The 144,179-nt window shown below is 39.7% G+C and overlaps 3 protein-coding genes across 6 annotated transcripts in view; all 3 read left to right on the forward strand.

Annotated features, from left to right (window-relative positions):
* The first annotated feature begins 7,325 nt into the window (after nucleotides 1–7,325).
* LOC127654420 (neuron navigator 1-like) lies at nucleotides 7,326–86,602 on the forward strand. The gene is made up of 30 exons (XM_052141605.1): nucleotides 7,326–7,956; nucleotides 16,776–16,878; nucleotides 20,295–20,657; nucleotides 45,109–45,247; nucleotides 47,876–48,179; nucleotides 53,407–54,112; nucleotides 55,502–55,906; nucleotides 57,683–57,724; nucleotides 57,807–57,961; nucleotides 59,432–59,608; nucleotides 59,794–59,846; nucleotides 60,028–60,051; nucleotides 60,485–60,562; nucleotides 65,254–65,337; nucleotides 68,540–68,651; nucleotides 69,114–69,235; nucleotides 71,450–71,458; nucleotides 71,864–72,024; nucleotides 72,136–72,289; nucleotides 72,584–72,779; nucleotides 74,274–74,365; nucleotides 75,047–75,142; nucleotides 75,264–75,432; nucleotides 78,442–78,677; nucleotides 79,297–79,451; nucleotides 79,545–79,616; nucleotides 79,747–79,943; nucleotides 80,100–80,218; nucleotides 80,336–80,533; nucleotides 81,247–86,602. The coding sequence occupies exons 1-30, from the start codon at nucleotides 7,326–7,328 to the stop codon at nucleotides 81,328–81,330; spliced, it is 5,436 nt and encodes a 1,811-aa protein (XP_051997565.1). The 3' UTR covers nucleotides 81,331–86,602.
* Nucleotides 86,603–86,934: 332 nt separating this feature from the next.
* On the forward strand, nucleotides 86,935–110,423 carry LOC127653576 (myosin-binding protein H-like). Of its 2 annotated transcripts, none has more exons than XM_052140290.1 (12): nucleotides 86,935–87,259; nucleotides 93,772–93,906; nucleotides 94,779–94,946; nucleotides 99,257–99,345; nucleotides 100,191–100,386; nucleotides 100,495–100,634; nucleotides 101,274–101,433; nucleotides 102,955–103,091; nucleotides 104,299–104,485; nucleotides 107,526–107,580; nucleotides 110,016–110,051; nucleotides 110,214–110,423. In XM_052140290.1, exons 1-10 carry the CDS (start codon nucleotides 86,995–86,997, stop codon nucleotides 107,555–107,557), a joined length of 1,509 nt encoding a protein of 502 aa, XP_051996250.1. In that variant the 5' UTR covers nucleotides 86,935–86,994; the 3' UTR covers nucleotides 107,558–107,580; nucleotides 110,016–110,051; nucleotides 110,214–110,423. The 2 variants fall into 2 exon arrangements, with proteins under 2 accessions (XP_051996250.1, XP_051996251.1); XM_052140291.1 differs by having other exon boundaries at nucleotides 110,021–110,051.
* Nucleotides 110,424–120,284: 9,861 nt separating this feature from the next.
* Nucleotides 120,285–144,179, forward strand: part of LOC127654466 (synaptotagmin-2-like) — a 58,608-nt gene continuing 34,713 nt past the window's right edge. Inside the window, exons 1-2 of one of the 3 annotated variants that reach the window (XM_052141685.1) lie at nucleotides 120,285–120,493; nucleotides 120,713–120,827. The gene's annotated coding sequence lies outside the window, so the exon portion shown is untranslated. Of the gene's footprint in view, nucleotides 120,828–133,593; nucleotides 133,614–144,179 lie in introns of those variants that run through there. The other 2 variants (XM_052141687.1, XM_052141686.1) reach the window with 2 other exon arrangements.

Below are 144,179 nucleotides of genomic sequence, written 5' to 3' on the forward strand. Positions count from 1 at the left end.
GCAGCTGCAGACCTTGAGCGGGCTAGCTAGCGAGCTCATAGGTTGCTCTGCGGCAACTGCTGCAGCCTATAGACGAGCTTGGGCGAACTCGCATCCAATGAGAGGCGTCCGCGCACTCACTGCATCAAAGCCCGCCAAAATGGGCGTGACTAGAGTGCATATAAGCGTAGTTCGTAGGCTGGAACCCTGATTTTCATCTCTTCAGCGAAGCTCTTCGCATCGCTGACCTGGAAGCCGGGTCGCCGTTCGAGGGGCATCAAGCAAGCGTGGACAGCGCTAGAAGAAGCCGGCCGTCTCAGCCACCTTCAGCCATCCTGCGAGCTACGCCATCCGACGACGTATCCTTTTTATTCAACAAGCTAGTTCTTACGAACTATTCACAAAAGAGTACGAGCGTCTTTTTCAAGATGCCTCGTTCCACTTGCGCCTCATGTCACGCCCTTCTCAGCACCGGAGACCGCCACATCATCTGCGCTCTCTGCCTGGGACTGGGACACGCAGAGCTCGCCCTCACTGAGGGCGGATGCGATTTCTGCGAGGAGCTACTGATGTCGACCCTGCGGGCTCGACTCGAAGCGCTCAAAGCAGAAGCCGCCGCGCCGCAAGCCTCCTCCTCGGCCCAGGAATCTAGCAGGACCCGCGCCGGAGTCGAAGGGGAGTTAACACGCCTCCTCACACAGGCCGTCGACCGCCTCGGGCTCGAGTGGTCACCGCCCCCTGAGCAGGCACCCAACAGACTCGACGGCTGCTTTCTTCAAAGCCATCGCCGCTCCCTTCCTGCTGGAACTACACGGAGCTTGCAAAGTCGTGGAACGCTCCTTTTTCGGCCAGGTCCCGTTCCCACGTCTCCACCTCTCTCGCGTCGGTGGACGGTGCCACCGAGAGAGGCTACTCCTCCATCCCCCCGGTCGAGGACTCGGTAGCAGCACACCTTTGCCCGCCCTCCGCGAGATGGCGGTCTAAGCCTGTGCTCCCGTCTAAGGCCTCCAGAGCGACTTCCGCCTATGTTGGCCGCGCCTATTCCGTCGCCGGCCAAGCCGCATCTGCTCTGCACTCCATGGCCGTTTTACAGATCCTACAAGCGGACCTTCTTCGGGAGTGGGATGAGAAAGGCAGGCACCCAGAGGCTGTTACTGATCTACTGGCGCGACAGACCTCGCCCTTCGCGCTACCAAAGCTGCAGCTCAAGCTCTAGGGAAGTGCATGGCCTCGCTGACTGTGACCGAGAGACACCTGTGGCTAATGCTAGCCGACATGGGAGAAGCAGAGCGCTCCACGTTCCTCAACGCACCGCTCACTCCGACCGGTCTCTTCGGCTCCGCAGTGAGTGGCATTGTTGACCGCTTCTCAGAAGTCCAGAAAGCCACTCAAGCCATGAACCTCTTCCTGCCGCGTCGCGCTAGCTCCTCTGCAGGCCGCTCACATGATCAGCCTCCTGCACGAGCCTCTTCACAGCGCCCAGCTCAACAAACTCAGACTGAAACTCAAACGCTGAAACCAGAGCAACCGAAGTCTTCCTAACTTTGTTGAACAAACGACGGCTCAGTCCCGCCGCGGCCGGACCACCGTCAAAGCTTTGCCCCCTGTCAGTCCCCTTCTCTCAGGCTACTACAGTGGTGAATTTAGCAGCCAACAAGCCGGTGACACTGCCCGCTTGCCTGCACTCAAACGCCATTTTTACGGCGACCCAAATAAATCTTGTAAAGAGCAAACATGTCTTATGTGTAGAACATGTGCCCACAACCCAGTGTTCACCCCTACACACAAGCATAACACATTCCGTGCCCCTATCAGAGCACGCTCGCATAAAGCGGTTACGACCCGCTCGAGCATTAGAGTCAATGAAGGCGCCCACGAATGCGTGCACGCGCCCATTCTCTGGCCGCTCTGTCACACGACCAGCCCTATGTGTAGAAAATGTGCCCACAATCCAGTGTTCACCTCTACACACAAGCACTACATGTCTCGTGTCCCCACCAGAGCATGCTCACATAAAGCGGTTACGAACCGCTCGAGTGTTAGAGTCAATAAATGCGCCCACGAATACGTCGTGGCGCCCATTCTCTGCCCGCTCTGTTACACGGCCAGCAAACATTCCTCTGTGTGTAAGTCCCATGTCCATGACTATGCTTGCGCATCAAGTAACAGATGTGACTCTTTCCCCATTCACAAAACAGCCTGTTCATGCTGTCTGCGAGCAATCATGCATAAACACACTAAACGCGCTCACACATTTTGTTCAGCGCTCTGTGTGCGGCAATCAGAGCGAATTGGCCATTCACCCTCTAGCGTTACGCTTCAAAGCGTGGGAAGCTATTCCAGGGATATCCAAGTGGGTGTTAAGCACAATACAACAGGGCTATTTGCTACAGTTCGATCGCCGCCCTCCTCGCTTCAGAGCTGGCTCGAAACCACTGTGAACACGGAAGCAGCGTGCATGCTCCGTTCAGAAATAGCAAGCCTTCTGTGCAAAAGGGCCATAGAGAAAGTGCCACCCTCTCTGAGCTGAGTCGGGGCTTTACAGCCGTTATTTTCTTGTTCCCAAGAAAGACGGCGGCCTCAGACCCATATTAGATCTCAGGGTTTTGAACAAGGTGCTTGCAAAAAGACCATTCAAAATGCTTACAATCAGGAAACTCTTCGCGCATGTGCGCCAGGGGACTGGTTTATTTCTCTCGATCTGAAAGATGCATACTTTCAGATTCAGGTAAATCCCGTCACAGGCCATTCTTGAGATTCAGCCTGACGGCCAGGTTTATCAATACACCGTCCTCCCGTTCGACCTGTCCTTAGCACCCCGTACTTTCACGAAGTGCATGGATGCGGCGCTCGCACCCCTGCGAAGTCAGGGTTTGCGAATTTTGAACTATTTGGACGACTGGCTGATTATGGCACAGTCACATATGGAGCTTATGTCTCACAGAGCAGTTCTCCTCAGCCATCTGAACAGTTTGGGTCTTGCAGTCAATTGGACCAAGAGCTCACTACAGCCCAGTCAGACAATTTCCTTCCTTGGAATAGAACTAGACTCCGTGGCAATGATGGCTCGCTTATCTACACAGCGCGCGCGCCGTGTTCAGCGACTAGCCGCATCTTTTCAGATGAACAGCCTCACGCCTCTGAAGAAATTCCAGAGAGTGCTAGGTTACATGGCCTCAGCCGCAGCAGTACTTCAGCTGGGTTTACTGCACATCGCCCGCTTCAGCATTGGCTAAACACCAGCGTCTCGCCGGGCTTGGGCCACAGGCCGCCAGCCCATCAAGGTGACTCAGACCTGTATATCAGCTCTGCAGCCCTGGACAGTGGCCGAATGGTATCAGCGGGAGTGACAATGGGAGCTGTATCTCGCCGAAAAGTCATCTCGACAGACGCGTCCAACACGGGTTGGGCGCGGTCTCGCGAGGGCTCTCCGGTTTTCGGCCTATGGTCAGTTCAGGAAAAGCTCCTTCACATAAATTGTCTGGAAATGATAGTGGTCGAGTACGCGCTCGTGCGCTTTCTCCCGGTCATTCAGGGTCACCACGTCCTGGTCCGTTCGGACAACAGATCTGTGGCATCCTACCTAAACCATCAGGGCGGTGTCAGATCCAGGAACCTCTTCCATCTGACGAAACGCATACTGAGTTGGTCCCAGTGCCACCTGCGCTCGCTGAGGGCAATGCACGTACCAGGCCACCTGAACGACGGCCCGGACAGACTGTCCAGAGACAATATTCCCCCAGGGGAATGGTCCCTGCACGCTCAAACAGTCCAGACGTTATGGCACCTATTCGGCAGAGCAGAGATAGACCTCTTTGCGTCCAAAGAGAACTCTCACTGCCCAATATTTTTCTCGAAGCGAGGACGCGCTGGCCCAGGACTGGCCCACGCCCGCTTTACGCCTTCCTTCCGTCTCGCTATTGCCACAGGTAATGCAGAGGATCAGGAAACGCGTCACTCGGTGCTCCTCATAGCCCCGCGTTGGGAGAATCAGACATGGTTCCCGAGCTTACGCAGCTGTCACTGACAGCGCGTAGCCCATCCCAGTGAGAGCAGATCTCCTCTCTCAAGCTCGCGGCACAATCTGGCATCCCCACCCAGAGTGCTGGGCGCTGCATGCGTGGGTGATCAACGACTACCTGTCGCTCTGCCAGAAGGAGTAATAAACACCATCATAGACGCTAGAGCCCCTTCCACGAGAAGACTCTATGCGTCAAAATGGTCTGTGTTCTCAAAATGGTGCACCGACAGAGACTTGGACCCGCGGACATGTGGGGTGTCGTCGCTGCTCGTATTTCTACAAGAGCTGCTGGATAAGGGCAGATCCCCATCCACGCTCAAAGTGTATGTGGCGGCCGTTGCGGCGTTCGCTGAACCCCTGCACGGCCAGTCATGGGGAAAAACAAGCTGGTCATCCGCTTCCTCAGGGAGCTAGAAGGATGAACCCCCGCGCCCCATCGGTTCCTATCTGGCATCTTTCTATAGTTCTCGAAACTATGAAAGCCCCCCCTTTCGAATCACTTCAATCCGTGGATTTGAAATACCTTTCACTCAAAACCGTTTTTCTGACTGCCCTGTCATCAGTCAAACGTGTGGGAGACCTTCACGCGCTGTCTGTCAGCGCTGCGTGTCTTGAGTTTGGACCAAGTGACTTAAAGTCATTTTAAAGCCTAGACACGGCTATGTTCCCAAGGTGATCGGTACTCCTTTCAGAGCACAGGTCATTTCCCTATCGGCGCTGCCAGCACCCGATAGCGAACGCGACGCCAATCTCCTTTGCCCTGTCAGAGCACTGAGATTGTATACTGCGCGCTCCGCCGCTTTCAGACGCTCTGAGCAGCTTTTCGTTTCGTTCGGAGGGCGCACCAAAGGTCTCGCCGCCTTGAAACAGACACTATCTAGATGGATAGTGGACGCTATTGCTGCTGCATACGCGTCAAAAGACCTGCCATGCCCGTTGGGCATTCGGGCTCACTCCACTAGAGGCATGGCATCCTCGTGGGCATGGTCCAGCGGGATTTCCATTCACGACATATGTGTGGCAGCGGGATGGACTTCCCCCTCCACCTTTGTCAGATTTTACAATATGGAAGTGCCCGCTCTGCAGGCAAAACTACTAGCGGTTTAATACGCTACAGCTCCCCTGGTGAGCTGCACTGATGGGACACATTCCACACAGACCGGCACCAATTTTTTGGCTTCAATATCTCAGAAAAGATCAATCTTTCCCGTAGCGTAAGCTAGCTTACGCAATACTCGTTCCCTCATCTAGAGAGAACCGAGGTTACGTTAGGTAACCGATACGTTTGTGTTCACATGATTTCAAGACTAATATACAACATATGTTCAATGGAGACAAATACCTTTATGACTTTTCAGCAACATATTTGGAGAATCCTTTGAGAAATATAATTCCCCACAGGGTATCTTTGTCAATGGCTTGATTGTTTTTACATCATCCTGTTGAACTACATTGCATTAACATAACTTAAATTAAAGTTGTGAAAAATGTGCATTGTGTTCTTCATTTTATGATGTAATTGGGAAGAGCCCCATAGAATAGGACAGCCACACGTGACGAATGAATACAAAAGACTTCATTCTTCACAGCCCTCTTTTTCCTCTTCAGTAAAATTCAATGACTTATTTGGCATCAGAATCACCCCACATGCCCTTAAGGACAGAACAAATGTGTGTGGCCCTCCTACAGTGCAGATCAATGAAGTCATTGTATCAAACTGGTCAGTTGTATCTAGCTGGTTATGGGTGAATCAAAAGAAACAGTTCACCTAATAATGGCATTTCTGTCATTGTACTCAAGTTCTAGATGTTCCACCCAAAATACTCTCTTTATTCTGTGGAACTCAAACAGAGATGTCAGGCACAATGTTAGCCCTAGTCACCATTCAAACTTATTTTATGGATAAAATGCAAGAAAATGGAATGGTGATTGATACTAACATTCTGCCTAACAACTCTTTTTGTGTTCCATGGAAGACTAGGTTATCACATACCAGAAACTGAATTTGTAGCATGCTGTTACCTTATTTACAGCATCAGTGTGCTTTGTGCATTGCAGTATGACAAGACACGGCCATTTTAATATGTATTGTGATGTAGGTAACAGCGTTGCTATAGTGACAGCTTCTCCAGCAAAGCATTGCAGAGTATTCCAGAGAGAGAAGTGTATAGAATATCATGAACAGTGATGCTAGGGATCATCTAAAAACAACATATCAGTGTACATTATGAAGTGTAGCTTGATGATATGAGATAAGCTTGCTGTAATGGAAAACATCTGGAGAGATTTTGATGACTTTTTATGGATTGATTTTATGTTTTATTATTGATATTTATTTATGTCATTCATCCATTCATTCATTCAAGCAGCATTTTCATCAGATTTAGTTTGAAATGCACAACTTGCAATTTAAAGGGCAATCCTTTTTCTTTGCAGTAAACATATCTAATTATCTTTAAAATAAGATAAATTTAAAGCAAAACCTCCTTAACCTATATATATATATTTATATAGTAAATTGTTTTACTAAATGTGTCTTTTTACTGAATGTATACATATTTAATTTTGTTGGATTGCCAGGTTGTTTCATTTGTTCACTATATGTTACAACTATATTTATTATTATTATTATTATTATCACTCACTCTCTCACTCTCTCTCTCTCTCTCTCTCTCGATTGACAGACAGATAGATAGATAGATAGATAGATAGATAGATAGATAGATAGATAGATAGATAGATAGATAGATAGATAGATAGATAGATAGATAGATAGATGGGGGAGGGGTGGAACAATAGAGATGGAGAAAAAGATGGAAAAAAAAAGATGGACTGGATTCAGTTTAGATTCAGGCTTTGCAATTTGCCATCTCCCCCTAACATCTCACACATTCTGCTGAGGCTGAGAGACGCACAGGAAAATGCAGCCGAGAGAGAGAGAGAAAGAGAGAGAGGGAGGGAGAGAGAGAGAGAAGGGGGGAAGGGCCGTTGCATTCAACACTGTCATTCGGGTGCTGCATGGCTCAGCGGCAATTCAGTTTGGTGAAGGGAGGAGAGAAACGAGAGTGTGAGTGAAAAGAGGAGAGAGAAAGGAGAATCAAGGCGGCAGCTGCTGCAGCCTGACTGGAAGGTTCAGTGAGGAAAGGAAAAAAAGGAATTGACAAGAAAGAAAGAGCTGAAGAATCGTCTTGCTCTATGTTCTTGTTCCTGAGTTATCTGGCCCTAAATGTGTTTCGATAGAGGAAAACGCTTGGGGGTTGAATAAAAGGCAGGAAGACGCAGGGGACGTCAAAGTCTGAGCTTGCAGGAAGTCAAAGGTGTGGGCATGGCTGCCAAGAGAGGCAAGTCTGGCATGCCACAGAGTGTGGCAAGGAGCGAGCTGAAGGTGTACCGTGTTGGCAGCACAGAGGGTCGCATCCCGGTGCCGTCCAACCTCCGCAAGCAAAGATCCCTGACCAACTTGGCAGTGCTGACGGATGCTGAGAAGAAGATGCAACTCTATGAGCCCAAATGGTGTGACGATATGAGCAAGGCTGCCTCGGGCCACCTGAAGATGGGCAATCCCAAACCAGCGGGCGGAGGAGGGGCAGGTGGTACCCGACTCTCTCGCAACCTCTCCAAATCGGACCATTCCCTATTCCAGGGCAAACCCAAGTTATTCACCCCTCTGGCAGCACCTGGGACCTTGGGCAAGGGCCTAAGTCGGATCCCTCGGGGCCCTTACGCGGAAGTAAAACCCCTTAGCAAGACATCCGATGATTGCAAGTCTGACGATGATATCCTTTCCAGCAAAGCCAAAGCGAATGCAAAGAAGGGATCTGTTGGGTTTTACGGGGACCCTGAAGGCAAAAGTCAAGGTGAGGAAGGAGGTGATAAACCCTTCCTCAAGGTAGACCCAGAGTTGGTGGTCACGGTACTTGGAGACTTGGAGCAATTACTCTTTAGTCAAATGCTTGGTGAGTATGACTTTGCCTCTTTGCACCAACCTAGTCTTATAGAATCACGTTACTATACCTATAGAATCACATTTGTATTTTGTAACCAACTTAATTTACAAATTTGTTCCAGTGTGATCAAAATGTGAGGTAGCTCAACTGATAGAGTGTTGCACTTGTGATGCAAAGGACAGGGGTACGAGTCCTGAAGAGCATGCGAGTTGACATATCCACCACAAAATGACGTGGTTTCTTCAGCAATTGTGTTTATCATCTCACATTTGTTTTTCATGACACTATCGGTTACCTAAAGGTTTAGGGTAAAGAGGTCAGTTTTGTTGATTTCAATCTCGATAGAGTATTAGCCTTAAAAAGCGCAACTGTTTGGGAGAACAATGTAACGATTTATTTAACGTCACATAGTGGAAATTTCACCTTGGAACTACAGCGATATGTTTAAGGAGCCACGTAATATAATTCTAAGAAAGTTATTCTGCAGTCACAAATTTTTCATGAGATTTTTAGCACAGTCTGCAACTTAAGGAGCGTAAACATGACTCGTGTCATTACTGCCAAATACATTGAGCTATACGGAGTGAAGCATCAGCGTCAGCGTTGCCCCCCAGCAGTGCCGTGTTACGTTCTATGAAATGCGTTTCATCTGGAGGTGAAACCGGGGCTCTCAGTCCACACTGCCTTTTGCAAGCATTTTCCATAAGTTGCTCGTCCACACTGAAATTTATAAAAACTCTTAAATCCTATGACTGCACATGCTGTAATACGGGCTGTTTGAGTATTTCTGTAACTGCTGATCTCCTGGGATTTTCACACACGACAGTCTATAGAATTTACTCAGAATGGTGCCAAAACCAAAAAACCTCCAGTGAGGGTCAGTACTGTGATGAGAGAGGTCAACAGAGAATGGCCAGACTGGTTTGAACTGACAAAGTCTACGGTAACTCAGATAACCACTCTGTACAATTGTGGGAAGAATATCATGTCAGAATGCTATTTTAAGATGCGGGTTGGTGCTGTTTTGGTGGCACGAGGGGGGACCTACACAATATTAGGCGGGTGGTTTTAATTTTGTGGCTGATCAGTGTATTAATAATTAAGTTGTACGGGATTATTTTAATTAGAATGAACCCTGAAATAGACATGGGACTACTAATTTGAAATGTCTGTGCTTCCATTTGTGGACACACCGACGGATGATTCGCTGAGAATGTGATTCTGATTCAAACTGCTAACATGAGTTCAGTCCTGAGATCTTTTCAGGGGATTCATAAAAAAAAAAACCTGGTTCAAAAGAGTAATTTGGTCACGTCTCTCTCACGCTGGGTTTGTTCTTGCATGCGGTGCAGCAAGCTCATCAAAACAGAGCAGGTGAAAAGCGGCTCGAGACACAATGACGGTGCGCACTCTGAGGATGTACTCAATAACTTGCAAGATGATATCTGACAAAACTGCATATGAACGCACACAACCCGACTGTCGACAATGGCGGCTAGATTATAAATGATTGCACAATCAGTTACATTTGGTTGCATTTGTGACTATTTTAGCTGCAGTCTGGAGCCCTGGCTTTGAATCATACTTTGCCATATTAATACAAATAATTGGATGATGCTTTTATTTTATTGGATTATCTACAAAAAGATTGCATGATATTCTATAAGGAATAATGCTTGTTATAGTTTGTAAGCAGTCATGAGGCAAACTCAATTGCAATAATCAGGAGGTATGTCTGTTGCATTTGCTACAAAAATCCCATATTGTTTATTTGTTTTTTTATCATCCTCTAAAGACTGCATGTCTTATATTGTGCATCATTTCTCAAATGCATGACCTCTATTTTAAATTGTATCCAGACTTAATAACCAATTCCTTGACCTGGATTATTGGAATGTTTGCCTGGAATCAAATTTTCGATGTTTCCTTCCCACTTAACCTACTTGTATTGCGTAAGTCAGTACGGTTAAGACAATATAAATCCTCAATGAGTTAATAGACTTATGACGGTAAACTAATGACCTGGATTATTAAAATGTATTGGTCAATTTTGAAATGTAATTTGTAAATGGTTCTTTGTAGGACATCAAAAGGAATTTAAATCTTTTTTAAAGGATTTGCAAACACCTATAGGCATTATTCCATGGTAATACAAGTTCGAATCGGTTTCAGTTATGATCCAATAGGTGCATACTTCTTTATACGTTTAAATTTAGTGCAGTTACCACAGACACTTACATAGCAGCATTTTGAGGATCTCTCTGTCAACCAATCACCACTGAAGTGCAAAATTGAGCATAATGCCATTAGGACAATGTAACTGAATCTAGGACTCACTAAATTTAGACACTTTAGAACATAATGAGCTACAGAGCAACTTTTACATTCAGGAAAACATGCATCACAAGATCTCTCTACGAGTGCTCCATTGATTCTCAGTAATAAAATATAATCTTTCTTCTAACTATAATCACCCGCAGAGTTTATGCTCATTTATGCGTTCTGCATAATAAACCTCTGCACAGTAGTCCACCCTATGAGCTTTTCTGCAGGACTATATGTGGCACACTGCATCTGCACAAATGCATGCTATTTGTGGTCACAAGACTGAATTTGAACTTAGAATGAATCATTGGTTTCCTCCGTACATTCACAGCTGCTATTGTACTGTACAGCTGTACCAGGGTCTAAATCTATGGGAAAACCAGGCTTAAAATATCTGTGGGAGACAATAGATTGAATTGAGGAAGAGTTGTGAAATATAAACGCATGGCCATATTAGGTTTCTTTGTGCATCCTGGAAATGAGACATAGGATGTGTTAAAATGGCAAGCAAAAGCAAGTGACTATAGAGATATGAGAGATTCGAGCAGAGGAGCAGGGAGCCATTCACTCCATTAATTAGCTCAAAGTGATCATGTTGACATCTATAACTGGACTCGACATTGACAGATATGGGTTTTTCCAGTGGGCAATACTAATACCACTATCTAGAGAGCAGTGTATATAATTAATATTAAATATAATACAATTTATTGATAGCAAACAATATGTTGGTTAGGGTTATAATGGACAATAAAGATAATTAATTTATTGTAAACAGAGTAATCATTCTGGAAAAATTATTTATAGGCTACATAAAGCAAGTATGAATTCCAGGGAGGTTTTATTTTTACAGAGTGTCTATTTGCACCCCGGTGTAAATAGCATCTGCCACACAGTGCAGCTATTCGCACCCCAATAGTCTGGTGGAATCAACAAACTATCCATTAGATATCGCTGCAGTGGCGCGGGGTGTAAAGACGGTGTGTGAATGTGTACTGTTGTCCTAGCGACCGCGATTCGAATCCGCGTTTTGTCCCACTCTTTTCCCCTTCCGATTTCCTCTTTGCACTCTTAATATTTCCTTTAAAACTACTTAATATATTAGATAAAAAAATACATAAATGTTGATTTCATTGCAGTGATTTGGTCACGGTGAACGTCGGAGAGTGCAGAGAAGGGGTTTGATCAGGAGGCGGAGTCTGTCGTTCACACTCGTTCCCGTGTGAAACCATGGTTACTGTAGTAAAACCAAGGTTATTTTTTCTAATGTAAGGTTAAGGTTAGGTTTAGGGGTAGAGGTTAATGTAGTTTGCCTGTGGGACCCTAAATATACACAATTAACACACTGCAGTGATGCCCATACTGTATGTTAATATTTAAATATGGGTGCAAATTGCCAAACTTTTATTTTATTATACTTGTAAGAATACTAGTAAGTTATTAAATGTTTATTTTGATGTTTAAGTTTCTACTCATCTTTAACTGAAAATTTACGCCTCATTGTCTTGATGCATTATTACCTAGTTTGTTAGAAGATTTTGGAATAAAAATCTTAATGATAGCAAATGAGATGTAAATGAACACCTAAGAGTTCTCACCTCTACCAGGCGTTCTGCTCACATTACTCCTCTGCTTCATGACCTTCACTGGCTACCTGTGGCATCATGTATCCACTATAAGGTAGTGCTGCTAACATTCAAAGCATTAAATTGTCTTGCTCCCCAATATCTGTCTGACCTACTCTACCCTTACCGTCCTGCCCGGTCCCTTAGATCAGCTGAACTTGGTTTACTGTCCATCCCTCGTTTCAGGTTGTCTACTGTAGGTGGAAGGTCTTTCAGTATTAATGCTCCTCAATTATGGAATTCGCTACCTCTTACACTACGTAATACCTCATCTTTGGCTACTTTCAAGACCCAGTTAAAAACATATCTATTTAACATGCATTTTTGATAAGGTGACTCTGTGTCGTATGTGATTGTAATGTATGTGAGCGTGTCTAAATGTATTTGAAATGTACAATGTAAAGCGACCTTGAGCTATGGAAAGGCGCTATATAAATAAAACTTCTTCTTCTTCTTCTTCTAATGTACACAACTTTTGCTCGTAATTAACACCAAAAATATTTAAAAACATTAAATGTGTATTATCTATTAGCAAGGTCATTGTCAAATGTATTGTTGGTATATTTTGGAACTTACACAAGAGAAATTTACCACTACTTTTAATCGGCCAGTTACTGTAGGTGCAGTTACTGGCCAAATATTGACAGATTAATCAGCCTGACCAGTATAAACAGGTATCAGTCTATTAATATCTGCACATATGCTTGCATCTGATGCAGTCGCCCACTTTGTGACTCAAATATCCTGTCGAAGAATCTGTGGTCCAGCCTGCCCTTGCAGATGAAAGCATATGGAAATAGAGCATAAATTAAAACTTAATCTCTCATGCTGTCAAACGCAGAGCAGCACTGCAGCAGAGTCGGGCTCCATTTGACCTCAACTTTATATCAATACTTACCTGAGTGTAATGTAATGCTGTTTTATAAAAGTGCATAAAATATTGTCATCTTGTCACCTAATTTACTAATACCACCATGCAAGTCTCTCTAGTGATGCTATTAGCAAGAACACGTGTTATTTCCGTCATGGGAATGGACTTGATTGACCCGAGATATGTGTTGTCCGGTAAGCTCTCTCTCTACTGTATGTCTGTAAAGCAGTCCAGTCGTTAATAATGTCAGGGCAGGCGCTGTGCCTAACTGCAGCATGAGATCGATTGGCCATGCTGTTGACATGCTGACTGCCGCCTGTGCGAAAGGTCTGATCCTCATTGCTGCTTACTGCAACAGGAATAGACCGTCTGACTGACATGTAAAGCATCCAACCTCAGTATGTTTTGTGTTTGCGTGTCATTTAGGGGCATGTTTATCTGAAAGTTTATCGGATTGAAAAGCAATCATTTAAATGATCGTGCAACAGTCTGTATGGATGGTTCTACACAAAATACTGAACACAAATCTGAAAATGTGGATAGACTTTGTGATCATAATTTCTGCCGGTCCAAAACTAATAAGTACTGATTATTTCACAGACAAAACTCAAGAAATAAAGCGGAATATTGAGTTTTTACTGCAGATACACAATGTTTTGCTGTTATCTGTGATCTGGCCAATTTTGAGTAATCCAGTAACTATTTCATCCTCAAAAGTGGTGGAGTGGTGGTGGCATAATGGGCTAAAGCACATAACTGGTAATCAGAAGGTTGCTGGTTCGATCCCCACAGCCACCACCATTGTGTCCTTGAGCAAGACACTTAACTCCAGGTTGCTCCGGGGGGATTGTCCATGTAATATGCAAAAGCGTTCGCATTATCAAACCTTGTGAGCACAATCTTGAGTCAATGGCATGACGCTCATCACGCATCATTGATACACAGTATCAGCCTATTTTTAAGGTTGACACATTCCAAATTCATAACAAAATTCCATCAAATTGAATTGCATAATCTTTATCAAAATTAAATTAAGGTTTATTAATTACATTTAGTTAAAGATACACATGTTTTCATGTTTTAATGCATGTTACTTGATGCTTACACCATATGGCCTTTTTTAATAATAATATATATTTTTTTAAATGCCGTAAATATTTTTCAGCAATGTATGAAACCACCATGGACAGAAAGATTACATTTGTACAAACTGAAAATGTGTGTTTAAACTAGAATACAAAAAAAAGAACCTAAGAGAACTCGGCTAGTCGAAGAGCATTGATGATTGGTTAAAACTAATCATGGGCATAAATTTGTCTATGTTTTCATTACATTTTGAGGAAAAGGTAGTTGTGTAGGTGTTTGTTTCCCTCGTTAAGAACGATGTGCATTTACTTTTAAATTGTAACATAATTGGATATAAGTTTAGCATGTTCTATAAGATGACCATTGGGCAACCTAAGAAGAAGGTAACTTGTCCCAGCTGTCATCTGATTTGTTTTTTACATTTGATGGCATTCTTTATCAAGTATTTTGACATCATAAAACACTTAACAAAATATAATTACGTATTTTCGCAATTAAGGTAAATAATGACAAATCATTATCCCAGTAAAATGTATTAATCTAAAATAAAAATAAAACTCTCTGAATGACACCAGACAGGCATAATAATAAATCCATATTTAGACACCCATGTATTTTTTAAAACTGTGGTGGCGACATCAACTGATTTTAGGGTTGCCCCACCTCTGAAATCCCAATTTAACCCGTTTATATACCATAGTATTTAACTGGTACTTAAAGTTATTACAATGATTTTGTTTTCCATGGTATGTTTTATGGCATTGCAATGGAATGTTTTAGTTTCAGGAGTAGAGGTCGACCGATATTGGTTTTTTCAGGCCAATGCCGATGCCGATCTTTTGAAATCCGGGTCGGCCGATGGCCGATTAATGCTGCCGATTTATTTGGGCCGATATTTGGCCGATATGTGCTTGTTTTAACCTCTTATTTGAACCTTTTATTTGAAAGATAAAATGTAACACAAATAATTACTTAAGATAGACAAAATTTCTCAACAAATACATTTATTGAACACTTGACCAATCTGCACTTGTACACTTAAAATTAAAAATGTATAATGTAAAAACATATTGTATAAATAATGTATAACAAATATATTAAATAAACAAAGCAGGTGTTACGAACTGCTCCGAGACACGAAGGTTGAGATCCAAATGCAGCTTTAATTAAGGGGCAATCCAGACACGTAATCCAATGTTCAGAGCATCCAAGAGAAGCACAGGCATAACTAGGGATGGGTATCGTTAAGGTTTTAATGGTATAACTATCTTACCGATACTGCTTATCGATCCGGTACTTTAACGGTATTCCTAACGGTTCTTTTTGTTATATATATATATTTTTTTTTAATTTCAGGAAGGTCTACTAACATTACTGTTCACGTGTGGTCTAAAAAGAAATCTAATAAAGTAATCAATTGTAAAATAACTCTGCATAGTTTATCATAGATAGATTAATGCTTATTAATGCAGAAGTTATTCATTCAAGAGCTGTAAGTGATTTTCTCTTTGCCTTTTGTTGTTTGATTCGCAGTAATGGCTCAATCGTCACATGTTTAATAGACCGCTTCCCCTTTAAGACCGAGCTCAGATCTAATAGGCTCCTGATGCAGCATATTTTCTCCCAACTATTTCCATAACTACGTCCATTTAAGACATAAACTGTGTTTAAGTGAATCTCCAAGCCGGTCGTTTTGACATATTTTTGTGTATATTTGATCGTTTAGACGCATGAAACCCAAAGTAGCCTATAGTTTGCTTGTCTCTTTGCGGTGTGTTTCGGAGCGCGCGCCGCCTTGGGAACGACATCTCTTGCGATCTTTTTATTATTAAACGCGTCCCGCAATTTAGCAACAGTAGCATTTTACAACAATCACCGATCGTGCTGATTCTGACGTTAAGTTTGAGTTTTAGGGAGAAATGTCAGTGCACCGCTGTGAAGGGAAGGAAGTTGTGCTGGACAGAATGCGGCTTATGTATAAATATTATTTTATAATCTTTGGAAGGCGAAATCTAAAATAAAATCAGACTAATAATCACAGATCTAAACCAGGCTATGTCTGAATGTTTAGTTCTGTCACTCATTAAGCAGGGCTCGTTTTGTGCTCGCTGTGTGCACGCTGTGAGCTGCAGTTCTCTCTCTCTCTCTCTCTCTCACTGCGAATAGCTAAATTGCATCACAGACAAATGGTTTCATATTATTATACATAGAAATGGCTGGCGAGATAAAATAACTTTCTCTTTATAGCAATAAAGAATGTATTTTCTTAATTTCTCCAGTACCGACAGCAGAACCGATAACGTCCGAGCTTACCAAAGCCAGTCTTTCACTAGCCTATACTGCGTTGGTATATTTTTATTACTTATTTATCTGCATTGAGTGACAACCCTCTCAAATATAAGACACACAAACAGAACAAATAAAAGTCTCAGATTCACTGTCTGTAATTGCAAAATTCTTGCTTCCTTATTGTGACATGATAACAACCCTTCTGCTGTGATAATGCAACTTCAACTACGCTATCAATATCCAAAGTAGCCGAATGTCATGTCAACTATCGCGTTTGTCACGTTTTTTCTTGAAGTTGGCAGTAACATATCAAAAGTTTTTAATTAAATCTAAAGAAGTTATACAAATTTAACCCTTACTGTTTTCTCCAAGGAACTTAGCTCCTTCCTTAGGCACTGGATGAGGTCTGTTCACTCTAGGGGAAAATGACTCTAGGGGCAGCGTGCGTCGAACACGTGTTCCACAACAACACTAGGCTGCCCACAGATGCGCCTGCCTAATAACCGGCTTGATATGCGTGGATATTGGCCGATGCCGATTATGTAAAAAATGCAAAAAAAATCGACCGATTAACCGGTCGACCTCTAAACAGGAGTGTTATTGAGAGTTTTTGTTTGTTTGTTTTTTTGCAGATCCAGAATCTCAAAGAAAACGGACAGTTCAAAATGTTCTGGATCTCAGACAGAATCTGGAGGAAACCATGTCCAGCCTGCGAGGAACCCAGCTCAGGCAGAGGTGAGTCAGAAACATACCCCATATGTATATGGTATTAAAAATAACAGCCAAACTAATTCATGACATGAGTGTTTTCCGATGCATATGGTTGCCTTTAAATGAGTTGTACAACTGGGACGAAGCGCCAACTGATGTAGATCTTTACACACATTAGTTTCACAAAGACAATTAATGTAAACAAAGTTTTAAATTATACAAAAGGGATTACTTCCGCAATAACCAGACACTCCCACATTTTTGGGGGGAAGTTACCATGTTGGTCATTCAAACACACAAATACACAATTAAACACTTAACATCAATGACTAAGAAGGCAACTTGATTTATATTAGATGTCTTTAACAACTAAATACTAACATTAAAATACATCAAATGTTATGCATTTATTGTGTCACTACTCACAACTGAGGTTAAGGTACGCTTTGGTTTAGAAGTATGAATAGGGGTAAGGGTTAAGGTTTAGGGTTAGGTTTAGGTTACCAGTGTAATTACAGATGTAATTAAATGCATGTACTTTAAATGTAAGTACAACACAACAACACATATTTAAATAATAAGTATATTGTATCAAATGTTTTATAAACACCTTGTATAAAGTGGGTCATTGCATTCAATGTTCTAGGTGGTTGCATTGCCAGTTGTTGTAAGTATTCCTGTTTGGTTGCTAGGGTGTTTAGAGTGGTTGCTTGGGGATTGCTAGTTGACTTTATTTTTTGTGTGAATTAATCCTTTAACATCAGTAAGAATAATTAAAATAAGCATATACTGTACAGTTTTAGCAATGTACAGTGGATACGTTTGCTCAAACATTGTAATGCATTTTTATATCAGACTGCCTACAACTAATGTACCCTGCATTTTAAAAGCAGCTCCTCTTCTTTACGACCACTGAGCTTCCAAAGTCATGATGGCGGAGACTTAAAAATGATTCATACAAGAGCAACCAGACACCACCCGCAGGTTTTCCGCCATGCTAATGTATTTGTGTGTCATGCCTAAGCCGTATCAGCAGCCCTGTAATGTGATTCTTCTGTTATTTTTGATGTTCTGCAAGAATGGGTTACAATGACTGAAAAAAGAAGACTGTAGTATGATTGTCAAAACATGACAATGCAATTAATACATCTGCCGAACTAGAGTATATTCTTAGTTTTTGTTATTAGCACAATGTATGCTTGGATAGGAAAATGCTATGAACAACCAATACGTAACAATCAAGGGTGCGTTCACATTGAACGTGTACTTGGGATAAGAAAAGCTATATGCAGAACTACAAATGCAAAGTGAGTCAGAAACAGAGACATGTTTTTTAGTTCTTTTAACTTGACATGGTGTCAAAAAAAATGGGGCAGTCTTGCACGAGAATGCACAACAGTCAAAGATGTCTGTTGACCGCATATTTACCAATTAAAAAACAGAGCAGATTAATACAAAAACGCGTTCGACGTTTAAGACCAAAAGTGTTCTAGCACTGAAAAAGCTATACGCAATGAATGGAATAGAATGTCTCGAGCCATGTTTTTTAAAAGACATGATTTCATGGTCTTTTAACTTGACACAGCGTCTACAAAATGTGGTCTTACACGAGACTGTACAATGGTCACAGATGTCCATCTAGTGCATGTTTACATAAAACAATTACAAAACAGTGCAGATGGATGCATTAACCTGTTTGGTGTTTTTGACCCTTACCAATTAGATAAAATTACTCAGAACCCCTTAGCAAACACATAGCTGTTCAGACCGAATGCGTATTTGCACTATAAAAGCTATATGCTGCGCAACGAATGGATGTCAGATGCAGATGTCTCGAGAAGCATTTTTAAAACGTTCAAGTTGACACAGGGATTAAGAAGTGGCACAGCTGTCAAAGATGTCTGTCTAGGGCATGTTTGCATAGAAAAACAATTAAAAAACAGTGCAGATGGATGCAAAAATAAGTTTGTGTGAACGGTCCTGAACAATTAGTTAAAAAACACTCAGAACAACTTAGCAGCTGCAGAGCAACAGTCATTCAACCACTCACAACAACCTAGCATCGTGACAATGACTTTTGGATGGTAAAGCACAATCATAATTTCTTCAGAAAATTTTTATATTTAGTCTGGTTTTGCCCATTTAGTCCTTCTCTGATTTTTGTGGTGAGAAAACTGTACTATATGCAGATAGTAGGACAGGGGTGTCCAAAGTCCAACCCGCGGGCCACATCAGAGCAGTCGGAGGACTCCCCTGGAGTAGTGACTGTTTTGGCTTCAAGTAGGACGTGATGTGGCACTGAAAGAGAATATAAAAGCAGGTTTGGGAGAGACTTCGATGTCAGTCAAAAGGTTCAATTCAGAGAAATAAGGCTACACGTATGTTATTTTTAGCTCTACTGTAAAATCACAAATTAGATATCTTCCAATTGCTGCTTCTACTATGCTGTTCACAGCTCTATACTCTTACTGTATGTCAACAATTGTAGGACTAACCAACTGACAACAGACAAAATTACCTGCTCACAAATTCATCAGAGGTTCCAATATTGGCTTTGACCAAGTGACATGGTATCACCCGAATAACACAAATTAATTGTCCTCTGGCAACTGAGTAACACTAACCGAGTAACCCACTGCCACTGCGTTTGTGTACACTTTATGCCTCGGGTAAATGCGGACCAAATAATTTGGATCATGTGTCAAACCACAAGCAGGGTTCTAGGGTTTGAAGGCATCTGATAAATTATCCTGAGTGAATTAGATAAAAATAGCTGCTTTATGCTTATGTGGTGAAAGAAACTGTTGCATTATTCATTAATGCTGGTGCATCTGGTTAGGCAATCTCAACCCTTAACAGAAGAGTTCTACGAGAGGCTGGACGGGCCACTCAAGCAAACAGAGGAATATATATAGTGCTTCAGAGACACAGTGGTTATGTTTTTTTTTTTAGAGAGAAATAGAGAGAAAGCGGAGACACTCTAGTAAACAATCTAGTTAAAGCCTCATATGTGTCTCTTCTAGACTTACAGAAGAGATCTCGAAAATGTCTCAAACAGATTCACTATGATACCAAAGTCTGCAATCAAAAGTCAGAGATTTCCATATGAGCTCAAACATTTCTGATCAGATTTTTCCAAGACCAAATTTTCTGGCTTGTCTAATTTTTGTCTAGTTTTTTTTAATGAAACAAATAAGGTAACTCCATTAAGTCTCCTGAGCCATCCTGGTCAACCTTTCTTTTGGGATGTTGTGTTTTTGATGCTGGTGTTAAATGTATCTTAACCAGCAAGACTTCCTTGGTCAAGCAGCTTCTATAAAAAAGACATGCTGGGCGACCAGGTTCTCCATTTAAGATTCGTTGCTGAACAACATGGCTATGCTGATCAAAGAAATTCTGTATGAAAGCATCAATAACCCTATCTCTCTCTTTGTCCACAGCTGCGTGGACAGCAGTGTATGCTACGACAGTGACGAAACCAATGCTCGCAGCGTCTCCAGCCTCTCCAACCGCTCCTCACCACTCTCCTGGCGCCACGGTCAGGCCAGTCCCCGCCTGCAAGCTGGCGATGCCCCTTCCTCTTCAGGCAGCAGCTATTTGGTGGGCACCAAGGCCACGTCCCAGTACACTTCTCACACGATGCCCGCTCGCTGTTCTAGCCGCCTCAGCCACACATCACGCAGCGAGTTTATTGAAGGGCTGGACGCCGTCGAGAGTGACATCAAGTCTGGATATCTGAGTGATTCTGATTTACTCAGCAAGAGTCTAAATGACGACGACGACGATGACAATCTGGCCAATGGGTGAGTGTCTGGATATGCTGAACAATGGAATGGCTGTGGCTTGTTTGTATTTGCTTGCTAAATATTTGTTGACCGGTCAAATCTGGACAGTGTCGCCAGGCTGGTCTGTTTGCTGATTTTAGAGGGGTCTGGGCACTTGAAAGCTGGTTGACCAGCTGAAGACCAGCTTGGCCTGGATAGGAAACCAGCTAGACCATCTTAAACTAGCTAAGATCAACAAACCATCTTAAGCTTGTGTGAGTAGTTCTTTTCACCGTGGCACTGGAACACTTAATGGAACAAATTCATTAAAGGAATAATTCACCCAAAAATGATCATTCTCTCATCACTTACTTACTCTTGAGCCATCTCAAACTTTTTCAGCAGAGCACAGATGAAGAATATTTAAGAAATGCAAGCCCATGGGGGCCTACATTTTTTTTTTTTAAAAAAGGGCATAAAGGCACCATAAAGGTCATCCATACAACTCAAGTGGTTTATACCATGTCTTCTGAAATTATACGGTTTTGGGTGGGAAACGGACCAAAACGTAAACTCGATTAAACTGCTCCGGATGCGATATATGCGAGGAAGTGTAATTGAGCTTCAATCACGATAGTGTCCAGGCGACTGCAGATGCCAAGATTTATATTGGGAAAAGTAGTTATAATTTGGTTCGTTCTCACCTAAAACAGATCGTATCACATCAGAAGACATGGGTTAAAAAACTCAATTCATATGGATTACCTATATGCTGCCTTTGATAAAAAACATATTATTCATCCTTGAAAATGTCTTTGTGTTCCGCAGAAGAAAGAAAATGTATACGAGTTTAAGGCGGCATAAGGGTGAGCAAATGATGAAAGAATTAGCATTTTGGGGTGAACCAAACCTTTAAGTCTAACAAAAAGTATTCAAAATGGTATAATGTCAAGAACGGGGACTAGGAGTCGCAGTATAATTGTAAATCTGCAGTGTAAGTGCACTAGATTAAAAAGGTTGCAGTGAGCAGTGCATCAAAGAGGGGGCATGATAATTAGTCACATTACTAGAGAGGCCTGCAGTGATGCTGTAAATGATAAAAAGGACCATCAGACCCTCTGGGTCTGGCATACACAGCAACCTGAGTATTAGGCAACTACCAGTGTATTCCATCAATAGCATCTTAACATTTTAAAGTCACAATTTGAGTCCTTTTGCAAAGTCGAGGCATCTGCCAGCTCTCAGATTATTCAGGTAACTTTTACAGTATGCCTGTTACGTTTCCTCCCCATCTAGGGGTCGGGAAGAAAACTAACAATTTATAAGGAACTTAAAGATAGAAAAAAAAAACAAAATAATAATAATAATAATAATAATAATAATAATAATAATAATAATTTGTGGAGGTCTTCACTCCTGTCCCAGCCAACAATAACCACAACAGGTTACGAAAACAGTTTACAAGTTTTGTCCTCTATTAACTACAAAACAAAAGGGAAGCATAAAGTCTTCAAGAGGGGACCAGGCCAAAATAACAAAACAAAAATGAGTCTAGCTGAAAAGGGAGGCACAAACTACTTACCCTTACAGACAAAGAAATAGAAATTAACAACAAAAATCTTGCCTCACTCCCTACCTAACAATAAACAAGAGAAAACCGGTTTAACAAAGAAAATGGCGCCAACCTCTCTACCGCTTCCATGGACACCAACGGGTGGAAAAGATTGCACACCCAACAAAGGAACAATGTTTAAATTAGGGTAAGTTTAACAAACAACTTGTAGTTTCCAATTAACAACAGCATTAAAACACAAAGACTATCAACACTGGGGCAGGAGGAAAGAGTCTCTCCTAGCAGACTTTCCACCTCAGCTTTATTCCCATGTTCTTCTGATCAGCACCAATCACAGCTGCCCAGCACTCGATCTTAATTACTCACAGCTGATGTAAATTAACCTGGTTGGGATGACAGGGAACACAAGGGAGACAACAGAAAACATACAAACAATGTCTAGTCAATATACATACAACTTATACATCCACAGATGTAACAAGAAAATAAAAGAAAGATACGCCCTGGGACGTAACAATGCCCTACTGTATTTTTCAGCATAGTTTGCATGCCAAGGAAGTGACCTTGTGTTTGTCTTGAGCTCTATCAGCACACAGCAGCAGGGAGTTTGACAGCAGGAGTCTGATTCCAGGTTCTCAACCATCATGTCTCGTCAGACTCATTTGTGAGGATAGCCTCTTTTTACTGCCCTTGATTGTCATGTTTTTAGGTTGCTGTCTTGTTTATCTCTACCTGTAGAAAATGAAATTATCACAAAGCTCTTGGCTCAGTCCCACAAACCAAAACACACATCAAATGCATTTTCGGATGATTAAATCCAGGCCGGTTCTCATGGGCAGTAATAGAGTGTTATCTGGGAAGCTCATGGACAAAGATTTAGAGAGAGCCGTATAATGGTGGTGTTATCAAACCTAGCCATCATTCTTACCGATTACACTGACCAACTATAGCACCGCAAAATCAGGGTAATGGGCACAAATCCATGTGTGCTGATCTGTTTATGATTTAACCATTAATTACTTGGTTTATACATAAAAGAACACCTGTCCTCACTGTACAACTTCCATTGATGACTATTTTCATGCAATCTGGCTCTGCCCACAAGTACAGCACTTTTGGTCAGAGGTCATGGACAGGCTGTCAAAGATTCTTGGCCTCAGCATCCCTATGTGTCCCACAATAGTTATGCTTGGAGATATGTCTGCAATAAATATTCATAAGCAACTCAAACCACTCAATTTATTCTCTCTGACTCTAGCAAAAAAATTATTCTGCATAACTGGAAAGAGAGAACAAAACTTTCAATAAATCAATGGCTTAATTTGTTAACAACACACTTTAACCTGGAAAAATTAACAGCATCCATATAAGATAACAATGTATCCTTTAAAGTAACCTGGAACCCATTTTTTCAATACCCACAGAACAGATTCCTACACCGTCTGCACTACCATGTATCAAAAACCTATAAGTAATACTGCATTGCATTCCATTTTATGGATTCAAACACAGTGTGTCACCCTATGCACAGTTGAAGTCAGAAGTTTACATAAATTTAGGTTAAAGTCATTAAAACAAATTTTTTAACCACCCCACAGATTTCATATTAGCAAACTATAGTTTTGGTAAGTTGTTTATTACATCTACTTTGTGCATGATATAAGTAAGTTTTCCAACAATTGTTTACAGACAGATTGTTTCACTTTTATTTGACTATATCACAATTCTAGTGGGTCAGAAATGTACATACACTAAGTTAACTGTGCCTTTAAGCAGCTTGGAAACTTCCAGAAAATGATATCAAGCCTTTAGGCAGTTAGCCAATTAGATTATAATAGGCTAACTGGCTAATTGGAGTCAATTGGAGGTGTACCTGTAAGAAATCAGCCAAATGCCTGAAGGTACCATGATCATCTGTACAAACAATAGTAAGCAAGTATAAACGCCATGGGACCACACAGCCATCACGGACCACCGCTCAGGAAGGAGATGCATTCTGTCTCCTAGAGATGAGTGTAATTTGTTGCAAAAAGTGCAAATCAATCCCAGAACAACAACAAAGGACCTTGTGAGGATGCTGGAAGAAACAGGTAGACAAGTATCTATATCCACAGTAAAACGAGTCCTATATCGACATAACCTGAAAGGCTGCTCAGCAAGGAAGAAGCCACTGCTCCATAACCGCCATACAAAAGCACACGGGAAGAAAGTTCTTTGCTGATGAAACAAAAATGTAACTGTTTGGCCATAATGACCATTGATATGTTTGGAGGAAAAAGGGTTAGGCTTGCAAGTCGAAGAGCACCATCCCAACCGTGAAGCATGGGGGTGGTAGCATCATGTTGTGGGGGTGCTTTGCTGCAGGAGGGACTGGTGCACTACACAAAATAGATGGCATCATGAGGAAGGAAAATTATGTGGATATATTGAAGCAACATCTCAAGACATCAGCCAGAAAGTTAAAGCTTGGTCACAAATGGGTCTTCCAAATTGACAATGACCCCAAGCATGCCTCCAAAATTGTGGCAAAATGGCTTAAGGACAACAAAGTCAAGGTATTGGAGTGGTCATCACAAAGCCATGACCTCAATCTGATAGAAAATTTGTGGGCAGAACTGAAAAAGCCTGTGTGAGCAAGGAGGAGTTTAAATGTATTAGGTAAAGGTGTGTGTAAATTTCTGACTTCAACTGTATGTAAATACAGTGTAATGTATTTTTCTTAAATTACTTCTTGGCATATATAGTATGTTTTTTTTTTTGTGTGTTTAACTTTATTTAATATTACATGATTTTTTATTTATTAAAATATTTTTCTCTTCTCTTCTCGCCTCTCTCTCTCTCTCTCTCTCTCTGTTTTTGCCTTTTCTTTATATCCCTTCTCTTTCTGTCTCTCTCTAAAACCCCTATTTATCTGACTGTTTTCTCTATTTGAATATAGGAAAATAGTAGGGGTGGGATGAAATGTGTATCTCATAATACAGTTCGATGCACTGTACGATGTTCATGATTGAATATTATCCTGAATTTATATAGAATTACTTAAATGACAAAGTAACAGAATATATATATATATATATATATATATATATATATATATATATATATTTTTTTTAAATGTTTGAGAAAAATTACAATTATAATTTCTCATCAGAATAAAGTTCTCAAATACACAATATAAATACTCAAATTTAAGATAATAATAGTTTCTCTATACCGTTCTCAGTAAAATATATCAAATAAACTAGTTGGCTACATTCAGGTTGATCAGGTGCTGGACAAGCTAAATAACTGAACATATCTGGAAAACTATGATGGGTTGTAATCAAACTAATATTTAGCATGCAAAAGACAGCTGTACTTATTTCTATCCCCAGCCTAGCTTTTAAAAAAATTTAAAATTAAAAATTGTATCAATAAATATTATGTCATGAAATTGCTTCTATAATAACTAAATGAGCTATCTCTGTTTAAAATAATGCATACAATTACAAGTAATAACGTTAGGTTAACATTCATTTGTATAACAAGCACTAAAATGCTACTGTCTCTTTAAGAATGGCGGCAGTTCAATCAGCGTCATTCGGTTTAGTGCACATTTATTAGAGAGGATTTGCATTTCTTTACCACATCCATGCTATGTAGGATAAAGCCTCAATATGATTCGCCATTTATTTTGGAAATTTAATATAGTGTCAAACAGTTTATATGACCTCACACATTGTCAGCACAATAGCATAATCAGTGTAATATTATGCACGTAAACGCTCTCTGATTTTGTCATTATATTTCCATCAACAGTACGTTTAATGATTTTATTGTCATTATGATATGTATTTTTTGTCTTGTCTTCATTATTGTTGAAGAAAAAGATTCACCAACAAAACATTTTGGCATTAATTTTGTTGATGAAATTAACACTGGCACTGGCAGAACTTTCTCTAGTTCATAAGCGCCCTAAAATGCAGGGTGCCAGATTTACATTTACATCTACATTTATCCAATTAGCTTAGCCACCTGGGCTAACGTTTTCAAATGCTAACACACCTTAGCTCACCATTTTGAGAATGACAGGGTTCAGATTAGCATCAAATTACCATGCATTGCTATAACTCTTGTTATTTATAATACAGGGCTTCAAATGGTTTGCAGTGTGCATGTATTTTATACATCAAAGCTAACAGTTTACATAGTGCATGACAGAGTCTGAATGTGGTAACCATGGAGATAAGCTGGTGTGGAAAAAGGAGGGAAAAGGTTAGAGTTTGCTCCTAGATGCTGCAGTCTCCCACAATCGATTCTGTGTTCTTGAGCTTTGACTTTGTCTCTGTGTATGGAAGCTGCATAATATTCACTCTTACAAATAATTACTATAGCAGTACCATGATACAGTAATGATATCAGATGGTACATGGAACCATGATAAGCAATGTTGCTGAATGACTACAATATGCATATAGCATGTTTTTTACGTTACTCAAATGTACTTCAAATACTGTAATACCATGGTACTTTTTTATATTACCAGGAGACCCATCAAAGCCTTAGAATATCTCCAAGCTAAGAAGCTACAAATTACTAGCTTCAGCAAATAAATACCCTGAGTAGTTATAGTTAAGTAATGCTTTTGGTGCAAATTGCTGATGTTTGTGTTTCTCTCAGTTTGGGTTCAGTATTCGGAAAAGGTATGAAGCTAAGTCCCATGGTAGACAAATAATGTTATTGATTGTGTCTAGCCTGGGGCTAGTATTTTGTAGCTTTCATTGTACCATGTGCTCATGGTATATTGCTATTGTATAGTGACTGTGCAAGTCCTGTCCATGCCCATCCTGAAAGTAATAGCCTGTCTAGTTTTGTAAATCTGTATTTTGTTATTGCAACAATTAGTCATTGGCTTGAAATTAGTAGGACAGCTTAGGGATGAATCTCACGAGGCTGGAAAAGAGCACGTCTGGGTAATATTTCACAATCAAATCAAAAGAAAGCAATAAGAACATACATATGCTATTTATATTTATGTGTGTGTGTGTGTATATATATATATATATATATATATATATGTGTGTGTGTGTATATAAGCAGTATCACACAAGCAAGAGTGCGATATGACCCAACATCAGCACATTACCTATGGCACTCAGCCTGCTGCCGAATTACAGCAGTGGTGAGTGTGGTCATAAAAAGGCATTTGTGTATTGAACTACATTCTTACTGACAGATCAGAATCTGTCGTTGCTGGTTCAAACCAAATGATGCGTCCAAGCATCTCAAAATCATCACTTTAGAACTAGTATCACAGCTTGGGCTGTTTCTAACAAGTTATTGGAGAAATAAGTATGTGTGTGTGTGTGTGTGTGTGTGTGTAGAGAGAGAGAGAGAGAGAGAGAGAGAGAGAGAGATGGAGCTGAAGATGTTAGTTTAAAGCCATTTAAAGCTATTTCTTAGCTTTAGTAGTGTAATCATAATCCGAGCAATCACGTAGTGCTGATGAATGAAAACACTGACTGACGCAGACTCACTTCACGTCACCTAATTGGCTTATATTACACACAAAAATGGTCCTTTGCCACCACCTGTTGGCTAAAATTTGTAATGTCACAAAAATAAATGTAAAGAGACACATATAGCTCTTAACACATGCACTGCTTTTACACGTTTGTTTAGAATGGGACGAACACAAGCGAAGTGATACACACAGTGAAGCGTAACGAGTGCTGATGTACTGAGACATCAGTAGGGCCTACTCATGGAAAGTCTCTCTTCCAATCAGATTAAATGAATTTAACTAACTGTTAAATATATACGTATATATATTTCAGGCAGGTGCCATGGGCTTTGAAACTGGGCAAGCATCAAAGATTTTTAATATACATTTTACTTAGGGTGCAACCGTGTCTACGCTGTTGTCTTAGGTGGTCAGATAATGTAATTGCTGCTGTCCATTCCAGTTTTTCTGACCTACAGTTTGATGTTGAAACTAGTAAATGGTAATATTTTCTTTTTCTTTTATGTCAAAACAAGCATAAACATAAACATAAACAGGCTCAGTATATGACAATCTTTCATTTGTGTGATATGAGCAATATTACTGTCCTGAATTGAAAACAATTTGGCCATGAAGTTCACCACTGTGGCAAACTGTAATTGTTTCTGTTGACTGCTGGGTTGTAAGGCTACAATTTATGTAAATGAGATTTCCGTGACATTACACTCACCCATATAATGTGTTTTCGGCACAGCGTTTAATAATGTGTATTAAAAATATTTTATGCTTGCCCAGTCTCAAAGCCCACAACACGTGCCTGATAGATAAGATTACCTTTTTTGTTTGCATTATCTCATCTTCTGGTGTCTAAGTGCAATTTCATGTTCTCACTGCTATATACCCCAATGGCACTTATAGTAAAGTCTCATGTTTCACCCTAAAGCTAGACCATTGCTATGAAATGACATTCTGCACCATCATAAACCAGCACATCAATTCCTGTCTCCTAAAGAAACACGTGGATCAGTTACAATCAATTATGGTCAATGCTTTAGGATGCTACAAGATCAAAGAGTGATTGATTGAAAGAATCAGCTAATTCTTTTTAATGCATGTAACAACAACAGCCCACCCAAAATCCTCTCTGTTTATCACAGCTGACACATGAAGAAGGACATAAAAAAAAAAATTTTTGGAATGGGATTGGAGAAATAACTCAATCGTTACATTTCACGGAAATGTGAATAGTGTATGCCCATAAAAATCTCCAGAATGCTAGGATATTTTAGTTGTACTTTTATGGATATTTTTGTCTACTTGAAAGGGTTAAGAACTGTTTGTTTTTAAAGACATAAATTTAACTGGAAATTCGCTAGAGGTCGACCGATTGTGGATTTTGCCGATACGATAACTAAGGTGGTGGAAAAGGCCAATAACCGATTAATCGGTTGATAGTTTTTAAAAATCGATCTCTACAACAATAGAAAATATCTTATTCTTTCCTAACAATGAAGGGCACAAATGAAGGTTTGGTGCATAATGTGGGACTTTTTACTTTAAACTAGCCTGAAGTACACCGGGGACTCTTATTTTAAATTACAGATATTTGACTTTTTATAGCCTATAGATTCACCAGATGAAGAGTTTTGTATGTATAGATTTCACAAGATGAGATTTATTGATGAGGAATTTAAATAAAAGTATGGGGGGGAAAATACAAATTAAATATCTACAACTATCGGCATATATTTTTTTAGATAACCGATTGTTCTAAATATCAACTGTCAGTACCAATTAATTGGTATAACCGATATATTGGTCTTCCTCTATAATTCACAGTAAGTTCAGGTGGCGATGGTGGGTTTCTACTCGTAATTTCACCTCATTCTCTTTATCTCAATGCTGCTGCAACATGTATCTGAGCGTACGGTGTATGGGTTGGGATATGTTGCCATAGCAACCCCCAGCAGCCTGACTCTGTGTGACCCAGTGAAACATGGTGTGTCAGTATATTAGTGTGTGTGTGACTTGAATGCCGCTGCAGATGGGAAATGGCTGCAGATTACAATGCAGGGCTTGAACGAGAGCTAATGTTCGGCTGTGTGCCGTTGATTCTGTATGTTATAATATCTTCTAGGATTATTTGTTTGTCTGTTTTTTCCCTGCAATGTTTCATGAGGTTTTAGTAGCACAATACAAACTGAAGTAAATGTGAGTGGTGCTTGCCTCAGCTGCAATACTAAAGTGTTTTTAGGGAAAGATTTCTCTTTCATTCAAGGCCTCTTTGTCAATGAGAACATCTGGCCTGCTTGAGGGGATGTGTGAAGCTCCTTCTACCATGACGTTTCACAGGATGCACTCCATTAACCACAAGAGAAAGAAGGGTGACCAACACAGATCTCTGACCATGTGCACATCAGCTGTCCTAAAGACAAATACTAGAACATCTGTGGAGGTGTGTGAGAGGTCTCTGGGTTGTGAGGGGCATTATTCTAAGACTTCCATTACACACACATACAAATACACACTCTTGAATGTTAACAGAACTTTATGTGTGGTCAGACCGACGTCTGTGGAATGTCAGTGATGTCATCCGACAGCTCGTGACAGCATAGAAACATCTGCATCTCTACATCAATTTGTCATAACACTGGCTGCATAGATAGAAATGCACAGGCAATTTTGCTTTGACTACAGGAACTAGTTTGATCACTTGTAGATGTATTAAAGGAATATTCCGGGTTCAATACAAGTTAAGCTGAATTGAGCGTATTTATGGCATAATGTTGATTACCACTAAAATGTACTGTATTTAAACTTGTCCTTCCTTTTTGTTAAAAAGTCTGGGTTTAAAATCTGGGTTACAGTGAGACATTTACAATGGAAGTCAATGGGGGCCAATCTGTAAACATTAAAATACTCACTGTTTCAAAAGTATAGCCACAAGATGCAAACAATATGCGTGTTAACATGATTTTAGTGTGATAGAATCACTGTCTAACCTTTTCTATGTAAAGTTATATCCAGTTTTACAACTTTGTTTCCATGACGACATAACGCTGTAACCCTAAACGACCACAAAATTGGCGATTTAAACAACTTTACCGCTTAAGTAATACATGAGTTTTAACAGAAGAATTAATGTACAGTAAGTACTTTTATTTAATTATAAGCTTCACATTTATGACTTTAAACCCTCCAAAAATTGGCCCCATTCACTTCCATTGTAAGGGCTTCAATGTAACCTAGTTTTTTTTGCTTAATATTTTAAGAAAAGGAGGGACGAGTCTTAATATAATGTCGATTTAGCCCCAGCAATAAGGCTGATTTTTACTGTAAATACTATCCCTTCACTTATTGGAGAGTTATTTAAAAAAAACCTTGCTAACACATTACAATAAGGCTCCATTCGTTAACATTAGTTAATGCATTAGGCAGTATCGCCGCTCCCTATAAGCAGACTACGCAGTCTACTTAGGGCACCAACTCCCTAGGGGGGCACCGTCTTACTCTAGGAGGGCACCAGAAAGTCCACCGGCTGCCCTTACTCGCACGTTATACATTATTCAAGGACCCTAAAGCAGTTGCGGAGCACAGATGATCGCTTCACGCTCATATCACACAAACTAATGTTAACAAATGGAACCTTATTGTGTTACCAAAATATTTTTAATCACCTTTAACAAAACTGAAAGTGACAAATGTGATCATTTCAGGGATCTTCATTAGCTACATAAATTTGCAACATTTTAAAAGTTAAATTAGTGTTTTGGGTACCTTTAACCTCAGCACTGTTGTAGCCATACCTCATTGTGTCGTTTGCCAAGGAGAGGTGTGTTACTACTTTTCTAAAGGATCTGACCTGGGGCAGATGATGATTTCCCTTTGATAATACACAACTCTAAATTTAATTTAGAGTTGTATTAAAGGAGGGTCCTGAGCCATATGTAGATATAAGAAACTCATAGACACTTAAAGCTGGGCTCTTTTGACATGGGCCAGTTAGAAACCACCCAAAACACACTAACAAAGTGGTAGAGAGTTTTCCACAGGCGAGCATCACTCACATTTTCTTTGTGAAAATCTACAATAATTGACACTGTGGCACTGTCATTGTTGCATAAACATGTTTGTCTTGCTTTTAAGTCACAATTCTGTCTGAAACATTAAGATCAGGTTTGCATCCTTTGGCAGTGTGACAGGAGAGAACTGCCTACCTCTGCTGGAACGATACTTAAACTGCACAAGTCTTTAGTTGAGACTGGCTGCATTTGTGTGACGTGATTTGTTTTTTGTATGAGTAGATGTAAAGTTCTAAAAACAAGTACTAGTTGTGTGATGATGATACTGTATCCATTACTGATCCATGTGCCTCAAAATGTCTTTAAAACATGGCAAACCTAGGAACAATCTGAAAAACGTCTAGTGGTAAAGCAATACAGCTGATTTTCACAGCTGTGGGTGTTTAATGTGGGTGTTAGGGAATTATCTCTATTATTAAGATCCTTCTGTGGCATCATTTTCTTGCAATATAACATTTCAGATACACAACTAAATAGTTAAATAAGAGCTACATTTCCATTCCGAGCTATTAAAATGGCTCTTTAAATATGTCTGGGAGACCATCAAATATCTAAATATCACATTTAATATCTCAGTTGTTTCTTCTAGACATCACTCAGATTAAATGGAGACCAAATGGAGACTTTTGCTTAAATATTATATTTTTCTTTTATTAGAAAAATGCCCCCATAATCTCAAGAGTCCCCAATAGTCTTCTTTCGAGTTTCAGATGAAATCATAACAATGCCTCAAACTGAGTCCAGATTAGCCATGATACCAAACTCCACAATCAGAGATTTCTCATTCAATTCTTCCACATTAATTTGACAGCTCTATATTCTCTATTAGCTTTATAAATTATATATGTCATCTGTAGTATACTGTATGTCAACTGTATGTTTCTATTTTTATTTTTCCTATAGGAACTTTATGAGAAACGTTCAAGATAAAGTATGCATTTCAATAAAATCATAACTAAGAACTCCATTAAGTCTCCCAAGCTCTGAAAGAGCACCTCTGAGCAATACAATTTTTCCTCTGAGTATATGCATGGAAAAATGTGTGTGCATTTTTATTAATGTTTTGGCAGGGTTAAGCCACTGTGGTTCCAGTCATTATTCATTTAATTTGTGTCCAGTTCTGCAAACACATGCAAATGAATCAAAGCTCTTTAAATAATAATCACTCAAGTAAAATGCTCTCTAAAGCACTTTGTTGTCCAAAAGTTAATGTGAGCGCTTTTCCCTCAGAACATTTGTTTGTACAAAAGTGGTTTGATGGGGTTGGAACAAAAACCATGTGATTATAGTTTGAGTGAAATATTCTTCCACAAAGGATTCACATAACTAATGTTGAAGAAATGAATCTGTATTCGTGACAGAAGGGTATAAAAGTGAATTATGAATGCACCCATTGCACTGGTCTGAATCACATCAGCAGTTATTGTGTCTTTTGGGGCTTGTGGTGCAAGTAAACAGCATTCAGTTGATGCTTCTGGTTATGTTGGGTTGACATGGTCTTTATAGGTGGTGGCGGCAGATGTTTATGTGTTTATCATTGCTCAAAATAACAGATATTATATATAGTGATAGAGTACACACATACATAGATTTTTAAAGTGCCGTAGTTCGGAGTAAAACTGATATCATCATAATGATGTCATCAATATGTGCATATTTGTCATAAAAATAATGTCAAATTTCTTAATGGTCCTAAAAATAAGGCTTAATTTTCTATATAAGAAATGTATTTCTTTTGCATGATTTTGAAGTAAAATAGGGCCAGGACATTTTCTTGCCAGTTTCGTGAGAATTACGCAAATGACATGGTTGGAGGGGAGGGGTTGAAATTCAAATGTGATTGGTGATGTCAGCTGAAGTTATTACATTTTGGTTTTACAAACAACAGAATATGATTAACTATCACAATTGAAATGTTCACAATAAGACCAGGAACATGTATTAATAAAGGAAATAGTATCAAATTTGATTTCATGCTGACTTTAACTGCATTTATTTTGGGGTGTCTAAACGTCTGATGGAGGGAACGAGACGTTGTGTTGATGTAGTGACACTAGGGGTCTCTTTTGAGAGCATCGGTTACCTCTTATCTTTGAGAAAAGGCCAATGAGAATTGGTGAACAGAATTTGCATGCCCCTCCCCCGGACATTCGGGTATAAAAGGAGGGAAGTGTGCGTCTGTTCAGACAGGGTTTTGTGCTGAGGAGACGAGAGTAAGGTCCCGGCTATTTCAGCGGCTAGTACATTGTTGTGGCAAGAGGGACACGACATCTCGTTCCCTCCATCAGGGAACGGAGGTTATGAAAGTAACCAAGGCATTCCCCTTCTCGACATTGTGTCAAGGTAGTGACACTAGGGGTCCCTATCTAAGGCGTTCTTTTCCTATCCTACTCTTTCAGGGGGAAAAGACCCCACGGAGACCACATCCTGCCCAGCAGGGGAGGTTAACCTGTGGCAAAATACGTCACATGGGCTTACCAGCCACATATGGAGGTGGTGCGGTGGTAGGTCCTGCCTCGACGGGGAGGAGCTCTACAAACAGAGCGACCGGGGGGCAGAGGGAACTCTGCCCAAGGGAGACGCGGGTCCGCCGACATGGGGACCTTACTATGGAAAATACATCACAGGACATTATCAGAATAATCAGAACCTGTGGAGCACCTAATCGTGGACATGCGAGGAAAGCAAACGCCGCCTTGGTGATTTATATACGCTACTGTTGCTGTGTTGTCCGAACGGGTCAACACGTGCTTGCCGCGGATCAGCGGCAGAAATCTGCGCAGGGCAAGAAATACAGCCAGCAACTTTAGGCAGTTGATTTGCCAACCCAGCCCTATCCAGGAGCCAGCAGCTGCGTACCGACTGGGATGGCATGGCTGTTAGTGGCAACCCGAATCCAGCAACCAATCCTCTAGCAGTGAGGGGTGAGGGGAGGACGGGTGTTACAATCCATCCCCACACTCGCGGTGGCCCAGGCAAGCATAGCAGACAGCTCGGCGGCGGCCTCAGACTGGGCCAGCACATCCAAAGGCGCTAGCCCAGTCGAGTCCTCAGTGCCGGAGTCCGCCAAGATGCTCTCCGATGCAGGGGCGAAACTCTCATCCAGCTCAGGGCTCCAAAAGAGACATCAGACTGGCCATAAGGCGAGCCAGCATGTCTAAAGACATGTCTTTAAAAAGGCTTCAACGTCAATGTGCTTACTCTTTTAGAGAAATATATACTCTTTTTTTTAAGGGCTGTCGAAGAGCCCAGGGGCGTAGTCTGCACTGTGTGAGTGTGTGTGTGTGTGTGTGTGCACGTGTGTGTGAATGGGTGTATGAGTCACACTGTAAAATGCTTTGAAAACTGCTAAGGTTAAAAAAGAGCAGTAAGTGCAGACCATTTACTTAGCGTGTGTGGAGGCTCACACTATTTTCCACGGCATCCACGCACAACTCACCACGCGCCCCACCGAGAGCGAGAACCACATTATAGCAACCTTGAGGAGGTTAACACAACGTGACTCTACCCACTCTAGCAACCAGGCCAATTGGTTGCTTAGGAAGCCTGACTGGAGTCACTCAGCATGCCCTGGATTCGAACTTGCGACTCAAGGTGTGGTAGCCAGCGTCTTTACTTGCTGAACTAACCAGGCCCCCACAGGATGCTTTCTTGAATTTAAAAATCTAAAAACAGAATGGGAAAAAACAAGGATGTCTCAGTAAATTAGTTCCTTTACATGCACACCAGTAGGCAGATATGTACCAAAAATCTTCTAATTCAAAAAATCTGACAATGCAAGAAATCCAGAATCTGTAAAGGTGTTGATTTCATGCAACGCAAATTGCAGTAATGGGCAAAAATCAATGAGTGCTGATTGTTTTTTACTTAAACTGTTTTTGACCTTATCCTAATAAGGCGTTTGCATGACTACACGTCTTTGTCTTATTACGCATAATCAGTGGAAGTTCGTGCGTGTAAATTATTTTGTCAATTTCTTTTTTAAAGTTCTTTAAAACTCATTGCTCATTTTGAGATACTGACAACATCGAGATGTGACAAAGAGGTTGTTTATAGAGGCCTTCTGTGTCAATGTCCCCTTAATACATGGTTTTATCAAACATTGAAATGCATTTATAGATTGCCCGTTGGCGGTAAAAATGCTTTATTTCTTTTGTTTGCACACATGCACGCAGCTATATCTTTGCGGAAACACGCTGTATACGTTTTGATTATCTGCAAGTTGATCTGCGTATATAACCTTGTGGTTAAAGCAGGGCAGGCCACACACAGTGTGTTTGGTTCTGTTATCTTTGTGTGTGGTTATGTGTGTGCACGTACGTGTAGAAATGGTTCCACACCAATGAAACGTGAGAGAAATGCAACAGACAGTTAGATATTATGTCAAACTCAAGATCCATTTCACTCTGTAACTCACAGCTAATAGATTTCCAGATTTCAATGGCCTTCTGTTGGTCATATGGTGCTCATTGAGTCTTTCTCAGCCCGTCCTGCTGTGTTCTGGCGTGAATGAGGGAGAAGTGCTCTACATCAAAGGTGAACAGAGAAAAACCAGTGGAAATCCTCTGCATATTGGACTGTATGCTGTGAATATTCTGGTGTGGAAAAGCAATCAGAAAGACTATCATGCAATGTCTTCCGTCTTTGTCTTCAGCAGTTTCAGACACATAGCTAGAGGTTTATCTCACTGCTGTATTTCAATAGATGCGCGGTGTTGTAAATCTCAAAACTATTTTCGGCAACAATTTTTACGAAACTTGTGCTGTATATAAAGCATTATAAAGGCATTTTTTTCCATTACAAAAAAGTACTGTGGTGGTACCATGGTACTTTGATGATATCAGATAATAATACCATGGTACTTTGATATATATACCATGGTACTGAATGATTACCATATTCATACTCCCATGGTATTTGCATGGTACTCCAAAGTACTTCAAAGAATAAAATGGTATTACCATGGTACATAAAAAAATAGATATATTTTGTGTTATTATACATTATAATACAAGATATAATCCATTATATATTTTCATAAATAAAGGTGCCACAGTTATAATCAAAAGTTATGCATGTGTGGTTACAACATTATAATCATAAAGTGTATTATAGGACATTGTGAATGCATTAAAATGCTTTAAAAATACTTTTATAATGCATTGTACTCTCAAAAAAATATTTTAGCCTATTTTTAAGATTACACATCAAATTTAATTAAGTAAGCGTTAACAAAATTAAATTCATAAAACTGAAATACAGTATATTCAACAAAAAAGTACCATGGTTTTTGGATGTGTATAATGGAAATGTTATGTTTATTAATTAGCTATTCAGAGTATTTTGGAGTAAATTATTATTTTTATTATTACTTTAATAATAAATGGAGTATTAATATATTTTGTACTGTTTTAGAGTGTTTTGGAGTACTACATTTATACATTTTGGGAGTATTATATTTGAAGTATATAATTTACCATATAAATATTCTTTAGGCCTACATCATAAACAGTACTGTGGTAATACTATCTTATACCGTCACTGTACCATGATACCCCCACACATTGCTTTTATATATATAAAATAATATGTTTGAAATCTATTTTTCCATAGTCTATGCTAAAATATGCTTATAATGTGATTTTTGACATGCAACGTTTCCAGTCATTAAGGTCCTGTAATGCTGTTGTATCTGTACGGGTTGGCCGGTGCTGAACAGCTGGATTCAATTACCGGCTGCCCATGAGGTGGGGGTATTTTACAGGGGTGTTGCCAGAGCACAAGCGAGAAAAGAGGACTGCACATGTATCTCAGTCGGAGAGAGAATGGATGTGACTTGGAATAAGCTTTAACAAAGACAGAGTCACTCACCGCTGTGAAAGATCCATGATGAGTGAACGATTCGCGCAGCGGGAGTTCCGGCCTCTGACGACCGCTGCGTGTTTGAACAGAACGATGCTCCTCATAAAGTGAGTAAAACTGTTTTAACGTTGACAGAGATACTGTATAGTTTCTTACGGAAATTTAGAATGAACATTGACCAGACGTAGAAATGATAAAACAGATCGTTTTAAACACTTAGTGACCGATTGTAAAGTAGCCGATTTTCGCGCACCTGCGATCGCGCTTCAGTTGAATTCTGTATTAATGCGCCAAGTTGCTTAGCAACCATAAACAGCATACACGGTAACGGACTATTTTACGTGGCGGAAGAATTGTTATTTTGATTTTACTGTTAATAAATGTAATTAATAAATGTCTTGATATCATAATGATGTTGTCCATTTTTTTTGTTCATAAAACTATTAAGCCTCATGAGGCTGGGTATAACATGAGGGAAGTCCTTGTAAACAAATAGTTCAAAAACATGTAGGCCTATTTTGTTAACATTAATTATGACATTGCAGTGATGTTTTGCAGTAATTTGATTGCTTTAATTTATATTGCAGTACTTTGATTTAATTTGTAATTATTTTCCACAAACTCTTGAGATTTTCCTTTACTGTACATCCTTGCAAATATGTTTTTCAATGTGTTCTCATGTGCAGTGTGAACTAAGTTTAGCCGCCCTAATTTGTCAAGCGATCTAGAATTTTAAACATACTGTATGTAGAATTCAAATGCTTGTGCTTTGTTTGTTGACTCAATAATCATCTACTTCTTTCTTGCTCACATATGTTGTGTAACATGAGGAAGGCTCTTTCAAGTTCTCATTAAAGAAGCACAGAGGATGGATCTTATCAGTTAGAAACAAACCAGAGACTGCCCTGCAAAGTCATGTTCAAGTTCACAGGGGTCAAAGGTGGAGTCATAGAACAACATGAGCTGCTAATTAGGATTTTTTTTTTAAGGGGTTTCCTCCTTTTGAAGTGCAAGGATATTTTATTAGTCAAACAGTTTACTGCTGGTGTCGCCATGCATGCTTGACTGTGTCACCTATTAGGTCTGGACACATTTTCAACTCCACATGTGCGTTTTCCAATATGTATTGTGTCACTAATGGATTGAATCCCTTTTTTTCCCTCAAAAATGAGTGTAACTCAAAAATAGTGAGCACAGATCTTATGGAGTCATCACAAAAGACCCAGATACATTTTATATGGAATAAAATTGGGAGGAAAGCGGGGGAAATAATTGCTCAATATTTCAAGCCTAACAAAACTTCCTTTTTAAAGTCATTTCTCATTTTTAAATCACACTGAAACTCAGCCAGAATAAGCATTTGCTTCATTTTCTGTCATTCAAGGATTAGTCATTGAACCAGCAGACCGCTGTTATGTTGTTGAAACGTTGAGTTTTTTTGTTTAAATTTGAAACTAGTTAAGACCTAGTTATTTAGAGCTTTGAGTTGTTCGTCTTATTAATTTTGCTCATGCTCCTTAAATCTAGTGGTTACATTTCTGCAGTCAAGAGCTTTAGAGTATGTAATTTCCTTGAAAAATACGGTACCAGGCTACTTGTATACTTTAGTCTCACAGCCGAGCCAAACTTTGACTATCAGCCTATATTTAACCATATAGTGTCTTGTTAATTATGCACAATATCATCTCTCATTTATGACAATTTATTTTAATAAATTGGGGTTACAGTAACGTACAATGGAATTAAATTGGGAGTGTGATAAAACTGCTTACCATCCTTTCTGTGTAAAGTTATATTCAATATTAAAACTTTGCCAGTAAACCATGTAAATATTGTAAGCAATTTTATCACATTGAAATTTTGAACATAAAAATGTTTACGTCTTGTGGCTATTCTTTTGAAACTATGTGTTTTGTAATGTACATATGGACTAGCCCCATTCAGTCCCATTGTAAGTGTATAACTATGATATTTGCTCTTGTTTTCAATAAACGAGGGAAGAGTTTAAATCTATTTCATGTGGTAATCAACCTTATGCCACAAATGCTGTCAATTGAATTTATGCTGAACGCAGATCATTCCTTGAACGGTGCACTCAGTAACTTTTTGCTTGTCATCTTGCACAGTGACATCTAGTGGTGTGGATGCAGCATCATTCAAAATCAATAGTTTTCAGTTACAGATGCCATTGTAGAAATTCACAATCAGCCATGATTAATTAAATCCAAGAGTGAATGTGTCCAATAACAAGACGGTTACTGAGATTAAGCGAGTAGTATTCAGCTGGTCATGTGATACTAAAATGGCAGCCCCTATGAGGGCACCCCACTCCCATGTATAATAAAACAACTTTTATAAGGTTACTGAAATGACTTGAGTCCTCATCTTATGGGATTGCTCTTGTATGATTGTCTTGTAAAAGAAATAAGCTCACTTTAAATCCACTAAAGTAACTGACTATATTTGTTGTTGTCTTGTTTTTCCTTATTTAAGCTCATACCATGCAAGCAGTATTTTCACAAGCGCTGTGATGAATGCTTTCCTGAGTTATTTGATGGTGGCTACAGAATGTGTAAATGAGATTGATAGCACTGCTGTCCATTCCGGAGACCATAGTGGTTCTTCTAGAGAAGTCCCCCCACAAGGGTTTCGAGAGGGAGTGAACAGAACAAGGGTTTTATTACTGGTTGCACATGCTCCCATCCTGCCCTGCCATATGGTGAACCAAAACATCCCTCAGCTCTTTTTTTTATTATTCTGAGATGTCATTCTGAGCAGTGCTATGAATAAAGTGAAGTTGTGGCTGTCTGATTGAGGTTACCCCATTTGCACTTATCTGTTCAACTTGTTTAAATTAGACGCAATTACAGTATGTATTCAGTATATACAACATACAGTCTACAATTTTGGCCTCCTGTTTATTCACTCTCAGTTGAGGTAGCTAATATCAACCTACTCCATCACCAAACAAACATGAATTATAAGGAGTGTTCCAGGTTCGATACAAGTTAAGCTCAATCGCCGGCCTTTGTGTGATTACCACATAAAGAAATAACTTTAGCTGGCCCCTTGTTAATTCAAAATGCATTTTGAGTAATGTGCATAATGGAAGTGAATGGGGCCAATCCATAAACACTAAAATACACAACATTTGAAAAGTATAGCTTTTATAATGTTTAGAAAGATTTAAACATTATACATGTTAACAGGATTTTAGTGTGATAAAATTGCTTAATAACATTGTGTAAAGTTATATTATATCCAATGACGATGTAATGCCATAAACCTTAAAACTATGATTTCAACAACTTTACATCTCAAATAATACAGAAGTTTTAACAGAGTGCTTTTATATAATTATAAGTTTCACATTTCTGCCATTTTAAACCTTGTAAAAATTGGCCCCATTCGCTTCCATTGTAAGTGCCTCACTTTGTAGCAGAGTACATTTTTGCTCTATATTTTTAAAGAAAAGGAGGTTTTAGTTTTTTATAATAGTTTTTTTCTTGTTATAAACATTAACGTTACTAAATTGTGTCAGTGTTCTCTGAAATCAAGACTTATATTATATGTGTCAATCTGGTTCTCAAGTAAATGCATCAATGCTTGTTTTAAGAATGTTTAGATATTTTTACCGGAATGCAAGTCAAAAATACTCCAATTGGACATACAGTTTTTGTCTGATGGACAATAAATCAGGCCTAAAAATCACTTGCATTTACACTGAAGGAGCAACCTGAGGCATTTCTACCAGAAAGACTCCCAGTAATTGGGAATTAATCAATATTGGCAATATTAAGATAGAATAAATTATTTTGCCGTAAGCCCCATTGTACGGTTCAAGGCTAAGATTCTCACTCGAACCGTCAGATCCTGCCAGAAGAGGATGGTAGCAGGGGAGAGGAACAAACAAACAGCGGTGTAACAATCAATGAACAACAGCTTAAAGCTCAGAAAGCAGGGGCTGGATAATGATTTGATGAGATCCCTGAATTCAATGAAAGGCATAGTGCTGCTATGATTCTTCTTGACAGAACTACCGCAAACGCTTCCTTAGCGAGAGACCAGAATAGCATAGAGACTAGAGGGTAGGGCTCTTTTGACTTGGGCCAATAATCAACCATTTAGAACACCATAGCGACCTCCAAGCAACCACCCAAAACACTTTACCATTGTGGCAATGAGTTTTGCATCGGCCGGCAACACTCATGTTTTCTTCAGATCATGTAAAAGTCTAGTCTAAGACCTGATCTTTGGCCCACCCATTATGTAATATCTCACTATAGTAATCACAATTCCCTTCCACACGAAACCCAAACTGAGCTGACACAGACTTCGGGCAAAGTTTTGCTCCAAGTACCACCATTACATTTCCAACAGATGGAAACAGAAAGTGATGTGGCAAAGAAAAGCATTATGAAATCGTCTCCGACCATTGAGACATGAAGGCAAGTCCATTTTCTCCCCTCTGTGACTGCACAACCTGTAATTAGCACAAATTGCTGGCTTCTTAAGTTGTTCTTCCGAACATCAGCAAGCCATTTTTGTCCTCTGATTCTTTGGCACCCGTAATTCTCTTTTCCATCTCCATAGACTCTGCTGAGTCTGAAACCACAGAGCAATTTAGAACCAACATGATGGCAAATAGGAAAGAGAGCAAGATCTGGACTCATCTATAACATTCATCTGAAATAAATGTTCTTTGAAGCACTTTAGGATCAGCATAGAACCTCATCAAGAACCATTTTTTAATAAACTGCAATAGAATCCTGTTAAATTTACATTAAAAATAACTGGCAGCTGTGGTTGCCAGAAATGTACCAGAAAAAAAGCAGTAACCATGTCTCGGGCATTACGGGATGTCATTTTGGTGCCTGAATATTTTAAAGGTTGCTACCGTATATGATTCAAATATAAATTATTAATATTTTAAAAAGTTTTTTTAAATATACTGTTACATTGTAACACAGGTGGTGGAAAAAAAGGCCTGTTGATGACTTAAAGCAATTGCCAGTAAATATGTAAACAAATGCAAAACACCATCAGGGTAACACAAATGACACTAAAATAATGCAATAAACATCAAATGTAACAAACACCCCAATGTTAAAAATAAGAAGAATTATAAATATTATCAAATGTGAATGGTCACACAGGGACTTCTGAGAAGCTCACTTTCAAAAAAGGCTGAGCGGCGACCGCTGGGGACTGGACAGGCTGAGTGGCGACCGCTGGGAACTGGACAGACTGAACGGCGACTGCTGGGGACTGGACCGGCTGAGCGGCGACCGCTGGGAACTGGACAGGCTGAGCGGCGACCGCTGGGGACTGGACCGGCTGAGCGGCGACCGCTGGGGACTGGACAGGCTGAACGGCGACCGCTGGGGACTGGACAGGCTGAACGGCGACCGCTGGGGACTGGACAGGCTGAACGGCGACCGCTGGGGACTGGACAGGCTGAGCGGCGACCGCTGGGATCTAGACAGGCTGAGCGGCGACCGCTGGGAACTGGACAGGCTGAGCGGCGACCGCTGGGAACTGGACAGGCTGAGCGGCGACCGCTGGGAACTGGACCGGCTGAGCGGCGACCGCTGGGGACTGGACCGGCTGAGCGGCGACCGCTGGGAACTGGACAGGCTGAGCGGCGACCGCTGGGGACTGGACCGGCTGAGCGGCGACCGCTGGGAACTGGACAGGCTGAGCGGCGACCGCTGGGGACTGGACCGGCTGAGCGGCGACCGCTGGGAACTGGACAGGCTGAACGGCGACCGCTGGGGACTGGACCGGCTGAGCGGCGACCGCTGGGAACTGGACCGGCTGAGCGGCGACCGCTGGGAACTGGACAGGCTGAACGGCGACCGCTGGGGACTGGACCGGCTGAGCGGCGACCGCTGGGAACTGGACAGGCTGAACGGTGACCGCTGGGGACTGGACCGGCTGAGCGGCGACCGCTGGGAACTGGACAGGCTGAGCGGCGACCGCTGGGGACTGGACCGGCTGAGCGGCGACCGCTGGGGAATGGACCGGCTGAGCGGCGACCGCTGGGAACTGGACCGGCTGAGTGGCGACCGCTGGGAACTGGACAGGCTAGGTGGTGTCGCAGGGAAACGGCCTCCGTGGCCGGGAGCGGCAGGGGAACTGCAGCAAAGTGGGACTCCTCAGGGGCAGCTGCAGTGGGCCCATGTACAGGGTACCATCTCTTCCTTCTACTCTTCTTGCGGATGGTAGAAAGAGCTATAGCTGGCTCGGCCACCTCTTGGCGGTCAGCAACGGGTTCGACCGCCTCCTGGCGTTCATCGGCAGGACCCCCAGGAACCTCAAGGACCTCTGATGTGGAGACGATTGACCCGAGACCCCCTCTCCAACTCCTCAACAATCTCCACCTCCCTTCAGGCTACACACATGGTCTACCATGTCCCAGTAAGATCTATTGAAGAAAATTCCGAGCTCCTCCCAAGTAATTGGCTCAATGAGACCACTGGAGAACAGCAGCATGATCTGAACTTCTGCTAGACGCCACCAGAGGTAGCCTTCTAGAGTGCCTCAGCTTGGATCCTGATAGGCCGACCCTCCTGAGGACAGTTTAGAACTGCAGAGAAGGTATTTGGGTCTTGGGGATTAGATCTGGGATTAGATCTACAATATGATTGTTTCATTCTGTCATGTTCATGGACAGATGAGCCCAGTCGCAGACCAAAAATAGAACAAAATAATTTTCTTAACAATAAAACAAAAACCCATGAGAAGGAAAACTCTAACAAAAACAACTGAATAAACTAACTAAGGAGAAAATATCAAACAAAGCAATGGAAACAAATCTGGAGGAATAACCAGAAAACAGTGCTAAGCTGACTGACATGACACAGGAGGAATGATTATGAACTGACGAAGACTAGACCAACACAAGGAGAATATAAAGGGAAGGAAATTAGGAGGGTAACTAGGGGAAACAGGTGAGAGCAACTGACATAACAAGAACAGAACTAGGACTAAACGAGAAGGAGGGGTGAGGGAACGAGGAGGCAGAGACAGGGAAACACATGGCTAACAACCACAAAGCCATGTGCAGACAAACATAAGAGAGAACCAACAAATACATCAAGAAGGCTAAAGTGTCAGAATCCTGCCACACAGGAACAAAACAGGACAAAAGTGGCAGGACCCTCACAGCCAGAAGCTTTTGCTTCAAGTATGCTTCAGGCCTCATCACATTTTTGTCACGCAGCCTAAAAGATAAATCATTACCATCCTAGTGCAGCCTTGCTCCTTTTAGAATAGACGGACAAACCCCCAGCTGTAGCTTTTGCCAGAACAGCTTGTTGATGTTTAAGAGACTGATGCTTTGCCATTCAAAAACTCTGTGACCAAGAACAACCTTTACAGCTTTAATCACTACATGTTGTTCTGTTTCACATCTGCCTCGGACAATTCTCTGTTGCTTCCAATGTCTCTTCCTTAACTCTCTCTCTCTCTGTCTCTGTCTCTGTGCAGTTGGGATGAGAGCAGCTCCATCAGCAGTGGTTTGAGTGATGGTTCTGATAATCTGAGCTCAGAGGAACTTCACGCCAGCTCATCTCTGAACTCCCTCCCCACTACACCCATCGGATCTCTACGCAATTCTTCCGTTATGGTAAGAAGCCAAGACCAGGACTGTTGTGGTACTGGTCAGTGTTTAAAACCGATAGAAGATTTAGGACCTGTACTCGAATGTGGCTTACTCAAGTTTTAGGATAACTTATGAGATATTTAATGGAATATAATGGCCAGCAAGCAGATTGAGATGCACCTACAAACATTTTTGCTGCTTGTTTCATTTACTTAATTAAAATGGCTTCATCCACCCCAAAAACTGGCCTCCAAAGACGTGGCATAAAAACAGATGTTTAGCAAACCCAAACACATAAACTTATACACAGAATGGCCGAGTATTGATACAGATTTCCTGATTAAATTAGTTTCAAAAGCTCTCTATTTAATTCCGATTCACTTGGGTGTATTGTGTTGTGTTGTAATGACCATTTTGCTTATATACTGGATGAAGGCACTTTGACAGTTGTCAATACCAATACCAAGTAACATAAAACTACTTTAATTTCTGGTCTTCACTGTATGAATATATATTATAATCATACAGTGAAGACGTATAGACATCAGCAGGTCTATTAGACTGCATTTACACATCAAGTCTGATATTTTATAAAATTCTGCTTTTTGTGCCATTGTTTATGATCACTTTTGACGCAAGTGTGTGTGTTTACATTAATACTGCACCTAGGCAAGCATTTTTTGTCTTACACATATTTCAGTGATATCTGTCAAATAGTCGGGACAGTTTATAAATGTTATTTAAAACAAAGAATTTCATATTCGTATTATGCAATTGGCCCATTTTATGTTATATCACCTGTATATGATAAACATGGATGTTCATGTATTGGATTTGTTGTCAGATATGTAATGAAAAGGCATGTTAAGTTTTCCATGTATGTTGTAGGTTTAGCCTATACTGTAGTAAACATATACATACACATTTAGACAAACTTCCTGTTTGAATAGTAGTTTGTATGTTGAGTAGGAGAAACTGAAGAGGGATGCACCAGTACTATGAATTTTGTTATTTTAGCACAATATATATTTCTAGCACATAACAGGAGAACATTGTTCAGTTTTAATATAACGTATCTCTTCTAAATGGGAATTTTTATTTTATTCAATTATCTGCTGATACTTCAGTAAATGGCTTTAATTCACTTAATATGGCACTTTTTTCCCCAAACGACACCGCAAATAATGATTAAAAATAATACTGCATAATCAAAGCGTGACCCACATGTATCATATTCTCCCCGTGCAGACAGAATCGAGGCAGGAGAGCTCATGCAACCAGTTCAGAAGCCTGGCTTTCATTTTCTCAAATAAATGAAGAACAGCTGCATCCCATTGAGCACATCATTTACTCATTTGATGCACTTACTATCAGCTCTCAATTAAATCCTTCCTTTGTTTTACTCGTCATTAAAGTTGCAAATGTTGATTCTCAACATTAGACAGACCAAGGCGGAACAATATGATTTGATTGACTCTTTCTGTTGCTATAGTAACACAGCGCCGTCATAACATTGTTGTGAGAATTTTGGACGATTTGTTCAATGTGCCATCTGTTCTTTACTCTCAAACGGAGCAAAAAAGGGAGAATATACATTTTTAAGAATGATCTTTTTGTATGCTTCCCTTGTCTAACATATTTAGGCTCATTTCATAAATGATATGCATGAGGGTAATGCAACGTTAAATCTTTACAAGCCATCGGATGGCAATAATATGGTACACCATTGGTACTAAATAATTACCATATGCATGTAGCATGATATTTGGTACTCTGATGGTACTCTGAATACTTTAAAATAATGAAAAAGAATACAAAATTAATAAAAAGGTGAAAATACAATGATACGTACAAAAACATGGGATTTCCATGGTTCCATATATAAAAAAAAAAGTAGATTACCATGTACCCAAAAAATAAAAATAAAATATATATATCACGCTTTTTTTACACGTTAAAATATATATATATATATATTAAAATACATTTATAATATATTATAAAATAAAACTATGAAATATACTGTAGTATATATTAATATAGTATAAATATAGTAAATAATGAAATAAAAATTAAATAATGTATTTTATACTATGAATTATATTGATATATATACATTGATATATTTTATTTTATCATATTGTATACATTTATAGTATAATATTTACTGTATTATGATTTCTCACACTCTGCTGATACAAATTGTGTGTGTGGTGTGTGTGTGTGTGTGTGTGTGTGTGTGTGTGTGTGTGTGTGTGTGTGTGTGTGTGTGTGTGGTGTGAGCGTGTATTTATCACTTTGTGGGGACCAAATGTCCCCATAAGGATAGTAAAACCCGAAATTTTTGACCTTGTGGGGACATTTTGTCGGTCCCCATGAGGAAAACAGCTTATAAATCATACTAAATTATGTTTTTTGAAAATGTAAAAATGCAGAAAGTTTTCTGTGAGGGTTAGGTTTAGGGGTAGGGTTAGGTTTAGGGGATAGAATATAAAGTTTGTACAGTATAAAAACCATTATGTCTATGGAAAGTCCCCATAAAACATGGAAACACAACTGTGTGTGTGTGTGTGTGTGTGTGTGTGTGTGTGTGTGTGTGTGTGTGTGTGTGTGTGTGTGTGTGTGTGTGTGTGTACTGTGTGTTTTCTCCAGTTGCGAACTGACGCTGAGAAGCGTTCTCTGGTGGAGAGTGGACTGGCCTGGGACAGCGAGGACAGTAAATCCATACGGAAGTCTGATGCCGTTTATGACACGGGCAGCCTGAAAACAGAATCCTCCAGCAAATGGAGGAAATCTCGGCCTCCAGATGGTTCCACACTGGAGAAAACAGGGAAAGGTGAACTGAAGAAACCTCAGAGTCTCGGGCAGCCCGGCAGCTTCAAGAAAGGCCGAAATCCACCAGTGGGCGTCACCTCACCCATCACTCATACGTCACAAAGTGTGCTAAAAGTAGCTGGTATGTATATTGTTGCATGTACATAACAACATGGGTTGATAATGCATTACATCTCCATTGACTTTATTGAACGACATCAAACATTTAATGTTAAAATCTGTATGAATGTGTAAGGGAAAATTTATATCTTACATCCTGCAACTGGTTGCCATTTTTTGTCACATTTTAATGTATTATATTAGTAGAGAGATCAAACCTGTGTTTCCCACATGAGCAAATGTTCATATACTTCTCATATCAGATATTGGATATACACAAAACACAAATACCATAAGAGGCCCGTTTCTGGGAAGCAAAACAAAGAGCTTTTGTTCTCCAAATATGCAACTTAATTTTGTTATCCAGCATGCAACTCTGACTCCAAGAAGTTAAGATATGAATGGTACAGTATCAGAGTTGAAAATAAATCAGCTGGTCATCTTTGATTGTTTTCGTTGCCACTATTGTCATCTGTAATCTCTTATAAATGCAGACCAGATGTGATGCAGAGTGTCTCTTCATCAAATATCAAACTGATGACACATTAGTTTGAAACCTTTAGATGAGTCGCATAAATAATAGCAAAACAAAGAATAATTCGCCACAAAAAATAAAAATTCTGTCATTGTTTTGTTTAAGTCAAGCGGCTGTCAAACTCCAAATTGACTAAACGGCACCATAAAATTATCATAAATATTAAACATACATGTTTCCCATAGTGTTCCATGAAAGAATAAATGTCAGGGACGCAGTTTACTTAGAAGAAAACCAATACCCATGGTACTGTATGGCATTTCAAACTCCCTTTGTGCATTTAAGTGCTGCAATGGATTGACTTTATATGTGGTGAAAAACCAACACAAACATAATCACCAATTTATAGAATATAAAATAAAGGTCGACCAATACTGGGTTTTGCCAATACTGTTAACTAAGCTGATGGAAAAGGTTAATAACTCTTTAACCAGTCTTTTGTTGAATGGTAAAATATTTTCTTAGTCTTAGCATGATGGGCACAGACATACTGTAGAAGTAACACAAGTAAAAAAAAACTCTTCCATTTTCTCCCCAATTTGGAACGCCCAGTTCCCAATGCGCTCAAAGTCCTCGTGGTGGCGTAGTGACACGCCTCAATCTGGGTGGAGGAGTACAAACCTCAGTTGCCTCCGCGTCTGAGACCGTCAATCCGCACATCTTATCACGTGGCTTGTTGAGCGCGTTACCACAGCGACCTAGTGTGTGTGTGGAGGCTTACGTTATTCTCCGCGGCATCCACGCACAACGCACCCCAGCAAGAGTGAGAACCACATTATAGTGACCTCGAGGAGGTTAACGCAAAGTGACTGTACCCACCCTAGCAACCGGGCCAACTGGTTGCTTAGGAGACCTGGCTAGTGTCACTCAGCACACCCTGGATTCGTACTTGAGACTTCAGGTTTGGTAGTCAGCGTCTTTACTCGCTGAGCTGCCCAGGCCCCTACACAAGTCCAAAATTAATAAAATTCCAGATGCAGTTTATTGTGCAACTAGAATCCCAAATTAGGATATTTGATGCATAACATGGCACTTTTAACTATGAACAAGCCCAAAATACACCATGGACTCGTGAAACGTCTGCACTCCCAGCTCACACAAAAGAGAAACAAAATAAAACCGTACAATTATCTAAAATGTATTACATTTTAACAATATAAGCTCTATTTCCGTGAGTGGGGAAAGCTACATCTTATCAAATTCTTGTGAGAGTGCTAATTCTAAGGTCAATTTTTGTGCAAGCGGGCATGGGTGGGACTGTTTGCGCTATCTGTGGGTGTATTGTATGGTAATGAAGTGACCCAAAGCGCATTTTGCTATGTTCCTGAGAATAGGTTATAGGCTTTTACGTTTCAAAACCGCATCTGTTTTCAGTGCAAAGTCTAAATTCAGTTCCTGTTAAAGATCATTCTGTTTGCAATTATATTTGGTGACACTATATATATATATATATATATATTGATCAATTGTCACACATTATACATACATTTCTGGGGTCAGAGTGCAGGGTCAGCCATGATACGGCCCCCTTGGAGCAGATAGGGTCAAGGGCCTTACTCAAGGACCACACAGTGGTGTCTTGGTGGTGTTGGGGCTTGAACCCCTGACCTTCTGGTCAGTAACCCAGAGCCTTAACCGCTGAGCCACTTAATTTTATTTATTTATTATTTCTTTCTTAATTAGTCCTTTAAACCTCATTAACCTCATCAGCATTTTGAATGAATGGAATAATGAAATATTCATTCAAGTAATTTTGCTGTGAAAATCAGCTGTTGCATATTCATGTGAGCTATAAGAGAAGCTTATTCACAGTGGCTAGCATGCTCAAGGTTTCTCAAGATTTTGTATAAGAAGATTTTGAGGATTTTAAAGTAGAGTTTGTGTTTTGAAGTGGGTGGGGATGCTCTTTATCTCTGAAGTGTCTCTAATATAACACAGATGTTTGTGTGCCCTCTGTCTCCTTACACCATGACTCAGATACTGTGAGTTTAACTCTGGGAGATCAGATTTAGCCACAGAGACTTAATCATGGCTTTAATCGTGACTTCAAGTGGTGATGCCATACTCCCAATTCTTTTTTACTCACCTTTCAAATGATGTGACTCTGACCACAGTGGAACAATGGTGTCATGAAGGTTTTGATAATTTACACTGACTCAACTTTATGTGGTCATAAAAAGAGACTAAGTGTATTGGTGTACTGTGGTGTTACCATGGTAAATTGATGGTTTCATATGGTTATGCCATGGTAATTATACTACTACTGTAATTATGTATACTACTGAATGCTACTGAATGATTCACCCACATGCCAATATTTACCATGATTAATATGCGGTTGAATCTCAGGAAACATGGGAAGGACATGTCCAGGTTCATATTTCACTCCAATATCAAAAGGAAAGCAACTACATTATGGCACTATTTTCATGACAGTTACTGTAAGTGCAAAAACAAATCTAATTTTCATTACTGAAATGCAAAAAAACAAACAAAAAAAAAGATATAATTAATATTTACATTTAAAATACAGAAATATATTTTTTATGAACTATCAAAATGATTGTGAATTTATAAATTAACATTTACCAAGATTAATAAATGTAGTAAAAAGTATTATTCATTGTTGGTTCATGATACCTGATGCATTAACTAATGTTAATGGTTAAATAATGTTAATGAATAGAACCTTATTGTAAAGTGTTACCAATATCTTTCTATTGCATGTACTTTTGCAGTTAAATGTGATCTGAACATGTTTTTGTGAGATTCACCCATTTGGGGCCGGCTGTGGCTCAGGTGGTAGAGTGGGTCGGCTGCTAATTGCAGGGTTGGTGGTTTGATTCCCAGCCCACATGACTCCACATGCCAAAGTATCCTTGGGCAAGACACTGAACCCCAAGTTGCTCCCAATGGCAGGCTAGCGCCTTGCATGGCAGCTCTGCCACCATTGGTGTATGAATGTGTGTGTGAATGGGTGATTGGGACACAGTGTAAAGCGCTTTGGTAACCTCTGAGGTTAGAAAAAAGCGCTATATAAGTGCAGACCATTTACAGTTGAATGTACATATTCAGAAATGTACATATTCTTAGGTTAAAGTCATTAAAACTAATGTTTTTAACCACTACACAGATTTAATATTAGCAAATGATAGTTTTGGCAAGTCGTTTAGGACATCTACTTTGTGCATGACATGATTAATTTATCCAACAATTGTTTACAGACCGATTGTTTCACTTTTAATTGACTATATCACAATTCCAGTGGGTCAGAAGTTTACATACACTAAGTTAACTGTGCCTTTAAGCAGCTTGGAAGGAGATGCATTCTGTCTCCTAGAGATGAGTGTAGTTTGGTGGGAAAAGTACAAATCAATCCCACAACAACAGCAGAGGACCTTGTGAAGATGCTGGAGGAAACCGGTAGATAAGTATCTATATCCACAGTAAAACGAGTCCTATATTGACATAACCTGAAAGTCAGCTCCGCAAAGAAGAATCCACTGCTCCAAAACCACCATAACATTTTTATTTAAAAAAGACTACAATTTGCAAGTGCACATGGGGACAAAGATCTTACTTTTTGGGGAATTGGCTTCTGGTCTAATGAAACAAAAATTTAACTGTTTGGAAATAATGACCATCGTTATGTTTGGAGGAAAAAGGATGTGGCTTGCAAGCCAAAGAACACCATCCCAACCGTGAAGCATGGGGTGGCAGCATCATGTTGTGGGGGTGCTTTGCTGCAGGAGACACTGGTGCACTTCACAAAATAGATGACAGCATGAGGAAGGAAAATAATGTGGATATTGAAGCAACATCTCAAGACATCAGCAAGGAAGTTAAAGCTCGGTCGTAAATGGGTCTTCCAAATTAACAATGACTCAAAGCATACCTCCAAAGTTGTGGCAAAATGGCTTAAGGACAACAAAGTCAAGGTATTGGAGTGGGCATCACAAAGCCATGACCTCAATCTGATAGAAAAGTTGTGGGCAGAACTGAAAAAGCATGGGCGAGCAAGGAGGCCTACAAACCTGACTCTGGAGGAACGGGCCAAAATTCCAGCAACTTATCGTGAGAAGCTTGTGAAAGGCTCCCCAAAACATTTGACCCAAGTTAAACAATTTAAAGGCAATTCTGCAAAATACTAACAAAGTGTATGTAAACTTCTTACCTACTGAAAACGTGATGAAAGAAATAAAAGCTGAAATAAATAATTCTCTGTACTATTATTCTGACATTTCACATTCTTAAAATAAAGTAGTGATCTTAACTAACCTAAGACAGGGATTGTTTTCTACGATTAAATGTCAGGAATTGTGAAAAAATGAGTTTAAATGTATTTGGCTAAGCTGTATGTAAACTTCTGACTTCAACTCTACATGGTATTCCTAGACCTAGATTTTATCTTTCTCACTTAGATTTGGCTTAGTTCCCATGATCAATTTGTCTTCAATTTAAAGATGAAGGTAAACAGATATTTAGTTAAAAAGATTTGAAAAAAAAATTGATGAAGATATTTCTAATTTCACTGAGTAGCTCTAAACGAGTCGATCAAAATCTGCAAGCATTAAGGCTTAAGGCAAGGGTGTACACACATGTTATAGCTGATGATGAAATTTACTTGAGATTGCATAAGGAAAACAAAAGGATACTTCGGCCTTTAGCGTGTATGTGATTTTTAATGATATATGTTATCTCCATCTCTTTTCAGCCCTTAAAGTAGATTCTAAGGCTGTCGATAAGGTTAAAATGTCTGTGAAGGCAACGGGTCTCCAGCGTTCCCGTTCAGATGCTGGTCGTGACAACGCAGAGCACCGTAAGCCCCCCTCGGGCCTGGTGAAACCCTCTGCTGGCACCTCCTTCGGTTACAAGAAACCATCAGCCACTATCATGAGCGGCTCGGCTACTGTGGGCAAAACGCCAAAATTTTCAGGCATCAAACCTGTTTCTGGTGATGGTGGCCGTAAAAACAGCTTTGACGCCAGTGGTTCGGAACAGGGGTTTCTTTCGGCCAATGCCCGTGGAAGCATACAATATCGCAGCCTGCCACGACCTGCCAAGTCTTGCTCTCTGAGCCTAACAGGGCGACCTTCTTCTCGGCCTGTTAGTGGAACCATTGATGCCAGTCTACTAACCCTTAAACCTGTACCACCCTTGTCCAACACAATGCCTACCAGAGGTAAGGAAGGGGGCAGTCTGAAGTCAATGAGCCGTCCATGCAACATGGGACCCGTTAACCAAACAGATCGTGAGAAGGAGAAAGAGAGGGCGAAGGCCAAAGCTGACTTTGAGATTAGCTGTTTGAAGGGCGAGAATCAGGGCGACAGCTGTGGAGGAGCTGTAGAGAAGATCCATAGAGTGCGGAGGACAAGTTCAAGCAAATATCCTGAATTGAGCTCTCCGACCAGCACACCGAGGTACGACTCACATTTTGTTCAATTAAAATTAAAATTTCAACTAAACTTCACTTTTGTCTGCTATAGTGTACCTTGTGGCAATGTTGAGAATGCAGAGTGTATTTGCTTTGTGTTATGAATTGCGGTCCGATTGAATACAAGTCTTGAACCTTAAGTATGAGCAATAGCAACAGTAAATGTAGCTGCACGCCAAAATGACGGTGCCAATCACACCAACAGCATGTAAGGAAGTATCACTGATCATGACAAAGAAAAGCAACATTTGGTTTATCAAAAATCTTTTCATAAGTTTATGTCATGAGTGTCCCTAGATTATACACACAAAAGTTTGCACAAATCAGACTTGCATCTTTGGAGGATTTAAAATTTTTTGGTTTTCAATTAAATTCAAAATGGCAGACAGGAAGTATGGCCGACAGTGGCAAATTAGGTATCATCAGACTCGGTGTGACCCAAGGAATCTAATGAGAGCAGTCACAGGACTTTAGGCAGAATTAATCAAATGTTATAAACTATTTTACTAATTTTGTTATAACTTTTTACCACTAGGTGACGCTGTCCCCAAACATTGAGTACCTTCAGGACATGGCCCCAATGGCACACACCAAATTTCGTAATGATACTGCAATGCATTTGTAATATACAGCAATTTATGTCAAAATTCAATATGGCCGACATATGGAAATTAGGTATCATTCAACTCGGTATGCCCCAAGGAATCTAAAGTGACAAGCCAAACTATTTAGAAGTTATCAGAAAAAATAGCCATTTTCATTTACACTGACTGCTAGAAATGCTGCAGGTACCCTTAGGTAATGCTTGTGATGGCATATATTAAGTGTCAATACGGTAAACCGTAGTTATATCTTCATGCCCATTTTGGCGTGCTCAGGGGAAAATTTGTTGAAGCGTTATTTGCGAGTGGTGCACAAAAAAAAGTGGTCTATCAAAAAGCTTTTAATAACTTTTTGTCAGCAGGGTTCCTATGTGATACACAACACATTTTTGTGCAAATTGGACTAATGGTCTAGGGCAGACTTTTAAAAAGTAGGTTTTTAATTCAATTAAAAATTGCAGACAGTAAGCATGGCCAGCCATGGCAAATTGGATATCACCATACTTGGCATGACCCAAGGAATCTAAAGAGACCAGCCTCATGATTAGGACAAACTGTTCAGAAGTTTTAAGAAAGAATAGCCATTTTCTTTTGACCACTAGGTGGCACTGTGGGGAAATTCTGCAGGTGACATGTAGTAAGTTTTATAGTAAGTTTAAAGCTCATGAGTCACACTCATGAGCTTTAAAACCAACTAGTCATTTAGGCAACCCTTCAACTTGTTGATATTGAAAATACTGATTATAAGGAATGGTTTTTGTTCTTTCAAATAGGTTGTTCAGTAGTAAATCTCTAGTCCATCCTCCAAGCCTGGCTCACCTAGACAAGGTCAACTCCAACAGTCTGGACTCATGTATCACCATCCAAGACCTTCCCCCCAAGATCCCTCCCTACTCCAAACTCCAGGACCTGGTTGGCTCCCGTGTGCCTCCTCGACTCACCCCGAGCCCAGCGCCAGTGCTGCACATCGACTCTCCCAGCTGTTTCTCTGGTCAGGCGCTGTCTGTGAGCAGTTCTCCCATTCTCTACCCAAAGATGTCCAGCCTGCACCGCAGCATGGAGTCGCTACCGCTTCATATGAGCGTGCCCACCAAAACTTACATGGGAGACCGAGAAGAGGCCAGGAGTACTGGAACATGGGGTGCGGGCAGTAGGACATCCATCACCTTGGGTGACAAGTGAGTTTGGGCCTGTTTATTAAAAAAATCTATTGGATAATTAACCCTGCTGCAGTTCCCACAGGCATCTTAAAGGTATAGCTCACCCCAAATGAAAAATTCTGTCATCTACTCTCATTTCATTTCAAACCTGTGTGGCTTTCTTTCTTCCACGAAACATACATTTAGATGTTTTGGAGAATGCCTGAACTGCTCTTTTCCATACAGTAAAGTAAACGAGGGATTAATAGCTCCAAATAAGGACAAAAACTCACTTTATAAAGTAATCCATATGTAATTTGGCTGTATTCCAAGTGTTCTGGAGTCATACGATATATTTGGGGGAGAAACAGACCAAAAATGTAATACATTATTCACTGAAAATTCAGTGTAGGTCAGCCAAAGCTATGTATCCATCCATCCATCTTCAACCGCTTATCCGAAGTCGGGTCACGGGGGCAGCTGCTCCAGCAGGGGGCCCCAAACTTCCCTATCCCGAGCCACATTAACCAGCTCTGACTGGGGGACCCCGAGGCGTTCCCAGGCCAGTGTGGAGATGTAATCTCTCCACCTAATCCTGGGTCTTCCCCAAGGCCTCCTCCCAGCTGGACGTGCCTGAAACACCTCCCTAGGGAGGCGGCCAGGGGGCATCCTTACCAGATGCCCAAACCACCTCAACTGACTCCTTTCGACGCAAAGGAGCAGCGGCTCTACTCCGAGCTCCTCACGGATGACTGAGCTCCTCACCCTATCTCTAAGGGAGAAGCCCGCCACCCTTCTGAGGAATCCCATTTCGGCCACTTGTACTCGTGACCTAGTTCTTTTGGTCATGACCCAGCCTTCATGACCATAGGTGAGGGTTTGACTGGTAGATCGAGAGCTTTGCCTTTCGGCTAAGCTCTCTTTTCGTGACAGCGGTGCGATAGAGCAAGTCAAATGGGGCAATACCTCCTTCCCTACCTGGAGTACGCAGCTATGTAATTTAGTTTAATTTAATTTAGCGCATAAGGCCATTGGTCCTGGGGGGGGGGGGGGGTTATGTATTAGATAGTACATATTAAAATAGTTATATATAAACATACTGTACACTCAACGGTCAAATCCCAGGAGATCAGCAGTTACAGAAATGCTCAAATCAGCCCGTCAGATACCAACAATCATGCCATGGTCTAAATCACTGAGAGCACATTTTTCCCCATTCTGATGGTTGATGTGAACATTAACTAAAACACCTGACCATATCTGGATGATTTTGTACATTACACTGCTGCCACATGATTGGCTGATTAGATCATTGCGTGAATAAGTAGATGTACAGGTGTACCTAATAAAGTGCCCATTGTGTGTGTGTGTGTGTGTGTGTATGTATATATATATATTGCATTTTCAATTATGTGTACATAGTGAGTTTTCATTTTTGGGTGAACTATACCTTTAAATAGATGTTTTAAAAAAGACTTCCTTGGTTGACGATCGAAATGCTTTACCAGAAAGACTATGCTGGTACCAGCTTTACTAGCTAAGTTTAGCTGGTCAGCAACATGACTATACTGGTCTTCTAGCTATACTATTACTGAACCAGCCTGGACCAGTATGAAAATTATCAGGCAAATTTTTTCTTTTCTTTTGAGGGTTAACACTTATTAATTTTAATATGCATTAAATTTCCAAACAAACAATAGAGATGGAATTGGATACAATTATTACATTAAATTTATTGGAATGAATATGTGTTTAATACTAAACATGTTAGTTCGGGTTGAGGTATTTATGTGTGCCACTTTCTACCCTTCCCAGTTTACAAACTGATAGAAACACTCTACCCAAGAAAGGCTTCAGGTACATTTATTTCATCTAAATTTAACTAGTACAGTTATGCAGTTTAATAATTTCCTAACGTATGTTATGGTGTCTTCCACAGTTGCTATGGCAATGACCAATCAGAGGAAGAAGGGAGGGATCGCCGGCATTCCCACACGATCATGTCCATGACTGATTCGGAGAGTCTGCCCCAGCTGCCTTCACCCACACACGTCACACAGCCTTTCATTGGGAAAACACCGCCAACTAATGTCGGTGAGTGTGTTCAGCTAATTAAAGGGGTCATACATTTAGTTTTATCTTTTTTTGTTTGGTGCCAACAAAAGAGCCACCATTTATTTATTCCAGTTATTTTATTGAAATGTAGCCATTCATGTGTTTTTGTATATATCTAAATGACAAAAATAGATGGAGAGCCTCTAAACTGAACATCATTTCCATGGTAGGATGATTCACTGATTGGCTGATACATGTCACACAATAATAATAATAATTATTATTATATTTATTATTAACAAGTTTTATTACAATTGTTTTAAGATTAATATTGTTAATTATTATTATTTTATTTTCCACTTTGTACCTTGTCATTCAATTTTAACATGAACTTGTTTTCTGTCTATGAAATGGATTAAACTCTTAATTTCCAAAGGATCATAAAATCATATTTTTTATGAAAATTAATTTTTACATGTTTTATAAAACATGTTTTTTTATAATAAAATGATTCGCAGATTGGCTGGCACATGGTCACACAATAATAATAATAATAATAATAATAATAATAACAATTTAATTATTATGTGATAGTTATTCATAATAATATTCATTTAAACATTTTATTAAGATGATTTTCAATAGTTATTATTATTATAATTATTTAGTTTCCCACTTTATACCTTTTAATTACATTTTACCATTCACTTGTTTTCTGAGTTTCAAAAATCATTGAATAATATTTTTATGAAACTTTGGGTTTACCCGGTTTATTAAGCATAATTATTCTAGGTTGGATAATTCACAGACTGGCTGAAACATGGTCACATAATTATAAAATTAATAATAATTATATAATTATTATTATATGATAATTAGTAATAAATATTAATATAAAGATGTTAAATTTTGTTAGATTAATATTATCATTATTATTTAATTTTTTTTCAATTTACTTGTATTTTGTTCTTTTATTTTTAATTGTTAAAATATCATAGGATTTTATTTTTCATGAAACTTTGAAATAATTTGTTTACCAATTTTTATTGTATTTATTTATGATAATTTTTGGTAAGATTTTTCACATTGGCAAATGCATGGTCACGCAATAATAATAATAATAATAATAATTATTATTATTATTATCATTATCTTTATTATTATTAGTATTATTCTTTTTTATTTTGTACCTTGTAATCTATTTTTATCATTTACTTGTATTTGTTTATTTAATGGATATGATGCTATATACACTACTAGTCAGAAGTTTAGACATTGGTACTCATTGTTAATTAATATTTTATAATAATAGTGCAGTCATCATTACTATAAAATAACACTGAAAATATATGAAAATACTGGAATCAAAACAAATCAAAACTGTCTTATATTTTAGCTACTTCAAAGTAGCAGCCTATGCTTACATTTATTGCAACATACAAAATACAAGGACAACTTTGCATTAAAGAGATCATTTTTATTGATCAAACTACTGAATGCTCTCCACAGTGGCACCAATCCCGAGTTCAGGCTCTTGTTCCCAGATCACTCGCTCCAACAGTATCCCAGTGAATGACATTGGTTATGATCTGTACGGCACATCTCCTCTGGGCAGCTCACTCTCTCTCGCCGACCGACCAAAAAGCATGATGCGCTCCGGATCCTTCCGAGAGCCTGGAGAAGATGGTAGGGAACATAATTCATAAACATATTTCATCATGATTTGACATGCAAAGATGGCAGTTATGCTCAATAGCGAAACACAAACGTAACAAACCCTTAAAAATAAAGCAAAGACAGTTTATGAAAGTGAACTAAACTATAGTTCATCATATTAACCTCATGTTTTCTCTACAATTTTGCTCTCTCAGTCCACGGTTCTGTGCTGTCTTTGGCCTCCAACGCTTCATCCAACTATTCTTCGGTAAATAAAAACGTTCACAATATGAGAGAATATTTGAGACCACCCCTAAACTTTGTAAACAAAACCCCTAGCCTGCAGTTTCCATAACACAGACCTCTTTTTCTCTACTGACCTCATTTGTGAACTTGCCTTGCTTACCTTTTCTCGGTCTTATCTCCATCTCTGTATCATGCATTCTCAGACTGAAGAGAGAGTGCAAGGAGAGGTAAGACTTTCTCTACACTCCTTTATCAGCCTTTCTCACAGCTTTTCTGCCATTCAGTTCACCTGTTTGACAATCATTTTTGCCATAACCTGGAAATGACTTCTAGTTGTCTCTGCACATTTAACTGGTGTAGGAGAATTTAAATGTTGGAAAAATTACACTTCAACGTGAATGATATCTTTAAGCTTTAAATGATTTTTAGTGACTATGCTAGTGTTTTGAAAACACAATATCTAAGATATCATGCATATGGACACATCATACATTCTAAACTTGTATCACTATTATGATGTCATTGAAATGGCTTTTCATACTAGTTTAAATTCTATTTTAACCTTAAATGGATATTTTCACTGACTGTAAATGCCAGTGTTTTGCAAATAGCGTAATGTTGTACTTGGGTTTTTAATGTTTCTAACTTTTTACATCCCAGCAAATCCGGATATTGAGGCGCGAGCTGGAGTCTTCTCAGGATAAAGTGGCCAATCTGACCACGCGACTCTCAGCTAACGTACGTGCAGAAACACACACACTATTACCACTGTTTATAGAACCATTCATTGTCCAACACTTTACAAAAAGGTTACATTTGTTAACATTAATAAACATGAACTAACAATGACCGATACTTTTCCATCTGCGTAAATGCAAAATACAGTTTTTAAATGATAATGTTATTTATTGAAGCATAAAAGATATCCAATACCAACTGGGCCTGTGTGAAAATGTATTTGCCCCCTTAGTTACTAAATCCCCAAATCTATGAAACCACATTCATAATGGGATTCCGCTGGACTAGACACACCCAGTCCTGATTACTGCCAGCCCTGTTCAAGCACCGATATAGAACTTTTTCAGCAGCTATGCCAAGGTCTAAAGAAATTCCTGAAATGATGAGGAAAGAGGTGATTGAAATACATCAGTCTGGGAAGGGTTACAAAGCTATTTCAAAGGCTCTGGGAGCCATTATCTCCAAATGGAGAAAATTTGACACAGTAGTGAACCTTCCCAGAAGTGGCTGACCTTCCAATATTCCTCCAAGTGACGACTCCTCCAGGAAGTCACAAAAAAGCCACGGACAACATCTAAGGAACTGCAGGCGTCTCTATTGCATCAATAAGGGTCACTGTTCATGACCCCACTATCAGAATGACCACCTTGATGATCCTCAAAGCTTTTGGGAGAATGGTCAAATCTATGCACTTATATAGCGCTTTTTTTTTAATTAACCTTAGAGGTTACCAAAGCGCTTTACACTTGTGTCCCAATCACCCATTCACACTCACATTCATACACCAATGGCAGCAGAGCTGCTATGTAAGGCGCTAGCCTGCCATTGGGAGCAACTCGGAGTTCAGTGTTTTGCCCAAGGACACTTCGGCATGTGGAGCCGTGTGGGCCGGGATTCGAACCACCAACCCTGCGATTGGTAGCCAACCCACTCTAACATCTGAGCCACAGCCGCCCCTGTATGAATGTTTTGTGGACTGATGATTCATAGAGGACCTGTTTGGAAGACAGGGGTCCCGTTACATCTGGCGTAAATCAAACACAGATTTACACAAAAAGAACATCATACCTACGGTCAAGCATGGTGGTGTTAGTGTGATGGTGTGGGGATGCTTTGCTGCTTCAGGCTGTGGCTCAGGCGGTAGTGCGGGTCGGCCACTAATCACAGGGTTGGTGGTTTGATTCCCGGCCCACACGACGGCCACATGCCGAAGTGGCAAGACACTGAACCCCAAGTTGCTCCCAATGGCAGGCTAGCACCTTGCATGGCAGCTCTGCCGCCATTGGTGTATGAGTGTGTGTGTGTAAATGGGTGAATGAGTCACAGTGTAAAGCGCTTTGAATACCGCTAAGGTTAAAAAGGCGCTATATAAGTGCAGACCATTTACCATTTACTTACAATAATTGAGGGAAACATGAATTCAGCTCTCTACCAGACAATCCTAAAGGAGAACGTCCCGTCATCAGCCTGTAAGTTGAAGCTCAAGCGCAACTGGATTATGCAGCAAGACAATGATCCAAAGCATAGGAGTAAGTCCATCTCTGAATGGCTCAAAAGAAGCTAAATTTAAGTTTTGGAGTGGCCTAGACAAAGTCCTGACTTGAACCTGATTTAGATGCTGGAGCAGGACCTGAAACGGGCAGTTCATACTCGAAAACCCTCCAATGTGGCTGAACTAAAGCAGTTCTGCAAAGAAGAGTGGGACAACATTCCCCAACAGTGTTGTGAAAGACTGATCTCCAGTTATCAGAAGCGTTTGCAGTTGTTGCTGCTAAAGGTGGCACAACCAGCTATGAAGTTTAAGGGGGCAGTTAGTTTTTCACATGGGTGATATTGATGTTGGATAACTTTTTTGCTTCAATAAAACAATATATATATTTGAAAACTGTATTTTGTGTTTAATCAGGTTGCCTTTGGATCTTCAAATGAGATAACAACATAAAACAAATCAATTTAGTATAAAAAAATACACAAACATAAAGCCAAAAGACATAAACATTATACCTGTTAACATTATTATAGTGCAATAAAATTGCTTAACGGGGTTACAGGGTTTACTGGCACTACGTTGCCATGACAACAAAGTTTTATGATTAGATATAACATTACACATGAAAGCTCAGTATTACAGTTTTGTATTTTGTCATCGAATCCATTCATTTACAATAGACGGTCATTTTTGACCGGGAACACATGATTTTATGTTTTCATTTACCAAATGTGAACTATGTCAAAGTATTTTATTCCAATTGGATTAAGTATAATGATAAAAAATGTCTGGGTAAGGGTTAAGATGCTGGTATAACTGATTTCCATCCCAAATTAAGAATTAAGAGGTGACGAGAATCACACGTTTTATGCTTATAAAAGGAGCACGTCACTGGCATGGAAATATTTAATTTCTTCTAATTCATTGCATACAGTCAATTTACACTAACAACTTCTGATGAATGTGCTGTCTTTGTTAATATCGCTGGTGCTTGAGGGAATGGACTATATTATAGGATGCAGAATGTGCAATAACCGGAGAAGAACCTCCCAATTAAATTGCGCATGTCTCATCCCATTAGCGCATGCTTGCACATAAATAACAAATCTTCATTGCCATGCCACTGACTTTGCGCTTATGACTTAAAGCATAGCGCTGCACTTAGTGCTAGCGCTCTTAAAATAAGACATCCAGACATTTTTTAGTGCGGCTTAAGTGTCTAATTATTTTCCGGGGCCATTGTATGGCTGCTTGTGTGTGTGGATGAGTATCATGGCCCTATGGTCCTAACAGCACTGTCCCTCTCTCTCGGCTGACATCTTCCCCTGGCCTTTGATGACTGGCTGCTTCCTGCGGGCTGCTGGCGGTTGCAGACAGGCCAGGTTTGTTGGGCTGTCACTCGCAGCTCCGCCCGTCGCTGTTGCATGTATCTGTCCCCCTTTTGCAAGCTCCCCGTTCTTAGTTTGATGCTGACTGATGATGTCGTGTGAGTCATCTGGACACGTGTTGATGGTGTCATTTTGTTGTTCAGTGTGATTGATGCTGGGTGCTGTAAGGGGGCTCATGAGACGCTATAAACAGAAATAAACACCAGGGCTCCCATTGAAAAGACATTTCTATGGTGAATATACACCACCAAAGTCAGACGTTCATTATAAAATGTAAGTTGTAGTTTTGTAAAGAATTACATACATAGGCAAATTGTGCAGGTGTTTTTTCAACTTCAGACACTTTTAGCACTGTGGTTAAAAAAAATGTAATAAATGATGCACTCACTTTTATTTATTTTTTGTCTACGAACAGTGCGCGCGCACGCATGTGTGTGTGTGCGCGCATGTTTATGTGGTTTATGACTGGTAATTACAAGGCTATTATGCTATAAATGTGATTTATGAGGACATTTCTAGTGTCCCCGTAATTTAAATAGCTTGTAAATCATACTAAATTATGTTTTTTGAAAATGTAAAAATGCAGAAAGTTTTCTGTGAGGGTTAGGTTTAGGGGTAGGGTTAGGTTTAGGGGATAGAATATAAAGTTTGTACAGTATAAAAACCATTATGTCTATGGAAAGTCCCCATAAAACATGGAAACACAACGTGTGTGTGTGTGTGTGTGTGTGTGTGAGTGTATGTGTGTGTGTGTGTGTGTGTATGTGTGTGTGTGTGTGTGTGTGTGTGTGTGTATCACAGGAGATCTGTGGGGTTTTTTTAAGTCATGAAAATTCCCACTATAGTTTCATTTCCAAATTCTATCATGTGCTGGAAATGATTCTGATGGAATTTTTTTTTTTTTACATTTCTGAAATAAAATGACTGACTTCTTTATGTTGCTAAGGCTAACTTTATTGCTAACATTTTATTTATCCTAAATGCACACAATTAAATAGTAGTTTCACACTTTTATGCGTGAAAATGAAAGGTATGAATGGAATGGACATAATGCCAAAGTAAAATATTCTGCTCACAAGTGATATTATCTTAGTTTTCTACTAAAATAACTGGTCCCATGTTTCATCTCAAGCATGCTCTTCATTGACACTTTTGTCCACTTGGTTAACAAGTACACAAAATAAAAAAATAAAAAAATTTTGGGGGAAAAAAATGGTGTGGTGGAAATAACATCACAACTGTGAGTCTGTTGTAATTTTTCAAAAATTGACAAATTATTTTCACACAATATATATTGAAATGGTTGTTTATTTATTTTCATTTTTTTAGATTATCATAATTTTATCATATTTATAAATCTGCACATAAATGGCATTTGGAAAGTACGAAAAATAAATGATGCACAAATAGAGAATTAAATAAGAAAAGGTTTTTGTTTTGTATGTAATTTGATTTATAAAGCATTAGCATGCGTTAGCAGTATCAGAGCCAGATAGCATGGTAGCTATTAACCAAGTGAATTGCATATTTCTCTCTCACTCACACACACACACACACACACACACTTTCTATTGCGTGTGTGTTTTATATGGCAACCTTATGTCTTCGTCCTGTCCAGTGTCCAGCACATGGTCTCTTCTTCATTGTCCTTCTATTAAACTATTTCCACAGCTCTATTCTTGTCCTTGCTTGTTGTGTTTTCCCAGTCCAGCTGGATACACACACGTCTGAGTGATTGTGTGTGGTGCGTCTCTGTTGTGACGTGAGTAATGATCCGTGGCATATTTCAAACACTAACATGCACCTGTCTGCAGGCAAACCTGGTGGCGGCGTTCGAACAGAGTCTGACGCTCATGACTGCACGACTGCAAAGTCTATCAGACACTTCAGAGCAGAAGGTTAGTGTTCCACATAGTGCTCAAATGTTCTGAAAAGGACGTCTTCAGAACTGATATACTTTTAGAAAATTGATATTTCCAGTCCTTCATGCCAATTGGTCAATACAGCCTTCCAGCTGTGCTAAAAAACAATGGGGAAGTTGTCACAGGGGCTCAGTTGCAATACTTCAAACACTTAATTCAAAACCCTCTTAAATTAGAATAATTTGATGCAAGCTATCCTCTGAAGTAAACTGTCTCTGCTATCATATTTTTGTTATACCTCTTGGTATTTATCAAGTACAATATTTGTTGGCCCAAACCATGTTTTATATATTTTGTATGTCACTTTTGTTGTTTCATGAATTGTTTCGTGCTTCATAGTTGTGTAACTTTTTAAATTGTGCTTAAAAGCAGATACAATTCTGTTTAATGCAGGTGTAGATCTAAAGAGAGGTGTAGATTTTATTTTGGTGGTGGGATAGTTGGAAAACATTCCACTGTCCCCCTACAATGTTCACATGAAACCTGCACCCATTTTTTAGGGGCGAGCTCCATTGTGACAACATGCCCCATTATGTGTGACAACATGCCATGCTATTGAACTGTTCCTTTTTACTGGGCAAGTACAGTGAAAATGTAAAAAAATAAAAATGATACAAAAATGATTGCTAAGGTACATTATGTTGCTATGGAGAAATCTACTTTTATTTATATATATATATATATACAGTGGGTACGGAAAGTATTCAGACCCCCTTAAATTTTTCACTCCTTGTTATATTGCAGCCATTTGCTAAAATCATTTAATTTCATTTTTTTTCCTCATTATTGTACACACAGCACCCCATATTGACAGAAAAACACAGAATTGTTGACATTTTTGCACATTTATTAAAAAAGAAAAACTGAAATATCACATGGTCCTAAGTATTCAGACCCATTGTTCAGTATTTAGTAGAAGCACCCTTTTGATCTAATACAGCCATGAGTCTTTTTGGGTCTGGATTTGGGTATCCTCTGCCATTCCTCCTTGCAGATCCTCTCCAGTTCTGTCAGGTTGGATGGTAAACGTTGGTGGACAGCCATTTTCAGGTCTCTCCAGAGATGCTCAATTGGGTTTAAGTCAGGGCTCTGGCTGGGCCATTCAAGAACAGTCACGGAGTTGTTGTGAAGCCACTCCTTCGTTATTTTAGCGGTGTGCTTGGGGTCATTGTCTTGTTGGAAGGTGAAGCTTCGGCCCAGTCTGAGGTCCAGAGCACTCTGGAGAAGGTTTTCGTCCAGGATATCCCTGTACTGGCCGCATTCATCTTTCCCTCGATTGCAACCAGTCGTCCTGTCCCTGCAGCTGAAAAACACCCCCACAGCATGATGCTGCCACCACCATGCTTCACTGTTGAGACTGTATTGGACAGGTGATGAGCAGTGCCTGGTTTTCTCCACACATCCTATCTTGGTCTCATCAGACCAGAGAATCTTATTTATCACCATCTTGGAGTCCTTCAGGTGTTTTTTAGCAAACACCATGCGGGCTTTCATGTGTCTTGCACTGAGGAGAGGCTTCCGTCGGGCCACTCTGCCATAAAGCCCCGACTGGTGGATGGCTGCAGTGATGGTTGACTTACTACAACTTTCTCCCATCTCCCGACTGCATCTCTGGAGCTCAGCCACAGTGATCTTTGGGTTCTTCTTTACCTCTCTCACCAAGGCTCTTCTCCCCCGATAGCTCAGTTTGGCCGGACGGCCAGCTCTAGGAAGGGTTCTGGTCGTCCCAAACGTCTTCCATTTAAGGATTATGGAGGCCACTGTGCTCTTATGAACCTTAAGGGCAGCAGAAATTGTTTTGTAACCTTGGCCAGATCTGTGCCTTGCCACAATTCTGTCTCTGAGCTCTTCAGGCAGTTCCTTTGACCTCATGATTCTCATTTGCACTGACATGCACTGTGAGCTGTAAGGTCTTATATAGACAGGTGTGTGGCTTTCCTAATCAAGTCCAATCAGTATAATCAAACACAGCTGGACTCAGTTGAAGGTGTAGAACCATCTCAAGGATGATCAGAAGAAATGGACAGCACCTGAGTTAAATATATGAGTGTCACAGCAAAGGGTCTGAATACTTAGGACCATGTGATATTTCAGTTTTTCTTTTTTAATAAATGTGCAAAAATGTCAACAATTCTGTGTTTTTCTGTCAATATGGGTTGCTGTGTGTAAAATAATGAGGAAAAAAATGAACTTAAATTATTTTAGCAAATGGCTGCAATAGCACCTCTAAATCTGAGGCCATGGTTCTCAGCAGGAAACCGATGGAGTGCGTACTCCAGGTAGGGAATGAGGTTTTGCCCCAAGTGAAGGAGTTCAAGTACCTCGGGGTCTTGTTCACGAGTGAGGGGACAATGGAGCGGGAGGTTGGCCGGAGAATCGGGGCAGCAGGGGCGGTATTGCACTCGCTCTATCGCACCGTTGTCACGAAAAGAGAGCTGAGCCGAAAGGCAAAGCTCTCGATCTACCGGTCAATTTTTGTTCCTACCCTCACCTATGGTCATGAAGGTTGGGTCATGACCGAAAGAACTAGGTCGCGAGTACAAGCGGCCGAAATGGGCTTCCTCAGAAGGGTGGCGGGCTTCTCCCTTAGAGATAGGGTGAGGAGCTCAGTCATCCGTGAGGAGCTCGGAGTAGAGCCGCTGCTCCTTTGCGTTGAAAGGAGTCAGTTGAGGTGGTTTGGGCATCTGGTAAGGATGCCCCCTGGCCGTCTCCCTAGGGAGGTGTTTCAGGCACGTCCAGCTGGGAGGAGGCCTCGGGGAAGACCCAGGACTAGGTGGAGAGATTACATCTCCACACTGGCCTGGGAACGCTCGGGTCAGCCCAGTCAGAGCTGGTTAATGTGGCTCGGGATAGGGAAGTTTGGGGCCCCCTGCTGGAGCAGCTGCCCCCGCGACCCGACTTCGGATAAGCGGTTGAAGATGGATGGATGGATGGATGGCTGCAATATAACAAAGAGTGAAAAATGTAAGGGGGTCTGAATACTTTCCGTACCCACTGTATATCTTCTCTGAGAAATACCAGCTGGGTAAAATGTGTGACAGCCTCCGTCTCCCTTTTATGTTGTCGCAGAAGGATTATTTTTATTTTTTTTAGGAATTTGCTTGATAATTTTATTTTATTATTAATTTTTTTATGAGAACTTTAAACCTCATTTATGATCGTCCTGTTCTGATTTTAGGATTCTGAGCTACAGGACCTGAAGGAAACCATAGAGGTACTGCAGGCCAAGAACACAGAGGCGCAGACCATCATTCAAGGGGCTCTCAATAACCCTGAAATCACACCCAAAGGTTTGGATCTGAAGCATGACTATTTGTGCAAGTTGGCGAAATATTTATTTACATTTTCAAATAACAGCATTGCATTAAACGCCATTTCTTTGTTTAACTTGCTTATTGTTCTTGCACTCAAAAAATATTTTTGCCTATTTTTAAGATTCACGCATTTCAGTTTCATAACAAAATTCCATCTAATTGAATTGTGCAAAGTTTAATTAATAAAACTTAAAATATTAAGTTTTATTGTTTGTTTTAGTAAATATAACGCATTTCAATTTGATAGAATTTTGTTCTGAAATTGAAATGCATAAATCTCTAAATGATTTATTTATTTATTTTTGAGTGTAAAAAATAAATAAAAACAATTGTAATTCTAAAAGATTTTAGATTTTTTTTTTTTCTTGTTCCAGTAATAAATATACTGTAAATCACTTTGGATAAAGCGTCTTCTTAATGACACATTTTCCCCCTCAGAGCTGCAGATTGACCGGCAGAACTCGTCAGAGAGCATCTGCAGTCTGAACAGCATCACCAGTCACTCCAGTGCTGGCAGTCTGAAGGAACAAGACGCCAAGAAAAAGAAGAAGAAGAGCTGGGTGAGGAAAATAAGGGACAGGAAATTCCTGCTGGAAAATCCAGTTTTAGATTGTTCTTAGCTGGTCTAAACTGTTGACCAATTGGACTACCTTCTAGTGGGGCCAGTCCAGCTAGCTAGTTCTGGTAGACCTTGGACCAGCGATAAACCAGCTCCCACGTTACAAACACAACAAGGGGTGCACACTGCAAATGAAATCATCAGACATTAAGACACGTGTAATGACAAAGAATAATTAGGGCTGTCAGTCAGTTAACTGATGATGTGCCGATTAATGAATCACATATTTAAACATTTGCTAAGAAGCCCCACAAATAACAATAGCTCAATATATAATAATTAAATCATTATAAATATATATTACATTTACATTTATGCATTTGGCGGACGCTTTTATCCAAAGCGACTTACAGAGCCCTTATTACAGGGACAATCCCCCCGGAGCAACCTGGAGTTAAGTGTCTTGCTCAAGGACACAATGGTGGTGGCTGTGGGGATTGAACCAGTGACCTTCCGAATACCAGATTACCAGTTATGTGGTTTAGACCACTACACCACCAAAATGCATTGCAATATTGTGGCATACGACTAAAGCATTGATAAGACAATACAAAAAGTGGGTTAGAAGGCAATATATTGTTTAATTCCAGATTATTGAACATTAGCAATCATTGACAGATGCTTTTGGACGTCACACTTTAGTTGCATCGTGTCATAAACACGTTGCTGTGTCAAGTTAGCGATAGCACAAGTTAAGCAAGCCTGAGTGTTGTTTATTGTCTGTATAGCTACGAGTTGCCTCTAGAGCTGGAGTTTCGCTCACTGCCCCCTGCTGAAAACATGTTTAAGCCTGAATTGCTCCGATGGTAGGGGTGACAGGGTGGAGGGCGGGGCCGGGTGGTGATTCTGCACACCCGGTCCCTTATCAGGCTAATTAAGCCTCCGAGAGGGACAAAGGCCGACTGCGGATGGTGGTGCGACAGAGAGAGATCGTTTACGGCAGCTGACCGCCATGTGTGTGTTTGTGTCTTTTGTTTAAGTTTTTCAGTAAAATATTATTTATATTGTCAAGCCGGTTCTCGCCTCTGGTGCACTGGTGCCGAAACCCGGGAAGAAGGAGGGATACGCCGTAGTAGAGTTCTCGCCACTACCGTCCACCCCAACGGAGCAGCCGCCGACCGTGAGGGGAGAAGGGGCTCCTAACTGACCGCCTGGAGTGGTCAGGGCCGCTGCCAGGGGCGGAGGAGTCCCCTACCAGCCGCTGAAACGTGGCGGGGTCTGAGACCGCCGACCGTCTGGAGCGGGAGAACCGCTGCCAGGGGCGGGGGAGACCCCTTCTGTTCCCCGAGAACGCGGCGGGGCATTCCGTCTGCCAGGGGCTGGAGGACTGCCTCCGATCCGCCCGGAAGGCGCGGCTGTCGTCCGTTAGAGGGAGGAGGCGTGGCCGAGGACCAAGCTACGGCATATCAGAGAACCGGCGAGTAAGTGTTTTTTTTTTGTGGATTTTTTCATCTCTCCTCTCTCTCTCTCTCACTGCCACCTTTTCCCTTTTAAATTTTACAGTGTTTTGGGGGGGGGGGACTACACTGTTACAGGAACTATTTCTGTTTCCCTGTCCCCTCCCAGATTCAGGAAGGCGGGGATGACCTGCCGGCAGATGGGGCATAGGGCACGCCCTCCCCCAGTGAAAGGGGGGGAGGGGGGTATATCATGCCAGGGGCTCCCCCGCCTGAGAGAACGAGGGAGGAATTTGACAGGGCGGAGGGCTGGGCCGGGTCCGGGTTGTGATTCTGCACATCCGGTCCCTTATTAGGCTATTAAGCCTCAGAGAGGGATAAAGGCCGACTGCGGATGGTGGTGCGACAGAGAGAGATCGTTTACGGACAGCTGACCGCCATGTGTGTGTGTTTGTGTCTTAAGTTTATCACTAAAACTATTATTTATATTGTCAAGCCGGATCTTGCCTCCTCCTTTCCATTGAACTGCTTAACAGTAGGACAATATAGTTTGCTTTATTAACCAAAATGTATTAACCAAAACTAATCGCACTGAATTGGTGCATTTAATCGACAGCCTTATGAATAATTTTGTGATCCCAAAGATACTGTTATGTTGGATGTGTGGTACTGCTTGCTATTGTCATGGACGGCTCCAATGTTGCAATTAATTATGATTCTGATCTTTTCCCCATGCTTCCCCGTTACCTCTTTTACAGGTGTATGAAGTAAGTCAATTATCATCCCATTCATTTAAAAACAAGTTTTTTGTCTCACCAAAAATATAAGAAATTGTCAATAGCGTTTGTCATAAATCTTGTGTTTTATTAGGCTTATTAAGGGTAGAAGAACAGTGCACAATCCAAAATACAATACATTAAAGGATCAAGCTCATGAAGCCTGTCAAGAACATATCTGGGGTATATTTCACCTCAAAATCTAAAGGGAAAAAAGCCTGTTTTAGGACAATTGATATTATTTTGCATTGTGACATTATGTTCATTATAATCAAACACATTTTACCCCCAAATTGTTATTATTGTAACCGCTGTTATACTGTAGAACGAAGTATATGCTTTACTCTAAAGTTGATGCGTTATACCCGTCATTTCTCTGCTCTGCTGTTCATGTAGTTAAGAAGCTCCTTCAACAAGGCCTTCAGTAAAAAGGGTTCCAAAGCATCGTACGCAGATATCGAGGAGATTGCAACACCTGTCACATCAGCCCCCTCGTCGCCCAAAATCCACCGTGATGTCGATAACGCCCCTGCAAAGGCCTCCGCGTCCACATCAGGGTAAGAAGGCCAATTTACAAGTGCATTGCTGTCTGTTGGAGGCATTTTGCATTTCGACCCTTTATAGTTATGCATATGATACATATGAAGCTTTGTTTTTGTTGACGTCAGGTCATGTGAGGGCATAGAACAAGATGAGAAGGTTGTGAAGGTGTTACGCACCGAACTGTGGGAGAAAGAACGCAAACTGACGGACATTCGTTTGGAGGCGCTTAGCTCCGCTCATCAGCTTGAGCAACTGCAGGAGGCCATGACCAACATGCAGGTGTGTGATTCTGTTTGCATGACTTAATCACATAAAACTTCTTACTTAAGGAAGTTGTAGTTAAGCCTTTATACATGAGGTTTTCGTGGAAATAGGACAATATACCGAAGGCATCGCTTGAGGCTGAAAATAGGCTATAATCAAAGCAAGAACAGGTTAAAGAAATAGTTCAACCAAACATTCTGTTATCATTTACTTGTCTTCTGAAGCAATACACGCTTTTAAGTCATTATTCAGTGTATATTATGTCTTATGGCCGATAATTAGGTTTTGTTTAAATTTCGCCATTTGCAGGTGACGGTAGAGAACCTGAAGGCGGAGAATGACCAGCTGAAGACCAGTGGCCCATCCTCCCATCCACCAAGCTCCGCCTCCCAGACATCTGGACTCGGTTCGTTGGGCATCTCATCACCAAGGCAATCAGTGTCGTCTTTCAGCAAAAGCTTTGGCGCAGGACAAAATGAGCCTTACCCAGGTGCCATTTGTACTCGTTTTATGAAAACACACATGCTTAAAGGTGCTTTCTGTATTTTTTTTTAATATGTCATCTTGGACGCTAACACCTAGTGACATGGAGGCAGCATTATTCAAAGGCAATAGTTTTCAGTTAGCGATGCCATTGTGAAATTCACTATTTGTTGTTAGCCGGGATTAATTTAATCAATCAGTGAAAGTGTTCAATAACAAGGCGGTTACTGAGATTTAAGCGAGTAATATTCTACTGGTCATGAGATTTCAAGATGGCAGCCCCCATGAGGGGACCCTCTCCATTTAGACTAAAACAGCTGGTAACACTTTAGTTTAGGGATCAGAAATTAGGCAGTAATTCATGACTAATAATTACACTTGTAAGTGACTAGTTATGGTGACACTTATTACAGGGACAATCCCCCCGGAGCAACCTGGAGTTAAGTGCCTTGCTCAAGGACACAATGGTGGTATCTGTGGGGATTGAACCAGCAACCTTCTGATTACCAGTTATGTGCTTTAGCCCACTACACCTACATAGCTAGTTTGATGCTAAATGCATCCTTTATAGGTTCTCAGTAATCTGTGTGAATGTGCAGCTTAACGGTATGAAATACATGGTGAACGCAGATAGTATTTCAACAAAGCAGGATAGGTGTACGGTGTTTGGGGGACTCTAAATAAACACAATAAACATACTTCAGTGATGCCCCTACACTATATGGTAGTATTTTAATATGTGTGAAAATAGCATCTAAAACTATTTGCCCTTAGTGCATAGAAGATGTGCCTTCTATATTTATTTTATACTTGTAAGTTGCACATTCACATAGTGTAATGATAATGTATTTTGCACCTTACTTACAAAAGACACATAATGGTATCTTTTGTTTTCACCTAAAAAGTTAATTGTTAGGAAGACACAAATATAAAGGGTCTATAAGGCAAGGGTAAGGAATCAGCAAAAAAAAGGCCTAATAAATATCTCTTATACTACCTTCCTAACAAGCCCATAACTAGTCCCTTACAAGTCCAGTTATTGGTCATTATTTAGGGTCTAATTTCTGATCCCTAAAAATAAAGTGTTACCAAATCGGTTTTATAAGGTTACTGATATGACTGGAGTTTTCATCTTATGAGAGTGGTCATGATTATTTACATTTATGCATTTGGCAGACGCTTTTATCCAAAGCGACTTATAGTGCACTTATTACAGGGACAATCCCCCCGGAGCAACCTGGAGTTAAGTGTCTTACTCAAGGACACAATGGTGGTGGCCGTGGGGCTTAAACCAGCAACCTTCTGATTAACAGTTATGTGCTTTAGCCCACTACGCCACCACCACTGCCAACATATATTTAAAAATTACTATTAATTTATTTTTATAATAACAACTTTTTTTTTGTGCAAAAACATTAATGAGTGCACCTTTTAAAATATTAAATTAAATACATCAAATAGAAATTCACATCCTTTAAGTTCTGTGTTTCCCTTCTCTATATTATATTTCTCACAGACGTCTTTCAAAGCCCCACCACGACTTTGCAAAAGGATGAAAGTCTCGTCAGAGTTGTGGTTCGCATACCAAATCAAAACCTATTTAAAGATGTGAGTATTTCATACAAGCATCTGCATACTAATGATCTAGCACCCAATATATTATACATTATAAAAGGGTTATTTCTGACTCTTAAAAACTGATTGGATGAGTATTGCTATTGAATTTCTATTAAAAAAATATAAATATAAATATACAGAAAATGTTTAATAAATTGAATTAGATAATATGGAATACATTTTATTTAATAAATAATAAATTAAAGTGTTGCTTGACACTCAAAAAACTCAAAGTTTGGTTTATGATCTACAATATTTTATGCAATATAAAATTTAAGAGTTTACATAGATTATTATTATTATATTAATTATTTTAATTTAATAATAATAATTAAAATAATGTAATAATACAAATTATTGTTAAAAATAATTGTATTAACATTATTAATAATTTCCATTTTAATAAATTAAGTGATTAATTTATGTAATTAAATGTAATTAAGAAGTTTGGTTTTCATTTGATGTTTCTACTGATTTATAAATATAGGCCATGGATGCCATGTGTTACGGTGATTTTACCACAGTTTAGGGGTTTTTAGACTGGGAATATCACTGTAAAACATGGTTTTGATTGGCTTATTGCTTCATTTCACATTTGTCAAATGACATGTTGTGTGAGTTCACCCAAAACTTTTTAATCTGCTCATTTTAAGCACAATGTGTCATTCTTAGGAGGTCAAACAGCAGGAGTTTTTCATTGGCACAGTGCAAATCAGTGGCCGGACAGACTGGTTTGCTGTTGACTCTGCACTTAGCCGGGTTTTTAAAGTGAGTGACCTAAACTAACGTCTTCTACGCAACAGAAACATTCACATGTCTAGACAAATCTACAAAATTCAACATGCTTACGGAGCGTGAAAAGATGATGCCTCTCTTTCTGTCTCTGTAGGAGTATTTATCAGTGGTGGACCCCAGTTCTAGTCTCGGTCTCTCTCAGGACTCCATCTACAGCTACAGTCTGAGTCATCTCAAGAGGGTTTTGGGTGCACAGCCGCCCGAAACCCCACCAGTACGTCTCTACACGAAAGGCTCAACCTGTATCAGTGTGGCACTGAAAGGTCAGTGCAGTGAAGTTGATGGGTAACAATCAACTTGGGCTTTCTGGAATATTTAATTGTGATTGGTAGAGGTAGACCGATATATCGTGTAGATGTTTGTTTTTTGGAACTAATGGATATCTGCAACTATCTATCAAATCCCTTGACTTGTTACACAGCTTTGTAGAATATTTACAGTAATTCTGATTGGTAGAGGAAGACCGATATATCGGTTTTACCGAATAATCGGTGCAGATATTTGCTTTTTGGAACTATTGGTTATCGACAACTATCGTCATAGATATTTGCTGATAACCGATAGTTACAAAAAGCAATGATCTGCATTGATTAATTAGTGAGACTGATACATCGGTCTACCTATAATTAGAATAAAATGTCATATGTTGGGGATGCTGTGGATCAGGTGGTAGAGCGGGTCGGCTGCTAATCACAGGGTTGGCGGTTTGATTCCCAGCCCACAGGACTCCACATGCCGAAGTGTCCTTGGGCAAGAGACTGAACCCCAAGTTGCTCCCAATGGCAGGCTAGCACCTTGCATGACAGCTCTGCCATCATTGGTGTATGAGTGTGAGTGTGAATGTGTGTGTGTGAATGGGACACAGTGTAAAGCGCTTTGGTAACCTCTAAGTTTAAAAAAGGCGCTATATAAGTGCAGACTATTTACCACATGATTGTTTATTTCTCCATGTTTCGCTGTGGCCGGAAATGGAGAAGTCTATAGTTCGGCCTCTGTCCGTCAATAGTTAGGAAATACTAAGACGATAAATTTTTTACATTCTTTAAGTTGATCAGCTTATTAATCAGTTATTTTCTTTAATCAGTACTTTTCCACCACCTTGGTTTCTTTATCTGCAAAATCGACTATCGTTTGACCTAATTTTGTGTCGTGACCGATAAACTTTACAATTCTTTGTTGCCCCAGGCAACTGATTTCCTATAAAGATGTGCTAGTTTCATGTCGTAACACAACTGCAATTACCGTCAACGAACAACACCAATACCTTTGCTGCACCAAAGTGTTATATTTTTTAAATCTTACATCACCAGAGACAAGCAGCATGCTGCTAAATTGGTGTGTTTGATCCACACCCACCCAAAGATTCACACCCTTCCTCAGTCCCCCATCCAATCTTTCCTTGCTGTTTTAAGCTTGGTCTCTGGGTTATTTAAAGAGCAGTTTGTACTGATGCCGTGTGATGCTATAGACCACCCAGAAACAAAGTCATATGGCCATTTATCCCTTAGAAAATGTGCGTAGTTTCTCCTAATTCCTCCTAATTTCTAAGCAGGATTTCAACCTGTACTATTTAATTTGGGAAACTCCTATGTTTACAAACACATGTGTGCATACAGTGACATAGACTGGAAAGAGGGACCCAGATGTGGTAATTATACCAATATTGGCAGCTACCAGGATTTATTTTTGTTAATTTGTTTTGTTAAAAGGCATAGTTTTTTTCTATAACAAAACATCCTCCATGTGCAGCAATGACAGCTTTGCAGATCCTTGGCATTCAAGCTGCCAGTTTGTCCAGATACTCAGGTGACCTTTCACCCCACACTTCCTGTAGCACTTGCCATAGATGTGTCTGTCTTGTCAGGCACTTCTCACGCACCTTACAGTCTAACTGATCCCACAAAAGCTCAATGGGGTTAAAATCCATAACACTCTTTTCCAATTATCTGTTGTCCAATGTCTGTGTTTCTTTGCCCACTCGAACCTTTTCTTTTTGTTTTTCTGTTTCATAAGTGGCTTATTCTTTGCGATACTTCCCATAAGGCGTCCTGAGTCTTCTCTTTACTGTTGTACATGAAACTGGAGTTTAGCAGGTAGAATTCAATGAAGCTGTCAGCGGAGGACATGTGAGGCGTCTATTTCTCAAACTAGAGTCTCTGATGTACTTATCCTCTTGTTTAGTTGTACATCTGGTCTTCCACATCTCTTTCTGTCCTTGTTAGAGACAGTTGTCCTTTGTCTTTGAAGACTGTAGTGTTCACCTTTGGATGAAATCTGCAGTTTTTTTGGCAATTTCAAGCATTGTATCGCCTTCATTCCTCAAAACAATGATTGACTGATGAGTTTCTAGAAAAAGCTGTTATACTTTGTGATCAGTTGAATGCCAATTTGGTATATTAAAGTACAAATTTCCTTCCGAAACAGCAAAATCTGTACATTATTCCAAACTTTTGGCCACCAGTGTATATGTATTAATTAATGTATTTTCATATATATGTCACAGCTATGTTTTAACATTTAAAAATTATATAATGTTGTAACAGAATTTCCCCATTCATTTCTTCCATTGGGATTTTATAAAATCCTTCATAAAAGAGTTGTTAGCCATGAACCAAACCAACCAGCTCTGAGGTGAATCACAACAAAATGTGGAATTGAAGAAAAGAATTAGAAAATTAGACAAAAAGACAAAAGGTACAAGACTACTTAATCTCCTTCATGAAAGGAATGAACTATAATCCCATGAATCATTGCGAATGACGTAATCAAATTAAAAATGATGGAAAAATATACAACTATTATTTGGAAGTTGTTATTTATAACGATATTTGCTCATTTTATTCCAAAATATTCAATTATATATGCTACTTAATTTGAGATTGTAGAGACAGCAACTCGACTGCATTCAAAGTGCATCATGGGAGTGGGCGGTCGCTGCAGAATTGGTTTGGAGCACTTTGTTGACAGTGACTCTCTGACTGGTGGATTGCTTCCCTTCAGGATTGACGGGAAGTTCTTTACCAAGAATTCCACTTGTAAGAACTTTTTTTAAATAAAGTTTAAGTAATGTGGACTCATGGCTTCAACAGAAGCATTTACGATCAATTAACAACCTTGGAGCTCACAGTACAGTAGGTCATTCGTTAACGTCTGTAAGTTATCACTAAAAATAAATTCGCCTATAGAGAAAATGAAAGTGATTTTTACTATCGGAACCAGACTGTTGCACTATATTGTCCTTTCGTTTAACACACCGTCTCCTGTAATTGCAGGTCTGAAGGAGAAGTGTGTTGATGTTCTCGTGTTTGAGACACTGATACCCAAACCCATGATGCAGCATTACATCAGTCTGCTGCTAAAACACCGGCGGCTGATCCTATCAGGTCCTAGCGGCACAGGAAAGACCTACCTCACCTACCAGCTCGCAGAGTACCTGGTGGAACGCAGCACTCGAGAGGTTACGCCCACCATCGCTGTCACATTCAACATGCACCGCCAGTCCTGCAAGGTAAACTGGCAAAATCAGACTAGAATCAGAATAGAGAGGTAACAGCCTTGTGATACTCAGCATGGGCATCTTGTTAGCTAGTATTCTTTATTGTTTTGGACACACCCTTAAAATATCACAGTAAAATCTAATAAATGGGTATTATTTTTGATTACTAATGCAATATGGGATATTTTCAAGTGAAGCGGAATTAATTGGATCATGTAAAGTAGCGGAACTGAGACAGACCTGTGCCAGAGTTTGCTAAAACAATGCCCAAATATATGTTTAGCTGTACTATATGTTAATAGTATTCAGTAGCCCACACAGCTAGGGACGGATTATGACTTGCAAAGGCCCTGGGGCCAATTATCTCCAAGGGCTCCCCTCCAAAAGTTGTTGGGGAGGGGTTTCATTGTTCATGGCCAAAAGTTGTTGAGCGGGTGGGGATACTAGATAGGGCCCCCTGGTAGTCAAGGGCCCCTGGGCACTGGCCCCATTGGCCCTGTCGGTAATCCCTCCCTGTCCACAGCCTATGTAATGTCAACCAAAAAGGAAAGTCATTTCAGAGGCAAAGCATGTGATTTTGATAAAAAGATTACAAAGACTTTGATTGGGTTTTGTCTTTTGATCCCAACAGGATTTGCAGCTCTACCTGTCCAATCTAGCCAATCAGATTGATCGAGAAAGCAACACAGCTGAAGTCCCATTGGTTGTCATCCTGGATGACGTGCATGATGCGGCATCCATCAGTGAACTAGTCAATGGTGCTTTAACCTGTAAATATCATAAATGGTGAGTAAATACTAGAGTATTTATTCCTCCATATTGGCAAGACTAGTGGGTCTCCAAGTTGAGTTTTCAGAGCTATTTTGTCTCCTTTTTCAGTCCATACATAATAGGAACAACCAATCAGCCAGTGAAGATGACACCAAACCATGGACTTCACCTCAGCTTCAGGTGGGTATTTTCATACTTTTATTATTTATTTTAATGTATTTAGTGTATATATACACACGAGTATACATGTATTATCCAATTCTATGTACACAAAGTGTCTTTTTTTATTTTACTTGTTCTATCCATTCAGAATGGTTATGTTCTCCAATAACGTGGAGCCAGCAAATGGGTTCCTGGTGCGTTACTTGCACAGAAAGCTCATGGAGGCAGAAAATCCCAGGAGTGTAAGCAATGAAGATCTTCTCCGGGTACTGGACTGGGTGCCCAGACTCTGGTACCACCTGCATACCTTCCTGGAAAAGCACAGCACTTCCGATTTTCTCATTGGTAATTGTTGAAAATATTTGAATGGTATATCATGGCAAAAAATTGTGAAACTTTCAGTTACAGGTGTAGTTTCTTTTTATACATTAATTTTAATTTTAACCTAAAATATTGATCCATGGACTTTCATGCATGTTTGTCCATTCTGTGTCACCTTAGGCCCCTGTTTCTTCCTGTCCTGTCCTGTCACAGTAGAGGAATTCCGCACATGGTTTATTGATCTTTGGAATCACTCCATCATTCCATACCTGCAGGAAGGAGCTAAAGATGGCATTAAGGTGGGTCAAAGTCGTTTTCATTGACCTGTGTTAAACTTTTGATTAAACTAACCTTATATCAGTTGTACTGCTGCGTGCATTTATGATTCTGAAGCTGTTCTGTTTGTATGATTGTAGGTTCATGGGCAGAAGTCAGTTTGGGAGGATCCAGTGGACTGGGTCAGGGGGTCCCTACCGTGGCCTTCCGCTCAACAGGACCAGGCCAAACTCTTCCATCTGCCTCCCCCCAGCACCAGCCCCGGCAGCCCAAGTCAGCCTGGAGACGATAGGCCGTATAAAGAGACTCCACCCAGCTCCGTGGAGTCAGATCCACTGGTCAGTCATATGTTAGGACTGATGGTTGAGCAAAATAATTTATCGTAATTAATATCGACCTATTATGTAAGAAATAATGTACTGTCCGCCAGTCATTATTGCAAAATAAACCCCAACAGGGTGATCTTACAGATTTTTGTTGGTGTTTATTTTGCACAAATAAGCACCTGGCTGCTCATTATCACACATATCACAAGACTAATTGTTAAATAAATGGACATAAAATCTGTATTTACGCAGACATTTTGTTATTAGTGAGAAGAAAGAGGCCACAGAGTCTCCAGAAACTGCTGAATTCAACCTCCGGTTTGCATTGGAGTTCAGTTGGTGTTTATTTAGAAATGAGCACCTGGCTGCTCATTATCCCACTTATTACAAGACTTTTCTAAATAAATGGACATGAAATCTATATTTACACAGACATTATGTTATTAGTGAGAAGAAAGAGGCCACAGAGTCTCCAGAAACTGCTGAATTCAACCTCCGGTTTGCATTGGAGTTCAGTTGGTGTTTATTTTGCACCTGGCTGCTCATTATCCCACTTATTACAAGCCTACTTAATAAATGGACTTGAAAAATGAGTGATACAAGAAGTATTTACGTAGTGGATAAAAATAGAGTTAATATCTACGAAATGGTATCATTCTCCATGCCAGCACCGGTAAATGTCTCAATGTTTTCTTGATCCTCTAATCTCTTCTGTTTTTTTCCAGATGGCCATGCTGTTAAAACTGCAAGAATCTGCCAATCACATCGAGTCACCGGAGAAAGAGACGATCCCCAAACTCCCGCTCTAAACACCTGTATAACCTCCTCCATCATTGTTCCTGACCCTTACGCCGAGGTCCAAACTCCATCAGCCGCCCCACACCTGCAGATGACGCTGTACTGTTACACTAAATGCTCAAAGTACACTGCACCTATTTATTTATTATGGCATCCATCCACATTTACTTTCATTCGAATCAGATCATAGCAACCAATCATTTACAAAAAGGACTGTGGCGGAACAATGGTTCGGTGATGCTAATACCATGGCGTTTTTATATGTACAGTACAGTGTTACGGTTTGATTGGCAAGTTCCTATAGCATGATAATACCACAATACTTTTAAGTAATGTTAGGTGTCATATGATCCATACTTTTGTCATCTAATAGACAAAAAATGTAAAGCACTTATATCTGAATATATGTTTACAGACACTAATAGGTATGCATTTTATCTCTCCGGGAACCCTTACTGTCTACACCACTGCTGCCCATATAAACAACTCAAGGAAACAGGTGCTAAACTCACTAGTGTGCACGTCAAACTTCATCTCACAGTCAAAGTCAAGAACAACGGTCCGATATATATTTCTCCTTACCGATGTATGACCATACGGGCCGTTTTAGTCTATGCTGCTATGTAAACGAGTTCAGTTTTTGGGAACTTTGAATTTCTTTCACCCTTGACTGGCCAGAAAATATGCTATAATCTAACGTTTTACCATTGGAAACACTTATGCAGACATTTTCTTTCTCTCAAACACAGTGAATGCCTTACAACTCAAGTGTACTATCATGTTTCCTGCTGTAGAGGGCAGTGTTGTTATTCATAAAATAAGAATTGACTCCCTTTTCATTTAGAAGTGTGAATTTAAATTGACCACAGGATGTTGAATTGGAATTTGAATGGGCTATTAATTCCTGTATAATACATTTTTGCTTGACTGATTAGACATGTTGCTATAAGCTAAGTTTAATACGGTCATAACATTAAACACAGCCTTCAAAATGTAATTCACATTTAGCCAAACAGCACCACAACATTTTCCACATTGTTTTCAGATAGCTTTATAAAACAAAATACTGACATGAAAAATTTTATCTGTTGATTATATAAAATATTGAACTTCAGTAAGTGGTAAAATTATGTGTTAGATGTAATAAAATGTATAGTATACCAATAAAATAAATGTAACCTACTTTCTGTAGGTATTATTAATAGTATCTGGTGTTTCTGGAAATACCATGTTATAACATGTTTATTACTAATTAATACTGAAAAATGAAAACTACACCTACAGCAGGTGAATTCAAACTCAAATTACAACTTTACATTCTGTTTAAAAGGTATACGCAATCCAGTTCTTAATGGCGTACTATCTTGGTACAGTGTTGACAAAATAAAAGAATCCACTCCAACACCTCAGAACCACGTTGTAAAGATATCAGTTCCCAACCGCAACCGGCTGTGAACGCGCTCAGCTGCACTTTGTTTTACCGTAATGTTACTGTAGAGATCTTTCACTTTGGCTTTGTCACTGAGCTCAGGGGTTTGGTTATCTCAGGCCTCTAATTATCTTCTCAGTTAACTGCTCTCTTTGTAGCAAATGGTGCAACTATAGCGTATGAAAACCAAATACTCCGTGCTTAACTTAGTACCAAACTTTTATTTAGTGTACAAGAAACAAGAACTCCAACAAAGTACATAGGGATGTGATGCTGTAAACTGGACGGCAAAGATTATCCTCGATCATTTGGTGCTATCGGATATCAATAAAGGAAAATGTTTCCTGTAGAAATCGCACTTGACATCAATTGCCTTGGTCTCATAGTGTTTAATGGCATCTTTAGATACAACCAAGTGATGAAGACTTTGCTTGTCAGATTACGTTTTATTTGTTTGATCCTTTTCAGTTAGTAGTTTAGGTTTCAAACCGTCTTTTAGACATGAAAATACACAGCAGAATCGAAACAAAGCAAATCTAGATGCAACATTTAATAATAATGTAGTGTATGTAAATAATGTACACTACATCCGAATGTTTCACAAGTATCTTGTGTAGTTAGACAATAGAAGAAGTGGATTCACTCGAAGAAGGCAGTGGTGAACCAGTAATTTCCCGTCTTTGTATCTGAAAATACTACTCGGATCCAAGCATGCATGTAAGAACTGGACTTTGGGGTGAAAGTAAAAAGTATTAACTCAAATTCATTCCATTATTCCTTTCATATGTTACAGTATCATTACTCTTCTGTGTAAAAATACAATTTCATAAGTCCTTCTCTTCATGTATTTCAAGAAAAGTAAACAAATGGTTCACTGGAGTTTATTAGCCGGATCGAAATGTCAATTATTACATTTTTTTTGGACTATTTTTGAGCCTTCTTCATTAGCACTGCTGCTTCCAGTGAAATGTGTGAGATACACTACCGTTCAAAAGTTTTGAAACACTTGACTGAAATGTTTCTCATGATCTTACAAATCTTTTGATCTGAAGGCGTATGATTACGTTTGAAATTAGTTTTGTAGACTAAATGTAATTGTGCCACCATATTCATTTATTTAATTATAAACTGATGAAATTGATGACTTGGACCAAATAATAACGAAAAGCAGCCGATAAGTGCCCAACATAGATGGGAACTCCTTCAATACTGTTTAAAAAGCATCCCAGGGTGATTCCTCAAGACGTTGGTTGAGAAAATGTCAAGAGTACATATCTTCAGGTGACTACTTTGAAGACTATTTGATTTGGATTTTGTTTAGTCACAACATAATTCCCATAGTTCCATTTAGTTTTGATGACTTTAATATTATTCTAAAATGTGAAGAAAGAAAATTATAATAAAGAATGAGTGTTTCAAAACTTTTGACTGTTAGTGTGTGTGTGTGTATATATATATATATACATAATTACATTCCAGAGATAAAACCGTGTGATGATGGCTTTTGATGCTTATACACATAAGAAAAAAATCTAATTTTCTAACGATAGGATCTTAGGTGCATTTGGCCCACTTGCAGTTGCATGTTTGATAGCAATGCTATAATAACAATGTGCAATAATCAATGTTTTTTTTTTTTTGTAAATTATCCAAACATCCTTAAAACAAAATAAATTCACTTGAGAAGCAACATTTTCTGCGATATTACGACTATATCTTGAAATCTTAAAATAATCTAACTTAGCTCACATATATATATATATATATACACACCAATCAGCCACAACATTAAAGCCACCTGCCTAATATTGTGTAGGTCCCCCTCGTGCCGCCAAAACAGCACCAACCCGCTTCTGACATGATTTTCTTCTCCCCAAAATTGTACAGAGTGGTTATCGGAGTTACCATAGACTTTGTCAGTTTGAACCAGTCTGGCCATTCTCTTTTGTCCGCTCTCATTAACAAGGTGTTTCCGTCCACAGAACTGCCGCTCACGGGATGTTTTTTGTTTTTGGCACCATTTGGAGTAAATTCTAGAGACTGTTGTGTGTGAAAATCCCTGAAATACTCACACCATCCCGTCTGGCACCAACAATCATCCATTCGATTATCTAATCAACCAATCGTTTGGCAGCAGTGCATAAAATCACGCAGATACGGGTCAGGAGCTTCAGTTCATGTTCACATCAACCATCAGAATGGGGAAAAATGTGATCTCCGTGATTTGGAGCATGGCATGATTGTTGGTGCCAGACGGGCTGGTTTGAGTATTTCTGTAACTGCTATTCATGGATGCGGGTTGGCACAGTTTCGGTGGCACGAGGGGGACCGACACAATATTTGACGGTGTGTGTGTGTGTGTGTGTGTGTGTGTATTAGCCTATTTTTAAGATTTACTTAATTATATTTCATTACAAAATTTCATCCAATTCAATTGGGTAACTTGTAGCAAAAGTTAATTAATACAAATTAAAATATATGTAGTTTTTTAAAGATTACTCAAACTTTGATGAAATTTTGTTATGAAATTGAAATTTGTACATGTTAAAAATATTTTGTTTAGTGTACTGGAAAACAAAAGATAACAATAATGATTAAGAATAATTTACACTTTATAAATGCAGTATGTTGTTGGTTAAGTACCACTGAATTTGTAACCGGATAAAAGAACTTAGGAAATAAATCTCATGTTGTTTTACAATTCTGGTTTAACGCAAACAGGTAAAGATAATTTCGCAACCCCTTCTGACTGATTATAGCTATTCTCATTTCAAAGCACCTGTTAAAGACATTTATTAGTGTAACTGAAGCCGTTTTACACTGTGCGTGTGTGATAGCTGTGCTGTGTTGTGCTAAAACTCATTAAACGTGACAATTCAGCAACTTTTTACCATTTACTTTGTCAGTCTAGGAATTGTACTGACGGCATATGGATGGTGATTGCAAAAAAACTGGACTACAAGTATATTTACATTGTTTTAGTTTTATTGAAGTGCTTCTCTTGTCTTTCACTCTTAAGCTTTGGGTCTGCCTGTCATTATCTGCTATATCTCACAGTCTTTAGCAACATTACATGGCCAACATTGTGTGTCTACAAACTTTTAGCCATGTAGTGCATTTTTTTAAGGCACCTTTTTTGTGTGGACTGCATTTATTGCAATAATTCATTGTGGGTTATGAGTGACGAGCAACAGGTTTATTTCAACCCTGTGTTTGGGTGATTGTATGCCTCGGTGAAGATGTCTTTGGCCAGGATAAAGTTTGGGCAAATGTGCAAGCACTTACACGGCTCTCGAATGAACCTAGATGGGGACCGGTGATGAGTCTTTGCCATCATATGCTTTAGTTTTGATGTAAACGATTCAATGTTCTCAGAGGACCAATGGAAGAATGTTACAAAAGATATTACAAAGTGGTGATAAGTTGCTGAATCGTCCCTTCACTTCACGCAATGCTTAATATTTATTCAAAAGTCCAATACTATTCCATAAAAGGTCATATGATGGTAGATGATGTTCGTTAAATGTGCAATGGGTTTCTAAATGTTGTAAACGCATGTCACCTTAGTGTGTTCTGCCTAATTTGGGGTCATATAAAAGGAATGATTGAACGTTCTTGTTTGTTATTTCCCCCAAATGATTATTTGTAAAACCTAAGTTCCATTTTGTACAGAACGTTATAAATGTATACATTGTAAATAGAGTGGCCCTGCATTTGCAACAACAATCATTTAAGAAAAAACAGTAATGTCATTGAGAAATGTGGTTTGTGTGGGAGAAATGGTGGATGCCCAGTACACATGTGAGCTGGCATGCTTCTGATGTTCAAAAGAAGACAATGTCCATCTGTCATAATAAAACCATAAAGTTCTTTAAATGTGTTTTTGTCATATATGATCCTGAAAGTGAGATTCCTCGTGCTCAAGTTAAGAGTACACAGAGATTTTGTTTGACAGACAGATAGACGGATGGATGGATGAATAGATAGATCAGATCTGGGGGGGGGTCAAAGACCACATAGCCGAATTAACACCCTGCTTCTGTTATCTGACTGCAATGACCCGTCTGTGACTGTTCTGTATATACAGCTGAAGTGGTCATGAGAGCTCGGTGGGCTCCCTCACTGAAACTCTCAAGGGGAGGAGTTCACCAGCACCACATGTCTTAGGCTATAAATCTGGGGTGATTCATCTCCAGACTGAGCCAAAGGACTTGCTAGGTCAGAGGGATCCCTGAAGCAGACAAGCATGCCGGCTAAACCAGCCCCCATAAAGAAATCGGCCAAAGCCGCCAAGAAGAAGGAACCCGCACCTGCGCCCGCACCAGCACCCGAGCCCGCACCCGAGCCCGCCCCTGCCCCTGCTGAACCTGTGCCCGTCGAGCCTGCCCCCGCTGAAGCTGCCCCAGCGGAGGCTGCCCCAGCTGAAGCTGCTCCTGCCGAGGGAGAAGCCCCACCAGCTGAAGCCCCACCAGCTGAAGCCCCACCAGCGGCGGAGGCACCTCCCGCAGCAGGTACTTCTAATGGAGATTTCCAAACCCCAAACTTACCCACATCCGATCAAGTTGTCAAACTGCAATTATAACTAGACACTATTAATGGGTGGATCTATATTTCACTATATATATTATATTTCACCTCCAAATTATTTAAAAAACGATATTTGCAAAAATACATTAATGAGAATTTTCCTACCCAGACACAAACTCAGTACAAAAAAATACTAAATATAAATAAATAATAATATATATATATATATATATATATATATATATATATATATATATATATATATATATATATATATATATATATATATATATACAGTACTTACAGTAGTGTGAATTTGGAGGACAACTGGCTTAATTTGTGTATCCCAAATATAATTGATTACCTTTATGTTTATTTTGGGCTTTCTTGTGGTTTGGGATGTAAAGAGAATTATCCTGTCTGTTATTTATTTTCTATTAAAATCTGCATAAATTCAGTGGCCAGTTTATTTATTTATTTGTAAATATGATCAGTACACGGATCCTGACAGTATTTGTGAGATTCACCCCATTATTTGCAGTAATAATTACAAGCTAACCAAAGATATTAACACAGTGGCAGATGCATGCCGTGTAGCAATTAACAGCGAATGCTTAAGAACTCAAAGTGCATTGCTGCTGGTGCCAAGAATGCGCGCTACAACTGATGGTTAAAAAAACACCAGTGAGTATTTACACCTGTTCACCTCTCCACACTTCAACACTATACAATGATCATAGCAGCTGTTGGACCTACCGATGCCTATTGTGCTGCTTTATTTTAAGCATGCGTTTGTTTTCCGGAAAAACTTTAGGCCAAATATTTGCCAATCATTTTATCCAATATTAAAATACCTCTATAATTTATAAATATATATTTTAGGTTATATAAAATACCTTTAATTTGATATTTTATTTGAAAGGAAAGTAGTTAATTGCAGTTGTTTTCCTTTGCAAAAACAAATAGAAAAATACAGTAATGGCATCAGGTGGAATAAAGGACTAATATGCTTCTGAATAAGGGATATGACGGTGTCAAATGTTCATATCACGATAATTGCCGAGGCATTTATCACAGTACACAGGATTATCACGGTATTGTATTGAATTACAAAACGGGTTGAAAGATACATTTATACATGCACAATATTGTTGTTCTTTAATTACAAGATTTAGTTACTTGTTTTGTACTTTTTCAATTAAAAGATTGCAAAGAAAGTAACTTTGCAAAGATGAAACCAAATAAGATTTAAAGAGACATGGTGGCTTTCAAAAGTCCAATGCTTATATTTTGCATTTATCGAATTTATTCCGGGTTATTTTCAATGCAAATGAACATGTAACAACAATGGGGACATTTTGAGGGAAAAGTTCAATTGAAAAAGAAACATGAATTTTAGAGTTTCCTAGTAATTTGGTGTGTTTTCCGATCACTGTAAGAGTCAGAGTGTTGGGAATGTTGATTTATTGATGGAAATGATACAGTGCATTCAGAAATATCTAAACAACTTGATTAATTGATAATAATTGAAGTTCTCACGATAACAATATTGTGCATGTTAATTATCACAGTTAATTATCACAGTTAATTATCACAATTATTATTGAATATCGGCAAATACCTATTCTGAATGATTGCCAAATGTACTCCATGTCCTAGGGATGTGCATCTCCATATCTGAGGCCGATGCGATACGCATCTCGATACGATACACTAAAGATACGAAGCAGCTACCGATGCGATACGATTCACCCATATTACGATGCAGCGCGATCCGATTTCGATTCGATACAATGCGATGCAATGGAAAAAATATGATGCTATGGAATTCAGCATGGCACAGAGTTCGCTTTTATTTATTTGTTTCAGACAGACTGCAAATCATAAATTAACGTAAGTGCCTTCTGACTTGTAACGCTTTTGTAGTGCCAAAAAAATAAAAGAATAAATAAAAATAGACGTTTTTTTCCTGTTTTGTCTCCAGTTACACATTTAACAGTGAAACAATTTAAGAATTAAAGGTGTAAACAATTAAGAACTGTTCTGTACATTTGAGAGCTGTTAGCCAGCGGGGAGTGAATAAAGATCGTTTGCTCACCCGGAGTCATGCTAGCGGTACCACACCGACTAGCAGCTACAGCTGAAGGCGAGGTGTGGGAGGCAGATGTCTATATGCACTCGCATCGTGTCGGCGCTTTAAGTGTGTTGTTAAATTAATCGTACTGCCTGTATATTTTCTAGCGGCACGACATATTTTACAAATTGCATGTTTGTTTTTATATATATATTTTATTTATTTATTTTCATCTATCTTATAAAACCTAAAGTGTTTCCAAACAATGGATTTTTAATTATTTGGTGGAAGATGCAGCTCTACCTCTGCTATGTTAAACTATATTCTATTTGACTCAGGACACGCCTCGGTATCCGTAGTGTTGTGAAACGTCATATTCACGTAGCAGCCGTTGTGATGAGAGAACGCGCTTGAGAAACAGTTTAGAGGAGAAATCAATCTACATATAAAATATTGGTCACAATTTTTTGGTCACTTTCTAAATTATACAAGTATAGCGCATCTACTAATAATTATATATATAAGTCGGTTTTTACCGATGCAAATATGTTAGAAACGATGCATCGCGATACTTATGCCAACTCTAGCATATTTACACACCTGCTGAGCGCTACAAATGAGCATCTACACAAGCCCAGTTGCTACTTTGTTCATAAACGTAATTTCTCACCATAATCTGCGTTTGTATTCATACACACAATCATCTGTTTATTTCACACTCTAACTAAAGAAAAGTGTCCAAAGCCTTTTCAGCAACTGTGCAATTATTATTTGACACCAGCCATATACGCTGAGGCCTTGTAAGCCTGAGGAATTCAGAGCTTGTGGATTCCTAAGCACTCCATTTGCAGCCCCATAGAGCTTTATCAATGTAACAGCACTGCATTCAAAAGTAATAAAGATTTAACATTGTGTTTTGATTAGTGAGCCCAGTCTTTCCCAGGATCAAAGTCAATATATTTAACCAGATTACTGACATGGGAAAAATAAGTAACCTTCGTCTTTAGAAATATTCTTAGTCATAGGCCTATAACTTTTCACATTATGCCTGTAGCAAGAGCAACATAACATTATCTCAAACACATCCATTAACACCATTCATGATACATTAATGGATCGCACCAACATGGCCAAATATCGTACTTCTAGTCTATTTAAGTTTTGGGGTGTATAACCACTTGTGTCTTTACTGTTTTGTGTTCTACTGTATTCTGGGCATGCAAAGCAAGCCTCTAACATTCCAACCTCAAACCTTTCTAACATTTAATAATTGTCTGCTGCCCTCATCGCTTAAGGAGCTGCTGTAATCGATGCTACGTCTGCTGCTGAAGCCCCCGCTGATGGTAACAGTCTCAAAACTACGTTTTATTTTCTTTACTTCACTTTTTTTGTGCAATGCTGTGTTCACGTCATGTTTAAATAGTTGTAATTAAGATTTCCCGATACGTAAAATAACTCAAATAATATGCTGTTTTGTAATCATGAGCGTTGCCATGATTCAGAGAACTTGAACGGCTCCCAGCAAACACAGAACGTTCCACTAATGTCCGTGTATGGTTCCCATTTGGCTATTTCTTTGGGAACCAGTTCCTAATGTTCTAGGAATGTTCTTACGTTATTTCCGTTTAATTTTTTGTAACCATAAACTAACATTCCAAGAATGTCCTGGGAACCAACAATTGCTATTTGATGACTTGACTCTCCGAGTTGTCGTCTCGTAATTACAGTAATCCAAACATGATGTGAACGCAGCATTACATTACTTGGGCCACTTCCACACTAATCTGTTTGAGTTTGAAAACTCAGTTTTCCGTTTCCTAACTTCAACCTTTTACGAAGTTTGCACATATGGAGATCGTTTTTGAAAATCGACCTTTTCGGTGGAGGAAAACGCTGTTTTAGTGTAGATGAGATGCTATAACCAAGTTAAATTTATGCGTTTTCAAACAAAAATGCATTAGTGTGAATGTGGCTTTAGTTTATTAACCTACAGTACAATACTGTAAACAAAAAAACTACAGCAAACGCTTTCCAGCATTTAAGCAATTTGCTTAGAGTTTTGGAGTCATGGCTTTGTTTATATTATAAGTAGCCTAATGCTCTAACATTTAAAATCAGCTACTGCTGCCGCCCCTGCCGAAGAAGGCACTGCACCCACTGAAGGAGAAGGTCCCACAGATGGTAAACAGCTACCGTAAATTAATTTGATGTGCTGTTTTTGCTGTTTTGGCGGGACATGTTGGCCCATTTTAATTGGAAATTGATTGGGATAGGTTGGTGACAAGAGCCAAAAAGGAATATAAGCATATATACAGGTCCTTCTCAAAAAATTAGCATATTGTGATAAAGTTCATTATTTTCCATAATGTAATGATAAAAATTAAACTTTCATATATTTTAGATTCATTGCACACCAACTGAAATATTTCAGGTCTTTTATTGTTTTAATACTGATGATTTTGGCATACAGCTCATGAAAACCCAAAATTCTCAAAAAATTTGCATATCATGAAAAGGGTCTCTAAACGAGCTTTTAACCTAATCATCTGAATCAACTAATTAACTGTAAACACCTGCAAAAGATTCCTGAGGCTTTTAAAAACTCCCAGCCTGTTTCATTACTCAAAACCGCAATCATGGGTAAGACTGCCGACCCGACTGCTGTCCAGAAGGCCATCATTGACACCCTCAAGCAAGAGGGTAAGACACAGAAAGACATTTCTGAACAAATAGGCTGTTCCCAGAGTGCTGTATCAAGGCACCTCAGTGGGAAGTCTGTGGGAAGGAAAAAGTGTGGCAAAAAACGCTGCATAACGAGAAGAGGTGACCGGACCCTGAGGAAGATTGTGGAGAAGGACCGATTCCAGACCTTGGGGGACCTGCGGAAGCAGTGGACTGAGTCTGGTGTAGAAACATCCAGAGCCACCGTGCACAGGCGTGTGCAGGAAATGGGCTACAGGTGCCGCATTCCCCAGGTCAAGCCACTTTTGAACCAGAAACAGCGGCAGAAGCGCCTGACCTGGGCTACAGAGAAGCAGCACTGGACTGTTGCTCAGTGGTCCAAAGTACTTTTTTCGGATGAAAGCAAATTTTGCATGTCATTCGGAAATCAAGGTGCCACAGTCTGGAGGAAGACTGGGCAGAAGGAAATGCCAAAATGCCTGAAGTCCAGTGTCAAGTACCCACAGTCAGTGATGGTCTGGGGTGCCATGTCAGCTGCTGGTTTTGGTCCACTGTGTTTTATCAAGGGCAGGGTCAATGCAGCTAGCTATCAGGAGATTTTGGAGCACTTCATGCTTCCATCTGCTGAAAAGCTTTATGGAGATGAAGATTTCATTTTTCAGCACGACCTGGCACCTGCTCACAGTGCCAAAACCACTGGTAAATGGTTTACTGACCATGGTATTACTGTGCTCAATTGGCCTGCCAACTCTCCTGACCTGAACCCCATAGAGAATCTGTGGGATATTGTGAAGAGAAAGTTGAGAGACGCAAGACCCAACACTCTGGATGAGCTTAAGGCCGCTATCGAAGCATCCTGGGCCTCCATAACACCTCAGCAGTGCCACAGGCTGATTGCCTCCATGCCACGCCGCATTGAAGCAGTCATTTCTGCAAAAGGATTCCCGACCAAGTATTGAGTGCATAACTGAACATAATTATTTGAAGGTTGACTTTTTTGTATTAAAAACACTTTTTTTTTTTTTATTGGTCGGATGAAAAATGCTAATTTTTTGAGATAGGAATTTTGGGTTTTCATGAGCTGTATGCCAAAATCATCAGTTTTAAAACAATAAAAGACCTGAAATATTTCAGTTGGTGTGCAATGAATCTAAAATATATGAAAGTTTAATTTTTATCATTACATTATGGAAAATAATGAACTTTATCACAATATGCTAATTTTTTGAGAAGGACCTGTATATATATATAATGTGCACTGATGAATGACCTGGAATGTGCAATAAGAAATTAAACTGAAAATTTTGTTTCATGTTGACTTTAAAGTCAATTGTATATGTAAAAAGTAAAAAACACCATCTAATTAAGTAAACACCAATTCTGTAACATTGCTTGATTTGGAAATAACTTTTGGTTTCTATGTCCTGAGATCATCTTTTAGATTACGCCAAAACCAGACCTGAATAGTTGGCTATAATGCCAGTATAATTAGACCTGGATGGGCAAAACTAATGCCCAAAGCTGCTCTTATATGCTGCTTTTATTAATGTACACCTGCCTATTTAACACAAGCTGCTGCTGAAGCTCCACCCGCTGAGGAAATCAAAGCTCCTACACCACCTCCACCTGCAGGTAGATCTACTAGAAAAATCCAAACCATCCACAGTTTTAAAGATAGATCATGACAATTTAACTGCCTACATTATTCTTTGAAATACTGAATGGCTGTTTCTTCTCCAGTGCCAACTAGCGAGCCATTGGAGCTTAGTGTTGAAGATGTAAACGATACTTCAGTCACCATTACATGGAGACCACCCGCCACCATTGGAGGCTCTGGTTTGGATGGGTACACTGTGGAAATCTGCAAGGAAGGAAGTGAGTCTGATGTTCTTCATGTAATAAAGCCATCTAGCTGAATAGATCTTAAAATCAAAAGTCCTCTTCATTTTATTACGGTGGCCTGGCAAGCACTTGCATTCATACCAAATACCAAGTCAAAACTTTTATAAGCATTTTGTTGGCCCGTTAATCCTATCATTTGCACCTGTCCCCAACATGTCAATGGCAAAATTTACACCCCCACTTAAGTAGTGTCCCTATATGGAGCGAGGCATTTCTAGAAGAGCCCAGGAGAAGTCTGCTTGCAAAGAGGGTTGTAGTATTCATGCCAGTGGTAGACGCAACAGTCAAATCTAGTACAGTTTAACTTGCTGATACTGCAATTTAAAGTTGAAATGCATTATGAAAATGGGGCATATCCACTCACATAAGTTCAAAGATTTCTTTTACATACATGGTTTATTTCAGTGTTGGTCCCCCCCAAAAATATTTTGACATTTAAGTCACACAAAATGTCTGAATGCCATTGCATAAATATCAAACCAAGTGTTCTTTCTTCCAGACTTCTTCTAGCACAAGCGCACTTTCCAGGCAAAATGGTTTAAATGATAATAGAATAGGTATACTTTTCAAAATGAAGGCAACAAATATTTGTGTCACTTTGTGTTTGTCGAACTTTAGTGGAACTTCTCCATAGTTAATGTGCTGAACACAGGATACCTGTGTGAACTTGAGGGGAACTGACTTCACACATCCACAAAAATCACCAAGACACCAGTTGATTCAAAGTCAACAAGCAAAAATGGCTCAGAAAAGTCAGTTCTGAGAAAAGCTCCCGCAGCATTTGTTTCCAAGGTGACGCTTGCTTTCATTACCCCAACATCACCGTTCAATTTTCCCCATTATAGCTGATGACTGGAAAGCGGCTAACGAAGATCTCACCATGTCTTGCCGTTACATCATCAAGAACCAGACTACCGGTGACCGGCTGAACATTAGGGTGGTGGCCATAAACCCTGGTGGCCGCAGCCCTCCTGCCACAATGCCTGACCCTATCCAGGTCAGAGAGGTCATGGGTAAGTTAAGATTCCACTGCCCAAAAACAACAGTTGCCCATATGAAAACACATTTCTGAGTTGGGGTGTTCTAAGTTTGGGAAATTATAATTATACTTGAAGAGTTTAATTTTGCTTGGCCACAATGCAAAGAAAAAATACACTGACTGCGTGAAACAAACTTTAAGACCAAGCTCAAGCTTCTTCAAAATGGTTGTCAATAATGCTCATAATGTAAGCGGTAATCCTACAATAGTTAGCACTAATTCTAATTTGGTGGGTAAATGTCACCAAAGAGAGTATGAGTAGGAGACAGTCCACTTATAGGAAAAAAAAAAAGGGAAAATCATAACACTCAATATGGCTTTCAGTCAAAAGAGGCAATTGTCTTTTTGATCAAGGAATTGTCATTGTCGAGAGGCAAAATTGGTACCATGTCAAACCCACCACTCATACTGCTCCAAAGGGCACCCTACTTGGAAAAAAATAAATCTACTTGACTAGGGACTGGCTGAAGCTTGTAGAGATATAACCTTACAGACATGCACAGATCGTGATAGACTGTTAGAATGATCAGTCCAAAATGTAGAGTTATTATGTAGCATTATCTTCAGTCAGAATAATTGAAAACACCAATATTTGGCTCTGCATTTTCTTTTTTGGTACAAAAACTCTGTTGTCTCATAGCTTCAACTTGTCTGGCAGAGCTATATCGTTGAATAAGCATTGAGAGATAGCAGTTACATTTGAAAAGGTATACTACATGCGATCACATTATGGTAGAGCATTATATAAAGTGTATTTCATGTGTGAATGCTTGTAGTTTCTTTATGTTCTTCAAGTGTGTCCAGCGTCTAAAGAAAGAAGTCATAACGTAGGATGGAAAGTCACATGGGTTGGGAATGTAACTTGAATCCTATTTATGGGGTTGGCAGAACTCTAATTAAAGGTCTGGTCTTCTTGCTGCATTGCCTTTGGTAGCCCAATCCACGTTGACCTGTTACAAATTGTCATTTCCAATATGAACAATCTCTGTTGCAGACCCTAGAAAATTGTTGGTAAGTGTCTTCTATTAACAAGGATTATGTGGAGAGGGTTTTGCATGGCTTTAAAGCCATTGAAGGCTCGTCGTCTGGACCAGAGTCAAACTTCTTCCTTTGAGAGCGATGGCGACAAGTGTAAATGGTTTGAGTTGGAGGGTGGGATAAATTCCCACGTGTTCTCGCACTGCATGAGGAGTCAAGTGGCATCTAAGGTTACCCATAAGGCTTTTTAGCTTGCTTGAGATGCTATGTTTATTTAGATGCATGCTGTTTTAAGAGTAAAGTTTTAAGAGTTAGTGTCCGGTAAGATACTTCTAAAAGGCTTCAAACGGTTTTCCAGTATTGGGTTTTTAGACTGATTGGGAGTTTTCCAGATACAGATGCACCATTTTCCACCAATGCATTGTTGATGTATGCAGCTTCTTGTTGACAAGAGTAGGGACACAATTGTAGACTGCACAATATCATTGAAAGAATACAAAATACTGTGTAGTGAATGCAGCAATAATCCAATTATTTTGGAGCATTGACAGTGATTCATTAGAAATATGTCTTAATCCATGTTGAATTGCATTTCTGAGATCTTCCCTTAAAAATCTCAGTAGACGATAATATATATATATATATATTTATTTGGCAAAAAATAAATGTTTAGCCTTGTTCAATATAGAAAAATACATGAAAAAATTTGTATATACTGTATAATATTATACAGTGTATGTTAAAATAAACATACTTTATCACATTATCCTGTATGTTTGACCATTATTTTATTTGACAAATGACAAGATTATATTTTAGTATTAAAAATTATATTAAATATATATTTTGAATAAAATATTTTGTAAGTTACATTTATATAAATATATGTAAATAATATGTTTTGTAATTTGGTATAATGTATAACAAATTTAAATAATTTATGTATACTATTTATGTGAAATACATTAATAATTTAATTTATTTAATTACAATTATTTGATTGAATTTACAATATGTGTCAGATATATTTTGGGAAGTTGATAATTAATTCTGTCAATTATTTTGTGATAGAAGGCATGGTGTCAAATATTAATCATAATTCAGCAGTTTTAACTGTTAAATGTAACTGAAGCTCTCCATCATGAGTTATTAGGGGTAAGAGTGTAACGGGACTAATCTATTTAAAGCTGTGATGAGATGAACAGAGCCCCCGTTAGCATGTATGCTAGGTCAAAGTATACATCCCTCTAGTGTGATGTTAATCTAAACATTAGAACAATTAACTGGTACATCAAATTAGCTTTAATCACCACTTTTCTGTAATGTTTAAACCTCCGCAACGTATTGTGTGTGAATGTGGAAGGTTTTGGGAGTAGGCTTGCTGTAGACTCTTCAACCATCACTAAGTTAAAACTGGGTTGAGGATGGAATTACAGTTAGCTTGCACTCAGCTGATCTCAAATGGAAAGCCTGGGTCACATTTAGGTTAGCAAGCTAGTTCTTGTTAGCACAGTAATTCAAACACTGCTTCAAAATACATGAATATATGCTTTTTGCTTTATGAACTTTATGAACATGTATGAATCAACCCAGTGGCGGCTGCTGGTCTTTCAAAGAGGGGAAGCTCATTTTCGGCCTACATTATAAACTTATTTACCCTATTTTTTGAACTAAATCAATCTTAGGTGTTGATCTGCCCTGCTGTTTAATTCTAATTTTTTCCTCGTAAGGAAGACTTTCAAATGGCTTCGCCAAAATCAGGTCGACAATATTAGCACCGTCTGCCATCGTGCGCAGTTTCACCCGTACGACGCTAGCCTAGCCTACTGTATGAATGAATGAATGAACGAACGAACGAACGCTCTAAAACAAAAATATATTAAACTTGGTAAAACTGAAACAAGGAATGTGGTGTATAATTGTGTGAAATGTATTATGCAAATTGCCTAGCAATTTCAGCCAAACAAATATAAAGAAATAGGTTGCAGCAGTTTGTCTTTCGACTACACTTGAGAAATCCGCGATGGGACTGAGCTGAAATAGCTTCAGTGACTTCTTATAGTACAGATTCGCTGTCAATCAAAAGGAGAAGCAGTCTTTCGACAGATCCTCCAATCATCACGCGGAAGCCCGGAGTCCGGGCCAGCCCACTCCTCATTCACCCCCAGAGACTCTGAGCGTCCGTGGGCGGGACATAATCGCAGCATTTATCCAATGACCGTCTATTTTCGAGCACTGAAAAAAACTGTTCAGAGCAGCCCCGTTGAAGTCAATGGACGCTTCGGCTTCAACAGGGAAATGCACTGACGCTACGGGAATGTATGAGAAGTAAATCGAGTCAGCCGACCTGCTATATGTAATGTAGCTGATTCTGAACGAACTCGTCTTCGAGATGAACGTGTTCTAACGCATTTTTAGTCAATAAATTGTTTACACAATAGTACATATTTGACCATTATTTTTTTTGACATTATAGGGGAAGCTGAGCTTCCCTTGCAGTCTTAAAGAAATCCCCACTGAATCAACCTAACAACATTAAAATTGATAATTTCACAATTTCTAGTGATCAAATTAATACAATCTCAGTGCACATATCATTTTTAAAACTATTTACATCCACATACTATTTGTAATACTTTGTTGTTTTTCAGTCAGGACCACTTCCATTAAACTTGGGTAACTTTTATTGAGTTATGGACAATTTGAAGCAATCTGTTGGTGTTGGCAGTATGGTTCTGTTCTGGGTAAACTCGCCACCCATCCATGCAGCCATGCATGGCCAGCTCTGTCCATGGATGGGCTGCATGGATGGGCTGCATTCCATGCAATAGAAAGGCATCTGAGAGAATAAATGAATGAAAGAACCATTCTGATATGTGTCTAAACTGTATTGGTGGATGTCATAAATCCCTTTACAAAAAACTTTAGAGGTCTGGCAAACTTGCCGCAAATTTGCCACTCATTATTTTCACATGCAAATGAACTTGCGATTTGCCGCAAATTTTTTCAGAAGTTTGCAGCTCTTCTCCGGTAGTGGTGAACCTGCAGGAAACCTTTGGAAACAGTGGACAATTTGCCTCTACTGGCAAACACATCTATGGCAAACTTGTGGCAACAATGAAGAGTTTGCTGTAAAGCTCATTCTCATGTGAAAATAATCAGTGGCGAACTTGCTGCAAATTTGCCAGAACTCTCTATTATCTCTCTATTATAACTGAATGCGAGCTTGATTAACATGACATTCCTGACCTAACATGATGCTTAATTTTCCAGTTATATAAAACCTGCAATGTTTTCCCTTCACAGATCGCCCCAAAATCCGTCTGCCACGTTTCCTGAGGCAGCGCTACGTGAAAAATGTTGGCGAGAAGATCAACATTGTTATTCCCTTCAGTGTATGTGATTCATCAGTTTAAAGTTCTCTACAATGCATGATGAAAAGACTTAAAGTAGTTAATATTAGCTAAACTCCTAAAATGGTGCAGTGTGTAACTTCTGAGCCACTAGCAGTACCAAACAGAATTGTTATATGTTTGTTTGAGATACAATGTTTCTCACTAGCGACTATCCTGCTAGTACAGGATATATGTTGCTTGCTCATTTTATACATTTGAATGGCCATCAATGGAGAATTGTGTTATTTGCACACAGAATGGTGTAGTTCTGGCATCTACCAGCAGGGGCTAATTGCCTATGCAACCTGCCAAACCCTGGCTCCCTGGGCCTGAAGGCCAGAGTGTACTTCTGTTTTCCACATAATGCTAATTTCATCATCAGCATAGTATGCTTTGACTGTCTTAGTTTTTCTAGACACACGGATAGTCTCCATCTTTGTGCGTCGTCTGCACATGAGCCTGGCGTTGACTGTACTAAAGAGAACTGTAACTTAAGGCATCGAAATGCATGTGTGTTGACATATGGTCTAGCAGTCAGAGTATATTTTGAAAGGCTATATGTCATGACTATGCACGAGATGTAACTTATGGTGGAAAAAGGAAGTATACCCAAGCCTTGACATAGCAAAATTGGCTCAACCAATGCCATGAATTTGGAGTGTTCAGGCAACATTTGTAATTATGTTGGTGCACAAATAAGAGCTTTAAGGGATTGCTAATTAGTTGTAGCAGGGGGGGAAACATTCGTTGTTGTTTTGCCAGAAGTTGTTTGCTTGTACTCATATTCATCCATTTTCCTTTTCGAATTCGAGAGATTTTTACCAGCCTTATTTTCTTACCTGTAGGGCAAACCACAACCTGTTGTCTCATGGACAAAGGACGGCCAGGCTATTGACACTAAAAAGATAAATATTCGCAACAGTGAAAAGGACAGCATCTTCTTCATCCGTGCTGCCGAGAGAGCCGACTCCGGTGTGTACGAGATGTGTGTTAAAGTCGACAGCTTTGAGGACAAAGCCCAGATTACTCTGCAGATTGTTGGTAGGTGTTCTAAAAGATGCTGTCAATGGAAGTCGTACATGCTATGAACACTGTTTTATCATGGTTTTGGGTGCTTTCCAACATTGCCCTTATTGACATGTTTACCAGAGTTGCCTGGACCTCCAGCCAGTGCCAAGATCGTGGACACCTGGGGTTTCAACGTTGCTCTGGAGTGGACAGAGCCCAAAGATAATGGAAACACAGCAATCACCGGATACACCATCCAGAAGGCCGACAAAAAGACAGGGGTACAAGCTTGTTCAACATTTACTACATTTACGAATGCATTACCATGTTTTTTTGGACATGATACCATGGTAATACCAAGTTGTGATGGACATGTACCATGTAATACCATGATATTCTTTTAAGTACCTTGGAGTAAAATGGTATATGAATGGTAATTCTTTGGTCCAATTATATATGTTAAAGTACCATGATATTGTCATCTGAAACATCACTCAACCATGGTATCCTTTAAAGTACCTTCTAGCACCATGATACAAGTACATTAGTATTATTGTAACTGGTCCTGATCGACCCGCTCCAAGCGGGATTCAATCCGGTGTTGCAAGCATCGCACTAATGAGGAGGCTAAAGACTACCACCTCTAGAGTCAGTCACTAGTGTGCCTCTTGAGGCCAGTGGAGTGATGTTTACACATACCGCACAGCTGTCACATACCAGCTGGCTCCCATCACATTAGCATCTGTTACCATCACTTTACCATAGAACCACAGTTGGACACTTCCTGAAAACTTCATAGAGCACACTGTTTGAAATGTCAGCCAGACTTCATTATCCAATACAGCAAATGAGGATCTAATTGTTATATTCTGTCAGTAGTCTTGTGTAGAGTTTACTGACCTCTGCTGCTCTCTCCTCAGGACTGGTTCACAGTAATGGAGCACTATCACCGATTGAATGCCACCATTTCAGACCTAATCATGGGCAACACCTACGTCTTCAGGGTCTTCACTGAGAACAAGTGTGGAATTAGTGAAAATGCTACTGCCACAAAGACCTCAGCCACAATCCTGAAGACAGGTGAGTCCTTTTCTGCAGTTTGGCACTAGAATATTTCTTTATGCAGGAGGAAGGATACATCTACGAATGCTTAATATCAATAGATGTTAAGCAGCTTTACGATACGCTATGATCATTTATATCCCTGCATCAATATATTTTATTTAATTATGTGGGCTTTCATATCATTCCTTCAGTTCAGTTGCAGCTTCAATGAGGCGACTAGCCGTAGTGGACAAAAATGCATGATACAGATCGAAACTGATATCGCAAACATGCTGATGCTTCTCGCGCGTATGCCTCAGTTTCAATTGCAATACAATCATTTTGCATAACATATGTATCGCAAATTGTGTCCTATTGTGAAGTAGTTTTGTAGTACTGAGCGCTAATGGTGCATTAAGCTACATTGTTACCCCCAACAGTTTCGACTTTGGCTGTTTGCCACTGGTCTTTTGAAGTGCAACAAGCGATTACTGGACCATTTGCATGGGCACACTGGCATGAAAATAAAAACAAGACTGAAGAGAGAATTTGTGTGTCCATTGAAGACTTAGTGAGTTGTCTGGTATGACATTGATTCTTTAATTCGCAGACTTAAACTCAAAGCTTAAGTTAGTAGAACTTTTCGATTTTGTACTACACATGCATGTTAATGGCTCTTAACCTGAAATCTCATTTTGTTGGTACTTTAAATGACCACGTAATCTCAATTTAACATATTTAATGTATAGAGAACCTAATTGAATCAAGTAAACCCAACTCAATTTTGCATGTTAAATGAACTTAAATCACTCTTTCCATTATTATCCAACTAGTACAGTGCATGCTAACTGGAAACATTACGCTTTGATTAGCGTAGCAATTACTTAATTAGAAGAGTAATATACAACATTTGTAACTTGTACCTGTCCTCAAACTAAGCTCAAGCTCCACAATTGACCGTAATGGTAACCCCCAAAATTCCAATTTTAATCTAAATAGCTTACATCGTTTTTAGAGCAAACCAAAGCTTTTTGGAGAAATGTATAGTTTCACCAACTCTGTTCAATGCAACTCTACAGAGCTGCATGACAGAAATGCCCTATAGTCTCTACGCTACGCTCCCATTGTAACACTGTTAACATAGATTGATAGGCTAATAGACATCTAAGTTCTATTGGACAATTAAAGTCCCAGTAAATGTGAAGAGACAAGTTAATTAAAGTTTACCTAAAAATAATTTATTTGAACCAATTTGTATGGTTTAATTTTCCCCTTCTCTGTACAGTTAATTACTCTTTGCATTAGGGTTTACAGTGAGCTTATCATATACTCCATGCTTAAAATTGCCCTCCTGCAATGATTTTTCATGTAGATTTCAAAAGGGTGCATGACGCTTGCACTGGGAGGTGTTTTTAAGCCCTGTGCAAGGAACATTAGTGACTGACCCGGCATCAAATCTCAGTCATTTGGTTAAAGTAACTCTTACAGTGGTTTTCAATTAAACAATGATGTTCCTGCTATTCTCAATGCATTGGTTGTTTGTGTGTTTGCATTTAGGAATTGACTACAAGCCTCTAGAGTATAAGGAACACGACTTCAGCGAGGCACCCAAATTCACCACCCCCCTGGCAGACCGCAGCGCTACTGTCGGCTATAACGCCAAGCTGCTTTGTGCCGTTAGGGGATTCCCTAAGGTACATGATTACTCCATACGCTATAAGGCAGGCTAGCATGGATTAGTGGTTCCATAGGATAGTCTTAAAGATAGGGTCATGTAGTAGTAACATGTAAGGCTTGCTTAACTTAACAACAAGCAGTTCACATGATTTTAATAGAATATTGCGGGTTTGATACTGGAAGTTATGCTCAATCAACAGCATTTGAGGCATAATGTTGATTAGTACATTTGTCAGGGTAGACTGCTTGTTAAATTTGCTGCATGTTATATTTGTTTTTGGGTTCGTAGGCGAACTAGTAGAGCATAGTGCTAGCAATGTATACGTCATGGGTTAGATTCCCAGGGAATACACAAATTGATCAAATGTAGACCTTGAATGCACCGTTTGGATGGCAAGCGCATACATTTATGGTGTCTACCCTGACTCTTGTTTTGAGCAGACCAGCCTCATTCAATTCGCTAATGTGTAAAATGATCATTAAGAACATGCTGATAGGTATTTTGCATTGAAGTCTGTATTATTATCAACACTTAATTAGTCAAAGGGTGTCTGAAGGTTCAGGTGACCACTGAAATTTAGGAATCTGTCACTAACATACTTGCAGAGATAGTGGAACTCCTGTTGGGTTTAGATAACTGGAGGAGCCGGATAAGTGAGATTCCTACATCACTATGATCGGATGGGCATCCAAACACAGATATGTGGAGGCCATGACACTGGACATGGAGCTCATGGAAGAGCAAGTGTGGATAATGGTGATGAATGGCTCCAATAACTTCGTCCATGTCTCATTTAAGTATCAACTATGATTCTCCTAAAATTCCTTTAAAGGAATATATATATATAAATATATTTGCCAATTGTCATACAGAGCTATAAAATGAATGTGAATAGTATAGTTCAGAAATTTTGGTCTTGGAAGAATATGATGAGAAATATTTGAGTTCGTATTGAGATCCCATATTGAGACTTTTGATTGAAGACTTTGGTATCTGGCAAATCTAAGCACAGTTTGAGGCATTGTTGAGATCTCTACCGAACCTCAAGAGGTTTAACAGACTCCATTTGCTCTCAATTTAATCTCATTGGGGTCTCAGAGAAACAGTTGATGTATTAAAGAGATCTTGTTAGTTATTTTTCTTCTCTATGGGTAGGACATACTGAAAATCCCCCAGGACTTGAGTGATAGTTTTATTTTTATTGTTGTCCAATCTCTTCACAGCCAAAGGTCCAGTGGATGAAGAATCAGATGATCATTGGCGATGACCCTAAATACAGGCAGATCAACAACCAGGGCATCTGCTCCCTAGAGATTCGTAAACCCGGCAACTTTGACGGTGGCGTTTACACCTGCAGGGCCAAGAACGAGCACGGAGAGGCCTTGGTTAGCTGCAAACTGGAGGTGAAACGTAAGTCAACATGCTCTCCTCTGTCACAGGACTGTCAATCGCAGCAAAATATATTTTCTTAATGGAGTATTGAGGGTTCAATACAAGTTAAGCTCAATCAACAGCATTAGTGGCATAATGTTGATTACCACAAAAAGTTGTTTCGACCCTCCTTATCTTAAAAAAAAAAGCACAAATCGAGGTTTGTGTGAGACACTTATAATGGAAGTGAATGGGGACCATTCCGTAAACGTTAAAATAGTCACTGTTTCAAAACAGTAGCCAAAAGATGTAAACATGATGCCTTTTTATATGATTTTAGTGATAAAATTGATTACTAACATTGTCTGTGTAAAGTTATATCAAGTTTACAACTTCGTTGCCATGATGATGTAATGTCATAAACCCCAAAACGATGATTTAGGGTGTGCTCACACTTAGTTCGGACCAAAAATTCAAATGATACATTTAGTCCTGGTTCGTTTAGCGTTCACACTGGCATTTTTAACACCAAACCTAATGATACAAAACCAAAGGCATCGGGGAAAAGTCACAACCTGATTGGGCAGCTTTTATGACGTATATTTTTTTGACGGAACTTACCGAACATCCAAAACAGTGCTGGCGAAAGGCGCTCGTTGGATGTATATATGTATGGTGGTATTTTTATCAGCTGAGAACAAACGAAGAGATAATAAAATGTGTAAATGAGTCAAAACAGCACCAGGAATTCCTCCGTTGCACACACAAACGAAGATATGCTGCAAGGACAGCTGACGGGCGGTTCCGACACCAGTACCGAACTGTAATGGGAAACATAGCTCATGTGATGAGAAGAACCAAGTATGCTTGAGGTCAGTATTAGGCAAATGACTTCCTGTTTCTGGTCCGTTTAGATGTCTTTGGTCCATGTTGCGTTCATATATCAATCGAACAGTACCAGAGTTCGTTTGGAAACAGGCCGAGACCCACTATTTAGGCGGTCTAGGTTCGCTTGTTTAATGCGCACCAAGGTGGCAGCGTTGGCAGCGTTCACACTAACAGAGCAATCGCACCAGAGTTAGTTTTAATCTAACCGAACCTGCCAAGTGTGAACACACCCTTAAACAACTTAACAGCTCAAACAGTACACAATACATAATAAATTAATGTAGGTGCTTTTATAAAGTTATAAGCTTCACATTTCGGCCTTTAAACCCTTTAAAAATTGTCCCCATTCACTTCCATAGACCTTATGCTAGCATCATCTTTGATTTTAATGTGGTGGTGGTGGCGTAGTGGCTAAAGCACAGGGCTGTTAATCAGAAGGGTGCTGGTTCGAACCCCACGGCCACCACCATTGTGCCCTTAACTCCAGGTTGCTCCGGGGGGATTGTCCCTGTAAAAATTGTAAGTCGCTTTGGATAAAAGCGTCTGCCAAATGCATAAATGTAAATGCATAAATGTAAATGCATAAATGTAAATGCATAAATGTAAATGCATAAATGTAATGGGAATGGCAACGAGGCTGTGAGGGGTAGACCCACAGTCTCTTCATTGGGCTGTGCTGCAGTTTAAAGTGTTTCTGGAACGTTCTGTGGACAAGACATTGATAAAATATCTGTCCAAGAACATTCATTATACAAAGAACTCCCGACAACATGAGTTTTGGAAAATCAGATGTGATCTTTAAATGCTTTAAATGGCTTTATACCATTCGTCACAGCCTCCTTGTCATTCCCATTAAAAATCAAAGATGGCGCTAGCGTGAATACAAATATAGTATGTTTACTTTTCTTACCCCATTGGTAAATTGTATGGATAAGAGGATCTAAGGATTTTTTCCTTGCCACATTTGCCCTCAGTTCGCTTATTGGAGGTCTCGTTATACGACACATACAGTACGTTAAATACGCATCACTGTAGTCTGATCTGATAATACTGTAATGATGGTCAGATGATCTGAGTGTGTTGTAAACGGGCTTGTATAATTTGGATCACTTCCATGTGCAGTTGTCAAATAAAACATCCCTTCATGAATGTCTTGGATCAGTGTGATCCACCCTAAGCCATGTTAATGCAAACTGATCTGGGTCCTGTTTTAATTTTAATCAAGTTACAGTATCACTCCACAGGCATCTTTTAGCACTTTGTAGTGCTGGACAGATTTATTATTATTGATTGATTGATTGCCTTTTGGAAAATCAACATGAAAAACATAAGAGACGCCAACTTCTCCGTGTTAAAACTCTGGTGTTGCATGTTTATTTATTTATGCATACTTTTTTCTCACAAAATTATTTTCATAATTTTCCAGAATTCCAATGGAAGTAGTTAGGAATTTCAATGCTTGTCAAAAATGTTCAGGGTCATATTACACTGTAAATAATCATTTAAAAAATATTTATACTTATTTTGTATAAAGAAAATGAAACCCACTGCATTCAGATTTATTAGTATTATAATAAATCAGTATTTTCATTACAATTTAGCACATTTCCCCCATTTCTCATTAATGTAATGCAGACAAAAAAATAGAATTATTAAAATCGTGACAGATGCTAAAAAAGCGTTTCGCCTATTTTTAAGATTTAGACATTTAAATTCTCTCAACAAACTCAACAAAATAAAATTCATAAAAATTTTCTAAAATTAATTTGATGGAAATTTGTTTTGAAATTTAAATGCGTACATTTTTAAAATTGGCTAAAACTGTATAATACTGTATAAATTAAAGCAGTATTTATTTTACTGCCTTTATGCTGATTTTAAAGGTATTATTATTTTAAAATATTATTGTGTCCAGACCGGATGTAATACAGTGATGAAAATCTAATGAGAAAAATTGTGGAATCACAAACAAATTGAAATGTAAAACATCCAGATGCATTGCGTTAATAACCATTTTGGAGGGAAATGTGTTAAATTATCATGAAAATGATGTCACAATGCGAAAAATCGTTTTCTTCATGCATATTATAATTTCTTCTTTTTTTCTTATTTTTAGGGTGAAATTTGGCCTGTTGTGTTGCGTTAAAGCTACTAGACTGAACTGCATTCTGGTTTTGTTTTCTCTTAACAGAGCCTGTGATTGCTGATGCCGATAAGAAATAAGTTCAACTGCCACATTCATACAGGTCAGTTTCTATGTTTAGGCATGTTCGTGTGTGATCTTTTTGTCAAGACTAATGTGTTCCAAAACACCAATTTCATAATATTCAAGCGTTAGAGAGTGAGCATTTCTCACAAGAGGAGATGGCCCCTAAAGCTAGTAAGTTCTTTATCTATTTGGGTCTTGACAAGACATCTGTCATCCCCCAAGCTTGACCTTACATGGGGGAAACTCTGCGGCCCCTGCTGCTGGAAGCGTTCGAGTGGCAATTTCCCATAAATTAAGTCTGTGATATGACTCTATATACATGTACCTTTTGGAGAGACCAAATTACACCCCTCTGAGTCAGCACCAGCATCCCTATTAGACACTGACGAGTGACATCTACTGCTAGACTTACTCCAGTAAAACCTGCCCATACATACTCTAAACACATTAATGATCCTGTTGAGAGAAACTCAGTGTAATGCAAAATACATGAAATAAATTTGGGTGATTTTTGGTTTATAGCAAAAAATATATAAATTATATATACACAGCCGTGGCCAAAAGTATTGGCAGTGACATACATTTTGTGTTTTTCAAAGTTTGCTGCTTCAGTATTCTCGCTCTGGCATGCTGGATATCAGATTCTGGACCAAATCCTGACTGATGGAGATCCATTCTTGCCTTATTAGTGCTCGGAGTTGATCACAATTTGTGGGCTTCTGCTTGTCCACTTGCCTTTTGAGGATTGACCACAGGTCCTCTATGGGATTAAGATCCGGGGAGTTGCCTGGCCATGGATCTAAAATTTCAATGTAATGATCTCAGAGCCACTTCATTATCACTCTTGCCTTGTGACATGGTGCTCCATCATGCTGGAAAATGCACGGATCATCACCAAATTGCTCATGGATCGTTGGGAGAAGTTGCTCTTGCAGGACGTTTTGATACCATTCTTTATTCATGGCAGTGTTTTTGGGCAGAATTGTGAGCGAGCCCACTCCCTGGGATGAAAAGCAACCCCGCACATGGATGGTCTCAGGATGCTTCACTGTTGGCACGACACAGGACTCAAGGTAGCGTTCACCTTTTCTTCTCCGGACTATCGATTTTCCAGATGTCCCAAATAGTCAGAAAGGGGGCTTCATCAGAGAAAATAACTTTACACCAGTCTTCTGCTGTCCAATCCTTGTACTTCCGGCAGAATTTCAGTCTACCCTTGATGTTTTTCTTGGAGAGAAGTGGCTTCTTTGCTGCCCTTCTTGACACCAGGCCATTGTCCAAAAGTCTTCGCCTCACTGTGTGTGCAGATGCACTCACACCAACCTGCGGCCAATATTGAGCACTGCACTGGTGGTGACATGATTCTGTAGCTGACTCCTCAGGAGGAGATGGTTCTGGCGCTTGCTGTACACTCTGGGACGTCCTGAAGCCTTCTTCACTGCAGTTGAACCTCTCTCCTTGAAGTTCTTGATGATCCGGTAAATGGTTCTTTCAGGTACAATATTCTTTGCAGCAATTTCCTTGCATATGAGGCCATTTTGATGCAAAGCAATGATGGCTGCACGTCTTTCTTTAGAGGTAATCATTGCTAACAAGAACACAATGATTGGAAGCACTTCTTCCCTCCTTTTATAGCATCAGTCTGCTCTTATAATCCAATCAGAATGATAGAGTGATTTCACCTGACTAGTACTCTTTCACACTTTCTCACATGATATGATTAGTGAAATTATGTTGCCTGGTCATTTTGTGACTGGGCCAAAAAACAGTGAAATTTGAGTTTTTGTGATAAAGTTAATTTTTTTGGCCAATGAAGCTTTTTGCAATATTTAAAATGCATCTGATCACTCTGCACAATAATCTAGAAACAATGTGAATCATCACCACAACAACTGAAGCAGAAAACTTTGTGAAACACAACATTTATGTCACTGCCAATACTTTTGGCCACGATTGTATGCATATACATATATACACTGCTTATATATATATATTTAATTATGGGTGAATATTACAAAACTGATTCATATTTCACCACTGAATCAATAGAAAAAAATAAGAAAGTATGTTTTGCATTCAATAAAGCCTACTTTTAGTACCACAGCATTGTGATACAATATTGCATTGTATTAATTACAATATTTTTACTATTAATACTGCAACAAAAATGACAGTAATATGAATTTAACCATACAAATTACAGTAATTATTTATTTATTTTTTCTTTTGATTTTAGGGTTGAATATGACCTGGACATGTTTTAGTGAGATTCATCCTAAATAATTCACTATATGCATTAAGAGTAGGAGTAAATTGTGATGTCAGAACAAAAGGTGAAGCTGTAAAATGGAGTTTGTGTTGCTTAAACTCACTCTGCTGTTTATGAGTTTGTCGCTTGGATTTTAAGACTATTTTAGGCTGTTCTGACACCTGTTCCTTGTTCCTTCCTCTCTGCATGAACTCTAATCCCAGATTAGGAACAGCAGAATATGGAATCCCTCACTAAAGGTGAGAACTCGTACGCTTTGGAAGATTCTAGAATATTCTTTATAAAACAAATCTGATTGGATGAGACATGTAAAATAATCATCAAATTAATTTAAGATTAATTTACAAACCACAAGTTTTGTTTTATGTCATGACTTTACTCTTTTTCTTTTCCTTTTGTAGGAATGTGAAGATGTAATTTGCTGATGGGAAACAAATAATGTACTGTACATATAAAATATAAAAAACAGACAATAGACATTTTTGACCTTTATCATATTTAATACATACACTTGTCTCTGACTGTGTCTGATGTTATAACTCAGATCACATCCCAACCAAACCAACAGGTCCATTCAGTGTGTGTTAAATTAAACTTGAGTCTTTCACCCAGATTGTGTCATTTGTCATTTTTCATAATGCCTACGTACTGAAACCCAATGTAATATTTAAACTAATGTTCCGAGTTCAATGTGTTAACCTCCATCGACAACATCGGTGACATGCTGACAATTACAGGAACCAGCTAATAAAATAAAAAATTAGGGCTGTCGATTTAATGCGTTAATTCAGTGCGACTCCGGACTGTAATAAGGAAGATTCCTGAGAAATGCAAGCTTGTAGTACCACCTGTTTACTCTAGAGGGCAGTAAGTGAAACTTCAGCTGTATGGCAACGTGCAGTTTATACAGTGAAGAAAACAACCATCCAGCAGACAGAAGAACACAAACATGCGTTATGTTCTTGCGTTCAAAACACTTGATGGAGCGCAAATGCGAACTGAGGGATCACAAGATGTTTTCTAAGTATTAAACTATATTTAACTTGACACAGTGACCTAAACATTTATGTTTATGACGCAACGCACCCGAGATGCTACACAAGCATGTCTGACGCAGGTGTAAATTGACGGGTCCTTAAACAAGCCCTCATAATAAATCTCAAACTGATTGACAGATTCACTTGTGTAATGGATTGCTGTGAACTGTGTGTCAATGGTTGTAAACAATACATTTTATTCTAAAGCTGCTTTTGTAATGTTTTATCAATGATTAACTCTTCTGTTACAGGAATGTAATGCATTTTAATTATCTGAATATTTTTTATTTATATGTATATATATAATTGTTAAATATTTAAAGATAACCATTTATAATTATTTCATCATTATATATGAATTATTGTTATATAAGTGGCTTTCTCAGCATATATTTGTATATGCGATTAATTAATCGGGACACCATGTATTTTAATCGATTGACAGCCCTATTAAAAATACATTAGACTCATCCCTCAGTTTGTAAAAACTAGCAAAAATTTAGTTTACTGTCATGCACTTTCAATGGAGGTCTATGTGGTAAATAATTGCACTGAATGTATAGACACAAGTGTTGAAAATGATTGTCTGTCCAAAGATATAATAATCCAGTCTTTCAACCCCTGTCATAAACATCTAAAGACGAAAAACACAGTAAATTTTGCACAGTGTGTGCAAAGATAACAGAAAAGGACTTTACATTGATAATGCACAATCAGAAGTTCGAGCACGCTAGTAGTCCCATGCACACTAAAAGAACAATTTACAAATTTACAGCTCAAATAACATAATTGTGTAACAAGCAATTAATATAAGCATTTTTGCTTTAAGCTGTCTGGAACGTCTTGCCCCATTGACTGTTGTGCATTAGTGTAAAGGCAGTTTTTCTTTGTTTATACAAACTGAGGAACAAGTCGAAATTATATGTATTCGACAGCATGCCACAGATAACGATAGAGCTTAGCATGTATTGAATCTGGAACATTCCTTTGAGAACATTTGACAGGCCAAGTGACCCTGAAAAGAGTATGCAACAAACCCTAGAAAACTGAATTGAGTGACGCTCATTTGTATGGAAATTATTTCATACTCTGACGCAGACTGTACAGACACCTTCCCGTCCAGCGGAAACTGGAATGAGAGCAATTGGGTTACTGAAGGTCACACACAGGCACATGCACATGCATCAAGCTAAATATGCGTGTGTGAGAATGCAAAGACTTCCAATGGTATATGAACTATGTATTTTCGACTTTTCAGAATTCCTGTCAGGGTAATTTACAACCGAGTGCTTATTTTGTAAGATTAACCAAATCTTCTGCCAAAACATAACTACAATTTGATATGCAAATGTATACTGAATAAGGACTGTTTATTTATGAGATTTATGCTTAAATTAGTTGAAAAACAAAAATCTGCTTGGTTATATTCCTTTGTTAGACTCTGGCTGTCACCACTAGATTTATCAGAATATTCATTAACTGTAGACATGTGCTGTATTGACAAGTGATCAATGAACATTGATCTTGTAAGAATTTTGGATGTAGAAGTGTGCCTGTTTGTGTTTGAAAAATAGTTGGGGGTGCAACTATAATTCTAAACGGTAGGTGGCAGCACCTTTACTGTAAAAAACCTGACATTCCTTTCAATGATCCCTTTATACGCAGATATATACATATACACATAATGAACAAACCCAGCCTCAGATCTGTTGTAAAACATGACTCATGATTGCACACGCTGCTATGAGATATAGGTCCAAATGCAAAGGTTTATCACTGCAGCAAATATTAACAAATGTAGGCTACCAGAGATTGTTTAGCCCGAGATGGAGCACTGGTATTAAAATGAGCATGAGAAAAAGGAACATCCAAAATGGCGCATGTAGAAAATTAAGTTCCGCCATACAGGTAAATGAGCCAATCAACTTTTAGATACAGATTCGCCTGTTAGCAATGCTGCGTTAGCAACTTGCCTACGTTTCACCTATTTTGCTTGTGAAATAGCTAGCCTACTAGATAGGTAGCTAGCATCTGGAAGGCTGTGCATGTGTATGCATTTGTCTTGTGTTCGTGTTACATATAATTGACAGGAACGCACTATATTCCCACCTCCGACTTCCTCTGGAACGCTGCTTTAATGCACACACACGTAAAAATACAAATAAATAAAATAGAGCTTTTTAGCGTAATCTGAGCAAAAGAAGCACTATTTATGAAACAATTGTTATCAGATTCGAATCATTTGAAATATGTGATTTAATCGTAATCTTGACCCACCGTTTTGGAGATTTTGCCGTTTCCTCATATACCTCATGTAAGTAGACAGGAGCTGTACTTTTATGCCTCATGTATTCATTCAAAATAGCTGCACGGAAGCGTTTTCCAAGATGGCTGGCGAGTGGAATGACTTGCCTTGAAAGGGACTGTGGCCAGAATCAGTAACAGGTATGATCTTATCCAAATAAACATAAAGGGATAAAAATGAACACATTAACATTAACATATATTGACCTTTAACATGCAAAACTTTGCAAAGGCAAAATAATAATAATCATTTCAAAGCAATCATTCAATAGTATACTGTAATTTGATAACCTATCCAGCATTTCTAACAAAGATGTATGATGAAGCAGGATGTGTTGTATTGCGTTTATGGTGGTTGTTATTCAGGCAACATCGTCATTGTGTCATCGCAGCTGGACAAACAAATGATGCTCAATGCTCAATTTGGTCTGCACCAACTAGATTTGGTAATACAGAGAAGCAACCAGCTCTCAACTGAATCTGACTGCACAAAAGTCATTGATAAAAATTCAACAAAACACATTCCTGGGAAATTTCAGTCTATACAGCCTCGTTAATGAAGCTTGAATTGTACATGTCTCGGTGAAGACCCAGCTTGGGAAGCTTTAGGAAGGGAAGTTTGTCAACAAACTTTGAATGTTGCAAAAAACAGATTTTTGATAACTTTGCTAAATTATTAAAAAAGAAAATAATGAAATCACTCACTGACAAAAGTATTCAGACCCTTAACTCAGTATTTAGTTGAAGCACCTTTGGCAGCCATTACAGCCTCATGTCTTTTTGGGTATGATGCGACAAGATTTGTACTCTTGCATTTGAGGTTTTTCTGCCATTCTTCTCTGCAGATCCCCTCAAGCCCTGTCAGGTTGGATGGGGACCGTCGGTGGACAGCCATTTTCAGGTCTCTCCAGAGATATTCGATTGGGTTCTAATCCGGGCTCTGGCTGGGCCACTCAAGGACATTCGCAGTTGACCTATGCCACTTTTGCATTGTCTTTGCAGTATGCTTAGGGTGTTTGTCCTATTGGAAGGTGAACCTTCAGCCTAGTCTGAGGTCCTGAGCGCTCTGGACCAGGTTTTCATTAAGGATATCTCTGTATTAGTCCAGTCCCCCAATCCCTGCCGCTGAAAAACACCCCCACAGCATGATGCTACCACCACCATGCTTCACCGTTGGGATGGTATTGCAGAGGTGATGAGCAGTGCTTGGTTTCCTCCAGACATGACGCTTGGAATTGAGGCCAAACAGTTCAATCTTTGTTTCATCAGACCAGAGAATCGAGTTTCTCACAGTCTGAGAGTCCTTTAGGTGCTTTTTTTTAAATTCCAAGTGGGATTTCATGTGTCTTGCATTGAGGAGAGGCTTCCTTCTGGCCCAGACTACCACACCTGGAGTCGCTATTTTGAATCCAGGGTGTGCTGAGTGACTCCAGTCAGGCTTCCTAAGCAACCAATTGTCCCGGATGCTAGGGTGGGTAGCGTCGCATTGGGTTAACCTCCTCAATTTTCTATAATGTGGTTCTTGCTCTCGGTGGGGCGTGTGGTGAGATGTTCGTGGATGCCATGGAGAATAGTGTGAAGCATCCACATGCACTAGATCTCCACGGTAACACGCTCAACAAGCCACATGATAAAATGTGAGGATTTAAGGTCTCCGATGCGGAAGCAACTGAGATTTGTCCTCACAACGAGTCACTATGCCACCACGAAGACTTAGAGCACATTGGTAATTGGGCATTCCAAATTGGGAAGAAAAAAATTACAAATAATATGAATGCACTATATTCAATGGAAGTCTACAGGCATACAGTATGCTATGGGAAAAACCATATTGAAGTGCATATTGAAAAGATATAGAAATCCCAGGGTTGAACAAGACAAAGGTCTGTACTAAGGTTGGTGGATCTAGCTCGAACCTTCTAAGGCGAGTTGTGAGAAATGTGGATATTTTATCTGAAATAACCCCAGTTTCTACAGTTTGTCCATATAATGTCAATATAATTAACTTTGTAATAGTTTGCATCTTTACTCTAACACTGACATATATTTTATTACACAGCTCTCTGAAATAATCGATTCTGATTGGTCAATGGCGCCATCTAGCGGTCTGATATTTCTGAGTAACAACCGCACATCCAGATATCAGACCGCTCATCCGGGTACTGCAAGCCATGTTTTATGCTTTTCGAATCACTGTTCGGTCTCTTCAAGTAAACTAATAAAATAATTACAACACAAATCAATGTTTCATGTCAATTTATTTATTTATTTGGTAAGTATTTTTGTAATAGGCTGGATCGTCAAATGGTCAATTTCACAGAATAAACACCTACAAATCAAACCAGAGGTTGATAAGGAGGTGAACAAGCAGGACAATGTATTGTAACTGTACATTATCCCTAACCAAACTAAGAATTGGTACCACTCTGAAATTTCCTAATGCATCTGAGGCTCTGTCACTGAGCCTGAGTTTTTCTAGTGAGATGCCAAGGGTAGGTCTGCTGGCACAGAAACAGGATGATTTGGACATCTGCCATATTGCCTGGAAGACTGCTGCTGCCTCAATAATAATAAATCTAGTCATGGACTCAATCCTTTCTTTTGTAGCCCTTTGCCTGTGTGACATTCATAAAATCCCTGTGCAATTGTGCAGTATGACTGTAGGATAATACATTGTAAATTTCCCAAAGTATTATGGTTATGAAATAGAGGAAACACTAGAGGCGCTACAACAACTATGCGTTTTATTCACTTTCACACAAATCACGACTACAACTGCTGATTATGACTTTCAAAACACTTATTTTTCGCACTATTACTCAAACACTGCTATGTTATGGTATTACTAAAATACACCATTTGAACAACTATACATTTTAACGCTTGAATTACAGACCCACCTAAAGTTACACACTTATTCCAATGTGATTAGCTTCTACGGTAGCTCACCTGATTGAGGCTTGGACTTTAGATTTGGAAGAACAAGGATCAAGCCCAGCCAAACATGCAAGCACACATGTGAGACGTTAGTGACAGAAGAGGCACAAAATGACGTGGTTGCTTCAGAAAATGTGATTTTTATTTCGCTTTTGCTTTTAGGACACTATTGTCTGTTTTGTTCACCTCTCATTTACTTTAAGGACACTATTGGTTACATTTAGGTTACATTTTTAGGTTGTAAATATTCACCTTGACTGATTATGACCCTATTTCACTCACTTTTGGCACCCCCCCCCCGATGGACATTTCACTGGGAAACTGCAGCAAAACGTGTAATAAGGCACGTCATTTCCTTTTTGTAAAAATTTTACCATGGTTACGTAAATGGTCTGCTTATATAGCGCCTTTTTTAACCTTAGAAGTTACACTGTGTCCCATTCTCACACACATTCACACTCACACAATGGCAGCAGAGCTGCAATGTAAGGCGCTAGCCTGCCATTGTGAGCAACTTGGGGTTCAGTGTCTTTCCCAAGGACACTTCGGCACGTGGAGTCGTGTGGGCCGGGAATCAAACTGCCAACCCTACGATCAGCAGCCGAACTGCTCTACCACCTGAGCCACAGCCGCCCATATGTATAGTTTATGAGATCAGGCTGGAAATGGGGATGTGTAACCAAGCTTGCTGTCTGTTTTTCCAATTTCAACGAACTTGAAATGTCTCTAGAAAGAACTCGGGCATAGTGGCCCTACTCAGTGGCCTGGAGCCCTGATTTTGTTTCATTGATTTTAGATGTTGATGGATTGGACTCCATCAAACCCATTTAATTAGTATCGAGGCACCAGTCTGCAAATGGAGACTCAATGGGGGTGGGGGACTGACATGATTTAGCAGATGTTTTTCAATATTATACAGCTATGATACAGCACATACATAGCTGCCTCACACCACCTTCTAACAGAATGTTGCTGCATTTCTAGGAGGAAATATAAAAAATATTTCTATTTTTGTGAGAAATATACAAAATTGTTCATTTTATAACTGCTGTGTGAGAGTGAGCATGACAGTGGTATTATTTGCAGCTTCTAGTCTAGTGTGTTGACATGATGCTCTATTTGAGAGTAGTTTAATAGTGCATCCCATCAGTCTTCAAAAATGTAAATCGATCACATTAAGTTATGTGCTGCCGGTGCACAGCTGGAAAGCGACTGAGTGGAACTGAAACATTATTATACATATCTACTGAAGCGGTACACCATTGTGTGTGTGTCTCTCTCTCTCTGTCTGATGCTCTAAACCCACCCCCAACACACACACACACACACACACACACACACACACTCTCACACACATACAAAATATATGAAGAAGTTCTTGGTAGGATGCAATAGAGCTGTTTAGTCTGTTGTCCAAAAACACAGAAGAGAATTAGCATTTTCGAGCTATGCGTTCCCTTGGGATTGTCCTATGAGTTTTTGTAAAGGCATTTTTGGATTTATGAGTAACATCATCTAGACAGACCTTATTTTACTCATAAATGCAAAACTGCAAGGATAAATTGCCCATAGGTAATATACAGAGGGAACTCATGGAGGTTAGCCTTCTGGTTTTGCCTAAAAAGAGACTTCACGGCTCTATAGAATTCAACGGTTTGGTTCTGGAAGTAAAAATCCCATTTATATTTTCAATGATAACTTCTACAAATGTAAAGAAAGACCTACTATGAGCTCCGAGGATCTTCATCGATGGTAAATGCCACCAGTCTGCTTCATTTCAACTTCATTGTTTACAAATCATGTTTGATAGTGGAATTCCTGGTGAACAAATATGTTTCCCATGGTCCAACAGAGAGAGCTTCACCAATCAGGTGTGAACGCACCAAAAGCCTGCAAAACGAGCCCAGAAGCAACCACCCCCTCCCATGGCGCACTGTGAACGATGCAATCAAGTTAGCCTCCCTTCACCTTTTAACTGCTAATATATTTAAACATATCAGAATATATAGCAATAAACGTAAAACAACCTAAAATAAATGGTTTTGTATATTCTCATCGTTTTTATTCACTTGCATGATTCGCAATGCCTCATGGGATTGTAGTTTGCACCCTTGAGAAAGACGGTAAGTACACAGTCTTGTACCGATTTTTAAAAAAAGACAAAGTTTGTAATGTTCTGATTCACCTCGGAGCTGGTTGGTTTGGTTCATGGCTTAGAACTCCTTTATGGGAACCTTTATTTAAACTAGTTTGATGGAACGAATCGTCCTAACAAACCAATTCATTCATATGAATCAGACTTCCCATCGCTAGTGGGATGCCAGGCAGGGGAATTGAAGTGTCGCGCAGCTTTTCGTCAAGGTCATGTTTGCTGTTTGTGTTTTGAACTTGATATGCTGTCTTAAAACATGACTCATGTCAAAGGCCATTATTTCAACGCATGCACCGTTTAGAAAACATAATTTCAATGCTTAATACAGTGATACAAAAACACAAGAAAGGTGACTCTTTCGGCTCACCATAAAATGAAGGGTCAGCACATATGAAGGTAAATCAGTAGCAAAACTCTAAAGCTTGCATATTTGTATAATAAATATACAAAAGATAATGTGTAATACAAGTTTGTGTCTGTAGTTTTATTTATGTGAATGTCATTTGACACATTTGTGACTACTTCTCTGCAATTGTGAATTCAGAACACAAGCTTTGAGTTATTGGAAGTAAATTTTGCAACATTCAACGTAAAAATTGGGGGGTGTTCGCTGTCCTTTTCTGCATATCGCGGCGCCATTTTGTGGTCTGTTCTGCATCACGCGGCAGCTCATTTTAGTTTATCGCGGCCCATTCGGCCCGCTCGGTTCTCCCGATGGCCAGCGCACCCCTGATCGGCCCCAAAGTACGTCGGCCCACCAGGAAAATGCCCGGTATGCCAGGCACAAAACCAAAGTTTTTATTTATTTTGGATTTTGTTTAGTCACAACATAATTCCCACATAAAGTGCTTCAAAGCAAACAGAAATGAGTACTATATCAAACAAGACGTTTTCTGTGCAACAATGCTGCATTATTAGTATCACATATGTGTGTTCACACATATTATACATGCTATTTCTTACTCAAGGTGGCGCTGATGTTTCAGTGATTGACTCGATTTGCATTTGACATTGCTATTTGATGGAGAAACAACCTGAAAATAAACTACAGCAAGTGTAACACATGAACATGATGTATTATGAATTATGTACATTGTGCGTCTATTATTTAGACTCAATAAGTGCCTGAGAAAATACATACCGTATATATTCTATTATTTTCTTATTGTCTTTGAAATACTTAAAAAAACATTATCTGGGTATTCTGAAGATCCATTCGTGATTGATCTCCAGGTATCTGGATACTGCCGGGTCTCTAAAGACCCGAGTATGTAATAATGTTTGGTAAAATAACCATCCATTTAAAGGAATATTCCGGGTTCAGTACAAGTTAAACTCACTCGACAGGATTTGTGGCATAATGTTGATTTAACACAAAACATTATTTAGTCTCGTCTCTCCTTTTCTTAAAAAAAAAAGTACAAATCTACAGTCGTTTTAGAGTTTTAGGGTTTGTTGACATTATATTGTCAAAGTAAAGTTGTAAAATTGACTATAACTTTACACAGAAAAGGTTAGTAAGCAATTTTATCACACTAAAATCATGTAAACATATTGTTTACGTCTTGTGTCTATACTTAGTGAGTGAAACAGTGAGTATTTTAACATTTACGGATTGGCCCCCCATTGACTTCCATTGTAAGTGCCTCACTGGAACCCAGATTTTGGCTTTTTTTTTTAAAGAAAAGGAGGAACGAGTCGAAATAAATGTTTGTGGTAATCAACATTATGCCACAAATGCTGTCGATTGAGGTTAACTTATATTGAACCCGAAATATTCCTTTAAGGGTTAAAAACGCAGCTTAAGAAACCTGCATTCTGTTCTATTCGTTGCGCTGCGTTTAGTCTGAACGGCCCCTAAGACTAGAACAACGCGTCCTCAGTGGATCCAACACTTCTCCCGGCCACTCATTGATTGGTTCATTTCTGCACCCCTCTCTTTCTCTCTCTCTCTCTCTCTCTCTCGCTGTCGCCCCTACCCTCTCCCGTTCTCATCGCTCTATCTCTTAGCCATCCTGGATGATTTTCAAAGCTCAGCATTCTCCAACATGTACTGTGGGTTTTTAAAGCAGAATGTGTGGGATGGGTTTCCAGAGTGTACCATGAAAAAAAACACCATCTTCACCCAATAGAAAAAGGGAGGAGTTTTAACTGAGCCACGACTGCACCAATGACAGCCCAGTGCCGGGAAATACAGCAGTGAAACACCAGAGACTGTGGTGCTGAGCAACGGAGTGTGAGACTGAGAAATGTGTGCACGCGCGTGAGAGCATCACTGCATCTGTCCCGATCCGAGCTATTGTGTGTGTGTGTATGTGTGTGTGAGCGTGGGGGTGCATAGAAGAAGACATCTGGGGATGTGTGTGTGTGTGTATGTGTATATGTGTTTGCCCGGGTCTGATATCTCCAACAAAGCCAGAAGAGGATAAAAGCAAAGTCCTGATTATTGTCACTTTTCTTTTTTCCTAAGCTCTCCAAGTGCCCTGCGAAGTTTCGTTCTTCTGTCCTCCCACCCCCTCCCCACCACTATCACCACCCTCCTCTTGGTGCAGTACATCTCCAGTGAGGATACGCACCATTCAGAGGTAAGTACAGTATAACCTTTCTATGGTAAGGCATGTGATTTCTACAATGCTTTTTAACACCGATAGGAGTCTAAATGTTGTTTTGAAGTCTTTGTTACAGAATTTTAGGGAAGAAACAGTGCAGCACGGAGGAGAGATCTTGGTCAGCGAGTGCAACTTTTACGTGCAGGAGAGTGCTGCAGTATCACATTACATAATAGTGGCCAATGTGCGTATAGAATACAACTTGAGAGTGTCATAATTTGTAGTCACATAGCATACGAGGGATGCATTATGATACAATTCTGTTGCATTTGTTTTTGTACTTCCATATTTTTTATGTCAAGTTTCATGGTATATACTATATTTGTCTGCATTGAAATGGTATACAATTCTCAGAAGGCAGCAACTAATGAATTATTGAAGTTCCAGAGTACTATTGGAGAGACTATTTAGGGTATCCGTCCAGCAGAGAGCTTGTTACTGGCCGTCCAGCTGCTGATTGCGAGCATCTTTTTTTGCTGATAGAGCTGTTCTGCCTATAAGCGCAGATTTACTTGCCCAGTCTGCTACCAGCGGGACTTAGTGAAGCATAAATACTGGCTTATTTGTTTGCTTTTACACGAAGGGCACTAGTTGGCAGGAGGAATTAAAGAGATAGTTCTCCCAAAAATGAAAACCCTGCCATATACATTACACTCCAAAAAGAGGTTTTCACAGTGATGCATTAGAAGAACCTTTTTATAGTCTAAAAAGATCCATTATGGGACTATGAAGAACCTTTAGTTAAGCTCAGTCGACAGCAAATGTAACAAAATGGATTTCGACACATCCCTCTGGATTACAGTGAGGCATTTACAATGGAAGTCAATGGTGCAAATCAAGCCCTCAAAAGTGAAGCCAAAACGTCTCGATCGCCCCCCGGTGACTGGTCCTAGCATAGGTCATAAACCCCGCCTCCCCATGTTATTCAACGGGACGTGAGACCAACTAAACAATTAAATTACACTTCACATATCTTTTTTCCAAAGATAGTTTCTGTCATTTACTGTCGTTTCTATCACGTTGATGTAATTTCAAGTGTTTGTTTTCAAAGTAAGTTTGTTTTTAGTTATTTGATGCTATAAAAACGGTGCTGTGACATCATGATTGACAGCTGTGATTGACAGGTTCTCTGAGAGAAGTAGTCACTGAAGCATCAACTGACTTTTTTTCGGGATCTTCAGAGGACTGTGGAGATTGGAGCTTTAAATGTAATATCTAAATTTCTATAATTAATTATTTCACACCGTCATAAGTCAAAAGTCAAAAGTGCAGGGGCATGTGCTCGCGATTGATTCAGCGAGAGTGAGGGCGGGGCCTTGATTTCGCGGCTTTACTTCCTGCTCACTACTGCGCAGGTCTGGTCCCGAAATCGCAACTGCGCAGACTCAAGTCCCAAGATGTCAGCGCCATATCGGGACACTGGCGGCTTCAGTTCTCACCAATGGAAAAGAGCGAAGGGGCGTCGTCCATCTTTTTTTTACAGTCTATGGTGCAAATCCGTAAACGTTAAAAATATAGACACAAGAAGTAAACAATATGCGTGTTAACATGATTTTAGTGTGATAAAATAATTTACTAAACTTTTCTGTGTAAAGTTAATCCAATTTAAAACGTTGTTGCCATGACGATGTAACACCGTAAAACCTAAAGCCCTAGAACGACAATTTAAGCAACTTTACAGCTCAAATAATACACAGAAGAATTAATGTAAGTGCTTTCATAAAATTATAAGCTTCACATTTCTGCCTTTAAACCCTCCAAAAATTGGCCCCATTCACTTCCATTGTAAGCGTCTCACTGTAACCTCGATTTTGCCATTTTTTAAAGAAAATGAGGCATAATTAGAAAATAATTTTTATGAAAATCATACTTTTCTTTAATGGTTCTTCATGGACCCATACATGCCAATAGAGAGCTTTATTTTTAAGAGCACCCTCATGTTGTTCAAAACCCTCATGACGGTCTTCCATTGAAAACAAGTGGAGATGTTAGACAGAAGGATCACCTCTCGCTTTCATTGTAAACTTAGATGTAGTGAAACATCTTTTCAGGTCATACGGGTCCCTTTTACTGCACTGAGGTCAGTAACAAAAGTCAAGCATTGTGTGTTTTACCCTTGTTCTTCTTTGCCGCACAAATGCCAATGTGGTCTCTGAGCTCAAAGACATCAGAACTGATAACGGGAAAAGACAATGTAAGAGGTAATCACGTTGATTGCGGTGGCAATCAGGTGAATAGTGCGTTGTAAGTCAGATTGAAAAGAGAAATGCAGACGGGGTGGTGCCCGGGGCCCGCAGCCATTCGGCTAAGTGCTTGGGTCAATCTTTGAGAGCTCCACATTATAACGGCACTGGTTTAGATGGAGAGTAGACCTCGCTCTACTCCAAACAGAGGTGAGACAGAGGAGGCATCGCCGCATTGGACACATTCACACACACGCGCTCTTGTGTGTTATATGTGGAGTTTGTGCAGTAGAGTGACACCGTTTACCCTTCTAGTAATAAATCTTGTGCCAGTAGTGGCATACAGGGATTGGTAATGTGTGAAGAAGAACATTGTCCTTTTTTTATGTCATACAGTAACGGATGGTGTTGGGTAATAATGACGCAGTATTAGGAGTCATAACTGTTGTTGTAAAGAACATCTCTTTTTGCAGTGGGGGATGTGAGGTTGGGGACATTTGGTAATCAGTATTGTCTTATTTTCTAGTACAAATATCTAAACATGCTTTTAAACAAGACAAATGGAAAGTGAATGGGGCCAATTCAAAAACATTACAAAACGCACTGTTTCAAAAGTACAGCCACAAGCAAGGCTTGTATAACGTCCGTTCTGCATAACGCGGCGGCTCATTTTAGCTTATCGCTGCCCATTTTGCGGCCGACCGGCACGCTCGTTACTCCCAATGGCCAGTCCGCCCCTGATCGGCCCCAAAGTGCGTCGGCCCACCGGAAAAATGCCCGGTCCTTTCTGCATAACGCGGCGGCTCATTTTAGCTTATCGCGGCCCATTTTGCGGCCGACCGGCACGCTCGTTACTCCCAATGGCCAGTCCGCCCCTGATCGGCCCCAAAGCGCGTCGGCCCACCGGAAAAATGCCCGGTCCGTTCTGCATAACGCGGCGGCTCATTTTAGCTTATCGCGGCCCATTTTGCTGCCAACCGGCACGCTCGTTACTCCCAATGGCCAGTCCGCCCCTGATCAGCCCCAAAGTGCGTCGGCCCACCGGAAAAATGCCCGGTATGCCAGATTACCAGTCCAGCCCTGGCCACAAGACATAAACATTACACATGTTAATGTGATTTTAGTGTGGTAAAATTGCTAGCTTTTCCAGTGTAAAGTTATATCCAATTTGACCACTTTGTTGTCATCCTGTAAGCAATTTAGTCTGTTTGTTTGTTTGCGGTGCATGCTGTGTTCAAAATTATACTCTTTGCCAGGCCTGCACAGTTCATTTGTGATACCAGTAAGATATCTGAACCCATATAAACTCTGTCTCTTCTCTATATCTCTTGCTCTCTGGAGTGCCGTGTGTTTTAAAGGTTGATATTTGGTTGATGGCTCATGAAATCGAATGGTTTTTGCCTGCTGTAATAAAGTGTAAGGGTCTCCCAGTGCTTCTTCAAATCAGCATGGAGAGCCAATAAACATAAAATTGTTAAAAGTTGTATTTCCTTAAAAGCTAATATCCTCACATCTTAAATTTGATAAAAGGCACAGCAGGATGTACAGTAATTACCTTCAAAATGGTATTGCAGCATTGGACAGCAGATTGCACAGTCAAGCTCAGCCATTTAAGAAAGACAAACGTACCATTAGCTTAAAAGGCAATATATGTATATACTGACACATGTCTGAGACAGATTTATTGGCTGATGTTGTGACGTTGCATAAGGTTTTAGAAGCAATGCTGTGACAAATACGCACCGTAATCAAAGCTAAGGGTGGTCCAATGAAATATTAGAGTATGCAACTTCTTTTTTGCCCAGGCAGTGTATTATATTACATTATATGATATTGTCAGCTCTGCTCTCTAGATATCAGTATTGGCATCAGCCATTTAAAAATCCATATTAATCGACAAATAAATAAGATCTCTAAATGGGCTTGCTATAATAAAAAGTAATTATATCAGGAAGACTCGCAGACTTGTGTGAAACTGAAGATGACATTTATAAATATAAAAACATAAATGTAATGTCTCTCTTTGGCGTAGGCCCCGTCTGGCGGTCCGAAGTTGTAGTACTCATATCCTGCCGGAGATAGGAGGCAGGGGCGAGGAGCCTACCCCCGTGCAGGACGGGACTCAACTGGTGGTGGTGGGGTGGTGGAGGTTGCCGTGTTAGCGCACTGAAACAGCAATGTGATAGATTGTGAGCAGACTTATAAAGCAATGGCTTACATGTGATTTGCTGGGAATTACCCAGCTAATGGAGTGGTGGTGGTGTAGTGGTCTAAACCACAGTACTGGTAAACTGGTAATCAGAAGGTTGCTGGTTCGATCCCCACAGCCACCACCACTGTGTCCTTGAGTAAGGCACTTAACTCCAGGTTGTTCTGGGGGGATTGTCCCTGTAATAAGTGCACTGTAAGTCGCTTTGGATAAAAGCGTCTGCCAAATGCATAAATGTAAATGTAAATGTAATGGTGCGATGATGTACAGCTGCTAGCCTTCCCGCTTGAACTATGCTGTGCGTACATTTCTGAGACTGTTTCAGTAAATATTGTGAAAAATAATTATATTTGTATATATTATATATTAATATAACATTATATTATATTATATTATATTAGCTTACTTTAAGATATCACACAGTGATCCGAGAAGTGGGAAAGAGGACTCGCAATACCCGGATGACTGGTCTGATACATTTTAATCCCCGGATCAGTTGTTACTCAGAGATATCAGACAGCTAGATGGCGCCATTGGCCAATCAGAATCAAGTATTTCAGAGCCCGTATAATTGTTCACTCTGCTTTCTAGCTGTTGGTATTGGCATCAGCCATTAAAAATCCATTTTAATAGACAATTATTTAAGATCACTATGGGCTTGGTGTAATAAGTAAGGATTTATGTGACCGCTTAAACGCACAGGTTCTTTATTAATGGTGCATGATTCTGTATGATAACGCTTTGCTATGAGCAAAGTGTTTTAGATTGGAAACGTTTGAACAGAAACCTTTTTGAACAGTTCGGTGCAGCTGCATTTTAAACTGCGTAGTACAGGTGCGGGAGTATCATGTTCCATCTCTCTCTCTTTTATCCTCGCTCTTCATCTCTCATCCCATACCTTCTCCCCTAACTCCAACGCAGCTTTGATTAAACAACATCTCTGCTGTCACATCAATCACTCCAGATGTAACAGCTTCATAAACTCTGAGTGCTCAGCATGAGCAATGCAGAATACCAGTTCCTTGTTTCCCTTTCTCGATTCAAGAGCTTAGCCGTGTCCATTGTCCTGCTCACTACATACGGTGTGTTTATTCATAATGACAAAAGAAATGCACTCTGGTTTGGGTTTGTTTTGTTTCCTAATGGATTGCATTGTCATTGCAGTGTTTCGTGACAGCCAGAATGCAGCCAACCCATGTACATTAAGATCACGTTTCAGTAGTAGAATTTACTGTTTCTCAGAACCAATGATAGTGCAGCAGGGTGGAAATTAAAGGGGTTATGTGGGGTAGCTATCTAAAAGTAGCAAGACTGCTACCTTAAAGTGTGTAACTTTTTCGGTGTTAAAATACCATCACACCGTAGGCAACCGCGCTTCTGGGTTATTTTGTGCATGCATGTTTCAGTGGTGGATATGGGCAGCACTGAAAGATTTCAGCATTATATAATGTTAATCAAAGTTACTGTAACTTACTGGATATCTATGGTTTATAGTGAAAAAATACTGTATACTGTATGTAGGTCCTTTCTGAACTATCTGCAATACTAGTAACTTGATTCGATATGCCTGTATGATTCTTTTGGACATGTAACTGGTTAATAATTACACATCCTCGCACCCTTTACACACTTCTACGCCCTGACAGAGGGCTTTATTTTGGCATGCTGTATTTGTTTCAATAGCCCCAGTAGCTTTTATTTTGTTAGTATCCGATGAGATTTACACTGCAAAAATATTGTTTTATTTTACAAACAAGACAAACTTCAGCTTTAACTACATTTTTTTTATTTGGTTTCTTATAACAAGATTTAAAAATATATATATTTTTATATTTGATCTGCAGTATTTAATCTTATCTATGTTTTTAATGCCTCTGAAAGTCACTGTATTCATTACAAAAATCTACTAAATGTAACTTTTTTTTTTTTTATTAAAAAAGAAGAAACTTGTGGCAAATATGCCATTAATTTAACAATAACTATTTTAAATGCGAATAAGCTTTGCACTAAACTCTTCATCGTTTCCACTGGGGATGTGCAAAACGACCAATTTTCATAATCAACCAGTTGCTCGGTTGTTTGCTCGACTAGTCGATGTTATGGATAATAATCAGTTTTGGGGAAGCTACTTTAAAACTGTCGTTTGACAAGCTACAAGCTACTCATAATTGTAAACAGTTAAGCTACAGTCAAGCTACTTTTGAAAAAGTAGTTAGCTACACTACAAGTAACTATCAAATAGTAGCTAGCTACATTTAAGCTACTTAATGAGGTATTTTATTTATGTTACTATGAAACCAATAATATTAATAAAAAAATGTACTCTAATAACATTTATTAATTTAATACATTTAATGTGTTTAATTCAATATATTACATGTATTTAATACATCTAATGAATAGTAACATTAATACAGTTAATAATGGCTATCAAATAAAATACAACAGTATATAATAAAAGTATTAAAATAAAAGATGCCATTAAAAAAATCATTTTTATACTATACTTCACACTTTTCAGTCCTGCTGCGTGTGGCCAGGTGTAGTCTACTTCCAAACTCTCCTTGGGCTGGCATTTTTTTGTTCTTGTCACGTAATATTTAGAGTGGATAATTTGTGAATAAAGACTCAGGGCTTGTTTCTCCCCTCACCTGGGTTCATGCTCATTGTATTGTCTGACTGGTCACATACAGAGGCTGCTCTGCAAATATTTGTTCGCTTTGTTCAGGTCCAGAAAAGTGGACGGATGGTCATCCTAGATTGTTGCATAATAATACGTGCCATAAATGATTTCCTTTACCAATCATGTTATTTATTTGCCATGAAAATAATAGTTAATTAAATGCTAAGTAATGGAGAAATCAAATAGTTCTGCATGATAGTAATTATTATAATAATATATACTGTATATTTATAAATATTATAATAATAATTCACTCGCTGCTCCCAATAACGGCCATATGATGAGAAGAGAAATAAACATGATTAGAACAGAAATAAAAATCCTTCAAAAGGCATTAATAACTTTCTGAATTATTTTATTTAATATATTAAAGGTAAATAGGCTTGTGACAGGGCAGAGGGCGGGGCCGGGTCGTGATCCTACTAATCAGGCTAATCAAGCCTCAGAGAGGGATAAAGGCCGACTTGAGACTGCAGTGGGACAGAGAGAGAGATTTACGGACAGCTGTCCGACACCTTTGTGTGTTTGTCTTTTTTTTAAGTTCTTCATTAAAATATTATTTATATCGTCAAGCCGGTTCTCGCCTCTTCCTTTCCTTTTAACCCCTTTACACTGGTGCTGTAATCCGGGAACTAGGAGGGACGGCACGGCTGTCGTCCATTAGAGGGTGAAGGATTGGCTGAGGACCAAGCTACGGCATATCGGAGAACCGGCGAATGAGTGTTATTTTCTCTCTCTCTCACTCCCACTGCCGCTCTGTGTTGGCCTTTCCCTCTCTTTTTAAAATGTTTTTGTTAATTTGGCACGATCACCGTTACGGCATGTAGGTGCCACATTTCTTTTTTGTCTCCATTCCCTTGTCCTCTCCGTCATCACGGTAGACGGGGATGACCTACTGGCAGAGCACGCCCCTGTACGTCTTTGTTAAAAGGTAAACAAACTGTAGTTGCTCGATTTACATGACCAACAGACAATCTCTTCTTATCCAAGTGAGCTGTAATATGCTCTCGGTAGATGGCGGTTATTCACTATTTTTGTTTGTGATCTGCCATTACAAAAGAAGACGACGCTGCCTGATTCTGATCAGCAGACAGAAATATGCTGCCAGACCGTCGGACGTTTTGCCGGATAATTATTATTTGACGCAATAAGGAAGGCTTTTAATTATAATCTGACCAACTTGATGTAGAGTATGGTCACGCTACACCTTGTTGGAAAAAGTTGTTCGCTACTGGAAAAGCTACTCTGTTTTAAAAGCAGCTGAGCTACTGTCAAGCTACTGAAAAATGTTGTTAAGTTAGTAGCGTCGCTACATGTTGTTAGCTACTCCCCAACACTGAGAATAATGCATAGTTAGGCTCTGTTATGTTCACGAGACCCCGAACAAATGCCTATCAGAGGTATTTACAGACTAATGGACACTAAATAAAAATATAGGCTTAGTTTTGTGCAATAAAATAATAATTGTATAGTTACTATCAAAGTAAGAGAAGAAATAATAAAGGCTCCAGAACAGAGTGGCACAAAAACCACATCCTGAACGAAGAATGACACGCTTCAATGTAACCGGAGCACTTGGAAAGACTAACGGCGATCCTTGTTGCGCATTCAAAAGTGCAGAACTGCAAGATAATGATGCAGCTCCACATCTAAAAATACAGGAACATTACTCACAGCAGTGGATTTAACATCTGATAGTAATCGTTGATGTGGTGCTTTGATGGCTGAAACATCAGCGGTGCATAGATGGACTAAACTTAAAGCATAAAAGAGATTACATTTCTTTCAAAAGGTTTTAATGTGCTAAATATGATTCACTTTTAAGCACAGCGAGCTATAATCACGCAAAAACACTCCCCAATTAAATAGAGAATGGCATCTCACTTTAAAACTGCCAGCACGAGAAATATTAATGTTATTAATCAACAACACTAATTGACTTGACAGTATGGGGCGGCTGTGGCTCAGTTGGCAGATCGGGTCGGCCACTAATCGCAGGATTGGTGGCTCCACATGCCGAAGTGTCCTTGGGCAAGACACTGAACCCCAAGTTGCTCCCAAAGGCAGACTAGCACCTTGCATGAGCAGCTCTGCCGCCATTGGTGTACTGAATGTGTGTGTGAATGGGTGAATGTGTCACAGTGTAAAGCGCTTTGAATACCGTTAAGGTTAAAAAGGTGCTATATAAGTGCAGACCATTTACCATTTGTTGGACAACTGGTCGATTATTCGCCATCCCTAGTTACCACAGGTTTGCCAAAGAAGTGTTTGGTAACAGTGGCAAATTGTACATTGTTGTCAAAGTTTTGACGAAGTTTCTGGCGAAGAGCTGCAAACTTAGGAAATAAGTGTGTGCCAAATTGTTTGGGTTGTTGCATATTAGCTACCACTTTGGTGCAAATAAACGAGATTTGTTTGCACACTGTAGAGCCGCTCTGCAGTTTTGATATGTTCATGACAGCACCAGTACAACACAATATTTAGTAAGGACAACAAAGGTGCAGGGTGGGTCGATTTATGCCCTCAGGCATAAATCAAGAGAAGTTACAACGTGCTGACAAAATCAGATGTGAAAGTTGTGTATGTGGGAGTTCAAGAGCAAGAAAGCAATTTTACCATTCTCCAAAATGGACCCTTTGCTAGGCACTATCCCCCTTGGTTACAGTTTTCTTGCTCAGATAGGCCTAAGCTTCACAGAACGTCCCATAGGAATAAACTGGAGATTTCCATGAACAACTGTGTGGTTGGCAGTAAAATGTACATGTAAAGTGGTAAAAATGTAATGGATATTATTCTTTCATATGTGCATGTGCTGGAATGAACTGACATTGCAAAGCATTTTAATTCATAGCCGCAGGAAGTAGGGGTGCTGAGGGGGCTGCAGCACCCCTACTGACGTTCCAGTGCTGTCAAAACAGTGTATGCATGAAAAGTTTATGCCAATTCATTAATGTTATTTGAAAACCATCAGTATTCTGTGGATACGCTTAAGGATAGCCGCTAGTCGCAGCTCTGTTTTCTTGACTCTTATTGGCTAAAAGTCTCTTCTTGATGATGTCAGTGCCGTCATGATGGTCAAACTGATCGAGAGCAATGTTTCTGTCTTAGTATATGAGTTTTGTCAAAGATTCTGATGTTTTTTAAATCACTACAGACACTGGTAGCAGTTAGCAAGGAGATTTATGCTAATGTCCTGTCTTTTGTATGCTTGAGTGTGGTTCAAATTATGTATTTATTCATATAAAAGTCAGTATTCTTCATTGGAAAAACATAATTTAGCAGCAGTAACCAGTCAGGTGCAACAGTGGAGCTGTAAATGTGGTCTGAATGTTAGCAAATGGCTAGGTGGATGACTGAGAGCCACAGCGCCTCAGGCTAGTACAGGCTCACAGAGCATGAGCACTGGTGCAGTGTGTCCACCATCCAACACACACACACACACACACACACACACACACACACACACACACACACACACACACACACACACACACAGAAATACTGCTCAGACAGCTCTTCCACACCTCACTGCCAACTCTGACAAAGACAAACTGGGCTGAAGTGTATGTTGCTGAACAGCATTTGTGTGTGAGTGTGTGTGTGTAACTTGGGTTTTGTTTTTAGGTTACACACTAGTAATTATGAGGGTATTATGCTATAAATGTGGTTTATAACACCCTTTTGTGTCCCTGTAACTCAAATGGCTTAAAAAAACATACTAAACTCCCACAATTCGACATGTTCTTCACACGTTTTGTAAGAGTCCCCCCTATTATGGTACTATGGATCTTCAAAGAATACCATGATACTAAGTACATGTCCAAAAACCATGATAATACCATGGTGCATTTTGGTATTTATTTCTTTGTGATTGATCACTTTGATAACTTCAGTTACGCAACATGATGAAGTTCACATCAGGCGTAAAGCTAGAGCTGTTTTCATGATAAGTGAGGGTCTCAACCTGAGATAAACAATATACCATACTTAATTAAAACCACTTTGTTATTCTAATTTCCTACCGCAGCTTTATGCATAATTCAGCACAAGGGATTATGATATAAGATAGTACTTTATAATTGCACAAGCACAAGTTTGTTATTGTGTTTGTGTGTTAGAAGTTTAGTCTACTGCACACATGTTTGGCATTGCATTTAGATTCAGCGATCACTCTTACGTTGGCTCATTAATGAATGATCGATGATGCATTCTGCTTCCATGATCAAATTACCAGTCAGAACATTGAATAGAAAAAGAAAGAGAATCAATTATACTGCTCTGCTTCCCCCTACTGGCACTCTGTCACTAGGGGCCTATAGAATGAGTTTGACCCTTCTTAGTTGACCCAATAGCAGTTTTAGTTTTTATGTCATAATGGTAAGTGGTTGGCTTTTTAAAAAGCTTAGTTTTAGTTGTTTAGATTTGATTCTGGCAATGGTTTACATCGCATTTGAGTTTCACAAGAGCTATAGATTTATAGGTTGAATTGATTCCTCACACACATCATTTTTAAACTAACTGATGGAGACATTTGCTTGGGTCTCCTGCTTCTCAGATGTGTCTAGTTTGAAAAAGACCTCACTCGTGTGTCCTCTAGAGTTTCAGAAGAGATCCCAACAATGTCTGAAACTGTGCTCAGATTTGCCAAGATACCAAAGTCTGCAGTCGAAAATCAGAGGTCTCAAAACTCAGAAATGTATCGTCTTCTTCCAAAACCAAGTGATCTGAGCAATGCTAAACACGATAATTGTATTGCGCTATACTCATTTCTGTCTACTTTGGTTTCTTCTAAAGAGTTTTAAGAGAAACATCAGAGGCAATCTTTATATAACCGAAAACTTCACGTCTCCTGAGCTGTGAAAGAGCAACATTAGAGCAATGAAAGTTTCCTCTTGAGTCATCCTGTACACAAACTGGCAAACCTAAATGAAATGAAACAGACATAGAAGGAATTTTCCGAATCAAAGCAGCAACATAAAAGTACTTCTGTGCGATTTGTTGTGTACAAATGGAATGGATCTGGATATGATCTAATGCAGGTTTATTTGAGCTGAACAGAGAGTGCACAAATGCCAGGTGATTAGTCACTGCACTTGTTTCTCTTTGGGTCGGAGATTTTCTGGGGTAGTCGCTCAAACTGGCCTAGAATTGGCTCGTTTGGATCCTCGTGTCTGGTTTTGGGGCAGGGGAAATTTAGCTCTAAATCGCCACTTTATCATTCACTTTCAGATGTGAAAGTGTATATTTAAGGTAAAAAAAGGACTTTCTCACCCACACCTATCATATCGCTTCTGATGGATTAAAACACTGGAGTTGTATGGATTACTTCTACATTTATGCATTTGGCAGACGCTTTTATCCAAAGGGACTTACAGTGCACTTATTACAGGGACAATCCCCCCAGAGCAACCTGGAGTTAAGTGCCTTGCTCAAGGGCCCAACAGTGGCATCTTGGTGGTGCTGGGGCTTGAACCCCCGATCTTCTGGTCAGTAACCCTGAGCCTCAACCACTGAGCCACCACTGCCCCATGATTCTGTGATTCTGTTATGTCATTTTTGGAGCTACAAAGGTCTAATCACCATTCACTTGCATTGTATGGACCTTCAGAGGTGAAATATCCTTCTAAAAATCTTTGTTTGTGTTCAGCAGAAGAAAGAAAGTCACACACATCGGTGATGGCATGAGGGTGAGTAAACAATAATAGAATTAAAGTATTTGGGTGAACAATCCCTTTAAAGTGTGAAATGAGTAAGGGGCCTTTCACTCTGAATGCATTCATCCACTAAAAATCAGCTAGACAGAGTGCAACCAATAGAACAAAGCAGAGGTGTCTCAAAACTGGAAACAGTAAAAATGCTGAAATGCAAAACACTGCCCCCAGTGGCCAAAGTGGTAAGTGTTGTTGAGTGTATAGGCGTGAGTGAGCTCCATTTTCAAAACTCTTTGTTTTCAGATGTAAAGGATGTAATACAGTCAAGAGGAGTGCATATCTTATCAATTGTACCCCCTAAACCTAAACCTAACCATCAGTGGAGTACAAATCTAATGTAGAGGAAAACATGCAACCTCAGAATCGCACTTGTCAGTGATTATGCAAATGCAATCACTTCCTTGTTTCAACACGGGATCTGAACCCAGGTCTCCCGCACTGCTGAAGCAACACGCTACCAGTCGCGCCACAGGGTAAGGTACACACCCAGGAGCCGATGCAAAAATGTCTGATAGGAGATGCCGCTTGTCGCGGAGTCGGCACAATGTGACCGATCCTTGCAACTCTCGGAAATAGCATGCCAACTTCCCTTGCGATGATGTCGCTCCAGATGCATTTTTTAAAGAAAAGTCATTTTTAACTGGACATTGCATTTGAAAAAACGTTGCGCTGCTATGCGAGATCCTGAGAAAATGTCCATCTGGCACATGCTTACATTGAAAAACTACATTTATGCTGCCCTCATGTGCTATCGGAATTATCCTACTTCCCACTTCTGAAGTGGTAATTACGAGTACGTGGTCTTCAAGTGCTTTGTTGTTGAAAAGAACAGGAAACATGGACAACGACGGGTTCATTTAAACGTACAGTACTGTGCAAAGGTTTTAGGCACTTGTGAAAACTGTTGCATAAGAGGATGTCTTCAAAAATAATGACATATATAGTTTTCATAGATCAATTAACATCAAACAAGGTGCAATAAACATAAAACAAGCTAGATCAATATTCGGTGATACCACCTATGCCTATAAAACAGCACCAATTTTCATTGGTACCCCTGGACACAGTTTTACTTGATTGTTGGCGGATAGGATGTTCCAAGCGTCTTGGCTGCCTCAATTTCTTCGTGTAATCCCAGACTGACTTGATGTTTAGTGGGGGCCTCTGTAGGGGCAATGCCATCTGTTGCAGGGTTCACTGTTCTTCTTCTCTGTTCTTTTATATTTGCAAAATGAATGTTTGGGAGTCTAACATTTATATTTCCTATTGACACACTAAAGCTGAAGATATAAATAACCATCTTAAGACAAATGATTTTGTGAAACACTTTTGCACAGTACTGTAGCTATAGTAACGTCATTCTATGAGACCAGGTTCGTATTTTCAATCCGTTTTCTCAGAGGAGAAAGAATTTTAAACCTGCTAAAAGTCAAGTTTGTCAACAGTTTAGTAGTGCACTAGTGTACAGATGATCTCAAACCCAACAGATATGGTCTTCAAGCAACAAAACTCTCATTTTGGAGGAAGAATTTATGTCTTTTATCTCAAAAGATCAACGATATTTGATTCATCATGCTATGACCCGTTTAAAGCACACTCAGAGGGCCGTGTACAGAGATTGTGGATTTGGGCCAGAGTTTCTGACTGGCCTAATTTGTTCGACCTTCGCGGGGGAGAGAGAGGCACTGCGGAGGAGAGAACAGCCTCAATAAAGAGACCCGCTCCCTCACAGTGACTCCCCCCGCAGGTGCTCGCTCGCGCTCAAATCAGCTTGATCTGAATGTAGCTCCCAAACAAGCCATTAAAGAGCATTTCGCCAAAATTGAGTGTATTTTCTTTGTGGTACTGCAACTAATTTGCACGTACAGCTTTACTAAAGGCCTGCTGACTCACTTGTTCACAGTGTGTGGTGAACGCTTGAAGAGTCCCTTGTGTCTTTTGGGTTTCCTGTTCGTAAACAGATATACTTCATGCTTTTAGCTATAAAAGTGCTGTGTGTAATTTTTTCTTCTATCCCAGTTAATTAGAGACAACTATAAATAAGCAATTTGTAGGCTGACTTCCTGCAGAGTGTAAAAACTGTGGCTCTGTGGTGCTTTTAAAGCATTAATCTTTTTGAGTGGCCAACATGTTAACTTCTGCCTCAACTAATGGTGTCAGTTTGGGGCAGGATGAGAGGGAACAGTTGGTACTGCCCTTGAGTACGTTTGTCTTATTTCCCAGTTATAAAAATATACATACAATGCAAGCGAATGGTGGCTGGAAATCTGAAGGTCGAAATATCACATATAGGCAGCATAAAAGTAATCCATAAGACTCCAGTGGATTTATCAATGTCTTCTGAAGCGATCCAGTCAGTTTGGATGAGCACAAACAAAAATGTAACTTGGCACGATTATGAAGTGTAATCGAGCTTGATTCACAATCACCAAGGAGACTACTGTCAAGATTAATAGTGAAAAGTTAATTACATTTTGGTCTGTTCTCACCCAAAACTGATTGGATCGCTTTAGAAGACATGGATTTAACCACTGGAGTCATATGGGTTACTATTATGCAGCCTTTATGTGATATTTGGACCTTGAGATTTCTGGCCATCATTCACTTGCATTGTATGGACCAACAGAGCTGAAATATTATTTATTTTCAGGAAGACTCGCAGACATGAGTGAAATTTAAGATGACATTTATTTGATGAATATAAAACAGCAAAGTAATGTCTCTCTTGGTGTAGGAAGTTGTACTCAGAACCGTCATATCCTGCCGGAGATAGGAGGCAGGGGTGAGGATCCTACTCCCATACAGGACGAGACTCAACCAGTGGTGGTGGGGTGGTGGAGGTTGCTGTCTTAGCGCACTGAAACAGCAATGTGATCACCCAGCTAATGGTGCGATGATGTACAGCTGCTAGTCTTCCCGCTAGAACTACGCTGCGCTTACATTTCTGAAAGTTTTCCATTTCCATTTGCCACCCTAAATCAGATTTTTAATTTTTAACCCAACCTGATTTAACTTTGTGCATTTGTGCTTTTTCCTTCACCAGCATTATTTATACAGTATGTATCTAATCTAAAAATCTCTGCAGAGGCCATAATCAACTCCGATAGCAACTCAAAATTTCTATCTGCCCACGTCCATCCTTCAGAATGAACTGTGCCATTTTGACTTTTACACCAACGTGGCAAAATTCTGACAAGGGCATTGTGATATCAGGTTTTATTGTGCCACTGCAGTGTGTTTGGAAATACAGCAGTGAGTTCAGATTGCCTCTGCTGCAGTCGGTTTGAGCTATCTGAGACATCAGAACTGACAGAAGCAATGGTGGTGATAAGAGGAAAAATAGCTCGCAATGACCCCATAACTTTCAACAAATGCATCGTAAATTTTGCCTTCTGACATGAAACTGTTGGGTTTTCGTCTCCATTAAGAAATTAAGAAGCATTCAACTGTAAAACTAATAGTCAAATTCTGATTGAATGAGCTGCTGTGACTGCACATTCTACATTAACGGGGCCGTCACACTAGTCTTTGTGCATGCAAATTTTTTTAGACAACGTAACAGACTAGGATATGATGTCACATGGGAGGGCTTCTGCTTATAGTAAATAATACATCACAAATAACAAATAATATTCTATTCAAAGTGTTTAAATATATTGTCTACTCAGTTTCCTGCAACAATAAAACAAGCAGCTTTGAAATGTGTATCCTTGTATTGAGCCAAGAGGTCAGCGTGTGATCTATTGGTCATGCATCTTTATTAAAGTGATTCGCACGTCCACAGCCGAACCACTTTCGCTTCTGGTCTCCCGCATTCGGATGCATTTGAATGGTAGGGAATAATGTGTAGTGTGATCAGACCTGAATGCTTAAAGTTGGTATGTTGCTTGGCAACCGTAAACAGCCTTTACCGACACTAATCCATTTTCGTTTATAAAACACGGTGTTCAGTTTTCTAACATCATCGTTTTCCAATGTATGTGCTAATGGAGAGCATTTTCGAAATGCTCCATTTTTTGGTGGAGGAAAACACCATTGTAGTGAGGATGACAAGAGCGAACAATGTGTTATCAAACCATAACGTATCCACCTTTTTTATAGGTCTTGGATGGTTTGCATGAAATATGGGTGTTACTTCCGTTAAGAAGTAAACATTAAGATTAAGATTCAACTTTATTAATGAAATTAAATGCGGTTGTTTTCGCATATCCCAACTAAGCTCGGGTCAGAGCACAGGGTCAGCCATGGAGCAGATAGGGTCAAGGGCCTTGCTCAAGGGCCCAACAGTGGTATCTTGGCTTTGCTGGGGCTTGAACCCCTGACCTTTCGGTCAGTAACCCAGAGCCTTAAACGCTGAGCCACCACTTACCTTAAACATAATGTATATCTGTGAGTAACTGCATGACAAACGCGATGAACACTTATAATCAAATCCCCAAAAACGCATCTATGACGAGGAGGGCTAAATAAGCTGATCAGCGTGCGAGCGAGATAAAGGGGAGCCGGAGACACCAGATCGAGAGAGAGAGACACACACGTGGCCGCGTTGCATGTGTGTCAGTGTTTGTTTTATGTTGTTTTGAGTTTTGACATTAAACATACATTTACTGTTCAGCCGGTTCCTGCCTCCTCCTTGGCCATCCTTATACTGTTACAGTGGTGCCGAAACACAGGTGGGAGGAGGGATGCGCTGTCTCGGAGTCCTCGCCGCTGCCATCCGCCAGGGGAGGAGGGGTCGCTGCCGGCCGCCGAGTGCTGGAGGAACCATTGCCATCTGCCGAAGAAGGGGAGGAGCCGGTTCCGTCCGACAGGGACTGGAGGACTCGCTACCGTGCGCCAAAGGAGGAGCGAGCTGGTGTCCGCCAGAGGGTGGAGGAGCGGTTGAGGACCGGGTGACAGCGTGTCTGGGAGCCGGCAAGCAAGTTCTCTCTCTCTCTCCTCTCTCTCTCTCAAGGGTGTCTCCGCTCACCCTTTCCATCTCCCCACACCTCCCCTCGTCTTCCCCCAGGTTCACAGGAGGCAGGGTGGACCACCTGCTGACAGAACGGCCGGAAGGGCAGCGTCTCCCCTCCAGAGATGGTAGTTAGTCAGACTGGTGGCACCCCGGCCTGAATCGGGCGGGGGAGGAGTGTGACGAGAAGGGCGTGGCCGGGCCGTGATGGTCCAGATCAGCAGGAGAGAGAGATAAAGGGGAACCAGAGATGCCAGTTCGAGAGAACTTGGCGTTGTGGCCGCGTTGCATGTGTGTCTGTGTTTTATGTTGTTTTAAGTTTTGACATTAAACTTACATTTACTGTTAAGCTGGTTCCCGCCTCCTCCATGCCTTATACTGCTACAGCATCTTAATACCAGGTGTAAACCGAGTCTCAAATGACTGTAGCCGAAGCTAGCCAACGCTATCAGGCGGAAGTAGCACCCACATTCGTTTCCCCAGTAAGACCCCCAGGAAAAAGGTGGATAAGTGTGAACTTTAATAATACATGTTTATCAAACATTCGTGTTTTATCATAATGTTGTTGCCATCGTTTTATAAAAGCAATTAGCTACTGCTATTTTGAAGATTTTATTGTGAACTCTTTTAAAGTTCACATTTAAAATTCACAGTCTCTCTTTTCTGGGAATACGGACTAAAAATATTGATGACTCATGCTGCACTCACTCATTTTGTTAAATCAAATGCTCTCTAGAATGAGAATGCCCCTCCCTCTAATATCACCCAATTCTGACTAGCAATAACAAGTAGCAAATCGTGGTTTATTTTTGTGATTATAAAAAAACATTATTGGTATTAAAGAATAAATAGACAACCACTTTGATACCCCAACCCAACTTTGTGTTTCAGTAATAAAAATGTCAGCACAGGACAGAAAATGGTGTTCGCCAAGCCACTTTATGGGGACTTTAATTTAAGAGCAGTTCATCCACAACTGCACTGTTACATCATAAAATGCACCTATAATTCTATAAATCTATACAAAACCCCCGACAGAATGATGCATACTTTTACACGAAGCCATATTTTTTTCCTCTTATCGTCCCCGAGTATTTTTACTACAGCTCAATTTCAACACTCAAGCTTGTAAATGTAGTAATACAAATGTTAAATGTATATATAAATTATGAATGCATATCATGTAAGAAATTACCTTGCAGAGTGTAGCATTTCTGTGTTTGAGTTTGTAGTAACCACGCTGCAGTTGTGAGAACACCACTGTTGAGGGTTTTCTGCGTTCCATTCCATTCAGAAAATCTGAATTTCCAACTTTCAACTTGGAATAGTGCAGTAGAACACCACTTGAAGTCGGACCTTCAAACAGGACACTTGTGCTGAATGATAAATATTAGATGTGGCCCAATTTCCACGCTTCTGCACTATACAGCAAACTGTAGTGTAAGTTCATTGAAAATACACCAAAAAGGAAAAGTACTTCTTCAACCGAAAAACAGAGGGTGGAATGTCAGACACTTCATGCACTCAATAGTTGCGGCTTGCACAATGTAGGGAAAGGGGCAGAGTTACCTGGACAAAACAATTGCAATCAATGATGAATGTGTTAACTAGCGAAACGTCTATTAAGACAGCACCTTGCAAATGGGAGTTCAATTCTTTGCCATTAGCCCATACTGTGTGAATATGTACGTTGTTTGAGATATACAGTAGGCGTTGAACTGAATTTGGCTAATGTTTTAAAGCTAGCGGCAACACATCTTGTGCATTTGAAGTGCCTCTTCCATCACCCGAAAAACAGTGAATAATTCCATGTAGTATGAAACAGTTAAGCCTACAGGACCCTTATGGAGAAGTTCTTTGTTCAGAGGTAAAAAATATGTTTGAAACAGCTGAGCAATGACATACTGCTTGCAAACATTCAGACACCGGCCACACCACTGGGGGAGGCATTTAGAGGAATATTTAAATATGACGATGCTTATTGGAGGCCTGGGTAGCTCAGCAAGTACTGACGCTGAATACCACACCTAGAGTCGTGAGTTGTAATCCAGGGTGTGCTGAGTGACTCCAGCCAGGTCTCCTAAGCAACCAAATTGGCCCGGTTGCTAGGGAGGGTAGAGTCACATGGGGTAACCTCCTTGTGGTTGCGATTAGTGGTTCTCGCTCTCAATGGGGTGCATGGGAAGTTGTGTAAGGATCGCAGACAGTAGCATGAGCCTCCATATGCTGGGAGTCTCCGTGGTGTCATGCACAACAAGCCATGTGATAAGATGCTTGGATTGATGGTCTCAGAAGCGGAGGCAAATGAGACTCGTCCTCCACCACCCGGATTGAGGCGAGTAACCACGCCACCACGAGGACCTACTAAGTAGTGGGAATTGGGCATTCCAAATTGGGAGAAAAGGGGATAAAAAAATATAGTTTTTAAATGAAGATGCTCAAGACTACATGTAAAACATCAACTAATATGACATTCAAATGTGTTTTCAATGATCATTCTATGAGTAGAATTCACACAAGATCAGTAAAAGAAGCTGTTTTAACCACTCGATGATTTGAAGTAATATACCTGTATATGCACTAGATAATGTGTCATTTGTAATGTTAACTTTTGCATTCATGGCGCTAATGTGCTAACATGCTATGCAGCCATATAGTAGGTACGGTTGCACTAGCTCCCTTCTTAATATATGCACCGATTACACTGTGTTATTGTAATTTATGATAACGCTGATACTACTTCAAAGATGGGTGTATAAAAGAGTGTTTAAGGGCAGAATACAGAAATATTAATAATGATAGGAATATCTCACTTTAGGCAGATGTGTAAACGGCTACGGCTGTGGATGGCACAGAGCGAATGGCCACTTAAGTAGATTACTTTTTTTTAACAAAGAAATCACATGGCATGTTCTTGGAAAATGTCTCTACGTGAACAACAGTACAGATGTACCGTAGGTACGTTTGCACTAGCTCCCTTATAACTGTACACACTGGTATGTTCATGTTGACTGTTCTTAACTTACTGAACGGGAATTAGCTGTCAGCCTCAAAGTAGGTATATCGCCAGCACACCAACTGTTGACGTTGACCAATGGCAGTCAAAGGTGTTTAGCAGCCGGTATAAAGTTTATGCAAAAATGCATAAATGAGTCAAAGTTCCTACATTACATAAAAAGAACCCGTTAAGCTCACTTTTGCAAAGACCAATGTGTAAAAATGATAAATAATAATAAGCATGGCCGGCTCTAGGGGGGTTGGGGGATTGTTCACCCCCCCCCCCCCAAGAAAGTTGCCCAACATAAAGATCAAAATGCCCATTCAGTTAGAAGTCGGAGATATCAAGAAGGAATTTCCCACATCCAACATGGATTGCATGATGCCACATCTGACAGACTACTGCTTATCTAGCCAACTGTGTGTTAATGAACTGTGCATGCATGTGTGTGTGTGAGAGAGAGAGAGAGAGAGAGAGAGAGAGAGGGAATTACTCCGCTTGATGCGCCCTCTAGCTTTATATTTCCAGTTAAACCCCTGCATTGCAGCATTACTTGCACAAGCCGAGTGAGGCAGAAAGAGAGAGAGAGAATAAAACGTGGGCCAAATTGCATCTAAAACATTCCTTGACTCTTCCAATGTTGTGAACCATTACAATTGATTTGAGGAAGCCTTTTTAACTTCAGTGTAATTTCTGAATTTGAATTCAACCTGATTTCAATAAGATGATTACAAATATATACCCTCATGTTGTTCTGACCAATGTTTGTTTGTGCGACTCGTCCAGCAAGACACAGCAACATTGGCTCGACCAATAGAGTGAGTTTGAGGCGGGACTATCTGTTTGTTCAACCAATGGGAGACGGCAGAGTTTTCTGGAATCAGTTTGAAAATAGCAATTGAGTGCAACAGTCTGGTTCCAGAAGTAAAAGTCACATTCTTTTTGTCACTGCAACCTTTTTTTTAGTTTTTTCTAAAGAAAAGGAAGAACAAGTCAAAATACATTTTGTGGTAATCAGCATTATGCCACAAATGCTGTCGATTAAGCTTAACTTGTATTAAATGGGAACACTCCTTTAAAAATAATTTAAAGGTTTAAAAATAGGCAGATACTATTTGCAAGCCTGGTGCAAATAACGGTATATGCTATTTACACCCCTGTGCAAATAGAGGCTCAACTCTGGTGAAAATAATGGTGGATACTAATTGCACCCATACTAATTAAAAACTAATGGGGCTTTTCCACTGCAGATAGTACCTGGTACCTGATGATTTTTTTAGTACCACCTAGGTAGATCTTCCAAGCGGGCCGAGCCGATACGAAATGTGACATCAAAATCCTGCAGATCACTGATTGGTCAGGGAGAATCGTCACTACCAGCATCACTGGATTTCCTACAAGCGACATCAACCCACTAGTTTTAAAGTTAGCAACAGCGATAGCAATATCATTTGTTCACGCGACTTTCGAATTGTGAAAAAAGAAATGGCTGTGCGCAAAACCACTCTATGGTCAATAAACGAGGTGCAGACGGTCCACTCGTTAGCGATGGGCAAAACGAAAAGTCTCTCAGGAAGTGTCTCAGCTTTTGACCGCACACGGCTACCACTGGACCTACCAACAGTGTAGGGTAAAGTTAAAATAAATTAAAAGTGACTACAGAACCATCAAGGAAAAGTGGAAGTGGTTCGACCAAATGGACGCTATCTAAACTGGCTCACAATGGGAGGGAGAGTACCCTGGACTCAGCCACGATGGAGGATGTTATGTTTTGTTACGTTATCTCTATACTCCGCTTGAAAGCTTCACATATTTAGTTGAGCAGCTACTGGAAGCTTCTAAAACAACCAGCCCAATTTAACTGTTACACTTGTGTAAAATCAGCATGCAACAACTGCTTTATGCAGCACAATGAGCTAGTAGCTAACAGCTAGCGGTTGTGTTATTGTTTTGGACAGTTTGGGTCATGTTTAAGATGATGTCACAGCAGTAGAGGCAGCACAACTATGACGATCAGCCTTTAATACCACACACGTTGATGCGGCACTAAACTGCAGTGGAAATGCAAGCTCAGAAATGTAAAGTGAGTAGAGCTGAGGCGAGTCAAACCATAACGTGCGGTGGAAAAGTGACATAACATACAGTATGGGCATCAATGCAGTGTGTTTATTTACAATCCCAAAGACACACTACATTAACCTCTACCCCTAAACCTAACCTTAACCTTACCTTAGAAAATAAAAATCTTGGTTTTAATTTACTACAGTGACCATGGTTTCACACGGGAACGAGATCAAAACTCTCCGACATTCACCGTGACCAAATCACTGTGATGAAAACAACATTTCTATTCATTTATATCTATTATTTTAAGTAGTATTAAAATAAATATTAAGAATGAAAAGAGGAAATCCGATGAGAATAGGAGTTGGACAAAATGCGGATTCGAACCTCGGTCGCTAGGACAACAGTACACATTCACACCGTCTTTACACCCCACGCCACTGCAGCGATATCTTATGGGTAGTTGTTGTTTCTTTCTGTGGTTCCACCAGACTATTGGGGTGCAAATTAGCTGCCCTGTGTGGCAGAT

This window comes from Xyrauchen texanus, chromosome 13 (assembly GCF_025860055.1).
Source record: "Xyrauchen texanus isolate HMW12.3.18 chromosome 13, RBS_HiC_50CHRs, whole genome shotgun sequence".
Lineage (NCBI taxonomy): Eukaryota > Metazoa > Chordata > Actinopteri > Cypriniformes > Catostomidae > Xyrauchen > Xyrauchen texanus.

Coding starts and splice junctions, on each gene's coding strand:
- LOC127653576 (XM_052140290.1), top strand. CDS start 86,995: ATGCCGGCTAAACCAGCCCCCATAAAGAAATCGGCCAAAGCCGCCAAG. Junction 99,346..100,190: donor ACATTGTTATTCCCTTCAGT/GTATGTGATTCA, acceptor TCTTACCTGTAG/GGCAAACCACAACCTGTTGT. Junction 101,434..102,954: donor AGCCACAATCCTGAAGACAG/GTGAGTCCTTTT, acceptor GTTTGCATTTAG/GAATTGACTACAAGCCTCTA.
- LOC127654420 (XM_052141605.1), top strand. CDS start 7,326: ATGGCTGCCAAGAGAGGCAAGTCTGGCATGCCACAGAGTGTGGCAAGG. Junction 54,113..55,501: donor TCTCCGACCAGCACACCGAG/GTACGACTCACA, acceptor TCTTTCAAATAG/GTTGTTCAGTAGTAAATCTC. Junction 57,962..59,431: donor AACACCGCCAACTAATGTCG/GTGAGTGTGTTC, acceptor TGCTCTCCACAG/TGGCACCAATCCCGAGTTCA.